General features: G+C 36.2%; 3 protein-coding genes and 1 long non-coding RNA gene across 13 annotated transcripts; all 4 read left to right on the forward strand.

Moving 5' to 3' along the window:
* The first annotated feature begins 322 nt into the window (after positions 1-322).
* Positions 323-42239, forward strand: LOC135073447 (proton channel OtopLc-like). The gene is made up of 9 exons (XM_063967629.1): positions 323-552; positions 675-818; positions 5323-5481; positions 22635-22752; positions 22838-22946; positions 31311-31490; positions 34346-34506; positions 34829-34991; positions 38711-42239. The coding sequence occupies exons 1-9, from the start codon at positions 323-325 to the stop codon at positions 39715-39717; spliced, it is 2271 nt and encodes a 756-aa protein (XP_063823699.1). The 3' UTR covers positions 39718-42239.
* LOC135073334 (uncharacterized) lies at positions 24190-30788 on the forward strand. The gene is made up of 2 exons (XR_010257612.1): positions 24190-24322; positions 30633-30788. It is a non-coding gene; the product is annotated as an uncharacterized LOC135073334 (long non-coding RNA).
* Positions 42240-56273: 14034 nt separating the features above from the next.
* Positions 56274-112537, forward strand: LOC135073331 (proton channel OtopLc). Of its 10 annotated transcripts, none has more exons than XM_063967471.1 (16): positions 56274-56544; positions 96529-96747; positions 97926-98089; positions 103896-104080; positions 104223-104464; positions 104767-104850; positions 105299-105413; positions 105509-105669; positions 105750-105915; positions 106048-106224; positions 106335-106703; positions 106971-107187; positions 107391-107675; positions 108055-108292; positions 110034-110201; positions 110293-112537. In XM_063967471.1, exons 2-16 carry the CDS (start codon positions 96556-96558, stop codon positions 110431-110433), a joined length of 2904 nt encoding a protein of 967 aa, XP_063823541.1. In that variant the 5' UTR covers positions 56274-56544; positions 96529-96555; the 3' UTR covers positions 110434-112537. The 10 variants fall into 10 exon arrangements, with proteins under 10 accessions (XP_063823541.1, XP_063823546.1, XP_063823544.1 ...); XM_063967476.1 differs by having other exon boundaries at positions 108112-108292; XM_063967474.1 differs by having other exon boundaries at positions 107445-107675.
* Positions 112538-113750: 1213 nt separating this feature from the next.
* On the forward strand, positions 113751-116706 carry LOC135073332 (uncharacterized). Its single transcript, XM_063967482.1, has 3 exons — positions 113751-114328; positions 114661-114832; positions 115064-116706. The coding sequence occupies exons 1-3, from the start codon at positions 113911-113913 to the stop codon at positions 115416-115418; spliced, it is 945 nt and encodes a 314-aa protein (XP_063823552.1). The 5' UTR covers positions 113751-113910; the 3' UTR covers positions 115419-116706.
* The last annotated feature ends 27473 nt before the right edge of the window (positions 116707-144179 follow it).

Genomic DNA, 144179 nt, shown 5'->3' on the forward strand with positions numbered 1-144179 from the left:
CGACCAAAAGTTTTAAACTTTTTCTATTTTTAATTGATTGGGAACGGCTTTTTTTGTTAAAACGAAGGAAAACCTACGCATTGAGACTTCTATAGTAAATGTTAGCTTAAGTAATATAATTTAGAGCTGGAACAAAAGAACTTAATTAAAAAAGTTGAGCGCGCAATCATTTATTTCTATTACCTATTTAGTGCATTTTGTGTTAAAGGTAAATAATATTAAACAAAAAACGAATAACTGAAAATAATTAACCATAAGCAAAACCAGCACTAAATATTACCTGTATTTTTGTTACAGTTGTTACTCCATACCAGCCAACAACATGTCTGGGGGCTCCCACGTCTCGCGGACTACATACGGGGGCGCAGACTCCGAGGTGTCTGGCGGTAGCGCCCCGCCGCTGCCTAGCCCGGCGTCTGCTGGTGCAGCCCTGGTGTCCCCTGAGACCTTGAGCCGGCACAGCAGTCCACCGCCGCTGCCGGCTCACCCGGCACATCAACAACCGGCGCCTTCGTGCTCGTCGCATCGGGTGCATATGGAATCTCCCATGAGGTCAGTTTAGATGATCTTATCCTGGTGTTGTAAGAAATGTCTGGGGGCTCCCACGTCTCGTGAACGACGTACGGGGGCGCAGACTCCGAAGTGTCTAGCGGTAGCGCCTCGCCACTGCCCAGCCCGGCGTCAGCTGGTGCAGCCCTGGTGTCTCCTGAGACCTTGAGCCGACACAGCAGTCCACCGCCGCTGCCAGCTCATCCCGCTCACCAACAACCGGCGCCGTCGTGCTCGTCGCATCGGGTGCATATGGAATCTCCCATGAGGTCATGAGGTGAGATGATATTTTTATCATGTGCGTTGTGAACTAAGGTCACAGCCCCTGGTGTTTGTATTTGGTCAAAGCTTACAACTTCAGAAAATCTTATGTCGTCTAATCATGGCGATAGCTTAAAGCGTCATTCGAAGTACGAATGCTACGAGTAGGTACCTATTTCTTTTCGACAATCAGGTTTACTTAGGAAATAGTCTATAGTTATCAAATTACGCATAAACAGATACTAACTAACTTCTCCAGGCCCATAGAGGAAAGTAATACATTCCAGGCTCTTTTCCCAGATAGATAAGCTAAGGTATTCATAACATGCTAAAGTGAGTAAGGCTTTGTACTGACTCTCTGAATACATTGTAATGGATTTGGGTCATTTTAAGACAAATTTTACATATTTAATACTGAGACTGTATTTTGATGTGAGAATGAACCATCTTCCGTCCTTACAAAGGACCCCAACAATTTAATTTCAAACCTAATAAAAGTCAACTAGCGTCTTTTACGCGCGATTATAAAGAGCTTTAGCGTGGTGCATCGCGAAATGAACATTTCTCGCATTCAATGTGGCAATTTTCTTGTAAACTACACGTTTACCAACACAACTGTAATGAACTTTGAACGGTGCCCTGGGGAGATGGAAAAGGGAATTGCGATTTCTAAATTCTTTTGTTGGCGACGAGGGCAGCAAATTTACAAATAGCTACATGAAAGGGAATCTTTTTGGTCGTGCGCAAAAACGTCCGTCGTTTTGAAACGAGCGTGTTTTAATTGTTCAATCAGAAGCGATGTATCGGGTCCCAATTGGCAAAATCCAATTAATCGATACCAAGGGATTATCCCTACTGGAACGTACATTATGCGTTTTGTTTGTTTGTCGCGGATTAAACAACTTTGGCGATAATTAAGCACCTATGTGGGTACGGATAATGCTTTTATTGCTCTGCGGGTACTAATGATAAGTTATGTATTGGACTTTATGTTTAATAGCCCAAAATATTGTAAAATGAAAATCAAAGCGTAATCTCTTTCTATTTTATTGTGAAGCTCTTGCTTTGTTTCACGGGTTATTGTGAAAGGAGCATTTAGGAACGAAATTGTGTTTGACACCATTAAACAATAATCCCTGTTCTCCGAAAACATTTCATTTTGGAACTGAAAATCCAATTTAGTTTTCAATTATCTACAAAATTAGATTTTCTTTGAAATTAATAGTCAAGTAATAAAAAAGTATGTCGAATGGTAGAGCCAACTACTCAATTCTTCGAGTTCCTAGAATAATTATTGCTGAAGGTAAGGCCCTGTCTCTAAAAATTGTATCATCTTTAAAGACAAAGGCTTACCTTCCGTAGTTTGTAGAGGTAGACGGAAACTAAGTTAGATTTAAACTTTGGTATAAACCAAGGCTGCTCAACCTTTTGAAGAGTCGGGCCAAACGGTGGATTCAGTCGTTAACGACGGGCCACCTACATTTTTGACAGCTAATTTCAGAGAGATCTTAAAGTTTGTACTGTGCTCGGCGGGATTTTTTATTTGGTGCGTTTTTTTTTCAAACTGTACATGCGCGGGCCACTTAAAATTCTTTTGGGGGCACACTGTGGCCCGCGGGCCTGGAGTTGATCAGCCTTGGTATAAACCAAGCTAGGTATTACTCAATTGATTTACTCTAAACCGTGCGCTTTGTTACGGGAATAGGTAATATTAGCCCTAATTCGCGCTAGCTCTACGTCGGATTCGGTGGTTTTCGGCGAAATTACCTTCGCGGTTTGGGGAGAGTACGAACCTAATTTATTAACGTGAAACTTAATTCAATTTTACCTACTTTACCTAGCCTTTTCCCGTCGAAGGTAATTGGATTTCAATAAAATATATTACCCAGCTTTTTGTAAGTCACATTAACTGGTCTGTCTTGTATCAAATATCCTTTATTAGGTGGGTATTTCTTCGGAGGCAAAATTTTCGAAGTCTTTGGGTATAGTTCTGTAACCAACTAACAAAATGGCATGCAATATTTTTTTTCGTATAGCTTAGCTATAGCCCTATCTGGCGCAAATTACATTTTTGACATAATTGCTGTCTTTATACAAAATAAAAATATTTGAAGTGTGATTCTCTGATTCATATGGTGTGTCCGTTAGCCATTTTCCGGAACAAAATGGTTGATGTAGCATTTTCCTTTTGATATATCAATATAAATTAAAATTATTTCGAAAGCTAATGAGTTGTCCTTCTACAAAAAAAATGTGACATAATTTTAATTAAGTTAGTTTGTTCGCAAAAAAATAAATAAGCAGTGTCCGGCATAAAATACTGATTCATATGGCGTGAGCTGTTCTTGACCATAACTGGTCAGGTTTTAATCATGAGAGTCTGGTTTCTGGCGTGGAGGCAAGCCCATCTTGCAACGGATGAGCTAGAAGGCAGACGTGGAGCTGGTTGGCTTAGAATCCGGTGTGACGAAGGCAAATACTTGATTCATCTGTGCTTGGTTCAGGTGGCATGCTGATTACAATGCCTACTTTATAAAATTACATTAGTGCATTAAAAATCTAATCTGTCTTTCTTGTGATGCTTTTGGGTTATATAACCATGTAGAAAAATGACAACACTGTAGTCTGTATGTATGACGAGTTTTGCTCGATTTTAGGCAAAAAACTGATTTATCTGTGCGTGATTCATATGGTCAGGGCCCTATATGAATCATAAAATAAATTAGTTTTTGGTCTTTCAAGCACCAAAAAAGGGTTTTTTAACTAAGAATGACATCCCAGACTGTATCTCACTTAAAGACAGGTGCGATTGCGGTCTTGTTATGAATAAAAAAAACATTATCATTTTTATGTTAAGAATAATTTGTGTTTAAACAGTAATTAAGTGGTATATCCGTTAAGCTAGCAACCATAACACAAGCATATTTGTTGCTTATTTTGAAGCTATTTGGCGCTGTATGAAATTGCCCAACGATTTATTTATATTTATTATTATTTCAGCTACACTTATGGCGTCCATAGCACATAATAATATTATACTGCTGAGCATAGGCCTCCAATGATTTAGAGATTAACTGATTGCCACTGCCACAACCTCTATAAGCTCATCTCACCTTCTTCACCTTGTAGGTGGACGTCTTAACAACAATAGTTTGGATAAGTGATACAGCTCGGTAGAGTCATCTAAAATACCTTAGTGCCATAAGATGAAAGTCTACATCCAGTGTGTGTTTATCAGTGATGACAAATTGTACTGAAAAGCGGCCTCTCACTGTAGGCTTACGAACCACAAAGTTGCATAGTGTACTATGGAGTGGACTATGCTTGTTTTTTTATGCAATCGAATCTGTAATGAGGAGATCCGTAACCGATCTAAAGTCGCATGGTGGCATAGTCCGATGTTTTAGCAAGCTGAAGTGATAATGGGCAGGACACATAGTATACAGAAATGATGGCCGATGGGATAGCATGTTTCTGGAGTGGAAGCTATGTGCCGGAAAGCTCAGTGTAGAACGTCCTCCCACAGGAAGGCGCAGGATGCAGGCCGCTACCAACCGGTCATTATGGAAATCATTGGGAGAGGCTTATGTTCAGTTGAAATGATTATGATGATGACAAAATATTATGGATGTGTACTAAAGTTTAAAAAAAATGGTTTTTCCCGAATTATTGTGGAATCGTTGCATTTTTTCATAACAACAGATCATTGTTTTTGTTATAATATGATTATTTTCTTAATTTAGAGCCAATTGTACATAAATATCATAAATTGTATTTCTATTTTTGATTAATATGTAACAAATTCTGATTCATATGGGCACAAAATATTTGAACGTCGATATCTTGAAAACTACTTTACAAAAACGAGTCCCTTATCCAAATATATGTTATTGGGTGTACCTATTTTCATATGAGTCTATGTTACAAACCTAAAATTGAATTTGAAATTTGTCCATATGGATCAGCCGAAGAATGCGATTTCGAAGAAGTGCCCAGGTATGATTTCTACAGTGGATTTCTAAAATATATTACAGTGTCTACTTAGCAAATCAGCGCCCATTATTGTGCTTTTTCTATTTGTATCTTATATTTAGTTATTTTTTAGCAATATTTCATTCTGAACAAACTAACTGAATATTAGTGCAGGTACCTACCTACTTATTAGCAACACTTTGTCGTTACCAAATTACCAATATTTTAAAATTTACTGTACACCTTTTATCACGATAAACACTGGTCTGGCTGAAATGGTTTCATTCTAATACATTCAACCGAATATTTTTTTAAATTACTAGTAATTTGTTATTGCTCAAATTACTAATACTCCCGTTAGCCCCTCGTACTAAGCTAAATATGCTTGTGTCACGAGTGAGCTCACCACAATAGTCGAGCGGTGACGGGGACCGAACCCGCGTTCCCCGGATCACGAGTCGGCCAGTCCGTCGACCCCTTCAGCGCTCGGCTATCGTGGCTTGAATTAAGTAGTAATTTGATATTGTGTATCTTTCGCAGGTTGTCTAGTCCTCCGTCCCTGTCCCTGGGCGGGTCCCTCTCGCTGCAGCCAGTGCTGTACGGACCGGCCAGCGGAGGGCCAGTGCATCCTCCTCTGCCACCAAACAGGAGGGCCTCCAGACCTTCGGCTTCTATACAGCATATGCACGTGATAAGCCCGTGAGTATTCTCTAATGTTATTTTTCCAATCACTCCAATTTAAGGGTGGTTGTCACTGTAATGAACAATCTATATCTATAAAAGCGAGAGGTCACTGATTGACTGACTCACTCATTACGAAATCTCAGTAACTACAAGTGCTATGAGTCTCAAATTTTGCATGGAACATAGGTGCTCACTAAGAACGGATTTTACGAAAATCCACCTCTAAGAGGGTAAAACGGGATCCACGTGTACGAAGTCGCGGGCGGCCGCTGTTTTATTATAAGGCACAAATTATTTTTAAAAGCGTTTAGCCTTAAGAACCGAGTCAGTTCTTAATATTCGATTTTAGTACCTTTGTTTAGTCAACGGAATTCGTAAGGTAGTGAAGTCGCAGTTTTACATGCCATACAAAGTCTATAGAAAAGTCATATTTCAATTTACTTAAAAGGTGGAGTCAAATCCCCCAAAGCCTTTTACTTAGCTCCCAAGTCATTAATAATTCGCGTAGGTAATAATCTTTAAGAAGATACATAATATTTCGTTCTAAGATTCTGTGACAATTATAAAATGCCCCCAAAAGCTAAATAACCACTTGCTGCGATATTAGTAATTCAATTTTGCAAAAGTTACACAATAGGATCGCAAAGAAAAAATACAATGAACGGGGAAACCCTTGTCCTACTAACTAAAGTCGCTTTTTAAATTGGACCGTCCTTTTGAAAGACACAAAGGAGGAGGGAAGTGGAAAGCTGTAAATTCAAGGTAAAAATCGTCACGAAATTGTGAAAAGGATCATTTACTTTTTCATTCACTTTCTTTTAGTACCTTAGATTATCACGATGATATTAATTATGAATACGCCATAGAGTTGTTCTAACTAAGTAACATTTAAGCATTGAACACACACATGTACACACCTATTTACTTGACAGGATACGAAATACGTTACTACTTTATTCAATGAAAGTGAAAGTTTATAAAGTTCCTTAACCAAACAAGGAAAGAGATTTTAATTATATCCCTAAGGGCTGCCCAGTGGATAATATATGTCAATTACAGCACCACTCGAGGACATTTTATCGGAATATCGGAAAATTCCGATAAGCGAGCACCAGGCAAATACCGGAGACGTTGAAGGGTATCGGAATTCTATTATCGGGATATTGCTGAGATAATTCCTTTTGATACTGAAAGATATTTCTCCGATTGCAAAGAAAGTTCAAGATATTTCTGAAACATTTCTGTCAGCGTTCTCTTTTGTGGTTTTGATGCAGATTTGTGGCTCAAAAACTTTAAACGTAATATTGAAAATCTGCTTTAAACATCTATATTTCATCAAGAGAGATTTACGGATGGATTTAGGTTCTGTTTTCAGGAATTGGGAGACTGAAGATTTTGATTATTTGTACTAATGTAGATCTCTACTTTCTTAGTCTTAGAAACAGGTCATTTGTCTACAGAGTATGTTTCCCATCACCATTTCCTTGACGTCTTATTTCTGCGATGCGTTATGTTTTTACCCAACCGCGATAGAGCCCAGTAGATGCGTGTTTGCACTCGCAATATGCGGTAAATATCCAACAACGATGTCTCCATAAAACTTTATGCGTAGTAAAATTACCATTTATTCCTGTTGACTTCCGAACAATTTCGTCAACATGAATATCAAAAAATCCAGATAAATTAAGTAGGTTTCAAAATGCATTTTAATTTGACACGCTTCATTATTAATTAATAGTCATCATGAGAGCTCATTTATGGAATTAATAGCTTTAGAAGCTTTGTGGTGAGGTACCTATTCGTATTCAGCGAAGAGTTTGTAAATGGATGTTAATATGTGGGTACCTATTACCTTTAAAGTTAAGTGGACATTGTCTAGCATAAAAAAACATTATAAGGGACAGCTTGAATACTAACTATCCTACTAATATTACAAATGCGAAAGTTTGGATGTCTGGATCATGCAAAAACTACTGAATGGATTTTCATGAAACTTTACAGTATTATTGTTTATAACCCAGAATCAAGTATCAATCGCCTATAAGTTATAGGCGACGATCTGTGACAAACTAAATTTCATGCGGGTGAAGCCGCGGGCAAAAGCTAGTTAGAAATATTAAAATAAGTTGGTCACTGAAAACGGCTAGCTAAAGTGCAAGCACTACATCAACGTAAAAACCCCCAGCTAGAATACACAGACCCTGAAATACTAGCTATTCTATACACACTTACCTTAATCCTGCACCTCCTGCAATCTATCCCTTCGCTTCACCTTTGCCACCACCTTATAAATGACGTCACAAACTGAAGTGCTCCAACAAAAAATACACTCCAAGCAATGATCGGGCGGGCTGCGGAATTGCCCAAGTGAAAAATGCTACCGTTCAGGGCCTGTAATAAATTACAAGAATACGTAAAAGTGGAGTTGCAGTCCCCTAAGTGCAGGGAAGGTAATGCAATATTCGAGAATTGGAGTTTTTATAGCGGCCATCGGAAAACGTTTTACGGGATTACTCACTGTTTTATTTATGGTGCTTGTTTAGATTGTTTACGATGGAGATTGCCGGATGATTGCTGCAGACAAAGAGATGTGTTTAAAAATTATGCTTATCGTTATTTTGACCGAAAAAATGATTGATGAATTTCAATGCTCGTAGTATAAAACATAGAATACATTTCCAGGAACTTACACAAAGTTTACTTCAATGTACTTAAACAGTTTTCCTTTCTACTTTCTCTTATATAATGTCAACGTGAAATTGTGAACTTTGTCAGTTTATAATATAACGCGTTAGACTGTAAACTGACAGTGGGTTAGGTTAGGTTAGATTGTAATTTAACTACGTCAGATTATAATCTGACGGAATTCACAATTTTACGGTGACATAATTATATACTCTATCGGTTATAGTTCAGCGACATTGTATATTATGTAGTTACATGAAGATGTAGTTAGTCCCATTTCAATTGCCAAAACTTTAATTTGTTCTTGAATATTTAATCAGGTTAATGAAGTGTCGAACTGAGATCCGTGTCGATACTTTGCCGCATCACTAGGCGTCACAATTCGCACTCTCGGTAGGAAATTGCATTTCCCCCAGCGACTGCGTACTCTAATGAAAGCTCTCAGCAGCGACAATGTCGTCTAGTGCTCGGAATTAACAGCGGTATACATTTCCACAGCCGCGGGCAGGCGTGCACTCCAGGTCTTGTTGGGATGCAGTGAAAGTGGAGGAATAAGTGTGTCAGTGATGTTTGTAGTCGTTATTGTTGATTAAATATGGCGATGAAAGGGATTGTAGTCAGGGCAAGATTTTCAGGATGTAAGACGTTACATTCCTTATCGTTGTATGAAGAGGATTTGCCAAGTACGATAGAGCTAAAGCTAAGCTAACGATTAAGCGTTGGATGTAAGCCTCTACCAACCGGCCAATCTGAAAATTAAAAGTGGACCCCTATGTTCAGCATGGCCATCCTGTGGCTGAAATTATGATGATTATGATGATGATGATAATTAACGTGCAGTTGTAGTTGTTAGTAGGTCTATAGTATGTTCATCTCGACATATGAGCTGTTTGCAATCAGCTCCTCGTTCTTTTGTTTCACTTACAACCATGATACCTCCCTGTTCCGTAAACACAGAAAGCTGAGATGCGGTCCCGCTGCACCGCGGCTCTTTGAAAATAATGCTGCTATTAAGAGTTTGAACGAATTCCCCGAGATAATGGAAATGTGGTGTTTATTTAGCTCGGAGTTACGCCGACCACACGCCGATTAAAGGTCCATTAAACTGCGCCAGGCTTTGTGAATTTTACAGGGAATGTAACACAAATTTTACAGGGAATTTTGCAACACAATCACGTTACCGACGTTCAGAGCTTCGCGTTGCTCCCGATTGGAGCGAAAAATGGGGTTAATTGAATGAACGGAAGAGATTTTTCATTAAAACGTTGAGTTTCCATTGTTCATTTTTAATTGGGCATTATTAATATTGAAAGCTTCGTGGAGTGATAGTAGCGATCTGAAGGAATATTTCGTTCGTTCGTTCGTTCGTTTCAGCCGAAAGACGTCCACTGCTGGACAAAGGCCTCCCCCAAGTTAGAAGGAATATTTATTAATTTAAAAACCAATCATCACTTTTCCTTACGTAAGACAATATTGACACATGAACCTGATTGGATATGAATCATCCATTCATTGAAATTTTTCATTCATGTTCGAAAGAAGTGTGTGTTACGACTACTAAAAAGTTTTGCAGAGTTTGTATAGGTATGATGATGTCATGCAAAAAGGAACAAAGGGACAGTGACGTCACGTACAAGTAAACCACAAGTAGGAGGGTTCGCTAATGGGTCAGAAATGTAAATTAACTTATTCTCTACGCATCGCAAATAAACGATGTTAGGTTTGTTTGCTTTATTTAGCTTGAAAGCAAATATTATAATAGGTATCATTTTCTGTTCGAATGTTGCTGAATTTCTCGATACAAATAAGTGATTGTTGTTCACGTACCGGTCGCGGGTTTGACTCCCGCAAAACTGTATCATTTGTTAGCATGGTCATTTTGAACTTAAGAGTGTTTTGGACTTGATGTTTTTTATGAGTATCATGTATGCTTTAAAAAAGGATTAGGTAATGTTTATATCCCTTGTCTGGTATCCATTACTCAAGCTTATTATTTGGGACTTGATGGCGCGGCATAGTATGCTGCATTACAGTAAGAATATTTAGGTTTCATTATTATTATTATAAATCTATCTTTGAATAATGACCGCTCTACGCTCTAATGTCATCTAGAATATTTATGTATTCAAGTAGGATGTGCACATAATTTAATTAATGCGATAGAAACTTGGGTTCTGCAACTTCAAAGACGTCCAACTCCAGGCAACCGCAAATCCGGCGAAGCGACATAACCGAACTTCGGCAATTAAGTCCTGTCCTGCCTTGGCTGGAGTTACGCTGTTTGTACCACTGCATTATTCATCGACTCGACAAATACTTTTACTGCGTACATCACTATAAATTATGCTGTGGTCTTTTGGCCTGTCGTGTTCTAAACAAAGTCCGAAATTTCAACTAGTCTGTAAATTAAACCCATTTTAGACATTTCCATCCATTTCAATTTTGATACAGAACATGAACACAGAATATTCTTTTAAAACACGTACGGTGTGGTATCTTAAATAAAACACTGATATATGTTCACTGTGTAAGCTAGTGCAAGCACTGACGTCCGTCCCGTGTGGCGGCCCGACTACGACTGAGCCCCCACCGCGCCGTACTAGTCAGTGTTGCCATAGCGCACACTCTTTATTAGTGTAGTAGTACACCACATCTCTTCCTTATTTTATTTGATTCGAGACAAGCTATATTATGATGAATACTACTACTAAATTAAGGTACATTGGTTTGTAATAACTAGTAAGTAGGTACATTCTATAAGCTTACAAATTATACACAAATATTTTGCTTATTCAATTTCCTGACACGTTACTCATCTTCCTTTCAATTAAATTGAAACAAGTCAAAAGGTCAAAATATTCAACCATATTTGGACAATAGCCCATTAATGATCTGTAATACTTAATTAGTAGTACTTCCTATAAGCTTACAAATTACACATAAATATTTTGCTTATTCAATTTCCTGACACGTTACACGTCATATTCCTTTCAATTAAATTGAAACAAATCAAAAGGTCAAATTAATATTCAACCATCTTTAGACAAAATAGCCAATTTATCAAATAAAATATTAGACTCAAACATCACAACACATTATTATTTGACCTCAAATAAGTTAATAAATAGTAGGTGTGTCTACTTATTACATTACGAATTTCCCACAAGATAGGTAGGTATCTCAAATTAACATGTCAATTATTTTTCTTACAATTTTAATTTCCTTAGTGGAGGCCTAGGATACGCGCCATGATAAACTTTTTATAAACTTTGAATGATAAGCCCATACGTCTGTTGTCTAAAATCATGGAAAGATTCCATCAGGGTGCGCATCCTAGCTCAGCTGATCTAGTTAAATACAATAAAAATAAAGTTTAATCTACCACTGCTTCGGAACAGTAAGTGGGCCAGTGCTGAGAAGAAGCAGCGCAAGAAACTCAGTCACCTCTGTGGGCCGCTTTTAAAGGCTTTACTAGTATTTTATATATTGATGCGAGCGAGCGAAGATAGTTATCATATTCGGATCATTTACCTTTATACAGTTTGTGGCATAAAATATAGTGCGTTCACTACTCCCACAGGTTAATCTTATGTAATTAATCTGAAATGTGTATTCAGGCACATCACTCACACTTTTCATAGACTTGTCTTTATTTTGCCATGAAATATGAACTGTGAAGCTACTGTCTCACTGACTGTCTTGCTGACAAGGTTTCGATATGTTGTTGAATTTCTCAATAAATGACACTTACGAGTGAATAACAACGCTGTTGAATAATTACACAATTATTTTCAACGTTCATTATTTGTATGCTACGGAGTTAATGAATTCCTATCGTTGTTATATGCATTTTTAGACATAATTATGATGTATGAGACTTGAAGTTATAAATGTCTATTCTTTTCGAAACTAAAATGATCTGTCACGCTATATATTATATTGTATGTATAATATTATGTAATATCATTTTGGTAGCGTTTGATTTTCCAAACCACCACCGGCACCGAGTGCGCTTCGATTTTCATCGAATCATCACTGGTTCTAGACCCATATTGTTTTCCCATTTAAGGCGTCACTGGACTATGTCAAACATATCAAAACCAAAAGCATCCAAATCGGTGCAGCCGTTCCCAAATTTTAGCAGGGAAAAATTAAATGAACAGCAATCTTTTTTTTTGTAATAATGTAATATTGTATTATTGGCATAGCAACATAATATTCACATAGGATAGGTATATATATATATATATTTTATTAGGCTAAGTGTACGAATGTCTGTATAGTTTGTCTGTATATTATAATATGTCTAACGGTACCATCCGCGGTAGAACATTATTATTGAAACTGACTCAGATACTGGATACCTGTATTATCGTGACATTGGTTCTGCTAATAAAATATTTGATTAGATTTGACTTAATTTAATTTGTTGACAAGACTGATCACATTTCTCAATTATATTGACTTCTTTAATCTTAAGAAGAAATAATATAGGTACCTACATTTATTTGGCACATTAACATTAAAACAGCGAATTACAAATTTGGACAGCGTGTAAATTAATTTGGTAATAATGCCAAAAGGGCTTCCACCCAGCATAATGCCGCAGTGCGTAGCACTACAACGCTAGTTTCAAGTGGTTGCTGAGAGAAGAGGTCAAAACATTCATTTTCATCAAAGTTGATTCAGTAGTGTAGTTATTAGTCAAAATAACTGTAAAATATTGTCTGTCTAAGTTAACGATTTCCTTTAAAATCGATATATATATATATATAAATATATAAACATTTCACAATTAATTTCAACCCCTTTTTTATTCCCACATATATCACGTCCTTCCACGACTAGCAATTTTGATTTACAACGTTGATTATTTATTAGCACCGGTCGATAATTAATCATTTTGTGCATGCTAGTGATTATCGCACCCCTGCTACTAAGTGGTTATCAGTTGTATTTTTCAATATACAAAACGAACATCAGTGCCAAGGAACAACTGCCATTTTTCGATAATAGTTATTGTGATGAAAATCGCTTGTATAGGTATAATCGTTCCACATGATGGCTAATATATAATATCGGCTTTATCCCTAGCTATACAAAATGACTATTACAAACCTGCCTTTTATACGCCTTTGTACCTTTGATAATGTACCCTTGGTGATTGATTGGTGATAACCATTGAGGTAATTTATAAAAATTCTAGAACACTACACTACTTAGGTAGGTATGATCCATACAATATCAGCGATTTAGTTGCTTGCCAGCTTTAGACGTGTTATTAAAGTTATAACACTTTTCTTTCTTTCTTGAAATAATGTGAAATGTATTTGTGCTGTGACTGTGACAAAATGCTGTGATGTGAAGATGTTGCATACATAAACTCAAGGAATACGGCAAAGTGCCAAGGAATAACTTCCCATCGGATAAATAAGATTCCTGGATGGCTCAAACTTGGAGTGAAAATGTGGTTATGTTCTCCAGTCGATGGACCACATGATGTCGTGCCCTGCGTGCCCAATCAACTGCACGCGGGAAGATGTATGCTATTGAGGACACCACTCTTGAAGCGAAGTTTTGGGTTGACACTGTATAGGTTTGTTGTGGACACAACAAGAAGAATAATAATTTGATGTCATAAAATTCAATGCAATCACCATATTTGTCAGACGCTATAATAATATCTACATCTGACCAACGATACAGCGCTTTGTCAACTGCATAGACAATTTGGTTTGACTATTCAAAATAGAGTAGGTACGACTTTTGTGTACCGTCCTCTAGTTCACATTTGACACAGTAAACAGGTGTACCGATTAGTTTCTTTTTTAGTGGGACCTAAGTAGGTAAACGACATTTTTTTATTTTTTTATTTTTTTGTTTGTCTGACAATACTGATTCTTAATTGTTTTCAGAATCAGGCAGAGATTGGTTGCAATGTAGAGAAATTGATGATTATGGGCACGCTGTACTTGTATACCACCTTATGAGTGCCGTATGCACGATTCACTGGCTCACCGTCACACTGCTGACGTCTACCATTATTACTTCTAATTTGACAGAGATCAGTTGACAACCTATCACTTGTGCGCGTGATACAGTACTGTAGGTACCTTGTAAATGTTTTCGATGGAAGTCACGTCCATTTTTTTTTATAATAGATATTCTAGGCTACGTCAAATTTAATGGTTACCACATTTCTTCATCAATCATAAATCATCACATCACAATTTCAAAAAGAAAACCGAGACCAACAAAATCAGCTGTTTGTACTGTGCGAGATAATGTTTTACTTTTTTGACGGTTCATAGCTTGTCTCTGACAATTCACAACTTGCCTAGTTTTTTTTTTTTTTTTTTTTACTGATACAATACTTCAATTTTTTTTTTTTGACGGGGAATCATCATAATATCATGAAGGTTTAAAATATTATCTTGTCTCGGGTCATGTCAGTTCCTTGGAGTAGGTACTTTGTAATAAATTATGATATTTTTTTGTCTGCTAACCTTAAATAGATATAAGTAGGTACTTACTAATATTTGATGTTTGTACAGATTTAGTTTTAAGACCTTTTTTAACCCTTAGTGTGCAATTAATTAAATGAATACGTAATTTCAAATTGACAATGTGAGCGCTTAGGATTTATCTCTAAGCTCACTTGCATTTAAAGTAAATAAATAAATCTATATACTTTACTATAATAAATCTATCATTTTCAGCCACAATAATAAACCTATATTATGGTGCAATTATTTCATGAAACTCAAACACACAACGATACCAGGAGGATAGATATACTTTGATAGACCACTAATGAATTTCACAACTTTCATTTTTGAATATTTTCTACGTGACAATAAATTATTATCTTGTCTCGTGTCGTTGTATGGAACTCTTTAATAACAGACTGATACTTTGTACTAAAACTCTTTAATAATACACTGATACCTACTTGATTTAATAACACACTGATACTTGGTGCTAATAGTAATCTCCGAGTTCATTATTACGTGAATATAAATGAAGTTTCTTTATTATTCCATATTAGCAATACACTACTTGCTTTGTTTATTGTATATTATTGTATATTAGCAATTCACTACTTGCTTTGTTTATTGTATATTAGCAATTCACTATTCAATAACACACTGATACTTGGTGTTATTAATAATCTCAGAGTTCATTATTTATCACTAAATACTTAATTTCAGTGTGGGCGGGAATCGAACACGCGCCCTCACACGTACCTACGTGAAATTGGTGTTAAATTGAAGTTTGTTTATTATTCCATATTAGCAATTCACTACCTGCTTTGTTTATTATTCCATATTAGCAATTCACTACTTGTTTTGTTTATCATTCTATATTAGCAATTCACTACTTGCTTTATTTATTATTTAAGATTATATACCCAATCAGATTGTCATAATTTCTTTACAATACACTATCTTGTCTCGTTTTATAGGTAGCATTGATGTAAACAGGAGGTAACCTACTAGTATTACGTATATTTCATTGTAGTAAAACAATTTAATTCGTTCAGGAATACGATCATTGTAATAATATAAATTATTTAGTTCGATAAGGAATAATGATCAAAACGAGTCTCAGTGGCATTGCAAATTACAGTTTAAATAGGTACCCTTCAACTGGCAGGCAGACATATTCTGTCTGCGTCAGTTTGGCTCAAATGATCTTAGATGATTTAGTTTTAACAAGACTAATTACTTAATAATAACAATTGAATTTTGGTAAGTAACGAGTTTGTTACTTAACATAACACCTGTGACTCTGTGACTCATGCGTACGCGCAACATAATCAAAATCAATATTACTATGGGTTGGAGGTTTGGTATTGTTTGTAAAATTAAATATTAATTGACTTGACGTTGATAATAATAATGATTTTGATAAATAATAATCGGCAAATAGACTATGAATGTACATTCTGTAAGTGTAATGATTGTAGCTACCTCCCTTTATTTTATTTAATTTATTGGGTATATAATCATTAAAATTATTAATTACTCACTTTTATCCTCGTCGCCATTGTGGTATCTTAAATAAAACACTGATATATGTTCACTGTGTAAGCTAGTGCAAGCACTGACGTCCGTCCCGTGTGGCGGCCCGACTACGACTGAGCCCCCACCGCGCCGTACTAGTCAGTGTTGCCATAGCGCACACTCTTTATTAGTGTAGTAGTACACCACATACGGGAAAATGCGAAATGTTACAATATTGTTCACAGAATACCATTGTGAAAGGCTAAAGAGCACACCTAGGCGTACGGTTGAAAGGACATGCATAATAGCTTGAACAATGCGCACTCTCTGAATAAAAATATACGTAGTAAGGTCGACTGGCAACATCCCCTTAGTATTGCGATTCAGTGACATCACAATTTGAGCATGAATATAGGCATATCGTTGTCAGAAACAGGTTCTGTTGCAACAGTAGAGACACAGTTAGGAGCGTTGTGGGGAGCCAATAACACGCGGTTGCCATGGCAACGGTGCGTGCGCCCGAGGGGTCTTTCCCCCAGATCCTCTGAGGGCCACGATTACCAGAAAACCAAGACCCATTTTGCCTTACTGTATCCTGCTTAATATAGTGACTTGGTGATATTCTAAAGGGTCATTGTAAATTGGTCGCGTTTTATTTAGTGCTTTTCGGTACATGTCGTTGCAAAGCAGCATCTTTGGCATTTAAGGTGGCGATTTGTCAGCAATAGATTACGTTTGAGTTAGATGAAGTCAGCCTTTGTTTTGACGTTGATTAAAGCTATCGGGTTAAGAAGAATCATTTAATTCCTGCTGTATACCCTTTTGTGTCGGTCTTAAGTAGCGTTAAATTCAGGGGTATTATTTAATTTATCAGTTACACCTCGAGTAATTATTATAAAAGGCATTTCATTTGTGACTGTAAAGCCCGAGGGAGCAGGAAAACTTTATTTCTTGAAAATTTTATGAGATTTTTACGTCAATCATCCTTAAAAACTCATTTCCTTTCTTGTAATCGCGAGGAAAATAGCAGTAAATAGCTTTTATAATGCATCCTACGGCGTTTTCCGCGTTGCTGTTTACTCAAAGAGAATCCAATTTATTACTCATCTAAATGAAAGTCTGAACATTTATTATCGAGCATTTTAAAAGAAATTTCCGCCACAGAATATAATATTTAATAATTTATTTCTCTTGCGATATTGGGGTCTTGGGGAAATAAGATTTGAAAATAAAATGTTATTGACCGATCCATATTGGAGGGGTATTTTCTGGTATCCTTTTCCTTAATGGGTAATAACGTGTGGCAGAGTTTATTCAGCTTTTTTTAGAAGTAAAAACTGAATAAGTACTATGATAATTCGGTAAAAAAATTCCAAGATATTAATTTTTATGGCGTCAAAAGCGCGAAGTGATCTGTAAGCGGACACGTTATTATTTTATTCAAATTAACTAACAGCAACTAGGTCATCTAATTTCCTATAGTATAACGACAGAATCCTGGAAGAGTCTCGACAAAAACGGTAATTATTCATGAAGAATAAATGTGCTGAAAAATGGTGTTTTGGAAGCGAAAGCCGTGCTTTAGCAAGATGGATCGCGTTGTAATTACACTGTGGGGCGGGCGCCGCGATTGTCTTTACGAGTATACAGGAAGTTATGCATAGTGAACTCAATACATATTATTTTGTAAAACAGTTTTTCTATAAGTACTTAACTTTTGATCATAGATCTAGATCTTGTCTATACACAAGTTGCAGCATTATCTGTTTCCTTTTTGTGACTGTTCCACTGTTGAAGTTAGTCATGAATCGTCTGTCCATCGTATCACGAGGGAGTGAGATTTGAGTATTTCATTCATCATAATATTATAGACAGGGTTTTTGATTTTTTTAGTAATATTGTATCAGCATTTATATTATGCCTATCCAAAGTCATTACTATAACTTTTGTTTTTAATAAGACTGGGTTGGTGTAGTTGAAATATTTTATTTATTTATGTTAACCACTATGCCTTAAACCTAAAACTAAAGGCTTAAATCGCAATGAATTTATTCAAGTATGATTATTCAAAGCCGAGGGAAATGAATAAATACAGAGACAGGGAGTATCAAATATTGACGCGTTGTGCGGCTGGCGACGTTAAAGCCAAAGCACACGATGCGTTGCGGCTGCGGCGTTGCGGTGCGACGCTGAAGTGGTGTCAAGTCGTCTTAAAGAAATATCTGTGGCGGGCACAATATAAGCGGTGCGGCGCAGCGTCGCGCGATACAGCGAAATCCTTGCGGTGCGGCGCCGCAACGCATCGTGTGCTGTGGCTCTTATTTAGACTCTGCATTTTGTTAATTAACGGAACCGCAAATTAAGAATAACTCAAACAGAAGAACAGAATACTTAATAAACAGGTTGTATTTGAAGACATTTAGGATATCATTTGTAGGTACGCAAATAAAACAAGAAAGCATGCAGAGAAGTAAGGATTGGGCCATTTGATTGTTTATTCCATTAGAAACTTACATTTTGTTAATGTTAGTAAAAAATTAATTTTTAAACATGATTCTTAACAGACACTTATCGTCTATTGAGTATTTACACATCTTGAGCAGTGGCTGGAGAAATGAAATATTGTTGCGTAGAGGTTAGAGAATGCTCTATAAGGGTTATGAATGATGGCCCAACGTCGCGCTACGTAGCTAGTTAATATTTCAGTGAGATGGTTGGCTATGTGTGCTTATTAACAAAGAGGGTCCTGGTACCAAGCAGTCTCTTTATTTTTCTAATTAAGTATTACTCAACCATATAGTCATCATCACAACATCTTGTGCTAAATTACATAAGCTACATACTCGTACTATTTCATGCTAAGTGCATTTAATAACGTCTCTGTCTCTACCATTATTATTTCAATGAGTGAAAGATTCATCAATTATTTACTGAAATAAATAAAAACCTACACAATTTTGTTCGCCGTTTTGTTTTCTTGTTGGGTAGCTTTTGATTTTCAGACTTGAAAGGAAAATCTGATCCATTTTGATAGAATTTTCTTAACATTTCATAAGCCTTCACAAAAAATTAATCACATGTGCCAATTTTTCCCTTTTCCATTATCGATTCCATGAACCCTTTGGGGCTGAACTCAGCATTTATAATATTTGAGACAGTGAGTTCTTTCAGTTCACTTCTTTCCTATTTTAAGAATATGGAATTTAATGAAAATGTTGAAGATACTGCAAGTAAGGCAAATACTCGCAAATATGCTTCGTAAGATAAATAAAGCACTCAGAGTCATATCATAATTGCTATAATTCCACAGCTCTTTGTAATAAGTCTACCCTCACTGTCATCTTTCGCAGTAAAACAATGGGTTTAGTAAAAGACAATGTGTTGGAACGCCAGGTCCCCCATTTGTTACGCGGCGGGATGTCGAGTTCTTTCCTTGGGGAAATATCGGCAGCTTATTCTTTCGGGTCGCGTGCCCTGAAATCAACTGGGTAGAATGTCCAATATGGTGCAGAGTAGGTACGGCTGTAATTTATAATGCCTAATGAGGTGGTAACATGAGGGGTTTTGTTGTGACCCATTTTTTTGTTTGAATATACAATAAAGGTTTTTTTAGATAATTAATTTTTTCTCATACAAGCTTTCGCTAACCAACTGTTACATTTAATTCTGTTTATGCACTTTTTCAGTAGTGTGTTTTTATACTGATAAACTATTAACGCCAAAGCTCGTTAAATTGAATGTTAAACCATGTTGATACAGTTAGTATTAACTAACAGTCACACAGGATTACAACTATTTCTGTTGTAACCACTTCTCTACATCTTTGTGTTGATTACGCCTAATCTCATTGGATTCATAAGCTTTAATCCCGCAAATTGTAGCTCCGGGTCAGAAAAGCTACTCTGCAAGTCGATGTCTATATCTTCGGGTATATTCGTCTCTCTTATACATCCAGAGTTACTGGCGTGAGTGAGAGGGACAGAAAGGGACAAAACTAGAGAATCTCTCAGAGAACTCGCCAGGCCTCTTCAATGGTTAGGTGTTCAACGTGCTATTCACACAAAAAGGGGCTATAAACACAAATTTCGCAAATCAGTCCGAGTAGAGTCAATGCACTAATTTAAGGAATTTGTGAAGTTGTTGTTATTATTTAAACAAGATTAGTATACCGTTTGAATGAGGATAGACTAGAGAAGTTCTGATAAAATCCGAAGATCGCTATCTCTTTTAAAAAAAAAATTATACCTATATAAACTTAAATGTTCAGTCCATTTTTAACTTTTCGGAAAACTTCAAAGCTGAATTAAAAAAAAAGTAGATAATATTTGCCAGTAAATTTAGATTTGATGCAACCCTACATTAATGCACGTCAAAACAAAATATTTACTTTAGAGCTGCGCCTAGTAGTTTTTTTTTAAATCGAAATTAAATGATGCGATTTGGGTATTTTGGTGAAATTACAAAAAACATTAATTTAAAAGTAGCCGCCTGGCATGGAACGTGTTAAGGGGGCTGAAAATATAGGAAATGAACCATTCTATCCGCCAAATCATTTTGGCACACGATGCGCCAAACACCCTGTATATAACTCAAAGGTGACTGACTGAATGACTGACTGACTGACATAGTGATCTATCAACGCACAGCCCAAACCACTGGACGGACCGGGCTGATATTTGCTATGCAGGTAGATGTTATGACGTAGGCATCCACTAAGAAAGGATTATACGAAACTCCACCTCTAAGGGGGTAAAACGGGATCCACACGTACGAAGTCGCGGGCGGCCGCTAGTTTACAGTCTAGCCCCTTTATTTGTTATCTTAATTGGACTGCAATTTCCAGTTTCCATGACGTCATCGTTGTACCTACCTAGTGTCACATTGATTTTCTATTTACCAAACAAATCAGCACAAGCTGAGCCTTACAGTTTAAAATTAAGTAATTAATTTGTGATAGTTTTAATTAAACTATCCGCTGAACCGAAGTGTACCAGCTCTATCTAGTTTTAATTCACTTCATGTTTTAGCTTACACTAGGAGACGCTTAAAGCATTTAGAAGCTTAGCTCGAAAGCGCAGCTTAGGTGCGCTGCGAACTTAGCAAAGCCTTCTTAAGAGACCTCTTTTTGCTTTCCACTTAATCCATGTTTCAGAGGATCCCAGTAATGGACGCTTATACACTCGACATCAAATAAATCGCACCTCCCGCGACAAGCATTTTCAAACGTATGCTTCCCCACTTCCTACCAATATTGGTACCATTTGAAAGCCTATTTCTAACCTTCATTTCATTAAAGGAAAGGTTTTTACCCCGAAAATGTGTCTTTAGAAGGATCCAGAGTCACTTCTTCAAAAAATAGGTAGTTACGCTAGAGCCAAATTTTATGGCTATAAAACTGTTAAGTTGGGATTAATCGCTATCCATCTGTTAAAGAGGACACGTGAGATCATTATTTGGTTTTATAACCATAAAAAATGGTCTAATTGATCCCATAGGTGGGCCCAAAGTGAGGTATTTTTTCAAGTCACATTTATGGTATATGTTAATCATTTATTAATAATTAAAATAATGTGTTTTTCTTTAAGGATATTTATTGGGCTTTCAAATAACACCAATATTGTTGGGGCACCATGATTGTGTCAGAAGAAAATCGTTAAAGTTCGCGTCGCGGAAGGTGCGGTTTATTTGATGTTGAGTATATTTTCCTTTTCAAGATATATTTTAGTAAATATGGATTACGTTTTTACGTGGTGAGTGAATCAGTGTCGATATGGTTACTTTATATGCTTAGGGTTTCTTGGAAACTTGTGTAAGCGTATAAGCTTAACTTTTTATTGAACTCTACTGTAATGCTTCTGAAATAGGATTGTGAACGTTTCATCTTCGTAAAAAGGTAGAGTTACATTTGAGCTTAGGCGCAGATCACCGATTTTTAGTTGGCTGATGGTTGGGCCCAATTCTAATTTGTATGAAGAATCGGCCGATACCAAATTGGTGAAATGTGCGCACTTCCATACATCTCTATACTGATTAACAGTCCGACCCAACTAAGGCCAACTAAAAGTCGGTGGTCTGCGCCTAGGCTTAATAATAGCAAGTTCAAGGACAATTTATCGTGAAGTGTATCCTACTAACTCCGTTTTCTACCAAAGTTTTATTAATCCTGAAAAAGTTTGATTAAAACCTATTGTCAACTGCCATCTCGATTTTCTCTGAAGGGAATTCAAGTGTTAATTTGGAACTCCTTCCCTAAATGTTCTTACTGATTAGTAGCGCTGTAGGTTTTCTTTACCCTGGGATTTGCTTAGCTTTTACCGGTTAGGTCTAAATGAGTTATACAAAGAGAAAACGAGAGCTGGGACATTTTGTTATTATTGTGTTCTCAAACTAATATTACTTACATCTAAGTAATATGACATTATTTTTGAAAATCTTTTTTTATCAGTCATGCTAATTTAATTATCTATTTGTTAACAGGGGCGATGCGCTTGCGACGACTTTATCAGCTCTCTACGGAAAACTGTTGGTAGTGATGGGGGTGGCGTTTCCCATGGCTGAAGTGATATCCACATACATTCCACCGTCCTTCTATGAGGTTTGTAATAGTTTCAACAAAGTACAATCAATATTATTTTATGGGATCCTGGTAGTTGTAATAATGAGTTTATTATTGTTGGCAGGGTTTCTACCTATACCTGTATATTGGCAGCATGGTGTTTCTGCTGTATATGTATGCAGCACTAGCGAGGGATCGATCGAAATCTGCAGCCGATACAGCTGTAGTTGCCAGTAAGTATTAAAACGTATAATCTAGACTACGCTACGCACTTAAGAATCTAAATAATTATGGTACTTAGATGGTTTTTGATGCAACCCATGTTTACTTTACGCCTTTTAAGCCAGACTTATTTAGAGGCCTTTTGACAATTTTACAAGTTCTCAATTAAAATGGGAAATGTCGATTTTGTTTTTCAATTTGCGTTAGCTGAAAGTAAGCTTGGTCTTTAAAACATTTTACATAAGCCCGACAAGGATTTTAACCGCTTTGGGATAAAGTAAGTGAATGAACTCACAAGAAAGTAAACCAAAAACTGAATAACATACTCATTTGCATTCACTGAGTCGTTTTTAAAATTGCGTCACTATTCGCACTTACATGGCAAAGGTATAAAAGAGCTGAAAACTGCCGCCAGCAATTTTGCCGTTCAAAGGACTCTTTTTGGTTCCAGTAACTTCCAGTCTTAAGTTGCTAAGAAACTTAATAAGAAAGCGTTCAAAGTTTCGAGGCGACGCGGGGCAGAATTGCTTTATTTGCTATCCCTGTTACCTGATCAACTTTTAATTTGTGTTTTATCGGGTTACGAACTAAAACTAGAGAGCGCCTCTTGAAAAAGGAACGGAAAAAGAATATTATTTCTTTTTCTGGGAGTTAGATGTGCCTATCTATTTTTGGTGTCTATTTCAGCGTTCTACCACAGAATAATAATAAGTACTTTCTACTTAGAAGATAATACTGTTACCATTTTAAGTATTTAGACCTGTATAATTTGTTGTTGAAGCTATAAATATTAATTCAATACATTTATTAAATACAAAATATAATGAGAATAATATTCTAAAGGGAACAAAAAACACAATGATACGACGAAACAAACACAATCCGATTTAAGGCAAGCTTTTGGAAGGAAAACAATGCTTTGACGTGTGACATAATACCCACTTTACCCAGTTTTATCGTATATTTTACCCTTGTTTTTGCAAAACACCCTTCTCGCTCGAGAGCCGCTGGAAAAGTAGGAATAGTGGGGTGATTTTTTTCACTCGAATCGTGTTTTACATTTGTTATTCAAATGACGCGAAAATTCCCTGTGGGCGGGAAGCTAACTAGCAGTTTTTCATAACTTCATGAGCCGGGGCTTTCACAGAAAATAAATATGCAAAAATATGCATGCTGATACGCACATGAAGAGGTCTTCACGAAAATATGATAGTTGTTATAATTTATATTCTGGTTTTTCGCTCGCCGCATGTGTCAGTGGCAACACGTGTTTCAGGTGTCTAAGTGGAAAAATCAAATTCTAACGTAGTTTATCTCAAAAACAATCAATTTTAAGCTTAGTTATTTTAATTAATAATAACAGGTGACGGATTTATCTGGTAAAACCGTAAGTAGAATGGAATTAACTCCTCCCGATCCCCCGGATCCTCCGGACCCGGCCTCCTGTACAATGGACATCTCTCAACCGCTGTTTTCCCAAGCCGCAACAAAACGCCGCCTGGATTCGGAGGTTCCTTCTGAACCCGCAAAGAGATCCAACAACCCTTCTGCTGCAATGTCATCTCCAAGCAGCCAACCGGTGTACACGCACCCATCTCTTGTTATCGCACCAAAAGTCTACAGTGACCTTGACAAAGGCCCTTTTATTGTCCACGTATCGCGCATTGAATCCGAGCCTAATGCTCCAACTTTCATCCAGCCAATTAGGTTCGGAAAATTCTTGGTCAATAACAAAATTAAGGACGTGATTAATGATGGTATCAAGAAAATAGGGAGAAACAGAATCTCTGTTGAGTTCACCTCTGCCAGTTCTGCCAACAAATTTTTGAGTAGTGAGATTCTATCCCTTTGCAAATACTCAGCAACAATCCCGACGTACAACGTGACCCGTATGGGTCTCATTAAACAAATCCCCTCAGATCTTCCAATGGAAGAACTCGCGGAGTCATTGACAATCCCTGATGGTTGTGGCATCCTGCTTAAAGCTCGTCGTCTAAACAGGAAAGTGACCACAGACGGACAGGCGTCCTGGGTCCCCACTCAATCGGTGGTTGTGACGTTTAAAGGACAGGTCTTGCCAAAACGAGTTTTTCTCTTCCATAACTCAATCCCTGTTGAGACTTATCAGCTTCCTTCTATTCAGTGCCTAAACTGCTGCCGCTTTGGCCATGTCAAAGCTCAGTGCAGGTCGAAGGCAAGATGTTTTCGTTGCACGCAACCCCACTCAGCGGATAACTGTGATGTTACTGAAGAAAAGGCCACATGCATTCACTGCACAGGACCCCACTTCGCTCTTAACAAATCCTGTCCAGAGCACTCCAGACAGAAAGCAATAAAAATAGCTATGTCACAAGACAACATCTCCTACGCTGAGGCTTCGGCCATGTACCCAGCAACTCGTAGGTCTTATGCTGACATCACAAGGTCCCCATCCTCACAACCTCTACCCTCTCCATCCCAACCACTCCATTCACAAACATCCCACCTACCTCTCTCCTATAAGAAATCCATACCTCGCACCCCCCGCTCACACGCGCCGTTAGGAAAAGGCTACGACAGGCAGGCACACCAGGCCATTATTGGCAATTGTGCTTCTAGTCTTCCAAATGGTTGCGCCCTTACCGACAATCCTCCATCGTCCTCGTCAGATGACATGAACCTTCTAGATCTTGTCTTAACCCTCATCCTCCGTGTTGTTACTCAACACAAAGACAGTATACCGTCCAACGTTGCTCAAAAACTTTCCCAAATCTCTCAAATATCTAATTACAATGGCAATCCAGGCGGTTCAGTGGAACTGTCAGAGCATTAGAAGAAAAAAACATGAACTTTCCTACTTAATTAATAAATACTCTCCGTCGTTCCTAGCCATCTCGGAGACCTGGTTAGTGCCGGAATCACACTTCCGTGTATCTGGCTTTTCGTGTCTCCGGGACGATAGAAACGATGGATACGCAGGAAGCGCCTTTCTTGTAAAGCGCTCCCTCTCCTATTCCCAACTCCCTCTCCCCTCGCATAGCCAGGACATTAATGTCGTGGCTGTGCGAATTTTCGACCTTTCCATCCTATCCGTATATATTCCCCGTCCTAACTCATCCTCCCTTAATGAACTGCGTTCAGCCATTTTGGCTCTTCCTCCTCCCGTCCTTATCCTAGGCGATCTTAATGCCCATAATACTGCATGGGGCTCCTACCACACTGATTCTCCAGGATCTTTACTCTTAGACCTCTTAGACGATCTAAATCTATGCATCCTAAACAACGGCAGCCCTACTAGAAGATGCCACCCTTCTCAAAACCCAGCTACCGCCGTGGATGTGTCTTTTTGCTCTCCTAACCTTACGTCACTTCTTTCATGGAATGTTCTAAAAAGTACTTTTGGCAGTGACCATTACCCCATTTTGATAACTATTCCTAATAAATCATCCCCAACCGTCCAACCCCCTCCTCTACTAAGATATAAATTAAATAACGCCGATTGGTCAGCCTTTTCCATATCAGTAAATAATAAATTAGACTCTCTCCCTACAATTTCCCCTTTAAATTCGATCCCAGTGTATGAACACTTTACAAACATCCTCCGGACGTCTGCAGATGAACATTTCCCCCAAAAGAAACTTACACATAAGACCTCCCCCCCATGGTGGGATGCGGAATGTTCAGCTATTATTAGGAAACGCAAGGAGGCGGAAAAACGTTATAACAGGTCTATGACAATGGATAACTTTCTGCTCTATCAGCTGACAGCAGCCCAGACAAGAAAATTGTTATCACAAAAGAAAAAATTAGGATGGATCCGTTTTTGCGAGACTATGTCTCCCAGGACACCCTCTTCTGTGGTATGGAAGCAGATAAGAAGGTACCGCCAATCCCTTGCAGCATCCAATACTCCCTCAAACGACCCCTCAATTTGGTTGGATGAATTTGCTGATAAATTAGCCCCTCCTTTTGTCCCCTCTATGGACTGCCTCCCGTCCAGTTCCTTTATGCCAATTCCCCCAACTGGTAATTTAGATTCCCCCTTCTCTGCTAACGAACTCCTTTGTGTCCTAACTGGGCTAACTGATTCATCTCCCGGAGCCGACGGATTGCCATATTCCTTTTTAGTTAATTCTCCTCCTAGAGCGAAATCTTTCTTCCTTCAATTAATCAACAACTTTTTTGACCAAGGAACCGTCCCTGACTCTTGGAAGGAACAAATTGTAATTCCTATACTGAAGCCAGGGAAGGATCCTTTAGAACATAGCTCATATCGCCCTATAGCCTTATCCTCTGCCTTACTAAAAGTTATGGAGCATATGATTAGAAACCGACTGGAATGGTTCATGGAATCTCACGGTATCCTAGCAAAATCCCAATACGGTTTTCGTAAAGGTCTGAGCACTCTGGACAGTCTTAGCATTTTAACCACTGACATCAGACTGGCTTTCAAGAATAAGGAGTATTTAGTGGGTGTTTTTTGGACATATCTTCCGCTTACGATAACGTCTTACTTCCAGTACTCAGGCAAAAACTGCTACATCTGAGTGGCTCGGAGAAGTTGGTTCGTTTCATCAGTAACTCGTTAATGGCAAGAACTGTCTCAATTAAATGTCAAAACATCACATCCCCTCCCCGTCTACTCTGGAAAGGCCTACCTCAAGGATCCGTTCTCAGTCCACTCCTTTACAGCATATACAGTGTGAGTCACGTTAAAGTGTACATATGAAAATAGATGAAACTAGACCTATTTTTATCGACAAAAAAGAGGTCAAAAATTTTTTGAGATTTTTTTTTAATTTTTTATAGAATTTTTTTTCTTCCAATTACTTATTGTAAAGAAAACGTAATAACTTTTAAACTAAGCGGTATATCCTGATAAAATAAAAACAGTAATATTGCTAAATAATAGGCGATACTAAAAAAATACATAAAATACACAAAAAAGGCCAACAAATAATAAAAAATGATACTTTTTGAAAAAAATCTGCTTTTAAATTCGTGTTTTTTTGGTTATTTGATAAATTTCTCCAAAAAATGCCCCTATAATAGGTGGTTTTTATTACTTTGTATTATTCTCTATCGTATTACCTTTGTAAAACCAAAAATCGCATGTCTCTATCCCTATCACAACATTTGCTATGATCGTTTGAACAAAGGCCTGCCACAACATTATTCTCCGCTACAGGTAGAGACAATTTTAATTTTAACTAAAATACTTATTTTACTTCGAAATCTTTTGTTTTTATTTGAAATCTAACTTGTCTTTATCAAAATTACAAATCTAGAGCCATTTTCAGTTTCGTTGTTAACGAAGCGTTGAATGGCGCGCCCGGAGAGGCTTAGTTCGAACGATCATTGCAAACGTTGTGATAGGGATAGAGACAGGCGATTTTTGGTTTTACGAAGGTAATACGATAGAGAATAATACAAAGTAAAAAAAACCACCGGTTATAGGGGCATTTTTTGGAGAAATTTATCAAATAACAAAAAAAACACGAATTTAAAAGCAGATTTTTTTCAAAAAGTATCATTTTTTATTATTTGTTGACCTTTTTTGTGTATTTTATGTATTTTTTTAGTATCGCCTGTTATTTAGCATTATTACTGTTTTTATTTTATCAGGATATACCGCTTAGTTTAAAAGTTATTACGTTTTCTTTACAATAAGTAATTTGAAGAAAAAAAATTCTATACAAAATTAAAAAAAATCTCAAAAAAATTTTGACCTCTTTTTTGTCGATAAAAATAGGTCTAGTTTCATCTATTTTCATATGTACACTTTAACGTGACTCACACTGTATACCTACGACCTTGACCAAGCTGTCGATTCCTTCTGCAACATCCTACAGTACGCCGATGATATTGCTCTTTACATCTCATCTAAATCGATAGACGAGGCCACCACTCGCCTTAATTCCGCTCTAAGCTATCTCGGTGACTGGATGCTCTCTCACGGCCTCTCCATCTCTGTTCCGAAATGCTGTTGCGTTACTTTTACTCGAAAACGACACATTCCGAACATAGATGTATTTATAGACGGTGATCTTATTCCCTGCTCTAACCAGGTCAAATTTTTGGGTCTGACACTAGACTCTAGGTTGTCAGGCGTCTCTCATTTTAACTCCATCCTTAAAAAGGCGGAAAATGGTATTAATGTAATGCGCGCCCTTTCTGGCACTTGGTGGGGGGCTCACCCTTACTCCCAAAAGCTGCTTTATAACGCCATTGTGCGCAGCCATTTCGATTACGCGTCTTTTCTTCTGGACCCATGTAACAAAGCAGCCCTTGATAAATTATCCAAAACACAGTCAAAATGCTTACGTATAATTTTGGGAGCAATGAAATCTTCGCCTATAAACGCGTTACAAGTAGAGTGCGTTGATCCTCCCCTCTATTTACGTAGGCAGTACCTCAGCAACCGCTTCTTTGTTAAGGTTGCTCAGAATGCCTCTCATCCACTTCTAAAAAAACTTGAGCTTCTCTCGTCTTCCAACATTGCATCTTCTTCTCTTCAAAAAACACCCTGCATTTTGCTAAGCTTCCAAAAATTTAGTCGCCTTCCATGCCCTATTACAAAAACTCCTGTTTTCCCTCTCTTCTCTAACAGCTTTGAATCATTACTATTTCCACCGCCTGTTATCCTAAATTTCGGTATTTCTAAAGATTCCCCCACAGCGCCCCAAGAATTCAGAATTATCTTATCCGAACACTGGCAAGGCTGGCTCCCGATGTACACAGATGCGTCCAAGCTCGCTGATGACGGCTGTGTCGGCGCAGCAGTATGGATACCTGTGTACAAAATCGCCCTTAGTTATAAATGCCCTCCAGTGACATCGGTTTTTACCGGTGAAGCAGTTGCAATTTTAGAGGCTATCCTATATGCTAAATCTCATTCATTAAATAATGTTATAATTTTCTCGGACTCCCTAAGTTGCCTCCAATCGATTCTGGCTAACCCCTTCAAGTCTAAAGTTAAATTTCCCACCATCCTAAAAATAAGAGAAGCTCTTTTTGATTGTCATTCGAAGGGTATAAATATTATTTTGGCTTGGATTCCTAGTCACAGAGGAATCCCAGGAAACGAATCTGTTGACTCATGCGCAAAACAAGCCATATCCTCTGGCTCTCTAGAGCATTACTCACTTTTCTCTCACGATGCTGCATCCCTCTCTCTAACCCATCTTTATAAATCGTGGAGAACTCACTGGGACAATTCAAAAAGGATGGTCGGTAAATATTATGCCGATATTCAGAAAGATATTCCCCCTAGACCCTGGTTTTTCAAACACAAATATTTACCAAAAAGCTCTGTTTCAATTATATGTCGGTTGCGAATTGGTCATGCGTGTACCCCGGTTCACCTTGCGAAGATGCACATAAAGGATAGTTCCTTATGCGAATGTGGCTTAGACGAAGGCACAACTAATCACATTTTCTTTAACTGCCCAAACGTAGGTTCCTCTTTATTCGATTTCCTTCCTGAAAGCGTTCCTCGCCCTATTAATATTAAATGTATACTAAACTCTATGGACCCCCCGCTTTTAAAACTTTTATCAAAATTTATCCAATCCCGCAAAATTCGTTTGTAGGTAATCAAAATTATTTTTCCTCTCCCAATCCTTCATCCTACCTACCCTTTTTTTCCCTTACATTTTAATTTCTATATTATGTATTTATTTGTGTTGTCTCAATTTGTGTTGTCTTTTTTGTTTTAGGTACTCACACAAATAATTTTGCTTTTAATTAGAAATGTAAATACTTTTGTTTTTTTTTAAACCCTGTTACACTCTGTCAAAGCTGTTTACGTGACATTGGCGAAATCATGGTTCTCAATACCAAGTCGTTGCCATAATAAAAGAAGAAGAAGAATTTATATTCTGTTCATCACTTCTTATGCCTTATCTGTGCGGTATTCTACTGCTATACGTTGTACTCCGATATTCAGGACCCATCATACAAACATATGTGGAAAATGTCTCCAATACATATTTAAAATTTAATTAGTCTGGCTTTCCGCCACACTAAATGTGGCTGCAGTAAAACGCAATCATTTATGTACACGCGCCAATTATTATCCAATGCTGCTGGAAACTAGCTACCAAAATTAGCTGTTGTGTTGGTTAATTAAGTCGAAACTCGATCAGACGCCAATTTTGGGTTCACACATCGTTTATTTCCATCAGCAACGTGCACTTTGAACTAGTATAAACTTTAGACTCTTTCAATTCAAAATTACTGTTTTTCGTTAAGGTATATTTTGATAGCACAGCAACAGAACAACCAAAAATATGGTCTCATACCAAATGTTGTTTTAGAAGAAGTTGATTCATTCTTGTTACCTGCTGTATCTATAGCATTTCTATGTATTATCTGAACGTTGATAATTTCTCCAGAAACAGACTCAAGCTCGTCACCATCGGAGTCGGACTCGTGTTCGTCGCGCACAGAGCGCAGCACCGCCACTGCTGCGCGAATGCAGCCACAACTCGCAGCGAAACGACTGTCGCTGGGGTTTGCGCTGGCGACGCGCACGCATCACTACGGAAGCTTCTATTTGAGGATGGGTGCTGTTGGTGAGTAACACTTTTTAGAAAACGACGACTAGAGGCACTTTACCTCTCCATTAAAGTAGGGTCGTGTATAGAGCGCAGCGCGGCATCTGTGCGAGTCTCTGCTCATTGCGACTCGCACGCATGATTACGGTAGCTTCTGCTATTGGTGAGTATTCTTTATTAGAAATAGAAACAGACTTAAGTGCTTCACAGCCTCATTAAAGCTCACTGCAAAACGACAAAACCCTAGTAACGGTTTAGATTAGTATTCTAGATACATCAGCCTATTAAACTTCAACTTTAAGCTATGCGTGTCTCATTAAGGATTGTGTATCAGGTGCACATCATTAATTCAAGCTAGACCCAAGCATATTAAAATCTAAAAAAAAAAAATAGATTCCAGTTCAGTCAAAAAAAAAATGAACTTTCAAAACTCAAATGTTCTTTGCCTCATCAGTCTATCCAAAAAAGCGAACAGTATTAAACTGTGAAAGTTCTCCTTTGATCCGTTGTTGTCGAGCCAGTGTAAGTTGAAGGGATTTGCACCCGGGCGCCGAATTACAGAGGAAAACTTCTAACTAATCCGCGGTACTTACTATGTACGTATCTACTTAGTTGCGAAGTTGGCGAAGTTCACTAAAGAAGGAACTCGCGCTAGAAAACAACAAGAAACTTTTGCTGGACGAGACACAAAGTTACACCTGACTTATTTTTACACCACACCAGAAACGGGTGACAAAACTTATGCCAAAACTATCCTAATATTTCGAAGAAAATACACAATTTACGCAACATAACATTTTGGTATCTACTGTTTTTTTTTGATGGCACGATGATGTAGTCACAGAATAAGTAATAGTACAGGTACAGAAGGATTACTCCGCAAGACGATTTAAATAAATGCGAGTCTTGCTACGACGCGATACAGTGGAATTCAGCTCGCACAGCACTACGTACCTACAATTTTATTCACCTACAAGTTTTGTCTCTTTCTATCGCGTGCCTCTGAACTCTTCTTACGCTATTAGGGTTGCTGTCTAGTGAAAAAATAATTAATCTACTTATTTGTAATGACCTACGTATGTAGGTAAGTATGCATTCATTATGGTAAACCTTGGGAGAGGCCTTTGTCCAGCTGCAGTGGACGTCATTTGGCTGAAACGAACGAACGCATTCTGAGCAGTAGTCATAGTAGGTTAGGTTCCTATACTATCCTAAGAATTATTGATTACCTACATGGCCAACATACCTTTCAGCATCTTTGGGAAGCGAAAAAAAAAGATAAATCCGGTAGATTACTTTTCGAATTTAAACACCCGAACGCCGCACAATATTTCTTTCTCTTTATGTCCATTTTTAAATAATACTTCGATCATAGAATTATAATCATACTACAACGCACGCCAGCGTCCTGACGAGCGCGCGCGTGACACTCGACTGATATAATACCCGCCGGCGGGGCGCTTCGCTGTAGGTAATTATCGGATGTACCGCGCGGAGTGAGCCAGGCCTGATGTAGTGCGCAGTACATTGTGTCTATGATTCCTGGCAGAATGTAAATTGGGTCGCCTCTGGAACGCCGAGAGATGTTTGGGAAATATAATTTAGAACCATATTATGAACTATCAAGTCGTATTGTCCAGCGCACATTTATCGTTCACTAGCTGACCCGGCGAACTTTGTTCCGCCTTAATGGCAATAAATAAGCAGACTTTTTTTTTAATTTCGAACGGGATAAAAAGTATCCTATGTCCTTCTCCTGGCTCTAAACTACCTCCCTGACAATTTTCAGCTAAATCGGTTCAGCCGTTCTTGAGTTATAAGTGGAGTAACTAACACGACTTTCTTTTATATTATGTTACAGGAAATGTATGAAATCCGTCATTGTATACAATTCCTAGGATTTGTGTATAAGTCCTAAAATCACCCGGAAATGTGTGATGTAAATTATATTAGACACATTTCCTAGGAAATTTACACATTTCCTAAACAGCAATCGGAAATGTAAATAAGATTTCTTTTTTTTTCTCCGTAACTTAAATGGCGCTACCGCGCCGCGGCCGCTGTGTATGTGTAAGGTCGCAAGTCTAACCTAACCTAACCGAGACTTTGTTATCCAGCTACAGGAGTACTAAAACCTTCATGTCAATAATAGTTTAATAAAAGAGATGTTAAAATTAGGGTTTTCCAATACTTCAGCGTAATATGCATGATGCCGAAAGAAAGGTATGCCAATAGGCAAATATTTTTTTCAGCCAAAGTATTTAAATAGTGCGAATACAACTTTCAGGCTAAACAATAATAATAGTTGTGAGTTAAAAGTACCTATCGGTCAAGGTGGTTTGTCTAAATGAAATTTTAGGCATACTGAGGGGCACCCGATCACACGACCGCGCTTGTGCCGCTTAGTTTTATACATTTCCTAATACAATATTGGAATTCTATAAAATTCCTAGGAAAAGTATACATGTCCTAGGATATGCGTATTAAAAAATCTCTGAAGCAATATTTTATACCTTTCCTAAATAGCTTCGGAATTGTATACATTTCCTAGGAATAGTATACAATTCCAAGAATTCATACATTTCCTGTAACATATATATAGATTTCAAACAAAAGATGTCCACTGCCACTGTCCATGTCGATAAGGCCTTCCTCAAGATTATCCACTACGACCGAGCTTGCGCTGCTCGTATCCAATAGGCCTAAGATGCGCGCCGTGATAACTTTTATCGACGTCAAAATGTATGGGTAAAATCGATAAAATGGCGTGATAATCGCTTATCGCGGCGCGCATCTTAGGCCTTCAGGTGTCCCCGTAGCTTTGCAGACTTATTCATATTTTGCTAATCAAAACTTTTTCCCTTGCTTTCCAGCGTTCGGGATCGGTTCCATGATCTACTCCGGGCTGGAGTTCGGGCAGTACTGGGAGCTGGAAAGGAACACTAACTGCCACAATGTGCTCCTCGCACTCACGCCCGCCACCAGGATGGCCTTCATCTTCATACAGATGTACTTCATCTTTCTGAACAACGAGGTCTGTATCGAAGTATTCATTTTACTAATTGTGTATTTAGATAAGTAGTACAATGATAATTTGAAGATTATCTACTACATAAAAAAGATGCAAACGGCTTCTTTAAAATTGTCCCCTTTTTAAAGTAGCATGTAATCGATGGTAAAACTTATGTAACGAAGCAACACACTAAGATCTAGCTGAACTTTAGTGATAATCTTGTTTACTTCAACGGTAATGAAACAATCAATATTGAACTAATTCACTTAATTTTTGGTGCATGACATTCAAATAAATGTAGAATCTCCTTCCTTTTAATAAAGTTCCAAATATATTTTTCCAGATGAAAGTGTACAAGCACAAGATAGTGGCCAGGTTCGGGCTGATGCACATGGTGGGGACGAATCTCAGCGTGTGGCTCAACGTCCTCGTCCAGGAGACCAAGCACGAGATCCTGACGTTCTACGACCCGGAGAACAAGACCATTGGCTTATCCCATCGATTAGGTAAAACACTATGTAGCTGTATTTAAGTTGCAAAATAGCACCTTTAACAATAGCGTAAGGCACACTAAACACTGTGCCATGTTAAGCTCGAAGTACTGTCGTCTGGAGGAGTGATGGCTTCAAGCCATATTCACCATCTAACAAAACTTTTTAAATCTTATTGGACATTAAAAACGGAAAGTCCTTCCCAGCTAGTATGGTATTGGAAACTATGTAATGCGAAAGTAGGTAAGGTGGTATACTTAAGTGAACAAGTTTCTGATTTCGGTGTCCAGTGGCAAAGCATAAGATTTTGGCAGCCAGAATACCCAAAATAAACTTTGTTACTAACATTTTTAAACAAATATCGGCATCTGCGTGACATAGGGTAAACCACCCAATTATTGGCACTTTAAGCAGCTACTTCACAAAACCGGTAAAATTTATATGTAAAAATATGTTTTATCAAAGATAAAAACATTTATATTGGTCTTTTAATCTTTGCAGAATATTATAAAGTACTTATCATTAATAAATTAAATCATTTACTCAATATAGTGTACCTTTTAAAAAAATACCTCAAAATACCAGTTGTTGGCATAGCCAAACCTTTTATTGGCAGTGATAATTACCTATTATTGGCACTGTTCTCGCAAGACTGAAAAATAGCTGCTAGGTCTTATGTAGAGGTTTTAAAGAGATTCATGATAGAAATAAACAAAATAAAATCCTTTGTTATAAGAAAAGTAACATTTATTTGTATAGGAACATACCATATCAGTTCAAACGCTTATATTTAAAATATGGTTTTAAACTTTCCATAAACACTTTTATCAAATCTTCTTTTCTCGTCGGAAATACTTTTTTGCTACTGATTTTTATTTTATCCCGTCAACAAAAAGCTGTTCTTTCTCGTCAGTTAAAACTGTGAACGGACCGGTCTTAGAGCGATGATCAGGATGTTTCAATCTGAATTGTATAGTAGACCGTGGCACCACTTTCAAAGCCTTTCACAGGCTTATTCCACTAATCCCCGTCAACGGGGAGTAGTGAACTTTTTATTCATTAATCCTCGCTAACGTCAATGGAGCTTATAATGGGGATTAATGAACTAAAAAGTTCATTAATCCCCATTACTTTATTTTATTTTTCTTTATTCAGAAAACTACGTTAAAAAATAAAATACTAATGTAAGAATCATGTACCTTCTATTTATTATTGGATAACAACTCACTTATTGATTATTTTTATAATCAAATTAAATTAAATTTAAGCTTGATTACAAAGCTATTAATTTACACCATTTTTATCTTGTTACATTTTGGCCATTTTGGGCCAAATTTGTATGTAATCGTTTCCATCTTCTTTTAAATGATGAATGAGGAATAACAATTCAATATCCATAGTGCTTTTGGTTAATCAGGTAAGTGTTAATTTTTTTTAAGTATTGTAATCAGTCTTAAATTTAATTTAATTTGATAATAAAAATAATAAGTGAGTTCTTATCCAATAATAAATAGAAGGTACCTGATTCTTACATTAGTATTTTATTTTTAACGTTATAAACTCCATTGGCGTTAACGGGGATTAATGAACAAAAAGTTCACTAATCCCGTTGACGGGGATTGTCAACGGGGATTAGTGGAATAAGACTTTGAATGGCTTTGAGAGTGGCTAAAAAGATAATGTTTTTTATTGGCACCTTTTTAACCAATGTTTGACACCCGTGCCAATAAATGGATTTTATATAATTGGCAGTGGGCCAACATTTGGATTGGTGTATCCAAAACGTTAGAAAATATTTTAAATGAAATTTAAACTCAATTTTGAGACAAACAAGGTATAATTTTTAATAAACTCAAATTATTTTAAATACCCTTTTATTGGCATGTGTGCCAATAAAATGGATAAACAGATTTTACGCATACCAAATGTTGGCACACCACAAATAATTAAAAGTTGGCGGTTAAATTATAAAATAATGTTATAAAAAGGCAGTTAATATATTCAATAATGAGAAAAAATGATTATGTATAAGAACAACAAGGTAGATTTGCATTTTTTAAAAAGATTATGATAGCTCTTACCTTAGTAAAAAACGAATATTTCGATTGTTTTTTTCGCACAAGTCCCGGTTTGTCAAACAAATGGTTGATGCGCCGCGATGTTTTAAAAAATAAAAAACGTGTGTAGCCAGTTGAGTAATAAATGATATTACTGTACAATTTCTACTAAAAATATTAGGTTTGGCTACAAAAAACCTTAATTTTCTTAAAAACTGGAGCATGCCAATAAATTGGTAGAGTGCCAATGATTGGGTGGTTTACATTATGGCAGTCACGCCCCTCTGGCTAATGCATGTCAAAAAGTTTCCGTGTCACAAGCAATCAATATTATGCTAGTAATGAATGCGACTAGCCCTTATGTAATAAAATTAGGTATTAATGTTCATTATTTATCATTAACTACCCTTCCTATAACTATCTGATGGGTTTTTGGGCCTGTATTCCTGATGAAAGTACCTACTCATACGACACAAACCATACTAAAAATTTCAGCAAAATATGTTAGGTCACTACTAACGCAAAATGGTTAGTAAATCTTAAAAAGGTATCAAATACTTTGTGACACCCAAAGTGGCCAAAAAGTTGACAACACACCCTTATTCCTATTGTGACAAACACTTAGCGAACTTTTCGGCTACTTTGGTTGTCACGAACTACACTCGACATCAAATAAATCGCACCTCCCGCGACAAGCATTTTCAAACGCATGCATCCCCACTTCCCGCCAATATTGGCACCATTTAAAAGCCTAGTTCTAACCTTCATTTCATTAAAGGAAAGGTTTCTACCCCAAAAATGTGTCTTTAGAAGGATCCAGAGTCACTTCTTCAAAAAATAGGTAGTTACGCTAGAGCCAACTTTTATGGCTATAAAACTGTTAAGTTGGGATTAATCGCTATCCATCTGTTAAAGAGGACACGTGAGATCATTATTTGGTTTTATAACCATAAAAATTGGACTAATTTATCCCATAGGTGGGCTCAAAGTGAGGTATTTTTTCAAGTCACATTTATGGTATATGTTAATCATTTATAAAGAAATTAAATGTGTTTTTCTTTAAGGATATTTATTGGGCTTTCAAATAACACCAATATTGTTTGGGCACCATCATTGTGTCAGAAGAAAATCGTTAAAGTTCGCGTCGCGGAAGGTGCGGTTTATTTGATGTTGAGTATATTTGACGCTGACTATACCTACTTAAACATAATAATAATAGAGGAAGCAGAAGGCAATGAATCAATCACGAAGTCAATTGTTTCACAATATCAGCACCAGCTAGGATTCCCTTTGTGCAATTAATTGAATTAATTTAACGTCATCGAACAGAGGCTCAGCTGGAATACTGTCAATAGGCTGGCTCCCTTCTGTTTCAACAATGGATCACCCGCTTTCAACACTGATTTATTATTTACTGGGGTAATGTTTATTGATAATTTCGACATTGTTAGTTATGCACCACGTTTACTTATTTCGTGCTTTTCTTCTTATTGCTCAAGTATTCGTTACCTGCCTGACCTAAGATTTTTATCACAATTTAAATGTGAGGGCTATTTACTTAAATCTGGAATCAAATACTATCTGTGTTTTATAAACATACGAGCATTCATTCAATATGAGTTACGACGCATGACATTACAAAATAAATAAATTAATCGTTTAATTGATTTGTTCCAGCATTCCAAAAAGCCTTCGCTTCGCTGACAACAGACGTGCCACCATCCCACCCTGCAGCGGCGCACCTGCGTGTCCCTCGTGGTCTTAAAGGCCCCCACCACATCTTCGAATGCCGCCGAACTAATATCATGGGCTCTCTGGTCCAAGACGCCTCACCTTTTCTATTTCCGTGCACCATCGAATACTCACTCATCTGTGCAGCTATACTTTATGTCATGTGGAAAAACATCTCAAAATACCCTTCGAAAGATGTCGCCGCTGCCATAGTCAAAGCACGCATCCTCGAAGGTTTGGCATATAAAAAGTCACCGCATCTATACAGCGTAGATTGTGCCAGAGCTCATAAAGGCCTGTTTTTTGGAATATTAGTATTGGTTCTAACTATTATATCTCTCATACTATTTTTCGTCTTAGTATCAAAGAAAGAATACGCAACTCTAGCTGTCGTTGAAGTAAACGTTTGTGAGTTAGCGTTGTATGCAATGACTACGTTTGCCAGTTTAGCTGGCATGGTATGTGTAAGCAAACTCAAATACGATGGTAACAGAAACCTTGAACTGGACAATATTCTCTTGATTGGGGCTCAAACTGGCATGTTCATCTACGGCACTTTTACCATCATCGGTGGGCATTTTACTATTGAGAAGAACACTATTCTTATATTGATTACTGCTCTATCATCTTTAATACAGACGACGTGCCAGACTATGTTTATATTGGATGCCAGTCGAAGATCGGCAAAAACTGCAGAGCAGTTGAGAAAGAAGCCAGGAAGAGAAATAGTCACGTTCCTACTTGTTACTAATCTAGCTATGTGGGCTATAAATACTCTTGAGAAATCTCGGGCCGAATCTCATCCTGTTCAGCTACATTTTTATGGTCTCTGGGCCTGGACGATCATCACCCATGTTTCGATGCCTCTAGCGATTTTCTACAGATTCCATTCAACAGTGTGCTTGTGTGAAATTTGGAAACGGGCTTACAAGATGAAACCAGCTTACATGTAGCGACTCGCCCGACGGTACTAAAGTGTTCCGAGTGCTCTAAAAATGAACTATGGTACGTTGAAATCAGAATGAAGTAGGACGTGTAGCTAGATGTTAGTGCCATAGACCTACAACGGGTAGCAATATTCTCAGATAAAATATCTTGCTCCTAAAAATTTGAGGCCAAATCAAAAATGGCAATATAGAGATCGGTCAGTAAACTGTAAAGATAAATTATGTAGATACATACTTGTTAATCATACTATCATCCCTCTATAGTGCACTTTTATTATAAACTTAAATTAGTTTTGAAGTTGACTGCTGTAATGTTAAGTTATTGTATTTAAATATTTTAATGTGTTATTTATTTGTAGCTTTATAAATGCTTTAATCATAATAATAGAACTGAAACGTTCGTTACTTTGTATCACAGTATTTTCAATTAAACGGGTTGTATTTTATTAATTTTAGCGCTTAATAAATTAGACGTTACTTTTTCTGCTACTGAGATATTGTTATTGAAAGTATCTCCTACCTACTACTCCGTGAAATTATTGTGTTCATATTTTCACCCTGTTTTAGTGCTAAGAATAAAGTTAGAGAAATTTTTACATTATCTTTATCCTAGACAGACATCACATTCCACGTTTGCATATTAGACACAATCTGCTTAATAATATTTTGATGCACTCTGAGTAAAAACGAATGTCTTCCATTAGGTTATGTTTATGTTACAGCAAATATTCATCATCATTTGACATTTTATAGTATTTGTCTTTTTCCATTTTTACAGTGGGAACAATGTCGACCTAATAATATTTTTTTGGAAATATTTTTAACATGAGGCTTTTATCGTGAAAACTTCAGTGAAAGATAATAAAATACATTTTACTATGAATAACATAGTCTAATCAGATTTTAGAGATTTTGTAGCTATATTTTTGCGATGAAAATGTAGTGTCAGTATTTTGGATAAAATTTTTAAACCGTAGCAATACTATGTACCGAGGACCCAGTAGTTAGGCAAAAAGAACACCAAAGTTTATATGGGTAGGAAATTTTTGGAGCTTATTACGGAATAGAGTCCAATAAATTATAACTATTCTTTTGTGAAGCCTTAGAATTTTCTTTGGGAGAACACCAATCGCAAAATATGTAGTATGGTTGAACAATAGACTTAGCTATTTCGTCCAGTACATTGTTCGTTTCAAATATTTATAGTAAGAAACAGTGATAAAAAGGATGGAATTAAATTAATGATCCAGTCTTTATTTTTGAAAGCAAAGAAAAGATCTAGAGAGGTTTATTTCTCAAAATGAAAATATTTATAAATATGATAAGAATGGTTTAGCTTGCTACAAAACAGTGCTATTTAACTCACTACTGTATGTAAATATTATCACACTTATTGTGGTTGTAACCGTAGCTTATATTGCTCAAAAATTTACAATCTTGAGAATGGCTTTTATTTAAATCAAATTATTCAGCTTCAAGTCGGTTTTGGAAAATTTTACATAGAGTTAAGATTTTACGAGTTGTTTTTGTACAAAGTTAGTTTATTTATAAAATATAAATCCTAATAACGCTAAACTTTGCATATTCCTAGTTATTGTTATTTTGCTTAGGTTTCTGGCAAGGTTTCAGGAAACGAAATTATTCGATACTTTAATTAGTATTGGGATAGTGTAAGTCATTAATTTTTATCATAGTGTAAAGACTTCATTATAAATTATTAAGTTAATGTTCCAATACTCAAATAACAATTTAGCTTTAAAATATGGAATACCAAATTTAATGTAGGATACATGTTTTATGGTGAGAACGGTGAGAGAATGAAATAAATTAAAATAAGTATCCTTAATTGATCTGTAAAATGATTTGTAACACTATGCATTCGAAATGGAGTGAAAAGTTATAATGTAGGTAATTTACTGCCAGATATTTGAACACATGTAACGTTAATAGCAGTGTCCTTAGCATTGGTTAAGGATTAAGATATGAGTGTATCACAAACCTGACTTTTAATCAGTAAAATGTTTTTAAAGATTATGAGACATACTCCTTAATGCATTCAATATCAGATTTACATGCAAATTGAAATTGATTCGATTTGTACAATTTTGTGTGCAGACCTGCTTGACCACAAACATTATTTACAAAGAAACAATTTATCCTATCTTTCTATATAAATTCCTGAATATTTGTCCTGAAGTTGTAAGTGAGTTGTTTATGTTATATTTTAGTTGAATTTCATAATAATGTGTACATAGATTAGATAAGTTTTCTTGTTTGCAATGTATGGTTAACAATACAATCCATTGTACCAAATATTTGTTAAACACCTTTATGATGTTTAGGTCTATTTTATGGCATTTTTGAATATTTTATAGGGCTTAGTTTTGTAAATTAATAGTGATATTAGAGTAAAGTTTTTAACTATATATTTGTGAACTATTTATTTGTTTAGGCGAGACTGTGGATAGCTCTAAGATTGTCTTCTTGGATGTTTAAAGTTAAAGCAAATAAACTTTCTTTAAATTAAATCATGATTTTTCTTTAGACGTGACATCATTAATATTTTTCACATAATTATGTAAATACGGAGGAAACTAATCGTTGTGGAAATCTTTGGAGGTGGCTTTTGTCCAACAGTGGACGGCATTTGGTGGTTGAGACGAAAACAAAATAAAATGTGATGATGATGTTCTTAGAATTTTAATATACATACAGTCACTATAAATTCTAAAATTATAACGAAAATAAAGAAATAAATAGTTCATATTGTTCATAACAATATTAAGAGCCATTTTACATTTTCGTGCGAATTTCTAAGATTTTGGAAGCATGAATTACTATCTTAAGTAACACCCAGAGATTATTTAATAACTGCGAAAGATAGGTCGATCCTTGTTGTTGACCATTAATGAAACGGATTTACTAAAACTCTTTTGCTTAATTCTCAGTGCCCCATCTCCCACAACCATTTTACGGAAAAATTGCCGCAGACTCTATTTCAAAGTCCTGTATCTATTATTTATGCTCATATAATAAGCTTAAAAATATATAGTAATCATCAAACATATATTCTTGTAGTCCATTAATGAAATAGATTCTTGAATTTCATTACCATTATTGAGTAAAATCTAAAAATAATTTGGCAAATTTGAAGATTAACGTCACATTTTGATCGTGGTTTTTAGTTTAAAAACACAGCAATAACTGCAATAAAAGTATCCCAAAATGAAGAATATTCATTGTAGTATTGATTTCTACAGTTATTGTTTTAATATTAGTAACCACTTTGTCAAAATATTGATGTGAATATCAGTATAAATTACAATGCACAAGCCGACATCGATTAGTATGGCGCGAGCGCCCGTCAAGGCAGGACCTGTGTCACTTTTCCCGCCATGACGTTTACGTGCGTTCGTGTCGTGAAGCGGTGATTTATACGGCGACCAAATACATTTGATACTATGCCGAGTGGTCCCTGTTTCGAGTCGGCCGTTTGGTGTAGTGGTTTGAAACGGACTAATTTGTTTGTTTGGAGGCAATAGGCTCCGAAAAAAAATTATTTCACGATTAGAATTCAAAATGTTTTCGTATTTTATGTAGGCTATAAAATATTTTTAAAAAGTTTAGTCCAAAATCTTTAATAAATTGGACGTTTAATAAATAAATTTGATAACATTCGATTTTAGTACTAGTTTTTCAGTAATTCTATGATTTAACTAAAGTTTTTATATTTTATGCATATTTATTAACTTCTAAAATATATTATATTCTATTGATAGATGACGTGCTTCGTATTTTATTAAAATTATTACCTGACTAGGTTCTATAGGTGTAGAATGTTATTTTGGAGATAACTTGCTTCCATAGAGATATTTTATAGAGAGATGCTTAGTAATGCGCTGAGTTCGAAACTCAGTGTCGCATTAGGAATTCACACACACAAAGTCAAAATATGTGCTCATTATCCACTGCGGTATTAGTATTTAATGTTCGAATAATCTTTAGTACTATGCAAGCAATGTAAACTGTTTAGGTACATTATGTCGTCGCTGCTGTCATTATTGCTTTCACAAGCAATATGTTCTGTTTTTGGGCATATTGTTGCGACACCGGCTCCGCCCCCTTGTCACATCTCCCTTTAGTTTCTGTAATCTGTGCTTGCATCGAGGTTGATATCAATTAAAATTAAATATTCCTTAGTGCTTTTGATTTAAATTATTTTTTTATTTTGACATGTGTTTGAAAAATCAAGGTCAGATCGCAATAAAATAACAAGTGAAAACGTAACATTGATGAGGTAATTCCATTAGAAAGTAGGTATGTATTCATTCCTAGGATTCCCCTAACACCATCAAATTCAAGAGAATTCAAGGGAGTGCAGTTTCCCATCTCATGCTTAGGGGCCACGGTTTAAAATAGCGTGGTTGCATAGAGCAACTACGTGCGCTGCTCATACTAATTTTCGATACAAAAGCAAGTGTTGGCGCCCTCACGAGTTTTAGCGGAGTGCCATATGGTAGCGGGAGTAGACTTAAGGGAAATCTATGCTTCTCCGACAGCCAGTTGTATGTAGCATGCTCCAGAGTATGCGCACAATAAAATTCTGGTCGATGCTAGGGATGGATAAGCGTCGCTGTCGCTGGCGACAGGGTCTTCTGGTTCAGGGTTCATGGCGTAGGTCTCAGGCAAAATTAAATCCACTCGTAGAGAATAATAGGCTAGATGTCAAAATTTCAATTATTTGTCCGTCAGACAGTTATTTAGAAAATATTACTCATATTTTTTATTTTCTTTCATAATTAAATAATAACAGTGCTACATCGAGTTGAAATGGCGCGATACGTCACGTTTGAGTAGAATTTTTACTCAAAAGTGACGTCACGCGACATTTCAACTCAATACAATACTGTAATTACTCGTTTATGAAAAAAATAGAAAATATGTCTCCAAAATTTTTTAATTATCTCTCTGACGGACTAAACAGAATTTCGATTTCATTACCCAGTCATCATCCCTATTACACACAGCACTAGAGTCGTATCGGAACTGAGTGAACCAACGGTTTTGCGATAGGAACGTCCGACCCGAGTGATAGTACTGCTGTACTGTAAAGTTTCATCAAAATCTGTTCAGTAGTTTTTGCGTGAAAGAGTAACAAACATCCAGACATCCACACAAACGTTCGTATTTATAATATTAGTAAGACTAGTAAGATTTAAGATAGTTAGATGAATTATTTTAGTTATTTGTTTAATAATAATAATATTTATTTATTTATTTATTTCTTAGCTCTGTCTGATAATGGATCTGGAGGAGTTGCAATGGCCACCTCCATTGCAACTCCGTAACAAAACAATAGAACCCTATGGAGTTTGGGCTTGTGTGATTCGCTTTGACGAATACTTCGTCCCTAAATGATATCCAGGGTCCGATGATGGAGCTGTAAGGGGGCAAATTTTTTTTTCACTATGTCACTGTCTTTATTTTTTACTTATAGCCCGACCAGGAACATAAAAACCCTGGCATAGAGACGCGTTAATTGCATTTGATAGTGCAACACTGAGTACAGTCGTACCTGTGTTAAATTAATAGGCTAATTTTATGTATCAGGATTCAGGATTACGGGCTAATTTGATATTTTCATAAATTAACGAAAAAAGATTATATAGGTAACTTGGTCTAAATAAATTAAATGAAACCATCAATCGAGCTAGTAGGATTTATTTTATTATTCATCAATAAACAAAATCAGAACTTGAATATTGAACTGCAATGTCTGCTCATGAACGCTTCAAACTCGGTACTTCTTTCCCAATTCCATAAAATTCAACACTTTCAAAGTGACAAAAATCTTTAAAATAGGTAGTTGAAACAAACCACAGCTAATTTTCAAAGTGGACTATACTATACGATAAACATGTCAGTCAATTTGACAACCTTTGTCGGAAACATTATTCAATGAAAATATTGTCCGAACCCTTAGTACTTCTCTTAGACAAATAATTTAACACTTTGTGAACCAGTTTTCTTTCACGACTATAAAAAGTTTTTAGCACTTTAATTCCCAAATCCATTGCACACATTTAAAATAAAGTTTGTTTACACTTTGACAGCAATAGACAGTTTATTATTGACATGCAAGGTGACATGTCAATGAAGTTTTCAGTTACTGTTGCCATTAAAAAAAATTAGTACCATTAGTTTTCCGCAACATGGCGAGGCTTTTTATGTTCCTGGTCGGGCTATAATATATATTTTACATATTATACCTATACGTGTTTCATTTATTAATCGAAATATAAAAATCTTTGAAAGACTAAATACCTAAACTCTATTAAAATTTTATATTAATTATTCATGTTTTAATACCTTATTCTACCTAAAAATTAATAACTTATTAATACGGTCACGGCTCAAGATTTTTTTGTCCATTTCGGCGTTCTTTTTACTCTTTTGTCTTTGCGTTGACAGTTTGTTGCTAAATTCGCGCGGAATATTTTTGTGAAATGGCTCTTAACAATTCCTACCTACTTTGCAAGGAATCTCAATTTTAAGTTTTACATAAGAGTGGCTATAGAATACTAGAAACTAAAAATAAACTGCAAGTTCAATGAGCTTCAAGATGATTGATGGTCTAGTCTTTCACAGTTGGTTAACTCTACCGATACCGTGGATGCGGCTATATTTAGAGCTGGCCTATAAATATACCAGTGCATTCCAAATATTGAATGGTAATGTACGGGACCAGTTTATTGACCGCAGTTTATTCACGAGCTACATGATTTACTAGCTTTTGCCTTTGGCTTCGCTTGCCATTTAGGTCTGTTACAGAAGGACTATCTAGAACGAGATAAAACGTCTATGTCCTGCTCTGAGTCTAGTCGAACTAGCTCTATACTGAACAATTTTCATATAAATCAGTTTAGTGGTAACACACAGACAGAGTTACTCTCGCTTAAATAATTTTAGTATGGATTAAGTACTGGTTTTTCTGGAATACGAGGTCTTAGACGGTCATCGGTCATGCTCGATTATGTTTAGCCTACCTAGTCGCATAAATTATAACAATTTGCACTATGACTGCTGTAATAATTATAAAGGTTTTCTTCAGTCACATCATATACAGTCAGCGTCAAATAGAAATAGTTCGCGAAACCAAAGTGGCCAAAAATTGACAACACAACCTTATTCAAATTGCAACAAAGTCGTGTTGCGAACTTTTTGACTACTTTGGGCGTCAATGTGTATCATTTAGTACCAAATAAATATTTTTTCTTTCTTTCTTTCACAAACTATTTGATGAAAAGTAGGCGTATACATAATATATTGAGAAGTAAATGCATATATTGAGCATTTTATGCCAGCTTTGATACTGAAATAAAATTGCTTTTGGTAATATAGAAGAACTGCAATTGTATAAAAATGGCAGTTGATAAGATAAGATAAGATAAGATAAGAAAAACTTTATTTGACACAAAAAGAAAAAATAAAAAATAGAACAAAGAAACTTAAAACTATACACACATATTTTTGTGTCAAAAAGGCGCTCGCTCAGCATTAATCGAGCCACGCGTGCATGCATTGCACGCGTGCCCCGACGCTGGTTTTCAGCGGGTGCCTCTCCAACCAACAATTAAATTAAAAAAAAAAAATAACATTATACAAAACATTGACAAAGACAAAGAGCAGTTGCTACTACAACTATTTAATTATGGGAACTTCAGACATCATCAATCGTCTGCTCAGTTTGATATTCAAGGTTGACCATTTACAAGCTTCATTCTTTTCGGTTCCTTACGTGTCTTGCGCCCTAATAATCCAAAGCAAACATTCCGATTCATTCATTTGAGCCTACCGTAGTAATTGGTGCATGTGTATGAATTATTCAGTGGTCTCCACATTGTCAGCTATAAGAATGGCGAGGGACATATTATAAGCTGGATGTACAGACGCTAGCACATCAAGGTTACAGTGTGGGTTCTTATGTAGTTATAATAGGGACCATTTTCCGACAAAAATGTATAGCCTGATGTGCTATAATTTGTACGTGAGCGAATGAATGGCTCGCCCACTGGTGCGTGGCCCTATGGGCCTTGACAGTCAACCCACTCAAGGCTGGGCCCAGATGGTGTTAAGTAATTCTAAAATTCTACAAAAGCACAGAATTATATGATCTTTTCAAATGTCTTAGTGGTTTCCATAGAAGTCAAGGAAAATAATGTGTAAAGCTTGTTTTCAGTAGTGTCAAAAATACTGCTGCCGTTAAAGATAACTTTGTAGGTAAACAAAGGAAAGTAACTGGAGGCAGCTTTGAGTTTGCTTCTCCATAAACACTTTTTATAGGTACTACAAGTAATCTAATAATTCCACAAACTACTTACCTAGTTTTTAAACAAACTTTTTTTTTATCCACAACGAGGAAGCTCTTGGCCTGTATCTCACCTGATGGTAAGTGACGATCAGGCCGAAGGTGGAAGCGAGCTTCACCCAGAATCCTCAACCACAGAGGAACTGGCTATCTTACCTCTAACTGCCGGTACACAACAATGCTGTTAATATTGTTGTTATGGCGACAGACTTAGGTAAGATGGTGACAGCTAGCCAGGCGGACTTAGAACAAGCCCTACCACCAACCAAACCGAACAGAAAAATCTGCCCCCACTGAGAATCGAACCCGGGACCTCTGCATCTGAAACAGGTGGTCTTACCACTAGACCACAGAGGCGGTTGAAAAAATCGAACTGGCTAAGGCGGGACTCGAACCCACGACCTTCCGCTTGCCGGGCGACTGCTCTTCCAGCTACTTAGACACTGGATGAACCTGTCGAAATTTTCAACTGTAATACGCTGATATGGCCGCGTTTACTTATATACTTATAGATACTTACCAAATGTCAGACAGGCTACAAATCTATACCTACTTATATGTAAGTACACACAACACTTAGGCTGGGTTGCACCATCTTACTTTAGCTGTGACAAACGTCAAAAATCTGTCAAACTCTATACAAAAAACACCGGTTATCGTAAGTTACCGTCAAAGTTAGGTGGTGCAACTCAGCCTTATTATTTCAGCTACAGCTGTCTATATCAGCTACTATTTGATAACAATCAGAATCATTATCCTAGCCTAGCTGATTATGGGCTGACATAACACAAGTGAAAACCATTCCAGGCCCTACAAGGTACCAATTTGTTGGGCGCCTTTCGCGGTGCGTTCCATATAAAGTGGTTTCCATGTAGAAGCAACTCTCACCTGCTATCATAACAAGGTATATTCGAGTAGGGTTTTCTAGTTTAGTAGTTCTATGTGGTTATTTTGTTGCAATAAAATTAGATGTCCCTATTGCAATCCCTCAAAGGTTTAAGGTTTAAGTTAGCTTCTTTTCCTCGATATTTACTCAGATGAAGTCGCGGGACAATGCTCGTAAATTGTAGGACATAGTAAATGTAATCACAGTTTGGCAGCCATCCAAATTAAAGTCGGGAACTGCTAATGACATAGGCTATGACATAACATACACTAAATTGTAAAGATATAGGTAAATCAGAAAAGTAGGTACTTTTCTGAGAAAATTCTCATCTTATAGAATACCTAATATGTAGTGCATCAAAAAGAGGTAAAAATGCTGCCGAATTCCTGTTTATCGTTCAATATTCTGAGCTTACTTTATGTAGTTTGTTCAAGAATTAACCTTAAATGTTTTTTTTGTATGCAGTCGATAATTCGCTAAGTTGATAGAAACAGTGGTGTCAGGCATAAGTAAGAGTAATGGTGTAATGTAGGCGTGTGACTGACGCGTAGAAATTAGATTAATCTGCTCGCCGTCCGTGCCGATTCATTTGAGTTATTTATGAATGCTAGATGGATTTCGATGCGACAGAATTACATTGACGATGGATTTCAAGAGTATTTTTAATATTTTACCAGGAATTAATAACACTAGCATACACTATGAACTCTACATAACTCATTAGTAAAATGATAAATAATAAACTATTTTACAGTCTACACACGTGATAAATAAGAAATATTCAGTACTTATTGAAAAAAAAAAAACATAATACACGTAATACATAATTCAGTAGAGTGATAAGATATATTTTTAAAACAACGTCATTTTATGAAAAGCTCATGTTTAAATCATGCAATCTATTGAAGTGCTACAAAATTGAATGCACCGTTATTTGAATAGCGTGTGTTGAAAAAATAAAGATGTTTATCTAGAAATGAACAATCTATCTATAGGGACTTAAAATGATATTGATGACCATCCCTTAAAGTAGGTCACACAGCCGTAGTGTGTTTTTGTCACGGAAATGCGCGTTATTTTTTAAAAGAACTTTATACTTTTGTGAAGAGGGAAGAAATTGTCAGCTCTATTTCAAGGTAGGTTTTCCGGATAGGCTTTTCATAATGATTCATCCCATGCCTTTGCCCAGAGATATGTGCACAATGTATGTAGTGTTGTGTGTAACACGTATAAAGGTCTTAAAAATTTTAAAAAGCATAACATCATTTTGTATTATTAACTTTTTGAGTTGTTGTCATTGAAGCATAAACTCTGTAAGTAGTAGATTTTGTTTCTAAATATTATTAGTCAATAGCATCAATATTTTTTCTCCAAACATTTGAAAGGAACCGTGTCGAAGTGAATTGGATACGCCGGCTACGTCATGTCAGTGTCGTACGCCCCAGACTATGAAATATAACACTGATCTGCTTCAAAACCGGTCTTGCAAAGTCTAGTAATCTGTATAGATAGGTACCTGACAGCCAAAGATCGCTGTTATTGCCTATAGCTACAATCGTCGTCTGCTTATAAAGTCTAAATCTAACCGAAGCGACAACAAATGCGAAAGAGTTCAATGATACTCGGCCGCTTTGGAGTCTTGTTTTTTATGATACCTATCGGTTTATCCTAAAAACAGGTAGAGGAATTGGCAATCCTAAAAAATATTTTATCCTTAATTTTTTAATTTTGATATTTTTTATAAATCGTCGGTGGTAATGGACTTATAACGAGATTCTATCTATAATGTTGAGGGTAAATTGCAATTTATGTGGGTAGTGGTAGGTTGGATGATCAGCTGTCAATGTTTTCTTCTTTATTTTTTCAAGTCAAATTCTTGGGTTTGGGATACGACGACATTCACGTGTGCTGTGCACTGTGCAGCTTTGACAAAGAAGATAAAGGACAAATGGAACAAACTTTATTTATTTAACAAAAATAATTAAAAGTTTGGTAGACTATTTGCGGTCAAGGGCACGACAAAAAAGGGTGACAGAAAAAGCTTAGTACCTACCTAAGTATTTAAGAGATTAAGTTCTTAGAAGATATCTTCACATCATTGAATGTTTTTCAAAGAGGCTTGTCGCAGGAATTTAGATATTCAAATTATTTGGCTACTGCACACTGCATTTTATTGACATGGTAAATGTATTGTAGAGTTCCCATTTCTGCTGCTAGTTAATTAGAAAGCTCTGAAGGTAGAGTCTTTGAACTTTTATTTCGTCATCATTTTTCTACAAATGAACGTAACGTTTCTTTATTTAATTTAATTACGATGTGGCGGTTTTAATTAAAAACTCTACATTTATATTAACCAATCACGTTTAATGTCCAATTCATAGCTTACATAAATATGAAATACCAGAAATCACCATAACTTACGTTTATTCCGATCGGCAATGGCCGTTACTCGATTTTAGCTCTGTATAATGACGGGTTTATAGTTATGTTCCAATGAATTATGAACCATAACCCAGTTAGACTCTATAGTTAGAAGAATCGCAATAGAAATTTTCATTGGATCCCAGAATTGTACACATTCAAAATCAAAATATGAATTTCCCTGTTTTGTCGCGGTTGAATGCATGGTAAATTAATTCATGGGAATCATATTATCTCAGATAGGTTACAGCGTTTTTACATAGGAAATAGTATAAATACCTAACTGAAGTTAAAAAAAGAATTGTCTCGAGCTGGTGACGGGTTCTACGATCGTAAAGAGATCAACGATAAGTCTCGTACAGAATCGTTTAATAAAGTAGTAAGTGCAGTTGCGATATAATGCATAGCTTTCAACAAAGGGCGTGTCTGTCCCCAGCCGGATCGATATTGCACAGAAGGTACAGTCGTCAGCAAAATTAGAGCAATATCTTTTCTTTATAGCTTAGGGGTCAAGGTGGAAAAGGGTTCAGCAGCGTGCATGGGCGACTGTTCATGTATGCGGTGCAAGGAAGTGCAATGGCGGCACGGCGCCATGCACAGGAGTAGAGAAACAAATGAAGACTTTAGTGGATGCGTCATTAGATAAAATATGTAGTAGTAAATTGAAGCCTCCTTTATAAAATTCCTAAAGTGTGTTGCATACATTCATGCGTCAGCTACCTCAAGTGTCAGTGTGACGTGCTAATTTTGGGACACCCTGTATAAAATACTGATCGGTCAATTAATATTGGTCTCGTTCAAAAAGTCGATGCTTATTGTTGGATCTGACGGGTTTGTGCATTCTGATTGCTACGTTAATATTACGGAATGTAATAGTGAGATTCTGTAACAAGGTCGTAACTAGTCCGAAGATCGTATTTCAGTAGGTACCTACTCGCGGTCGTAAAGCCTAGTATTTAGGCCATTCATTTAATCATCATTAAATTGACAACGTAATGGTTATCAACTCTAACATTATTGACAACTAGCGGCCGCCCGCGACTTCGTACGCGTGGATCCCATTTTACCCCCTTCATCTATCTTACGCGGTTTAGATTTTTTCATACAAATGTTTTTTCCCGCTAACTCCCGTTCCCGTTGGAATTTCGCAATATCCTGTTGTAACTAAGCTTTAAGTTTACTAAGAGACCTTCATGCCAAATTTCAAGCGTCTAACCAGTGGCGGCGTAGCATAGGTTGGCGCCCGGGGCGGCAACCCCCCCCCGTCATAATATAAATTATAGCCTAAGGCACCCCAGAATGGCACCCCCCCTGTCATGACATCACGACCGTCCTTGCCATGCAGATGCGTTAATCTGCGCGACTTTTGTCACCCCCTGATGCTGCCTGATGCGACAAAAGGAATTTCCCGCTAATTCCAGTTCCCGTGGGAATTTTGCAATATCCTGTTGTAACTAAGCTTTAAGTTTACTAAGGTACCTGCATGCCAAATTTCAAGCGTCTAACTTACGCGGTTTAGATATTTTCATACAAATGTTTTTTCCCGCCAACTCCCGTTCCCGTGAGAATTTTGCAATATCCTGTTGTAACTAAGCTTTAAATTTACTAAGGTACCTGCATGCCAAATTTCAAGAGTCTATATTACGTGGCTTAGATTTTTTCATACAAATGTTTTTTCTCGCTAATTCCCGTGCCCGTAGGAATTTTGCAATATCCTGTTATAACTAAGCTTTAAGTTTACTAAGGTACCTGCTTGCCAAATTTCAAGCGTCTAACTTAAGCGGTTAAGATTTTTCATACAAAAGGATTTTCCCGCTAATGCCCGTTCCCGTGGGAATTCCTAAGTATCCTATAACCTGCCCAAGAGTATGAAGAATAATTGAGAATGTTACTAGGTATGCAAAATCACTTGAAACCTATGTTACAGTTAGGCTTTTACATTTACAAATACATTAGTTTTTATTTCATTCAAAAATACCCAGTAGTTATGATTTTATAGGCATTCAAAGTTCGCTTAGATATTGAGTCCCGCCGACGGTCACGTGACCCCGCGTGACGTACATTCACAGTGTCCGCTCACTAGAAAACGGATATAAACATACTTAAATACATTTTTTTTTGTAAATACAAACTTATTATACATATTAACACCCAGACCCATCACAGAAATTAAAATTGAACCAAACCCAAACTTGATGCGATTGTGTCGTTTTATTGCGAATTACCTTCCAGCTCCATCATTAGACCCTGATTACTATATGGAATTAAAGTACTCATCAATACAAAACGAACGAGCCCAAACTCGATGGATTTAAGTCGTTTTATTATAGAGTTCCTATGGCCACCTTCCAACTCCATCATCAGATCAGCTCCATGTCATCATAATATTGCATGGTCATCCAAATCACATGTGTTTGCGAAATTTCAGCTTAATCGGTTGCCTGGAAGTGGGTCTTAATTCAGCTTGCAAGATTCTACCCATACAAATATGAGCCAGTCACTGTAATATGACGTCACGCGCATAAAATGGAGGGCCGGCCGCCGCCCGCACTTTTAAAATTCAATATCTTGGAATCTAATTGACGTATCGAAATAATTCTTTCACGTGTATTTTTTATTTTTAACAGAGAATACAGAAAGCTAAAAAACAAAATTAGTGAACATTCTTCATTGTACCAAGTTTCGTTAAAATCCGTCGAGTAGTTTTTGTTTCTATAAGGAACATACAGACAGACAGACAGACAGACAGACAGACAGACAGACAAAAATTTTACTGATTGCATTTTTGGCATCAGTATCGATCACTAATCACCCCCTGATAGTTATTTTGAAAATATATTTCATGTACAGAATTTACCTCTCTACAGATTTATTATAAGTATAGAATAGATAAGGCATAAATTTATTATCTTTTGCAATTTTACTGTGTTTATTGTACTGATTATTCTGACTAGTTCATGGTCGTAGTCAAATGAAATTTCACAAATTGGCTTTAAAAAGGTATGTCATTTATAAATAGTCATATTAATTAACGTTAACTAGTGTCCAACAAATTGTGATGTCATAAAGTCTAGAATGCGGCGTATCATCTGTTCTAAAATAGGTAATGCAATAATTTCGACCTAGTGTTCGTTTCAAGGCAAGGAATATCGGTTCGAGCTAGCCCGATTTCGGACGGAGCTTTTACTAATTCGCTTTGGTTTGACAGTCCATGGAAAAAAAGCGATGGCTTTCTTTCGGTCGACAGACTATGTTTTACTAAAAAGAGAGAGTAACTTATGTGTTCAATGTTCATATCTCAAGGTAAGATTAATTTAAGGTGATTGGGCAATTATGGTAGAGAATCGCCTTTTCTTCTATTTTAAAGTTTTAATTATTATATTTAATTAAATTAATAAACATTGTTGTTTCTTTTTTAAATAAGTCTTGTAATATTATTCCTTTTACTTGATTTCCTTCGATGTTTATGCTTCCGTGGTGTACCCCGTGTTTTGACGTGACGCTCCCCTAGTTCCCCGCTGTGCCACGTGTAACTGCAACTAATTGCCACGATACATACTAAAATGTGCTCCTGTCAAAGGAGATGAGTAACTAAGTACTTACGATGCTATGAAAACTAAGTCAGGGAAGCACCTTTTTGATAAATTATAATTTATTTTCCTTGATTTAATGAATTTTATTGATTATGCACAGCGAAATCTTGGAGCAATGTTAAGAAGTACCTAGTTTTTTAATTGAAGCGGTGTTCTGGTCCATAGTTTTTTTCTCTATTTAGACTTCTTTTATTTACAAAAGTGAATGTGAATTTTTCAAAATGTTTCATTGTTAATTGAAGTAATGTTACGCCGGTAAATAAATATAACTAAGGCTGGTTTGCACTATCTTACTTTAACTTTAATAAACGTCAAAAGTCTGTCAAACTCCATACAAAAACACCAGTTAAGGTTATAGTTACGGTTGAAGTAAGGTGGTGCAACTCAGCCTAAGTAGGTATTTTAACATGCGCAAGCGCATTCACGTTCAGAAATTATATGGTTTACGCTTACCTATAGGTGTAATCATTGATGCGTTAAAATATTTTCATCAGTTTGTTAACATCAGTTTAGTGATTGACAATGCGCGAAGCATGAACCATTTTAAGCTACTCCAATAATAATGCATTCTTGTGAAGCTGTTCAATTAGAAATCATTAATAGTTCTTATACCTTATGACATACTTTATGGTGCTCTACTTGTATTTTTTTTATGACATCCAATGTTTACAATTTAAAAGTTATTGAAGATGTGGGTGTAAAATATGTTATTGCATATCATTCATAACGGCAGTAAAAATCGTTCGCCTTAGAAATTTGAAGGTTTTGCTGTGGGCGGAACTCGAGACTATACGAGATAATGTGTTATTAATAGGTAGCCATTGATGCACACTTTCACTGGCCATTTCTAGGCCGCGTAGTAATTAGCGGATATTATTAGACAAACGTATCGAAAGTGGAGCAGCGCGATAATGGCGGGCGCATAGCGGCGACGCTTTGTGTTGACAAACAAATAACAAAAGAGTTTTGTCAATAACGAGTTTGTCCAGAAAATTCTTATGCAAGTTTTATATCCGACGCCTACGGTCTTTTCCAACAAGAAATACTATCCCACGCTTCGACGCCTACCAATGAATTACTGCCAGTAGATCACAATGCAATTAACTTTGCCACGTAAAAGCCTTAATTGGTGCAGCGTTTTATACAATTAAACTTTATGCGCGAGGCAGCCCTCGTTATGGAAAGAGGGAAAAATATACCCATGGATGCTATAGGAGGGTTAGCGTGTCTGGAAACCGCGGTACAATAGACCCCGTGATCGTAGTTATGGCTGTGTGCCGAAACACCGACGCGCCATCCACGAGTTGGCGCCGAGCTTCGGACTTGATCGCGCGTTTGCACGATTTGAATTTGAACCGCGAATTTTTTATTCTTTTCTAAAAAAACAAGTGAACGAAATAGAAACTCCTTTCCCGCGTTTACTTCATAACTTTTTAAACGAATTAGAGTTTGTGGACAAAGGAGTTTGGATTTAGTGAGGCAGTGAGTGCACGTCTTTACAAAAGGACTGAATGGGTACAATGGGACTACTCCGCCAGTAATTTTCGTCACGGGAAAATGAAAGCGTAAGCATTGTGTACTTTGTTTCTTGTGTTTTCTTAACTCCTGTCCGTTTTTGTTGTAACTGCCTACTTAGTATGCCCACTTGCTTAGTACTTAGTACCACGAGGTAGGACCATGGTTCTGAGTTAAAATCTAGTTGAAATCTTTGTCGGAAAATTCAAATACATTACTATTCATATATTTTTTAATTTAGTTTTAGTCATGGTAGGTATATTGAACTCGAAGTTCAGTGAATGAGTAAGTAGACCATATTAAAGCACAACGAGTAGTTCAAAAAGTGTTGCAAAAATGCCAAGTTTTCATATTAAAGAAAAAACAATAGACAAAAAGTTCAGGACGGTGTCTGACTATCCCAATCACACATGTTTTATACATCATACAAGATTGTATTTAGGCTAACGGACTCAGTAGACTAACCGCACGCCGATTAATTACCTACTTACATGTCAGCCTGTCACTGCACTCACGACACTCGCGGCAAAAGTAAGCCAAACCAAACATGCAGGGTACATAATTAAATCTGAGAAAGTCCCTAAGATCAAGTTATGTAGTCGTAGGTAATAGGTATTATTTTAAAACTGTTACAAATTAATGTAATATTATGCGTAATTGTATCATTATTTGTAAACATTATGCCAAAATTACACTATGGCTAAAAGTTGTATGTAAATGGATAGAGAGCCTCCATCCTACTGGTCCTTTCTAATACTTATTCTTAGGAACTCTCCTACCATTAAAACTATTTTACTAATGGCCTATACAAATATGTTAGAAATCTGGGATCCGTCTTTTGTGTTCTGTGATTAATTGTAGTGTGAGATCGCATTTTAGTAGAGAAAGAACAATGGATCAATGGAGACAGGGGAAAGGCTTGTTTATTAAACTCCTTTGGAAGAATGACATGTGAAAACGTATATCTAATGCTAAAGTGGTAATAAATAGATAGATAGATGGCTATTTCTTTGTTGCACACTTTGGAAGCCAAGCTGTAGATCCTGGCTATACAGGAGTTGGTGGGAAAGTGTGGTGAGATAAGTCTCGTTATTGTCTCGTTAGTCGGGAGGTCCCGGGTTCGATTCCCGGCCGGGCAGAAATTTAAATGATGAATTTTAATTTCTGTGACGGGTCTGGGTGTTACTATGTATATTATGTATGTATTTAAAAAAAAAGAGTATATAAGTAGTATAACCGCTAAGCTAGCACCCATAACACAAGCATTAAATTGCTTACTTTGGGGCTAGCTGGCGCTGTGTGAAATTGTCCAAAGATTTATTATTATTATTATTATTATTATTGCATAGAGTTTTTAAAAAATCAATCCAGTGACTTGGCCCGTGGACAAAGATAAAAGTGGGCCAAGTCACTGGAAGACAAAAAAATACAAACGAACAGCAATATAACAAAACGATAATTTTTGAACTTTTTAGTGAATTTGTTTTTGTCAGTGCAAATAGCTATAAAAGTACACAACATATACCTACAGAAAAACGTCTAATAATCCATTCAGTAGAGGTTGACAAAATGAGATCCCGTTGCCAAAGGGCGAAAATGGGCTCATTTGCAAGCCCCACAAACGACGGCCTTAGGGCCATAGAGACCGCTATGACTATTTATGTGTCGCAGTATGACAGAAACTTTTGCTATATCTGAATAATTGGCTATTTTATTATTTATTTTATGTCTTAAAATCAATTTAATAATGACTATCAGTAAATAACTAGTTAAAAATACTCGGCTCTCTTCAAGGATATAGTTTCAAGACTGTGTTTGAAAATAAGATTCGTGATGACCACTCAGTATAATGTAGGTTTATGTTATGTAATGTATCGTATTTATTCCGTGTAGGTATGTTACTGCTTTTGTAATTTACATCAGATATTACAATGAATGCACAATTTCTTAATGAATTAGAATTCGAAAAGTAATGTGCTTAACATTTTGTTATTTTTAGGCTTTATAACGTTATATTAACTAACAGCAGCTTCTTTGTTCTTTAGACAATTCGTAATAATACTCATTGCACTATAATCCTGCAACATAAGACACATGCCCATTCTTATGCGGGTTATGATCTATACTGCGGCCTTAATTGTTCTGCAATTTCAATGTTGACAATGCCACAAGCGCACATTACAGTTAACTTCTTATTTGTTTACTTAGATATCTATGACTTATTGTTGGAATACGTAATGTATTGTTGACTTGATTAATTGATCTACTCAACAACTCAGCAAAGGCCGTATCCAGAATCAAAATAATTGCCCTGGAATTACCTATTACTTTTGAGCTAAGTTGAATATACTTTAGATTCACAAAAGTAACACGACTTCCAAGCTTTACGCGTACTTCCAATATTAAGTTAGACATCTGTCATTTCTTTCCTGGTATCCAAAGCTTATTATAGAAAATCTTTGTGATTCGGTAGCAAAAATTTCGTCTTCTTCCTTTCAAAATCTTAGGGACCATTTAAGGGTGGAAAAGCACTTTCCCAAAATGGATATATTATGTGAAAAGGACCCCACGTGGGTCAAAAGTGCTTTGTAAGCGGGTGTTGCTAGTCATGGCTTGTTTTGTCTGGCAACATTTCTGTTCAAAAATGTTTACGGTTAGCTTGTAGGATATTTATCTGGAAATAAATATTCGGCGCAAACAATTTTTATCACTTAGGACTTAGAGCAATATATTTAAAGTTCGAAATCCGGCACAAGTTTATATGATAAAGTTTCACCGTGTGGAAAATAAATAGAGCAATTTGTAGTGAAGTTTTTGTAGTTTCAAATTGAATTTGTTTGTAAGTTTAAACAAGTCCCATTCGTTATGCTCACGGAAAATGAAATGGACTTTATTTCAACTGACATAGACGCGTATTTTTTCATATAACAATAGACCTGCTCTCACAAAGAGATGTCTCACAAAAATAGATTTAAGATACCTGCTACTGACATTTATGACTTATTTTAAACATATCGTCTTGGGTGAATTGTGTAGTTAGTTTATTTTTCGATTTCAGTGAGTTACATTTTTCATATAAAACTTCATTAAAAGTAAGAGCACAATGGATATATTATGGTCTTTGTGTAGCAAATGTAACATGAGGATAAGTTGTTTATTAAAAGAAAGAAAATGTAGCTGCGTTTTAGTCATTGGAGAAAATAGAGCTAATTTCTTTGTTATTTTATTTAAAATTCTAATAAACTACGCTTATAGTTTAATATTGAATTTAAAAACGATCGTGCGAACCAGCAGCAGCTTAAGGCATTTATTTTCTAATACGTCTATAGCCGCATGAATTAGATGTAGGTTAATTATGTAGGTAAGTTTCACATAATTTGCTATTCATAAAAACAGTTCATAAACGTAAAAATAGAAAAAACGTCAAATGATTAGCTAACGGAACGTAACGCTACTTAAAAACACTTAAAAACAAATGAAATGTGGCCTCATTCATTAGAGCTTATACTTACATTATTGAAGTTTTTTTTTAATCTAGTTAGCCCAGCGTTTTGTGTGCTGGGACTATTAAGCTAGTGGTTTGATTCTCGTAAGTGCAATATGCATTATCTCTAATTGGGTTCAAATTGCTATCGAGGAAATTAAGATTTTATTAATAAATCAGTTATAACATGTGCTTTATTTTGAGTTAGATGATATTGATTGATGTGATAATTATAACAATAAATTTTATTGCTATTTGTATTGACTATCAGTTTAACTAAGTCTCAAGGCCCAAGGTCTACCAGTGCCAGTGAAAGACCCGACCCCCTTTTTGCGCGATACCAGGCCAGTTCATTGCCAGAAGCTGCGCTTGACTTGCAGTTTTTATGATCCCATTCATTGGTTTATTTATATTCTGAGACAGAATAATAACTAGACATTTTAAGTGGGTGCAGGATATAAAATTAGTTTTTGTTTGATGCATGTTCTGCTTTTAACTGTTGAGATTTTTATTAAAATACTTTGTTTTAGCGTTGAGAGTCGCATCTCAATCGTGGGTTCGATTCCAACCTTAGGGAATTCAATATTTTCAATGTTGAGATTTTGTTTGTGAATAGACAACAAACAACAATTCATCAATTGTTTCGAACTGCATTTTAATTACATGAAGAGTTTCGCCACATCCACATAAATAATGAGCTTCTTTGTAATTAGGATTTCAGAATTAGATTCTATTCTCATGAGGTGACATCAAACCTTCTGTTTGTCGTCATGAATTCCCACAATTGTATGTTTAAAACTTTTTCTCATTAGGTGGGATTTACATGAGTCGACTATAACGTAGCTGCTACGACTAAGTACTAATTTTAGTTTACTAAATTTGGTTAGTTTCTCATGATGTATACTAAGTACTAATTTTTGCTTACTACATTTGGTTAGTGTCTAATGATGTATATTTGGTATTCGATGACCGCACCTATGTTTAATTTATGACGTTTAAGTTTGGATGTATTGATGGATCATTGTCTGGTTTGTAATGACGTTTTTTTTTGTTGCAGTTATTTATTGAGAGTCCCTAAGTTTTATTGACGGTCAAGCTATAGGTATAGATCCTGGCTATCCCTACAAGAGTTGCAGCGGTGGGAACGAGAGGTGGGACCTCTACCTCTTGTACTTCTATAACGCGACTATGCGTTTATAGAGGTACAAAAATGCACATTTATTTCGAAAGTGGTCATAAAATCGTTGTATGTAAACGGTAGCTTCAATGGCTGCCATTGTTTAGTGTCTATCAAATGTTTTTGTTTCCTCAATGGCGTGATGTTGTCTATTAGAGCGGGAATTTTACATGTCAGAAGAACAGTTATTCGTTTGCTAAATGAATGAACTTCATTCGTGACTAGCTACCGTTTTTACTATAAGAAAGGAAAGAAGGTTGCCTGGGTAGTAAGTAAAGTCCCTTATCTACCTGTAGTTATGGTAAATAAAGATTATCTTCTTTAAAACATATTGTGCCCAGTAATGAAAATACATAGGTACTACCGTACTACTAGTCCAGTCAATGAATGCCTTAACGACGGTGTAGAGAGAAATCCGTGGAACACAATTTCTGACCTCGGGACTTTATTTAGCCTAGTTAGGTGGTGAACATAGCAAAAGTCCCCGCCCTTAGCCCTTGAGCCGGCGGGGAGAGGGGGGTTTAAAGGTACCACTTTTCGGTTTTTCGCTTAATCCTCGGAAACTATGCGTCCTAGTGACATGACTACTATGAACCAAAAAAAGCTTATTCAATTTGCTACAGGTGAGACCGTCAAGTTTTTCTATATCTTGTATAGTTTTTACGGCATCTGCTCTAGAAGGTCTGTAAAATTGGAAATTTTATTGTTGTCTTACATGTTCCTTTCAGGAGAAAATCGACTAAATCAACATTGAGCAAACACTATAGACATGCGGGAGCATGTTAAGCCTAGTTCCAGGGAGGGGACTGCACCGTGCGTATATTTAGACGAACCAATTAGAGCCACTTTTGACTTCTCATCATTCAAAAACTGCTGTGCATTAACACTTCAAATTTGGCTCATGTATTGAGACTTGCAAGATATACATCAGCTTCAAATTTCATAAATATACCTCAAACGGTTATTTAGGTATTGACGTTCAAAACCTACCTTCTAGAGCAGATGCCGCGAAAACTATACAATTTATAGAAAAACTTGTCTATCTCACCTGTAGCAAATTGAATATGCTTTTTTTGGTTCAAAGTAGTCATGTCACTAGGACGCATAGTTTCCGAGGATTAAGCGAAAAACCGAAAAGTGGCACCTTTAAACCCCCCTCTCCCCGCCGACTCAAGGGCTAAGGGCGGGGACTTTTGCTATGTTCACCTCCTAACTAGTCTAAATAAAGTCCTGAAGTCAGAAATTGTGTTCTACAGTTTTCCATCTATAATGCTTTATTGACTGGACTATACTTGCAAATGGTTGCAAGTAAAATAATAAAATCTGCATGCTATTGGTCCTAGAGCGAACAATAGAGGACAACAGATGCCTGAAACTTGTAGGTCTTGTATTAGGTATTTTATAAGAAACTAGCGGCCGCCCGCGACTTCGTACGCGTGGATCCTGTTTTACCCCCTTTTCCCGAATTTTCATTGCTATAAACCTCACGGAGCCCGAGACCTTTCCAACGAATGCAAAACCGTGGAAATCGGTTCGTGCGTTCTGGAGTTATAGCGTCAGGGAGGAAAACCCGACTTATTTTTATATACCTAGTAGATTCTGATTGTATTTTTATACCATTAGTTATGCATAATTCTATCCACCTACTTACATCCTACCTAATTACAGCTCTATGCTCACATAATGTAAGTATTTACACTTGTTTATCAGTATAATCTTTTTTGCTAGTTATTAAACATACACAAGGTGACCGTCAATTACTTTTTAAGTGTATTTGTAAAGATGACCGTACATACATTGTAGCACCCAATGTCAGCTTCACAATCACCGTTTGATGCGTTTATAAACACTGCAAAACGCGCAAACTTGTTCGCAAAGATATCTTAAAGTGCAATTTACATAATCAACCGAGTTCAAGGTTGATCTGTGACATAACGCGCTGACATTGCGCAGCAGTGTGCTCTTGGCTTTATCGCGATTAGTCGCGCGGCAAACGAGTGTTTGTGTCAATAATGTTTTATTAATTTGAAAATAAGGCTTCGAGCAGTGAAAAAGTGTTGATTCAGACTTTAGATTTCATTGAGTATGGATAAAGTGCTTATATTAAAAAAATAATTTGGATTTTTTAAATTGGTTCTTGGCTAAGCAGGTAAGGAATGAGCTTTTAAACTTCATTATTTAAATTTACGAGTTAAACTAAGGATTGATAAATTTATATCCCAATTTTGGTCTCGATAGCTTAATTAAAGCAAATAATAGTCCCCACGAGCGATTTAAAACAAAGAGAACTTACACCTCTCTGCTTTGGGTTCCACAAATTTGGACTTTAGATCTTCGTTGTAAAGATGGGAATGTGTAAATGAATAATTTTTAAACGGGTAGGGAATCTCCCCTCCGTGTGTGAAGTGGATGGAAGAAACCATGACTATCGCAGGAAGGGATCTAATTAATCTGGCTCACACTTGCAATGGGCTCTCCAGAATGTAATTTGCTTTTATTTTATACGAAGACTTTAGGAGTTCCGTGTTGAGAAATTTATGTGGCACTGGAAGATACTCGTATGTAACTGAAGGATGTTTTTCCATGCAAGTTATAGGTATGAGTAAATTCTAAAGAGTATAACATAGGTACCTAGGTATTATTTCTTAGTTTTTTTAGTTGTTCTGGTTCTGACACTTATAGTAATAATTTATTTAAGATTTAAAGAGGAAGAATGTTGGTAATTTGTCAGCCGCTTTTGAATTCTCAGAAATTATTCTGCAGGTAAAAAACTACGTGGCATAATTTCACTCACATAACTCACACAAAAAGTATTAAGCAATATTCGATTGTTTTACAATTCCCTGAAGATGCGAGTGTCTACTTACTTCTGAAGAAAAATCGCAAATCGTTCTGAGAAGCAGAACAATAGTGCATTAAAGTTGTGCATACTGTTGTAAAACTTTTGTTTTACGGGCACACAGCTGTTTTTTTCTATTTAATTTATGAATATCGCTCACTAGACTGCTTTTAAAGTCTTGCCGCTTCTGAACACCTACATAATCTTTTAAAGTAATTAGAGTTACATTTTGAGACTAAAAAACGTTAAGCTTTACTGATAATAGGTATTTTTTAAAATAAGCACTCAGGTACGAACCGTCTTATTTTCAGCATGCGAATCATGCCACGAAAACTTAACATTATAAACATACACTTTAAGAATTCCTAATTAAAACTTGTTTACCCAAACTTAGTAACTGGCCACCAACAAAAAAAAATTTCAATAACTGCTTGTCATCTAAAAACAAATGAATATCAAAAGGGTTCTATTTAGGAATTGCATCAAAAAACAAATGCCTATCAAAAATTGGTATCAATAAAAAACAAATGAATATTTTAGTTCGTCGTAGGTACATCATATTCATATTAGTTCAAAACGATCATAGCAAATGTTGTGATAGGGATAGAGACATGCGATTTTTGGTTTTACAAAGGTAATACGATAGAAAATAATTCAAAGTAATAAAAACCACCTTTTATAGGGGCATTTTTTGGAGAAATTTATCAAATAACCAAAAAACCACGAATTTTTAAGCAGATTTTAATCAAAAAGTATCATTTTTTATTATTTGTTGGCATTTTCTAAGTATTTTATGTATTTTTTTAGTATCGTCTGTTATTTAGCATTATTAGTGTTTTTATTTTATCAGGATATACCTCTTGGTTTAAAAGTTATTACGTTTTCTTTACAATAAGTACTTGAAAGAAAAAAAGTTCTATAAAAAATTAAAAAAAAATCTCAAAAAATTTTTGACCACTTTTTTGTCGATAAAAATAGGTCTAGTTTCATCTATTTTCATATGTACACTTTAACGTGACTCACACTGTATAATATTAATGTCTCTAGATATTTTCAAAGGAGATCCTGTTTACTGAAACTTAAAATGATTATGTTGTGCATTTATGCAGAGTCAGCGACAGGAAAATAGAGTAGATAGAAGCATTTTAAGGCTTGTGACATCTTACCTAGCTAAGCTATAAATTTTAGAAAATTTAGTAACCAAAATAGAAACAAATAATAATAAGACTTGATTTAGTATGAATTGAATATAGCGCTGCCTAGATATTCAGTCACTCTCTACACAACGTTGTCAAACCATTATAGGTTAAAAACGACACGGACGACTGATTTGTGCAATGCAACGCTTTATTATTACGAGTCAATAGGTCCGGCAGATTTCAGGAATTCTGGACTAAGTATTTAAATTATGGTAAGTACTCCTAATACAAGCATACATTTTGAGGGGTTAGCGGGGACTCTAATATCCCCGCTACCTTCGCCCTGATCATCTCTTATCATCAGGTGAGATACAGGCCAAGAGCTTCCTCATAGTGGATATAAAAAAAATAATTTAAAAGTCCAGAATTTTGGTTACAGTCAGCGTCAAATAGTAGTTCGCGACACTCAAAGTAACTAATAAGTTTGCAACACGTTTTTATTAGAATTGGAATAAGGTTGGGTTTTCAACTTTTTGGCCACTTTGAATGTCACGAACTATTTGACGCTGACTATACAACTTTATTTGGTGTAAGAATAAGTAACGTTTTCAGTTCCTACCTACCTATACTGATCTTGGCCCTAAATTCCGAAATTCTGCTTTTTTATTGACATCCGTTTTCCTACCTTGACATTGGCAAATGCGCAAGCCGCGCGAGCCATTAAAAAAAGAAAAAGAAAAAAAAGTAATGATTTTTTAATGAGGGTTTTCGCTAATGAAATATCCGCCAGATCGCAATACGTAGACGCGAGGTCCAAATGCTGCATGATTGGTTATTTTGACATGACATTGACAGATATGTCAAAATCCACCACCATCTGGCGGATTTTTCAATCGCGAAAACCCTCATTCTTACCTTTATCGCTATAGCACTGCCTGCCAGTACACCACGCCACGTTGTCAAAGTTTGCACGTAGCGTTTTGCCGGCAATATCCGGCGGGGGCGGTCTCCGATGCGCTGCATAATGAACGCCCTTTGACGGGCTCGCTTCTGTTTACATTTTACTGTACCTTGTCTGGGGTATGAATTAATCAGTTATGTAATCAAACGTGCGTCTGAGATGACATAAACAATGCTTAAGTACTAAAAGTTAGTTTAGGTAATCAAATTGTGATGTAGATTGTAAGAAAATATGACAGCATTGCATTCATGACTACGAGTATCCTTAATTTCCTACTCAAACACATTAATCAGTAACTAACTTCATTAAGTTGTTGAGTGATGAGCTTCGCTAAGAAACGTTTGAAAAGCTTTGTGTAAAAAGCGTTCATTTTCGCTAACATTTATCGGTATCGAATCGAATGTTACTTTTTGTAAAAGCACAGTTCGGTTAGTTACCATTGACGGTTTTAACACATTTTAAAGTGCTAATTACATTTTGCAATTAAATCTGCCAGAGTACCCAGATCAAATAGGGTAGCACGTGTACGTGTGCCCCTTCAGTCGAGGATCCATCAGCTTCAACGATGATTATTACCCTTCTATTGATAAGTTTTTTTTTTCAGTTATGTCATTAACTAAACCCAAGTTTTTTGTTTGTTTGCAAATTTTGCAATGTCTCAGCTCATTCGAGGTCATAATACATTCATACAATACATTACCTAGCCTAAACATTGATATCATTATGTAACCTTTTTTACGACTACTGAGAACGATACGGACCTACGTAGATTATGTTATCTGTGGTAGAGTCTGCTGAGAAAAAAAAACCTGAATCATTCAATTAAATTAAAGTACAAATGTTCACTCACGTCGAACATAACTAAACGCATTGATATCTTGTAATTTCTGCCCCTTGCAGACGTGCATTGTGATTACATAAAGCGGTCGCTGAACCGGCTTCCGGCACGAACCAAGTGTGATACAGAAACCGATAAGTTTCTGTATGATGGAACTGGGGCATAAGAATACTTGTTTGGAAGAAGCCCTTTAACTATTTATATATTTGTGCAAAAGCGATTACTAACGTGTTTGTATACAAGGGCATGGCTTGCACTAATCTGCACTATAATATACATAGAGCTGGGTGTATGTAACACAATTATTTTCCTTCATAAAAGAAGGTCAGGAATATTAAAAAGAACCTCAGTTTTTCCCTTGGCCTGCTAGTTTTGTTGTAAAACTCAATTTTCATTAGATTTGACCTATAGACATCATAGGTTTCTTTACTATATCAAATCTATGGGGTATTTTAACTTGACAAAGTTTAAGTTCATATTAATTGACAAAAAAAGGCTGCCAAGTTGGTAATGGGATAGCATATCGATGTTAATTTTGAAGTAATGGAATAAAAAAAACTTATTGTACCTGTAACTGTATGTAAGTGGGTACAGCGATGTCCTACCTAATAGAACAGGCAATGAAAAAGAAATGTAAAAAACATGTACTTTTTCAATGGGGCATATACTGCTTATATGAAGATATACATTTCTCGCAATATAATTGAGCTAGAGCCTCGAAAGTAGAAACGGTAGCAATGCAATGTAGAGATAGCGTGTAAATAAAAGGTCACTATGAAAAGGCGTCAAACCGCTAGTGGGCTGGGAATGAGAACCCGTTAGCATAACTCATATAAATCTCATATCGTTTGTAAGTGTACAACTACACCATCATCGCTCACGACTCTACAATTTGTTGCATTACTTAAAGTGAACTAAGAGCACAACATTCTAGTAGATGATTCAAACTTTTTATCATAATTAAGATTTTAAACAGATTAGTGATATTTCAAGATAAGTATATAAATAACTTTGAAAATTAAAATTAAGTTTTTGTTAACGTCTTTACTGACCATGACCAAAACTGTGTAACCCTAATCTCATTCTCATGGCCCTAGGTCTACTAGCTTAAGTGGCACTCAACTCAAGTAAATAGTTACTTACTTGGTCTAAAGCTACTTCCAAAAAACGTACGTGCACTATCCTTAGATTATTATAGGTAACATACTTAGGTCTTCATTGGGTTATTTTTTATATTTGGTATTAGATAATGTGCAATACAAATTACTAATAGACTCGTTAACCCTTGTTGTAGGTAGGTACATACAAAGCCAAATAAATATGTACCCAAAATATGTTTGTGTCACGAGTGGGTTCCCAACGTTCGAACCAGCAATACTCGGCTAGTCCGACATCGACCATGTCGCTTTTAAACGAAACCTTGAAGCGACAGGATTGAAGTGACCGACTTACACGTAGCTCCTGTTATTATGACAGCTGTCGGTCACGTAAACAGCGTGCCAAGAGCGCACGCGCATGATAGTGTTTGTTTGGATCTACCGACGCTCAATGGGTTTAGCATGGTGTAATGTAATATTCTTAGAAGCTTTCAAAACTTATACAGGGAGCAATTTAAACAACAGCTATTAATTTTGGCTTATGGCTTCTTATGAAAATATCTAAAACAGTTTGTTTTAGTTCAGCTTTATAAAGAACTTGTTTAAAATAACTCAAATCACTTTTGTCGGCCCTGTTTTGACTTTTGACCATTGTTTTTGTTTGCTGCAAAATTACAAATGCCGTTGCCGTCCACCACGGTGCCGTCGTTCATATGAATGTGTCTTAAATTCTACCTAAGATATTTTTTTAAACATATGACACACATCAATGACTAGTGTTTATTTATAAAGATCTTTAGCTCTAAAACATAAAAATAAAAACTACATGTGGTATCAGAAAAAAATTACGAGTCTACTTTTATTACAGTTCAAAGCGACTGTGAGCCATCACATCAAAAATAAAATATCCAGATTGAATAAGGAACGATTTCCGGGACAATGACGTAGCGTGTGAGTCGGCTCGTATGATGGTGGAATAATAGGAAAGCATGGGACATTCGAGACACTACCCATAGTACTATTCCGTACGCCCCCATCTGCTGTCCATTCAACGTTTACGATCGATGGCGAGAGGTTATTATGGACATGACGCAGTCAAAAATGGTAAAAGCCATAAATGGTAGATAATTTCTTAGATTGATTGATTTTCTATTGTCTGTAGCCTACTATACAACTATAAATGTATTATTAAATATTACTAATTCACAATACCTAACTCTGATATTTTAGAGATTATAGGTTAAGTCGAAATATAAGACAAAAAGTTCATTTGTATTGCTTTACAATGGAACTAAATTATATTTTCGGCCTGAGTCTAAATCGACTTTCCCCCTTATCCAATACAGTAGAAACCGCAAAGTATAATATTTCGCTTTTAAAGTGGTAAAGTACCTACTTATTTCGATAAAATTCATTTAATATCTTCCCAGAGTCTCAGAACTGTCATAACAGTGACTTCCCCTTATATGTTTTGTACATTACTGTTTTACAAAACTCATCTCTCGCGAACCTAATAATAAGAGCCACTTTTCCTCTAAACAAGTTAACCCTTTATAACCCCTATCGGAATGTGCAATCAGGATAACAATGGGGCATTATTAGCGGGGGCGTTTAGAAATGACGTGACAAGGTTAAATATTGTCTTCGTATACATGAAACATATTATTATTATTATAAAATGTTTATTACAAGGACATTATTTTATGTACAGCATTTATTAACATTTGTTTTTTGAAATATCATTTTTGATGGCGCTTAATTAAAGTGTTACTTATTCTAAAGTTAATATTAGAAAATACAATGAGGAAGATGAGTGTAATTATTTTATAATGTAAAAAGATCAAACATAAAATATAAAAAATATTAGTAAAAGAATTTTTTCGATATCTCAAAAACTGAATTTTCTATGGGCATTCAAAGTTGGATGTTTTAAAAATCAACTCGCACTTGACCGTTTAGCGCGTGACGTCACACCGCCCGTTACCTCCGCCAGGATGGTATTGCTCCTTCGAGCGCTCATAGACTCGTGCAGTCATTTCGAGTTTTATAGAATTATGGAGAAAAAAATACCATGCAGATATTGTATAATAACCCTTTTATACTAATACAATGGTTAGTGCCCCAGAAAAATACTTTTAAAGCTAAGAAAAGTTGAGAAATACATAAATGGTGTAAGTTAACGAAAAGGGAGAAAGCGTTATCTACAAAAACCAGTCGATATTATTGCAAAGATCATTTTAATGCGAGTACCTACCTAAAGACAAAACACCTACCATTGTATATTTTTCATTACAAATTTTTTATTAAGTATTTTAGTGACATTTTATTTGAAACAGTGGACAAAAAATAAGAGAAACAAAACACGAGGTACGCACGCAGATGGGTTACTTAAAGTAAATTGAATCCTTTGAAACTTTAAAGACAATAAGACAATACTAAAAACTCTCTACCTACTTTATCCCTTGTTATTGACTATGTTTTATGGTGGTAAAATAATGTTGTCGCTTCATCGAGTTATCGATAAAAATCTATACGAACAAAATGTATTTACACATGACATACTTCTTATTCTTGTGACAATCCGCCTGTGGAAGTCAAAGAGATAATAATACTCTAGAATAGAGTTATCGTCATCATCATCGTCATCTCAGCCACAGGACGTCCACTGCTGAACATAGCCTCCTTCAATAACTTCCACATAATATCGCACAGTTGGTAGAGGCCTGCATCCAGCGCCTCCCTGCTATCTTTATCAGGTCGTCGGTCCACCTTGTGGGTGGACGTCCCACGCTGTGTTTTCCGGTACGTAGTCTCCACTCCAGAACCTTTCTGCCTGGGGCAGAGCTGCGGCAGGTTATACAGAAAACTATGGAAGGAGTATAACTTGCCACTATGCTTGACGTTCGTGGAATATGAGAAGAAGGCCTTCTATTCGATCGAAACTTGGGCAGTGCTGCAGTCTCTCCAGCGGTGCCATATTAATTATCGCTACCGTTGCTCTGTGCGTGCCGTTAAAATCAAGTGGCAGTGGGCGGGGCACATAGCTCGTAGAGACGATGGCCGTTGGGGCAGGAAAGTTCTCGAGTGGCGACCACGGGCTGGAAAACGTAGCGTGGGCAGGCCTCCTACTAGGTGGACCGACGATCTGGTAAAGGTCGCGGGAAGAGCCTGGATGCGGGCAGCGCAGGACCGTTCATTGTGGAAAACCTTGGGGGAGGCCTTTGTCCAGCAGTGGACGTCATTTGGCTGAAACGACGACCGTTGCTGACGATATTGTGGTCATGGCACTCATGGCAGAGTTGCTGGAAGACCTCGGCACAATGCTCAAAGTCCTTAATCGAATATATCGGAACAGGTAGGCATTCGGATGAATACGAACAAAATGAAGCTTTTGTCGAACTGCGCCCTACTCAGTTTCGTTTCGGAGCTTGATTCTCGAGATTGTTGACAAATAAAGTCACTGACATAGCCTGACGGATTAGCAAGCTGAAATGGCAATGGGCAGCTAGGGCACGTAGCGTAGTACGCCGAATAGAGTTATCTGCAATAGAAATAAAGACGAGAGATACGAAGATTCAAGTAGAACAGAAAAAGAAAGACGTAACAGACTCAAACTATAAAAATCAGGAAAAACGTTGACGAACCTCGATAGAGTTAGAAACCAGTTTTAACTGTGACAAAACTGACTGTACCTTACTTGCGATTCATGATCGTTCACTGATTCCATAGAAAGTTACAAAGTTTATACCTACTAATAACTTTTTAAAGTGAACAAAAAATCATCAAGCCCGATGGACTGATCTTTGTGTCAGATGGTTATGGTGGTAGTACTACTGACACATATATTTTTATACTGCCTATACAAGGCAGTTCAAATTTTAGCTGAGATCCAACTTGCACAACAGTTTTGGTTTCCTCCAATAGCACGCTACTTCGGTACAAGCGGGATCTTCACTACGTCTATACATATAACCTTAAAACCAATTAATGCCATTGTATGTTTGCATTCTTCATTGCTTGCTGCAAAACCTCCGCATTCCAGATTTTCCAATTTATTCGTTATCTTCAGCACAAACAAATGTACAATGATATGCCGTAGCTCTAACTTTGTGTTCAGGTGTAACTCTTGTTTTTATTGTACACTGCGGATATAGTATTTTCAAATAAACTTACCCTACGAGTATTACATTATGTCCATAATTCGATAGTTGGATAGTTAGTAGTCTATAACACGACTGGACGTGATCGTCCAACTCTGTAAAAATAAAATATTAAGACTTAACGTTGCTAAATTATTGATGGGTATAATTTTTTATCGATAACCCCCAGCAATCTGACTGACAGCACTAGTACTTTTACTTTTAAACTAGATATAACTTTTATAATCTACGTCAAATACTACAAAAAGCGTAAATACTAAATACTCAATTATTTATTGCATCCATAATAATAGGTTCACTTACCTTGCAAGTTTTAGCCCTTGGATTTCTGCAATAATAAAGGTACTTTGCATGTTTTCTGAAAGTATCCACAACCATAAGTAAATCTACTTTCGTAAGATTATTTGGTTGGCATCAGATACGGTTAATATAAATAAAAAATGTATCGAAATGAACGAAAATAAGTTTACAGAGCGCAGCTAGCACCCGCGCCGCCCGGGCCCGTCCGTCGTTGCCCAACGAGCGGTGTGACGTCACCGCCCGTATTCCAGGGGTGCTATCAGTTTTCGCGCGTTCCCATATTGATTTGCTTATAAAATATTCAATTTTCGTGATATCAACAAAATTTTTTCACAGTTAGTCTTATTTTAGCTTAAAGTTTTTGTTAGGGCTGAAAAAGGGGAATAAATTTTGATTTACATCTTCCTCATTGTAATTAATACCTATCAGTAACATAATTAAATAGTTTTTGTTTGAAACTAAGTTTCTATACGTGTGTGGTTTATACGAGTATTCGTAGTAGAAATAGATATTATAAAAATCTTGATTAAGTGTTTTTTAAAGCCTTAAAGAATATAGGTATTTCTCAAAAAAATATCGTCCATTCCATACTATCCCAACCTCTGAACTCGACCGCCGATGGCGATGCACGGAGCGAGCCGAACTTCCACGAAAGCTTATGTTGTTTTTCGTCCCGTCTCGCTCTTGCACCGAACAAAAACACCGTGCATCTCAAAACACACAGCTTTTGGATTTATGCTTCCATGGTGCACGAGTAGTTAAGCTAAGCGAACGTGTTCAAACCTCGCTCGAATATTGTTTATTATTTAATGCACATTGTTGCAATTTGTGTAAGTGAACATAGTAAACAAGCAGGAATTTACGGAACATTGCTAGTGCCGTGTGAAGTTTAGTTTTAGTGAAGAAAATAGTTCTCCGTTTCGTGCCGGTATTCGAACAGCAAAATGTAAGTTTAATCGGTCGAAAGATCTATAATATTATGCAGCGAGTGAAAAGCTTTTGTGGCATATTGTGTTTGGATTTTATGTGGGACGTCTATAGTTTGAATTTAATTAACATAAAATACAAGTTAGCAATGAGGTCAAACTTATACCTTAGTAGAAGTTACACAAATGACAGTTAAATAAATGAAACAAGAACACATTATTACATTGAAACACCAAAATTGAACATAAAATATTATTATGTACTACTTAATCATGGATAAACGTGATTTTCATATTTTTGCTTTTACCATGCTACTGACTTTAGATTTACTTTCTTACAAGTTTAATTAAGGTTTACGTAACTCTATGTAAACTTTAATTCAGTTTTAAGATCGTTCTTCATCTATTGTTAACTATTTTAGTCACGAATTTAATGGATGGATAACTATCGTTTTATTGACGGTTCGGTTAAATTGACCTACAAAAGAGACCATGAGAAAATACTTGGCGCCAACAAATGGAGCTATTTGGGCCGTAACGACCAGATACGTGACAAGTGGGATTCTGATTGTTGACGTTCGATCAATTGTTAAAGAAGGAATGTAGGCTGGGTTGCACCATCTTACTTTAACTTTAAAAAACGTCAAAAATCTGTCAAACTACTGTGTACAACGCAACCTAAGGCTGAGATACACCAACTTATTTTAATAGTAACTTTAACAATAACCAGTGCATTTTGTATGGAGTTTGACTCAGTTTTGACGTTTGTTAAAGTAAGCTGGTGCAACTCAGCCTAAATATTTGCCATTTAGTACGCGTTTAAAAAGGGAAATTAATTTGATTTGTACCTGCCTTATAAACATCAATCACAAGTATTAAATTGGATGTTAATTATATCGATCAATAGTATGAAGTATAAAAATCAATAAGTCATTAGTACCTTTTTATTTTATATGCACGGTGTTTAGTTTGATAAAACTACCGGATGATTTTTTCGTAAGAAAGGAAATTGATATGGCTATAAGTAAGTGAAGTAGAATGCAATTAGTTTTTTAAATTTTAATATATTTACTACCTACATAACATTAATTTGACGTAACCGAATGAAAATTCCCGATCATAATGACATGTCTTGTTAAACTGTAAGTATAATATTAAACTTTTTAAATACTTACATAAATTAATTTTAGTAGAGATTGATCAAAAATAATTATTTTTTACATCCGTTAATGTCCAGCTAAAGGATATTTTAGCCTACTTGATTGAAATAACAGACAAAATTCGTATTTTAGGTAGGTATCTTACGCCCGTATACACAAACAATACTTGCCATTTAAGTGAAGGAGCAAATCGAACGCACAGCGTTGAATAAAGCTCTGTGATTGGTTCGCGTGTCACCCTGTGTGTCCACGAGCAGTATGAGACCTCATAGTAATGTTTGTGAATACGGGCGTTAGACTTTTAGTAGAAGAACACGTCGTGATGTTAAGTTCCTTCCTCAGCACTAAGGCTGGGTTGTACCATCTAATTTTAACTTTGACAAACGTCAAAAATCATCAAATTCCATACAAAAACACCGGTTATCGTTATAGTTACAGTCAAAGTTAGGTGGTGCAACCCAGCCTAAGCAGTGCACTTTGTTGCAGGTAGATTTAAGTGACTTTAGAGCACTTAAAATAGACACTAGTGCTAGCTAAAACTTCTTTAAGTTCAAAGTTTCTCGAAGCTCCTTGTCAATTTATGCATTTTGTATTCGTTTATAATGTTTAAGAGATTATGAGACATTTATACAAAAATTTTAGCGCTTCTTTCTAAAGTTTTACAACACTGGCGCTTAATTAAGCATTTAATATGAAAACTGTTATTAGAATGTGAATATAATGTCATTTTCTATTCTTGTGCGTGTAGTAGTGTAGCATTTGTAATACACACCAGTCAAGCATTATCTACTCTCCTGGGTGCCGTAGGCAAACCCTATACCATAAAGCATAAAGAGATCAGACAGCTCAATTTAAAGGGAAAAGAGACGTCCATTTCTATCGAGTATGGTGACTAGGGGTTGACTAAGAATAAAGTGTGTGCACATTATTAAAAACTAGCTTTTGCCCGCGGCTTTACACGCGTGAAATTTAGTTTGTCCAGATCGTCATAAATTATAGCCTATATGTTATTCTGGGTTATAAACAATAATACTGCAAAGTTTCATCAAAATCCGTTGAGTCGTTTTTGCGTGAAAGAGTAACAAACATCCAGACATCCAAACTTTCGCCTTTATAATATTAGTAGGACTAGTAGGATAGGATAGTAGGAGCCTTTGTGAAAGCATGCAGTTAAAACATCTTATTATGTTATTGGCGGTTTAAACACAGTGTTTTGTAAGTATGATGGAGATAAGATGATGTTTAAAGGGTACAAAGGTATTAATGGCTCTATGGAAAAATATTACCTCAAGACATCATCATCATCATGGGGGTCCGGTCTCAATGATCATACCAAATTCGTTAGTGTCTATCCAACATTGAAATTGAAGTTAAAGGGTCTCAATAATGAGATCGGGCGTTAACAATGGGATGGGGTAACTGTTTAGTCTGTCACATGGCTCTACTAAATGCATTACACGGTATCGGGGGCGGCCATTACTGGGAACCCGATTGTTTGCGGGCTGCTTCATGTTGACATTAGCTCGTCAGTTGTTTTACAAATGGAAACATCTTTCACAGTCACATTCTGAACGAACAGATGTTACAAATAATTATAAAAAAATATATGGAAAGTACATGCACATTGCACATTCTCGTTTGTAGTACATAATTAGAAACAAGCTGCAAGCGGTCAGGAAACTTCTAAGTTTTAGGTACGTCCCTATTCTAATAAATTAGCGACCAGCCCCGACCTCTCCACACGAGTGCAATTTAAGTAATAAGCTTGAATTACTATTGATGAAGTGCGTTGAGTATTTTAGAAGTTCTAAATTACAGATAGAAGGAACGATTTTGTTTATACACATTATGTAGAGATCTAAAATGAATACCGATGCTTCTTAAACTTTTGCAAAACAAATGAAAAACGCAAAACAGTATTGTACTCGCAGAAATGTCAAAGTTAAACTGTGAGCAATCGCCAAAAGTTATCAAAAGCGGTCTGTGCAAACATCACCGTGCAATATTCGGTGCACCGCGCAACGGGAGATTGTGCAACCGCGGGTGTAAACTGTTTTTTGTGCGCACGAACGCACTCATCTCAGTGTAGTGCGAGCAACAGTCCGCTGAAAGGCGCGCGCTCATCTCGCTTGAATAGCGGCCCAGCCCTCGCTCGCTATTTGCAGCACAAAGCAGGCTTGATGTGCGCACGCCGGCGGGAAAGCGCGGGAGGGAAAACGACGGTGTTGCCAGATTTTTTGCTTGGGAAAACTGATCGGTTTTGGGGAAAGCTGTGGACGGTGATAGTCGAAGGAAAAACGATTCGAAATCAGAGAATTTGTGAAGTGTATGACTTGCAGGTCATAGGACAGTGACGTGGTTATTGACATTTCTGCGAAGTGTGTGTGAGTCTAAAAAATTCATTAATAAAGTAAAAAATTCAGCTTAAAATACGTGAAACAGTACATGGAACAGTTAACTTTTGCCAAAAGCTTCGCTGCAAAAACCTAGGAACATATTATTTTGCGAAGAATCTCAACAAACTGGGGAAATTTGGGAAACCTCATCTGGCAACCCTGGAAAACGCGCGAATCGCTCAGTCTCGGGCCGCGAGCGCGACCGGCCGCGCGCGATCCCCCGCGACGCCTGCGCACTGGCGCATGCCGGCACGCGCCGCGCTCGCCGCGGCGTTACGTTTTCCGAATCGACCGCGGACAGCGATTCTACCACCGTGACTGAAATTCAGTGTCAAAAGGTTGGTGAACCCACACAGTGCATTTAAAACACCACCCAAATGCAACGAGCCCATAGTTCTTTTTACTTCCACGGGAGATTCGACTTCTGTCACGTTTCCCCTCGGCCCTTCCTCGTGCGTCGTAATGTCAAACGTACTACAAGGGGTAGTATCCCGTGGTATCTTTCGGATTATTTTGACTTAACTGTAGCTGTTATCTGATGGTATTGTGCTTCGAATAAGATTTTCTGAGTACGTTAGCCTTTTATTAAAATAATCGTGGTTTTAAATTAAAATAATTAACACAACAATAAGGTCATTAGTAATTGGTAATACATATTATATTCTCAGTCCCATCTGCTTATAACAATAGAGTTCGTAAAAATAGAGCTTTCAGTAACAATTCTGAAAATATTTTCCCCATTGAAAACCATGACTCAACACAGTTCCGAACAGGTGCTTATCGTAAGAATCATAAGCTTACCCCTTTAACACTTTGAGTGCGAAACCAGGTCTATAGACCTTGTGTACGTCTCGCTTACCGTGCGGCTAAGAAAATTATAGTCTTCCTTGTCGTGCGAAAGGCATAACTTCAATTGGGTCCGGTGTAGGAAAGTGATAAATATATATCTATGATGTATTCTTAAAATAGAATCCAATGATGTACCTACCTTAATACCAGGTTTTTAGACCTGGTACCGCACGGAAGTAATAAAATGTTTTCACAATGCGAAACCAGGTCGAAGCACCTTGTACCCTGCGCACCTGGTACCGCACCCCACGCTAGCTTCGTGCAGCCAGTGTTGCCTCGCATTCGTAAGAAACGCACATGTCGACATGGCGTCAAGAGAAACAAACAAAATCAAAACTGCAAATTGATTATAATTTAATTTGCTACACGATTTATTGCTAATTTAAATAATGTTTTTCGTGACAAACATTTGAAGTTGTAACTAAATGTTATTAAATAATATGTTTTCTTTAAATATAGCTTATTTAAGTATTTATGCACGTATATGCTTATTTGTAAAATATTTAGACTAAATTATTAAAACATCTTTGTTTGTTACTTTTTTAATTTTTTATTAAAAATTAATTTAAACTATCGATATTTGTATTTCACATCACTAGAATACCCACCAGACTTCCCTACTTCAGTGCGGCACAGGGTGCATAAGCCTTGTATTTTGAATATAGCTATAATCTTTATACTAAACAAGTTATTCACGAACGCCTTCGGGTGTATGTCAATAAATGCATTATTATTAATATTCAAAGAAAAAAAACACAATATCTATTAACATGAAGCCAAAAATAAAATTAATATATCTGAAATATTACAAGGTCTTTAAGCCTTGTGCCGCCACAATGTAAGTTTTAATACCAGGTTTATTGACCTTGTACCGAAGGAATGGAAAGTATTAGAAAGTTACTGCCGCAGTAAAGGTGTTAAAGATAACAATAGTGTCTGACGAAATTTTTTCCCGTGCCCTATTTTCAGAAACAAAGAAACTACAGTTTTCCATTTAATTGGATTTATTGCTCAACCCCACATCCCACTAAACAGTAGTTTGCAATCTGGCGCTGACATAAAGAGAAATTGTGACCTACATTACGGTCTTAAACTGAATTAGATTGTGGGTTTGTTCACTAGAACTTTAGTAGTAGTACGAAATTACGCCAAGGAAAATGTCATCATACCCCAGAAATAATCGGGTTGAACGATACGAATGCGTATTGATGAGATCATCGAATGCAAATGACATAAGTCTTGACCCCTTTAAGTTGACGTTTATAGACGATGGGATAGGAATAGTAAAGTAAATAAATAGTAGATGTAGGTATTTCCGTTTTGAGATACTGGCACAATTTCATTGCCTGTTGCCTAATCATTATTGGTTGCCTCATTTATACAGATAGTAGGTACTTCTTGCTAATACCAATACACTATTTTTAATTTTCATTGTGTACCTGTACACAAATATCATAGTTACTTCTGCCATCATGCCATTAAAATGTTTTAATAATTGGCTACATAACATCATCGATACGCTTACGAGTATGTTATTGTGATGTTCATTTGACCGTTATTGTATAATAACTAAAATTAATTTATAGTATACGTTGACGACTTCCTACTTAACAAAGCGGTTTTAACATACACTTTCATCTAGTACATGATTGCGAACGGCAAAGAGCGGCCAGTAATTTTCCTATTCCGAAATGATTGCACTTACTTTAATTGATGTAAAACGGTGGCTAGAGTTGACCGATTTGTTTTAATCAAAGCACATCCTGTGTTGAGTTCTCAGGCGTATGTGAAAAATGGCACTTAAGGCTTATGTCACATGGGTGTACAACTGGGATCTTTGTACAGCCCTTTTACGATGTAGTTACAGAGATTAATTATTACGATACAATGAGTGGGTTAATGTGGTTCGTGCCTTATAATAAAATAATCTTTACTCAAGTAGCGTGCTGTGATGTGATTTGATAGCTCTATAATGTGATCGAAGTAACCAGACAACATGTAGAGTTTCGCTATGTATAGATTCGTTGAGTAGCTCTACTGACACTTAAATGGTTTTCAATACTCTCTTACTAACTTGAAATATAATGAAAGTTACTTGTTGACTTTGTTATTCAGTCGAGCGGTCAAGATTTATCCGTAAAGTGTATAACTTTAAATACAATCTAATCTTTATTTACTTCGGGCTGATTCATATCAGACATTGTATATTGTAGTGGCTTTAATACAGTGTAATGTAGGTACAATTATTACAAAATATATCCAGTTTTTACCAAATATCGCCACTAAAGTATTAGCAACATTATTTCAGCCAAATGGTAGTCCAATTCTAGATCTAATTCTCCCCAAGGAGTGTTAAAAATCACAATCACTTTTTTCATCTATCCATAAGTTCCATCTTCCATAAGTTGTTTAGTAGTAATCTTGTAATATCACTTTATTACAAAACTTATGTAGGGTAAGGTGGGGCACAATGTTACACGGGGTACAATGTTACAATGCATATTTCTCCGTCCCTTTCTATTAGTTGTATGATGTTCAGCGGCTCAGTTCAGCAGCTCTTATGAGCTTGACAAACGTGTATACCAACATCACACAACTAATAGAAAGGGATGGAGAAATATGCATTGTAACATTGTACCCCGTGTAACATTGTGCTCCACCTTACCCTAATCTATAAGCTGAATATGACTGGCTTTAACGTCAATAACTCGATGGTGTTCAGGTGTAAATTGCTCAGTCAGCCTATCTAGACAGATAGGGCGGGAAATTAGCCCCACAGCGATTAGCTGACGGCAGGTACAGATGCGATTAGGAGAGGGCGGCGGTAAACTGACTAACGGTATTTGCGTGATTTTAGATCAATTGAACATTGGATTTTCTTACCAATAACAATGTTAAGAAAATCCATTGGGCGTAAAAAAACGCCCTTAAATGAACTTGCGAAAAATATGTATAAGCCAATCATTTTAGCTACTTAACCCCCAGTTTCTGATTGACATTTTAAGCTTGGTAAGCTCATTATATAAGAACTTACGCCCATTTTCGTTTCAAAATTGTTTCGAACTAAACTCTTCACGAAGTAAAACACTACGGAACCCTAAAGAGCACGCTCAGGCTAAGAATCTCAATTCAGAAACAGGGTATAAGTCATCTTTTTCAAATTCAAATTCTTTTTTGCTTTTCCACACGTTTTTCGCCATGAGAGTCATTTCGTAAAAATATTTGCAGAAGCTTTAGGAAATATTCACTTTTGATCGTACCCAGCCTATAGAAATGACATTCTCACATCACATTATATTCACCTTATCATGTATGAAAAGGGTAGTGATTACGAGCCGGAAAATTAGGTCGCGAGCGAAACCTCATTTGCGGCGCCTAACGAGTAACGAGCGAGCGGCCAGCCGAGGGCTAGCCCAGCCATCTTTGATGCTTGTGGTATTTTTAGTCTGGACCAATCTGATATCACCTCTATGTATAGGTAGAAGTCAGCCGTTGTCCCTATTTCCAGTAGTTTTGTATAATAGTGGAACCCTAACTGGTCCAATTAGACCACGATTGATTTCTATTGTGACTCGATTCGCTAGTAAGTACTAATAGGTATTTTTTAACCACTAACATAGTCAATGAAACTTAAATAAATATTTAATACAACTTAAATACTACTTGTATTAAATACCTACTTGAAAAAAGTACAAAATGTGAAAAAAGAAAAAAACCAATTGAACATCGAATAAGTAAACATATCGAGCGCTCATTTGTTTTTCCAAGCTGTTTAACTTGCGTTTCCGTGTTTGTAATGTCAAACTTGATTTCTGACGTTTATCGTATGTTATCTGTGGTATAAAAACATTCAACATTCATTCATTCACACAAACAGAATAGTGATGTGAACTAGGCTGCCTATCTCCGTTCAGTCAGGAGCGATTAGCGCGATGGTTATTGGGCGGAAAATTAAGCTCGAAGCTATAAACCACTCACGCTTCGCTCGTAACATAACGCGAATATGCGGTTGAATGGAATTAGTGCGTAGCTACTGTTTAGGTTTATTGTCTGTTTAATGCCTAGAGCTGTTTGGAACACATTTAGAAAACTACGAGTTTATAACCAATCAAGATTAGGCTACTAGTTCTGATTCTTGAAATTGACATGCATAATAAATATAATGTAACCAAAGAAAAGTGACAAGTTAGTCTGTTTTATTGGTGCTGATTTTACATTACATTTTCTGTCAAATTGATATACGGCGAAAAATTTGCCCTATGCTTATGATTTACTTACTTTTTAATTGTTACTTTTTATTTTTGTGCGGATTTACTTAAAGGATAGAGATTTTACTATTAATGATTTTGAGGTAATATTAGTATCAAAGCGGTAATATAAAGATGTCATTTGAAAGTGCATAACGCAGCTCTCATTGTATTCAAATGACATCATACTCGTAGTCTGTAAATAAATATCTAATCATCATTGTTGACAGTAATCTCTATAAATATTTTGTGTGTCATTCAGTAGGTAAATGTTGTCCGTGATGAAACTCTACCTATCTAAAAGTTATTTTTATAGATTATTGCATTTAAATTGTGGCATTTTTACTATTTTAAGTCGATATATTTATTAATATGAGCGTACACCAGAAACAGAATTAATTACCTTAAAAACTTATATTAAAATAGTAAGACACGGGTCTTAACGCGACGTTTATTAATGAGTTACATTATGTACTCACGGCTTGACGTTTCGGCTGAGATGCTCTACTATCGTTCACCACAACTTGCCTCTCTGTAAAAATATATTTTACAATCTGCATACTAACAGAATAAACACGTATAGAGCAACGTGTATAAGCGTATAATCGTGTATACACGAAGCTATCCGTATATAGCTGAATGACCCCTTTGATGTAATGCGTTTACGGCACAGCGTAGCAAGGGTATCTTTTAACCGTCTATTTTTACTGCACGATAAAAAAGGTTAGTAAAAGGTATTTTAAAATTTCCTTACTAAAAGCAAGCTACATGAAATTTTCATTAAAAACAAAACGGATCTAAGTATCGAAAAAAATCGTAACATCTTGATAAAAAAGCTCTCGTAAAAGCTTATAAATTCAACATTAAACGAGCCTTATTACTAGCTTTTTGCCGCGATTAAAAAGCTCAATAAAACACATTTTGCTTGTTTCTTGTGGATATTTTTTTTAAATTTATAGTTTTAATATGTATTATCTATGGGTTTGAATAATCGTTTATAATCACGCGAACCGTATATTGAACAAATCATATTATGTTATTAGGCTTATTATGTACTTTTTAGGGTTCCGTAGCCAAATGGCAAAAAACGGAACCCTTATAGATTCGTCATGTCTGTCTGTCCGTCCGTCCGTCTGTCCGTCCGTCCGTCGGTCTGTCCGTCCGTATGTCACAGCCATTTTTTTCCGAAACTATAAGAGCTATACTGTTGAAACTTTGTAGGTAGATGTATTCTGTGAACCGCATTAAGATTTTGATGCAAAAATTAAAAAAAAAAATATTGGGGGCTCCCCATACTTAGAACTGAAACTCAAAAATTTTTTTTTCATCAAACACATACGTGTGGGGTATCTATGGATAGGTCTTCAAAAATGATATCGAGGTTTCTAAAATACTTTTTTTCTAAACCGAATAGTTTGCGTGACAGACGCTTCCAAAGTGGAAAAAAGTTGGTCCCCCCCCTCTAACTTCTAAAATAAGAAAATGAAAAATCTAAAAAAAAACATATGATGTACATTACTATAAAAACTACCAACGAAAATTGTTTTGAACGAGATCTAGTAAGTAGTTTTTTTTAATACCTCGTAAATCGTAAACCGCTTATTACCGCGTAATCTTTCATACAAATAACTTAAATTTAAAAAAAAATCATAAATCAATGGTACGGAACCCTTTGTGCGTGAGTCCGACACGCACTTGGCCGGTTTTTTAAATACGTGTAGTATCATTGGATCGTATTTACGATTACCCGTGCATTAGCATGCACTTTAATTAATTTAAAACTTGACAGTTTACAGTGACTTTCCACTTTATTTTTCTATCTCTCATCAATGAATACCAAGATGGCGGCACCAAAAATAAATGAAAACAGGTGGCCAATGTTACAAAAGCCTCTATAAAAGTCGTAACTGTGATTTTTGTACAGCCATCAGTGTACCTACCATGAGTTTACGTTAGGTGTGCTCGCTAGCGAGTACGTCAAAAATCTCTATGACGATTTTGTTTGTCGAAAGTAGCCGCTAGGGGCGCTGCACAATATGTCATACAATTAATGTCATTTTTTTACGCAGTCGCTAGCGAGCACACTTAACGTAAACTCATGGTAAGCCCACAGATTATACGAGCGTGAAGTAATAGAATGGAGGTTAACTATTATGGGCCAGAAAATAGTATTACTCATAAACAAATAACTTTTGATAGGCATGTTTGCATGGTTAGTAAATTCTTCGTCGGTAGTGAGTGATGTTAGTTATGCCTCATTGTATAAAAAGTCCTACTATTCCCTATATCAACTTTGTTTTCATGTACTACTTACCATTTTATGAAGTAGGTACCTTCTGTGCCCTCCACTCTGCCCGGTGAAGCTGGAAAAGCTCCTAAAGCGACCAGCGCGCGTCTCTGCAAGGAAATAAAATCATCAATTTGTGATTTGCCTAATTTAAAATATTGAGTAACACTCAAACTTCACCATTTCAATTGAATTACGACCAACAAAACCATAGAATAATAAATCAAAATGACTGTAAAGTATGTTCTAGTACTCGTAAACTCTGAATGACCAATCTTAACTGTTAGCTGCAATTTATTCTTCTTGGTATTACCTATTTCTCATTTCTAACGAGCCTGAACTTTATGGGATTCATAATCGATACTAATAAATCGATTATACATTATAGTTCGATTTGTCGTTTAATACAAAATTCAACAATTCTGATTCCTGTTACGACGAAATAAAGTCCGTAATAATCGACCACGTGAATATAATATTTTTTGTAAGCAAGTCTTTTTTCATTGGTTTATCATGAAAATGAAAGCGAATTTTCTTTGCATAGCTTGCAATTCCTGCTAACAATTTGTTGGAGTTTAGAGCGTAAGAAGGAAAAGACCACGAAGATTACCACGGATTTATTTTAGAACATACAGCACACAGAGACTACATGAGATCGAGTGACTGATCCAGAAGTCTGGAAACCTTACATTGACAGCGGAGTGCCAAATTCAAATATTCAAATATGCTTGCGTTTAACCAAAAAGTTTCTAACTTTCCAACACTGGCCCTTAAACGCAAGCTAAACTTACAATAAATACATTCAATAAATACATTTATAAAACACTTAACACTAAAGAAACACAACACAAATACAAAGTTAACATTTTAAAAAACTTAAGTTACAATTAGCTTTAATTCAATTTTTAGCATTAAGTAACTTAAATTACAGTTAGCAATTGACACACAAACTTATTGTGTTTCTCTTTACATAGTGCTTTAGTTAACACATCAGCTAACATAACAACAGTTGACAAATATTTAATTTCAACTATTCCTTTGTTTACAATTTCTTTAATAAAATGATGACGAATATCAATATGCTTAGTTCTAGAATGAAACATATAGTTTTTACATAGTTTTATAGCAGATTGATTGTCATTGTAAATTGTTATTCTAGGCATGGTACCAAAAATCTCACATATAAACTTTCTAATAAATAGAGCTTCCTTACATGTGTCAGACAACGCCATGTACTCCGCCTCAGTGCTGGACAAGGCAACAGTACGTTGCTTGCGACTCTCCCAAGTAACGACTGACTTACCAATAGTAAACACAAAGCCTGTGTATGACTTGCGGTCCATGTTGTCTGACGCCCAGTCAGCATCAGCATAAGCTGAAATATCCATGCCCGACCTAGAAAACACAAGAGCAAAATTAGTAGTACCCTTCAAATAACGTAAAATTCTCTTCGCAGCTTTCCAGTGACTTTCTCCGAAACAATCGTTGAATTGACTAAGGTAGCTTACGGCATGACTTATATCAGGTCTCGTGCAAACTGCCACATACATCAGTGAACCAAGTAAACCTCTATAGTCATAGGTCTCATCTTTAGGTTCCTTGCAAAGTTTCAGTCCCGTTTCCATGGGTGTTGCAATAGGTTTACAGTCCTCCATTCGAAACTTCTTCAATACCTTCTGTATATAGTTTGACTGAGTGAGGTAAATTTTATCATCTTTCCTCATCAACTTCATCCCAAGTATGTGTTGAGCTGGCCCTAGATCAGTGATTTCAAATTCATCCTGCAATCCTTTCTTTATATTATCCCTGTCTGGAAAACCTGGAGATGAAAATACAATTAGATCGTCCACATACAATGCAATGATCATCATCAATCCATTTTCAGACTTCGAGAAAACACAAGGCTCAGAATTCAATTGACTGAACTTCAGCTTGTTGCATAAAATCTTGGTAATCTTGTCATACCAAGACTTGGAGGCCTGTTTAAGTCCATAAACAGCCTTATTAAGTTTATATACCATTCCTTCACTACCTTTCACCTTGAAACATTCTGGCTGCTCCATATACACAGTTTCTTCCAAATCACCATTCAGGAATGCAGTTTTTACATCCCAATGTTCAATATCAAGGTTATACTCTGCCGCTACTGCCAAAAGCATCCTGAGTGTAGAGTATCTAACCACAGGTGAGAAGGTTTCTTGATAATCTATACCATATTTCTGTGTGTATCCCTTGGCAACCAAACGAGCTTTATATTTCAATAACTCGCCATCAGCACCATACTTCCTTTTGAAGATCCATTTGCATTGAACAGGCTTACGACCTGGTTCAGGCTTTGTTAGAGTCCAACATTTGAGTTTATTGAATGAATTATACTCATCATTCATCGCCTTCCGCCAGCTGTCTGAATCAGTTCCACTCAGGGCCTCGGCTTCAGTACGTGGTTCGTCGGGGTAGCCGTCGACCGATCCCACAAGGTTGGCCAGCAGAGGAGACTCCGGAACATCTTCATATGAAGTGTCTGTTGACATCTCCGCCTCAGCAATAGAGTCTTCACCTGGAACATAGGTTTCATCCGAGCAGTTTTCTGTGTCATCGCTAGAAGAGTCTTCTGTTGTGCTCGTGCTGACTTCCTGTGATAATCTCATGTCATCAGAAACATCAGATCTCTCATTGGATGACTCTGATTGCTGAATTTCAACAGAACTCTTGTTGAAGTCAACAATTATGTGTTGATCAACATTTTCATCATCTGACATGTTTTTATTAGAGAATTTATTTTCTAAAAACACAACATTGCGAGAATAGACACATTTTGTCGGATTATGTAGCTCTAACAGCCGATATCCCTTAGACTCATATCCCACAAATATATACGGTTTGCTTTTCGAGTCTAGCTTTCTTCTATTCTTTACTAAAGAATATGCGACGCAACCAAAAATTCTTAAATGGTTTAGATTTACCTTTTTATTTGTCCATTTCTCTTCAGGTGTCACTCCAGCAACGGCCTTCGTAGGACTTCGGTTTTTCAGGTAAACCGCTGTATTCACCGCCTCAGCCCAGAATCTCATTCCGAGGCCAGCATCTCGCAGCAAGCACCTGACCTTCTCCATCACAGTCCTGTTAGCTCGTTCTGCGACGCCATTTTGTTGTGGACAGCCTGGTATGGTCTTCTGGTGTTTGATCCCACACGCCTTCATATAAGCCTGAAATTTAGAACTCATATATTCTCCGCCTCCATCACTTCTAAGTACCTTTATTTTCTTTCCGGTTTCATTTTCCACAAGAGCTTTGAATTGTTTAAAATATTCAAAAGTTTCATGTTTGAGAAAATATTTAGCTCCCCCTAGAGATGGCTGTTGCATGGGACCACAAAGGTCAGTGTGAACTAGACCTAACACCTCTGTAGCTCTACTATACGACTTTTTGGGAAAGGGCAGCCTACTCTGTTTCCCTTCAACACATGACACACATTGCTGAAAAGTCGAATTATTAAAAGAAATACCATTAGCCATACCTTTTTGTAAAAGTTGCATACTTCTCGAGTTCAGATGACCAAGACGCTTATGCCACAAATCATGGGATGTCGTGTCTACTGCTGGCGACGCCACTATGGTACACTCCTGTTCCACAGTACTGGCGTTGTCTGACACCGTGTCGAGTTGATAAACACCGTTAATTTGAGTACCAGTAGCTAGAATTTCATCACCATTGTAAATAATACAAGAATTTCTGTCAAATTTGACAACATAACCCTTTTTTGTCAAAGCACTGACAGATAATAAATTAGTACTTAAGTTAGGTACGTAATAAGTTTCACTTAGTGTCCTTACACAGTCTTTTAAACGAACCTGAACTTCACCTAAGCCCGCGGTCGATAGCATTTCACCGTTTGCAATGCTCACTTTAAAAACCTTATTACGATCGCACTTCACCATCACTTTTTCACTATTACACATGTGGTTTGTAGCCCCAGAGTCTATGTACCACACGTCACTTTTCACCTTCACGGAGAGTGCCGACAGATTAGCCTTGTTCTTCTTCCATGGCTTCTTCTGCTGTTTCTGACTCTTTGGCTCGTCCCCGGAGGTCTGTTCTTTGGACGTTGAACTCCTTTTTGGACAGTTCCGCAGCATATGTCCTCTGGCACCACACCCGAAGCACTTTGGGTTCTTCTGTGTAATCAGTGCCGTTTCTTCAGTTTTCTCTTCCCGTCTTTGGGTTTCCTGAAGTAATTTAGTCGAGATGGCTTCCGTACTTAGCTTGGAAGATGAGTGCTCAATCGCCATGATGAGCGGGTCGTAATCATCTGTGAGCCCACTCAGTATGATCACCGCAACGAGTTCATCGTCCAGCGGCGATTCAATTTCACTCAATTGATGTGAAATTTCTTTTATTTTGTTCAGGTACACTTCCATTGAGCTACACTCAGATAATTTCGTATTGAAGAGACTCCGCAGCAAGCCCAATCTCCTGCTCAGACCACGTCCCTCATACGTTTTCTGTAGTATTGTCCACGCTTCGTGGGCACTTTTGGCAGTGCGTATATGCGGAATTATGGTCGGCGCCACGGACAGCGCGATGCGCGCTAAGGCCTTATTATCCTTCTTCTTATTGTCCTCGTCGACCACCGCGTCTACGCAGTCCCACAACTCTTCATGGATTAGCACCATTCGCATCGAGAACTTCCACGTGGAGTAATTTTCTGCCCCCTTTAGTCTCTCAATGCAATTCTGACCGATTCCCATCGAAGCCATCTTGAATACCGTTCGCCGCTTCCGGTACGGTAATAATTCCAAGTGCGCGATGTATGACCAATCTCGCGGAAATATGAGCGCTTTTCACTTCTTGTAACTACGCTCTGCTACCATGTTGGAGTTTAGAGCGTAAGAAGGAAAAGACCACGAAGATTACCACGGATTTATTTTAGAACATACAGCACACAGAGACTACATGAGATCGAGTGACTGATCCAGAAGTCTGGAAACCTTACATTGACAGCGGAGTGCCAAATTCAAATATTCAAATATGCTTGCGTTTAACCAAAAAGTTTCTAACTTTCCAACACAATTAATGTAAATTTTAGTAGTTAGCTACGAGTACTATTTGTAGAATGCAGTGATAAAACTAATATCTTACACTCATAGATTAGGTAACATGAAACGTGTTTAGATGACACCATCTAATTTAAGACTTTGCAAAGAGTCAAACAAAATATACCTACCTACTTCGAAGTCTGGTAGGTGCTATGTATTGTTATTACCAAACAAAGTTGCACCACCAAAATACAAGTAATACTAAACAGGCACATGCAAGCTATACCCAACTTTGGTTACCATTCAAATCTTTTGAAATTACTACTCCAAGCTTTTCTTTACCTACGAACATTAAATAAATACCAAACCTACTTGCGGAACTTGTGTTCAAGATTCCCCGTCAAAGTGAATACCTTACATCAAACTCCGTATTAATTTCCTAGCATGGCGTCGGAAACTTCGTATGTGCCTTTGTTGCGTCAGGGAACATTTGAACAGACCTAGTTCAGTTTCCTTTAGCTTTGTTCTATTTGCGGTCTGATTGGAGTATTAACGGGTAAACAGAAAATATAGGGCGGGTTTCAGATGCGCGGATACGATAAAACATGTGGAAGGGACGCCATCTTTGAAATGAGTTTTGAATCGTATGAAAAGTTTCCACGTTATTTAGGGGAGATCTAAGTGAGTTGTAACAGAGGAGAGTTGTTGTTTTTAGGTTCAAGTCTCGAGCTAACAAATGCGCGCTTTTGCGAGCTAGCTGATAGTTCGTAGGCTTCTAAAAATCGACTACGTCACAACTCTCCTCTGTTACTACTCACCTAGGTCTACCCTAATGAATTTATTGAGGCATGGTTTTCTGTTTATTTACATAAGCCTTTGTGAAATTGGAGCGATTTAAATAGGTCGTTGTCAACTTGTTAATTAGTTGATTGCATTAGCAACCCTCGCATGCGATTGGGGTGGAGTTCGTTTTTAATTTGAATACAATTTTTAGTAGAGGAATTAGTAGGCCGAACGTTTTAAAAATATTCAAAAAAAGTGTAAAGTAATTTTGTAAACAAAACACGCACAGATAAGAATATTACCTACCTATAATAGAATACTTAATTGAAAGCTTAAAACAATGAAAATATGTCTGCGATACCAGCTTTCTTGCTTAGTGCAGAGACCGCCCAGAATAAATTGTACAATGTGACATCTTTTAGTAATAAATACTTTTTTTACTTTTTACTTTTACTTAGGCTAAATAAATGTGATATAGGAATAAGGTTAACCTGCTTATTAAAAATACATTTATTTGTTTTGTATAATAGAGTAGGACACTAATCGACATTACCACACCTCGGCCATTAGCAGGGACGTGTGTTTATGTTATGGTGAACCGTATGGTTTTACTGAAATACATTCAACATCTTTCCTTCACGGTTGACCTACTTTTTCTTATTGTTTTCTCATAACACGAACTCTTTAATGATCCGGCATTCTTAAAGAATTTGCCATAAAATGTCTGAGAAACTGGTAGCGTCATAACTGCGTATAGTGTTAGTCGTTAAAATAACTATGACAGGCGTCGCCGTTGTTCATATTATAGTCAGACAACAAAAAATAAGCTCTATTAAGACACTTTTTTATCTACTTTCTAGTTAGACTTAATAATTACGCGTGGACCCTGTTTTACCTCCTTATTGATGGAGTTTCGTAAAATCCGTTCTTAACGAATGTCTACACCCCTTATGGAACCTATCTGCCAAATTTCAAGATTGTAGGTGTTATAGTTTCCGAGATTTCATGATTAATAAGTGTTTTTCGCTTTTAAAAATATATGTAAGATAATACTCGTAGTTTTGAAATTCATTTATTGTAATTTCTAGTTCTCTTTACTTTTACGGCAACTGCAGGTTTATTATTATTCAATGCTTACGGGTGATTTATTTTCGTAGACGTATTTATAAATGAGAACTTAGGCGTATTAAGATACTCAACTAATTGGATTCGCCTGACGTAACTTCCGCGACGGAAACAATGAAAAAACATACTTACTCGTAGTTCCAAATTAATGAAGGTAGTTATGGTGTAAGTCACAAAAAGCTGAGCTTTTTATTGTTGTTAATACCTCTGATTATAAAGGTTTAATATACTGCCTCCATGGTCCAGTAATTACAGAGCGGGCTTTCTTCTTTACTCTGAAGTCTGAAGTCGTGGATTCGATTCACTTGAGGGACACACATAATATAAATATGTATGAAATTCTGAGCTTTAACACTAATGGTGCCATTCTAGACGCCTATGATGTTAAGACTCTTAAGTTATAACCCATATTATAAAATAGGAAAATTTTTATGAAGACGGACGAATAGCCAATTATGATTATCTGTGTACATCTCTGGACTCATAAACCAATTATGATAGACTCAGGAAGTACCAAAAATTATAAAAAAGAGCAATCAATTGTATTTAGGCACGTATGGAAACCTTTTTCCTGGGATTAGGTAACAAACCTGAAAAATCGAATGCTGAAACTCCCGGCCTTCAAAAATTAAATACTCATTGAAACGTCCGTTAATTGTGGTGATTAATTAATGAAAACAGACGTCAATTTCAGACATCGCGGCTGTTGTTTAATTAACACGATCTGCCGGATTCGCAAGGCCAGGATTTGTTTGCGGTAGCTTAAACTTAATCAAGCTTTGTCAAAGGGTAATAATTTTCCAATTTTATAACAAGATAAATCATATTAGACAGTTATTTAATGTATTATATTCAATTACAGCCATAACTACCTATTAGATACTAGCATTGTAAGGACTATCGGCTATCGCACGTGCGTTCCCCTTCCAATAACCGAGATAGAAATTTCCCAGTTTTAATCTAACTCTACTTTTGCCAAATTTAATTAAAATCGGAGCCCGATATTCAGTTTGCAGAAAATGTATGTTTATTTAGATAAGAAAGTAGCTATACGAGTACCTACTAAAGTTTGAATGGAATAAGTAACCATGCCTTTAATGCGATGTAATACACTCGACATCAAATAAATCGACCCTCCCGCGACAAGCACTTTCAAACGTATGCATCCCCACTTTCCACCAATATTGGCACCATTTCCAAAAGCCTAGTTCTAAACTTCATTTCATTAAAGGGAAGGTTTTTACCCCAAAAATGTGTCTGTAGAAGAATCCAGAGTCACTTCTTCTAAAAATAAGTAGTTACGCTTGAGCCAACTTTTATGGCTATAAGACTGTTAAGTTGGGATTAATCGCTATCCATCTGTTAAAGAGGATACGTGAGATCATTATTTGGTTTTATAACCATAAAAATTGGTCTAATTGATCCCAGAGGTGAGCCCAAAGTGAGGTCTTTTTTCAAGTCACATTTATTGTATATCGCGTTTATGTTAATCGTTTATTAAGAAATTAAATGTGTTTTTCTTTAAGGATATTTATTGGGCTTTCAAATAACACCAATATTATTGGGGCACCATGATTGTGTCAGTAGAAACGAGGTTTCCTGTACAACATAGGTGGGCCGATTTTTGTGATGACCAGTATATTTAAAGTAATTACTAAATACCAAACAAGTATTTAGTTACAGGTGATGATTGACTAAGAAATGCTAATTTATTGCAAACTAAAAACTGAAAACACATTAACCATCCTTAAGTTTAACTTTGACAACCATATTGGCAGCCGCGTGCATCTTTTGTTTTAAATTTACAAAGATCGCATTTCAGCGATGATGGATGTCAGTTTGCATTCAACCAGTCAGCGCAAATGCTGTATTATATTGCACGTCGAGTCAGTGACCCGATGCCCCCATTCAGTTGAATCGATTGTTGTCCTCACTACAGTAGTTAAGTTGTTGCTTGCCAGTTACCAATTAGCAGGAAAACTTTTAAAGTGGATGCAATTTTCTTTTGTTTAGCCTTTTCAGAATGTGTACTCGATGGAATTGATCAATTTCAATAATCGCCTGTTGTAATGTGTCTATAGAACTCAATTGATTGATGTTTCTATTTAGACTTCTTTTTGCACGAAGTTTGAGATAAAATTGTACGTATTTATCTGTTTTCGGTAACTTGCCTACCTAAACTTGTACCTATTGTTTATTGGATTATTCAGCAAGTTTTCTCAATGACATATAACAAATAATTGCCGATATAATCCAAAGATTGATTAAACATGGCGCTCCAACTTTCAAGAAAAAAAAATGGTGACTCTACATTGTACGAGTATGGTCCTCTTTTTACTCTCAATGCATCTGTGACAGTGAATCGGCCAGTTATGGGCAGGCTACCCACATAGAGCCGGACGGGCGAGCTAGTATTTTCTCCTCCCCATAATAAATACGTTTCACTTTGCAAAAAACGTTCTGCTTCCAGTGGCTTTCCGGAGTATGGCGAACTTGGAATAAATTCCCATAGCTGGACAACTGACTGGTAACCTCAATTTTACGGAGTAATATCCAAAGAAGGGAAATTTAAGCTTGAAATCTAGATCATAGAGGTTACTGTAGCATAATTGCATGGCAAGGGAAAGTGCAAATGTTTTTTTTATAGGCTAATTACTATTCAAAACATAAATATTAACATAAATCATGTAGATTTTCCTTTAAATTTCTATTTCTTGACAAGCATCCGGAGCAACAACACTGATGTTGATAAATACCGTTTCCTTAGATTTCCCTATAATATTAAAAAATCCATATAATTGGTCTTAACAGTACTTTTTTAATGTTAAATACCTATTAACCTTGGCTTGTATCGCAATTTAAAAACTTAAGAAATTACAAGAGGAACTTGTTCTCCAAAACATTTTAACGTTCTACAAAACAACCTTTCCACAACATTAAATACTACCCGCCGCAAAACCAGTGGTATTCATACATTAAAGTAAAGAGCACATCAGACTATACATTTTCGTTGTTAAATAGTCTCTATTACAACTGCATAAGACCCCACAGTGATAAGCTTGATGTGCCGTCTGTGTTCTCCATACAAAAGCAAGGCTCGTGAATCTTTCCAAGTGGGTCAAGGCCATTAAGAATTGATACCGCTCGGGCTTCTCAAAACAATAAGCGCACCTGGATTCGTTTTGGGGAATCAGGTAAGGCCTTAATTTGGTAATAAACAAAGGTTACACAAATTTTCGCAAGATTAGAGGAAGGGAAATCTTTTATGTTGGTACGTGCTTGTAGGCATGTAACTTTTCTTTCTTCTTCCTCTTACGAGTATCTATCTCGATTATGAGATTCTTTTATTAGAAAAGTAAAATTATTTTATCAAAAGTTCTGAAATAAATATGAACATTTTTAATTACCTACAACTTAGGATTTAAAACAAAAACACTCCATTTGCTCATTGACTCTCCAAAATGTTATCTGTATTCAATGAAAATACACAGAGAAACAAAGAATATTGAGCTTTTCGAATATTCTGCAGAACCTAATGCAGAACCTTAAGTAAGTCACATTTTTTCCACCACTTACCTCTAGCATTATTGGATTCCTCTGTGTTCCTAAAATTGAGTGAGTGAATATTCGTATCTTGATTTTGTGTCAATCCGTTTTGTAATGTTATTTCTCTGAAAGCTACGGAACGCGGGCGCGGATTTGTACAGCCAATCGGATAAAATCTAATATTTGTTTCTACGGCTGTTTTCCTCGCAATTTGCTTCAATTTACGAACCAGCTTTTAGTTGTATCTAGGTATTTATGGGAACGAATTGTGTGTGCAAAGTCCTTGTTTATAATCCTACATTATCAACCTATTGCCAACCTACGAGTACATAGTTTCTACATGTACATACGAGTACCTACGAATAACACGAAAAAAAGTATCATTCATTCTCACAGCCCTCACAGAAAATAACGCAAGTTTAAAAAGCTCATGGTTAGTAAGTTGGGTTCCTAAAATAATAATGTTTTACTGTTATTCAAATGTGAGAATGAATACACTAGGACTTCGATGGAAGGTAGATGTTAAGCTAATTAACTGACTTCATCGATATCAAAATCTAGGAATATTAAACATTATTTTCAATATTTTTGAAGCTCATCGAAGTTTATTGAATACAATATTTTCCATATGGCATTAGGAGCTTTCTTCGTAGTTACTTTTGTAGATATCATCAACATTGGCGTTTCTACAGTCTGTTAGCGAGAACTCGTTTGGCAGCCGCCTCGCTATTCGCTATTGACATTGACGGCTGCGCCGGAGTCATTCAATGTAAACACCATCTACGAATGCCAATAGCGTCCTAGAATGTGTCTGATAAAAGAAAGGGGGGGCAATAGCACACACAGATTATTACGTAGTTAGACAATGCCTATCCAGCTTTAGGAACGCGTTATTTATTTAATAGCTTTGACCAAACCTTAACCACAGAGAATTTTGGTCTATCATAGATATAGCCTATGTCACTTAGGAATACATTAAAAGGAGGAGGAGTAGGTAAAGTCGTTAAATCTCTTTACCAGAGGTGGGTGTTTTAGAAACTATATCAGACAAAAACAGCTAAGTAGTTTATGGATACGAAACAACAATAAAATTTGTGAATGTGAAATGCCAAATAATCAAGTATCTAGTAGTAGCTGTTTGGTTCGTATTTGTATTTTATGGGCTTGCGTCATTTCGGTCGGAAATCCTTGGGGGTCCATTCAACCTTTGTTATGTCATGCCACACACGTCCTTTCTAGGTGCCATATATGAACACCCCTATTTGGGACCACTGCCTTACTGACAAGGGACTCTATTATTTTCATATCGGTATTGGCTGCGGTCGCATGACGTGTGTTGCGGCGTATTTTTGGTCAGAACGAATTGGGTTTGGGTTTTCCTGGTTGTTTGGATGACGGCACATCAAGCTAAATATGAGTACTGTCGCATCGTGCGCATATTGTTTAAATTTAATATGCCATTTTGCATCATAGATCAGTAGACTGAAAACTCTCCTGCCATTGCCTTCTGATTTTACTGCTACGGATCCCACTCACTCACTTAGGTAAAGTTTATACCCTGGCATAGAGCGAATCTCCGATTTCCCTCTGATAAATTACAGAGGGTCATGCTCTTGCAATAGAAACTAAATGACCTAATGAAGATGATGATGAAACATTAAAGGATTAATTTTTATATCTCCAGGTGCGCGTTCGCGAGTTCTACATCGCGATGCAGCGTTGCCCCTACATCCACGAGATGAAGGAGCGACTGCTGGGCGCGCCGGTGGAAGGAGCTGACCCGCGGCCGTCGGACCCGCGAGAGGTGCCCGACCCACGAGACGGGCCGTATCTACGAGACGGGCCATACCCAAGAGAACCATTACGCGACCTCGCGGATTCGCAGGTCGGCACTATCGTCAAAGTAAGAATCATTTTTCATTGCGTTTTTGAATATTTGGACTTGTTTCACCTCGGTTTGTAGAGATAAAGCTCGCCAATAAAGAATGTACCTATTTGGAGATCTAAAATTATATTATAGGCTTTAGAGACTAATGCATCAACCTAATAAATGAATGTGAATGAGAGAAGAAATATTGCACATTATCAGTTAAATTTTGTACCTAGTAAACCTTTGGCAATTACCCTGTATTGTGGCATTCTTTGACATTATTATGTAGTTCTTTGTGTAATTAAATATACGAGTAAACTTAGAAGAGATTAGTAAGAGAGAAAACTATTACCAAACTGGTATTTTCCTGTAAAATATACATAATGTAGAGGTGAAACAGTCCTATTTTTTGACTGTCAGAATAATGACTATGTATTGTAATCTATTTTTAGTCTGAGGCATTGACCCCGACACCAGGATTGAAGTCCTGGGTGAGAGTTTGCTAGATATAGATTTTCCATCGTAATTCTGCATTTTCCATATCCCTTAAGTTTTGTAAGATGCACTTCACGGAACATTCTAGAGCTTGAGGTAGATGTGCAATAAATAGATTTGATGTATTAGAGATAGACTAGTAGACTTACTTATTTAGATTTTATGACTCAAATTTTTGTCGTACTATGTGTTAGTGTTTTAAATTTTCGTGAACAGACATTGCTAGGTGGAGCTTCGCTTTTGAAAGTTTTATTATTATGATGATATCCACTATAATCACTGGCTTGACTGACCCTGCAAAACTTATCTTCCTTCCTTGCATGTACAAAACTTCGTTTGATAAGTTAAGTCAGTAATATGCCATTTTACCTGCAAGATGATTGGAAGATTCTTTGCACCTGTTGCAAATGTCAAATTACTGACTAATTAGAAAAGTTTGAATTTAGGTATATTGACTTCCTTTGATCCAGTCATAACACTGATTGGACAACGTGTTCAACTCGTATTTTTTGTCTTGTACATGGCATTTAATTTCGATGTACTGCTAAAAAGAACTGTTTATTATTACATTCGCTAATTTCATTCTGCAGTTCTACATAATCATCTGAAAGGCTCTACATTCAATCTAACTATCGAGGCTCCAGCTTTTGCACGTCTAGTGATGTCTGTTTATCGTTATTTCTTGCTCAAAATTACAATAACATTTGGTATTCCAGCTGAATTCCGACGGGTATGGGTCGCATACGTCGCCGGCGCGCGCGCCGCTCGTCACGGACGAGTGCGATGCGCCGGCCGACGAGATGGACGCCCTGAGTCCCACCGATGCGGTGCTGAGGTACCGGGCTTGCTGCCAACCTGACACGACCCCTAAGAACGCCAAGTAAGTGTCACTGATGATACAAAACCGTCTAGTGTAGCACTAGTGTAACATTCTGTAGTTCATTTTAGGCGCATTATTTTGACTAACAGGTAAAATACTAAAAGTTTTTTGGTATTTTGAATGCTTTATTTAAAAGCCGGAGAGGTATCGTTGTTTTTATTTACTGATCTGAGATTTCCAAAATGGAATCGTTGAGATCAAGGTCTTGTCTCGTTTGATGTACTTAATTATGTAGACTTTATATTAAAACCTAAAATTTTTTTATGGTTTTTACAGTTAGTTGCCTAAAGATTAAAATATACCGTAAAACACCGTTTTGTAGACTTGTTGATATGCTAGGTATTTCTAATACTTACCGTTAGTTGAATAATTTGACTATTAAAATAATGCGTTCAGAAATACTATGTCTCCTACAAAACGGTTCCAGTAGTAGTACATGAATAAATGTACGAGATGGAATCGAGATCCGTCAATGAATTATTTATTCCTCTCTGAACCCTCAATAAATCAAAGTAAAGGAAACAAACGGGAAACTATTTTTTGTTTTATGTATGTGCATGAAATCAAAATTTTCATGAAACTTTATTAAGAATGTTAATTTCCGAATTCATATTTATGAATGTCAGTTATCTTTAATTCATCTTAAGTGATGTGCTATCCATCAAATTCATTGAAATAATGAAAAAAATATTAATAATAGATTTCAACATTAAGTTGCAAAAGTCACCAAACTAAATAACGGTAGATTATACTAGTATCTACATCAAAAATTTAAAGAAAAATTATGCTAATAAACTAGGATAAGTGCAAACCCATATTTATTTCATGTATTTCATTCTCCACTGCCTTAGCTATAGTGCACTACAAAACGGCCTACTTACCAATATAAAATATCTGTCGCGTAAGTAGGTATGCCATAAAGCTAGAACGGACAATTTAAAAATAAATAAAGGGGAGGAAGCTGTAATCAAAGCATTTCCACGTCGCATGGATGGACAATCGATTAAACGGTTCCGTACATAGGTACGTCTAAATATGGACATGTAGGGTTCCGAAAAAGGTATCGATACTTAAAAATCGAAACGACGTGTGTTGAAAATCAATTTTACATTATTTTTATGTTGTATTCTATGTCAAAATGATTAATTTAGGATTAGTTAGAGTTTTCTTACTTTGGTAGTGGCAGATAAATGCATCTCTCTCACTCGTAATGGTGAATAAATCAATTTTTTTTATGCATAACAAGGCAGGTATTTGACCACAATCGCACCTGATGTTAAGTGGAATGCAGTCTAGGATGGTATATAATATCTGCCCTGTAAGTGCCTATTCACTCTCGCCTTGAAAAGGCCCGGATTTATAGTTTTCGGGAAAGACTGAAGCAGGCAACAAATTCCAGTCCCTAGCTGTTGTTGTTAATTAAGTGTTTGTATATGTTTACTTGAGTCTACTAATTTTGCTTTGCAGGTAATTTGTAAGGTCTCGGTCTCTATTTCCAAAGCAGTGTGGACTTGGTAGCTTTTCGACTAACCTAAATAAAAAATTATTATAAATCTATCGATAGCTTCTTTTACTGGTGTCGCTCGCCCCATCCTTAACCACGTAGTTATCAGGCGCTAAATTAGATCGTAATATGTGATGTATTGGGCTGAAAATCGTATGGTGTCCATGGAGGCATGTTCACTGTACCTTTATGACCGTTCAGGAGGCGTTCGACCATTGTGCTCCGAAGTGTCGGTCTCCTGGCGAGGGATCCCGTTAACGCAGGAACTTGCCTATAATATATTCATATTATATCCTCGCCAAATGCATAAATTATAAGATGCCAGAGTCAACTTTACGATGAAGACAATAAAACGTCGGAATTTTTTTCTCTAGTGACATATTTTGAAATAAAAGGTGTGTATATCGTGCAATAAAATACAAAATAACACTATGTGCATTCTTGTATAATAGCAATTACTACGAGTACTAGGATTAATGGTAAAAATGACAAAAAGTCAGTCTAACTCACTAAACTTGTTCGTAATCAATTAGTGAAAGCCTTCCTGAAAATTTGTAAATCATTGTAAACCCTCTAATATACCTACCGCTTCCTGTCTCAGGGTCAATAATATGTTTTGTGTGTTTCATGAAAATAGTAATGATTTTATCCAAACAATAGTAAATCAATATGTATTTTAAATGCCTCATATTTTTTACTTAAGAATTGAACTAATTACAGCTGGACTTTTTGTACTCTCTCGTCCAGAATGCTTTCAATGGCATCCGCAGGATGTCGACTATTAACCGCAGCGATTTATCTGTAACAAAAAATCCGAGTGAGCAATAAACTTAATATTTATAGAGACGATCAATCTACGAACCTATTTAGCCGTTTCGCTAATCCTGACGTCTGGGGCAGACGACCATAAAGTTATGTAAGTGTGCATTGTCTGCGGCCTGTATTACAAGGTCGGTAATAATGCGAATGCAGTAGGCTTGGATATGTATTAGTCGACCTAAACCGAACAATCTCTAACAAAAACAAGGGTGCATGTCCAAATACCAGTAGGGGTACTCCCAACAATGTTATTCGAAGTTTCATTTGTTTCCATCCCTCTCACGCAAAGCGAAATGTCAGCATGAGCGATAGTGGCAGAGAGACCCGAAAATATGAAACGTTCTTAGGAAGTAACCCTGCTGGACCCTTAACTTTGGGCAAAAAGGGATATTCAACGAGTTATATAATCTGGGCAAATAAAATTATAATCTCCTAAGTACGTACAAAAACAGATTTTGCGGTAGTTGAGAAAATATTTGCGTAAAATCGCAGGCATATTTCAAATAGCAATGTTATTGGGCAAACTTTCAAGGGATTTATTTGATCCCTTCAAAGGATTTAAATTGCTTTAACTTGAATTATTTCAGATTCAAATGAATTCTGGTTTTGTAACTAGTTATCAACTAAGTTAGTAGTTAACTAAGTAAATATCTACAATTCCCGCAATTTTTCCAGCCACACCAAAAGTAAAAAAAATACTTGAGTCTGATTACAAATCATATCTATTTAAATGAATTACTCGTACAAGTAGGTACAAGTACAACTAAATTATAACTTTAAATTCACTAATCATAATTGGTGAACTTCAATTATTGACGTCCTGTGGCTGAAATGATGATGATGATGATGATGATAAGTATAAGTATAACCTCAATGAGTTAAAAGTACATCAATGATTAAATACCTAATGTTGCTTTCGCCCATACATCACTAATTAGTTGGTTTCACTTTTAGCCACATTTAGTCCTTGTGTTAGGCAACCAACTAATTAGGGCAAGCGTGATCGTTTAACGAAGTGTCGTCGCAGTCATCCACTAATGGATTTCTTAACACCGTACTGACAGTGTTAAGGCGATTACGTAGAGGGTGCAAGAATTAGAGACTAACGATAACGTAAGCGTAACTTTCCTGCTGTTTTTTGAGGACTCTACACCACACAGCTGACAGCGGCTGCTGTCAGCGGATTTTGTATTGTACCGTGTTTAATTTAGTTAAATGATACGTGGAGCAATAGATACTATGTGCGCTTTTATTGATAGCAACGAATGTTTATAAAGTAAAGAATAAAACCCAGATTAGAAAAAAAATACATAGTTAAACATGGGATTGATTTTGTATTGTACCGTGTTTAATTTAGTTAAATGATACGTGGAGCAATAGATACTATGTGAGCTTTTATTGATAGCAACGAATGTTTATAAAGTAAAGAATCAAACCCAGATTAGAAAAAAAATACATAGTTAAACATGGGATTAATCTATCACGTTAGGTTTAAGACAATTTAGTGTGAACTTTAATAATATATTACCTATTCAATGGGTAGGTGGGGTAAGTACTATATTGTTTCTCAACTCTGATACGATTTTGTACCAGAAGCGGTGATTGCTTGTTCAATTTTTACTGAAGTAATCCGAGGGTGGAGAGTGGAATGGATTTCATTTATAAAATTCATGAAATGATTGGCTTCAGAATCCTTAGAGTAGGTGGTTTATTAAATTAAACCAATTACCTTCAGCGATTGAAAATTAATACTTATTACTTTGATATTCTTAGGAAATATTGATAACGGTTACTAGGCGATATCCATTATGTAAGACAAACATCGCCCCGGTGTCTTATAAATTGGCACTGGATAGAAAGTTCAAAGACCTAGCGCAGAATCCTAAGCCCACTGGGCATGCGCGGACGGGCAAGTAATGAAAATGCGTAGTAACAAACTTCTTTCATAAACCCGTGTTTGTCTGCTACGGTTTTCACCATGAAATGCACCGTGCAATTAGGGTTGTCACAAGGGTGGCTCGGATGCGCTCGGTGGGTGAGGCTGGGCCGGGTCAGTGGGTCGCTCGCGCAGTCTCCCAAAGCTCTCCGGGAGAGACGCGCCTCTATCGACCGCGGGACGCCGATTCGCAGGGCTGCCAAAAATAGTTTACGAATTTTAAAATGTCTTGAGATTTAATATAACTAGTATTTATTAATCTTAAACACGGCCCAAAACTAATGACAAATGATTTTGGATGGTATTGTAAAAGATTCTGAGACAGATATCAAAAAGTAATTCATACCTCCTAATCGAAACAAAACATGCAACATAATCCGAGCCGCCCCAAACCGGAATGCATTCCTTACTCGTTCCCTCTCCGTAACTCAAAATTACGACCCTCTCGCCATTAAGAGTGCAATTTAAACGGAATAGGGTGCGGAGGGTGCCGCCCCTGGTATAGCGCGCAGCATCCCGTATTGCGCAACTCGGCCGGCACTCAACCCTGAGGCACGGTCTCGCTGTGCACTTCCGGAGGTTTTCCCTCGAAAGAGCTTACCTTGGCCTAACCGTGAACTATGGGCCTGTGAGATAGTGCAGTGATGGGGAAGGACAAGCATCAGGCGTCAGCCGCCGAGGCTGAGGTGAAGGTGGCGACGGTGGACTTGGAGGCGGTGGACAATATGGCGACGCTCCCGGTAGGGCAGCACCGCCAGCAGGGCAGCGACATCGCTATAGCCGAGAAGCACAACACCGCGAACAAAGAGATGGAGCTCAAATGCGTTCAGCCGAAACCGTCGAAAAAGTACGTTTGCTGTTAATTGAATTGGCTCTAGATAATGAAGTCGTAATTCATAAATCAATTATGTTTTTTTTAATTCATAGATAATAATAATAAATAATAAACTTTAATAAAAGTATCTTGGTGAAACTTGAAAGCTAAAATTAGATATCGTTACAAAATAATAAAATTTATGTTATAAAAAATAAATTTAGATTTTTAGTTATTAAGTGCGATCTTAATAAAAATAATAATGGTGCGCAATATCGTAACTGCGTAGTTAGACCATTTTTAAATGAACTTTATTAAAATAACTAAAATTAATTCATGTCATAAAAAACTAACTAAAATTGAATCTCGTGCAGCTAAATGCAAGCTACTAATTAGCATACGTAATGTCGGATGACCCAATTTTGTATGCGACGCATGATGACTGCGAGCCAAATGAATAAGTAGTTACCTAGTTAAATTATTTAGGTAGAATAGGAAATATGGCATTTTGGTTCTGCTTCTTGTACCTACCCAAACCTTTAATTTAATAGTACACTTCCGTACAAGTGCAACGCAATACCTCTCCCGGCCACATATAAACACTCCTAATAATCGTATCGAATGCATTGAAACAAATGTATTTCTTTACACAATGTATACCGATCAAAAGAGTTCAATGATAAAAGTAGCCACAACGAAGACCGCAATACAAATAACAATGTTTCTATTACAGAACGTCGCTGTTCATCATATCGAGTTTCATCTACGCGAAGCTTTTAGTAGTGGTATGCATTGCTTACGTCATCAGCGACGTCATCACACACAACCTGCCCCTGTACTACTACGAAGGCTTCTTCACCTACCTGTATGGCATGAGCATATTGTTTTTGTTGTACGTCTTCTGCTTCCTGCTTCAAGGTCAGTATACCCTTAATTGAGTAAGTAAGATCCTATAGATCCTGGCAAAGATATCCTCAATTACTTAAATTGCAATAGAGAAGTTTAGAATCCGAACTAGCTATTTCAATAACTTGTAAAAAAATACATTTTGTTATCCTAGAAAGTGCATGCTGCAGCGGTAGTCCACCAAAACCCAAGCCACCGCCGAAAGAGAAGAAACCCAAGAAGGAAAAGGAAAATAAAACCAAAGACAAAGAAGGGAAAGAAGCTAAAGATGCAAAGGAAGGAAAGGATGGCAAGAAGGACGCGAAAAAAGATGGCAAGAAAAAAGATAAGGAAAAGGAAAAAGACGCTGGCAAAGAAAAACCTACCAAAGAATCGAAGAAGCAGAGCCAGTTTCAGGTGAGTGGGTATTTCATACAACACACATCATACACAGCACATCCAACACAATGTATTTAACATTTAATGTTACACTCTTTTTGCGCTTTCACGTGTCGTCCTGTGTTAGATAACCTCACGTTAGTGTTTATTTATTTTGATTTCAACGTTTTAATTCAAAATTATGTTTTTGCTCACATTCGTTATTTTTGTTGGCCTCCCACGAAATTATTATCATAAAGCTTTGTCAGAATGTAACAAGCTGCATGACCCCTTTTGTTTACGCTGCCAACTTTTTTGTTTTTTCCATATCATTTGGGCAGGAGGTGTATCCCCGTAAGATGCGTGATAAAGTTCGTCAACAGCAATTGCAAATACAAATGGCGCAATTATATGCGACCGAACAGGTGAGGTATACATTGACGCATCTCGCTTGTTCATTTTGTGTATCATAACTTCAGAGAGCTTTGGATGTGCTGTTGTAGTACTTTTTTGCGATAGTGCTTGTGTTTTTTCTGCTACCGTATCATCTCGCTTCCTCAGACTGGGCTTGTGTGTAAGTAATCAATCAGTAATCATCACTTTAATAAAGAGTCACGTTAAAAGCTTCGATAGTGTGTAGCGTCTGCGTCTGAAGAAACGTTGACGGTATTAACAAAATACATCTTTGCCACCTCATTATGTAGATAGACTAATAAGAGCTAGTAAGTTCTGGAGTATACACTTCTCCGCAAATCGTTACTTCAAAAAATATTCCGAAAAATCCACACTACTCGTATGTTTTGCTTTCTTCCAGAGAGGTAGGTAAATTCACATTTTTCCTGGCAAATAATTAACTTTTTATTTTTTGAATAGCAACAAGACATCGTGGAGTTGGAGGCTGGACCAGTTGCTAGACCAATCCGAAGACGGAAGACTTCGCAAAATGACCACAGCCATGGAAGTTTCTTCCTTAGAATTGGAGCTATCGGTAAGTAAATTTTTCAACTACAACAGTAGAGTCATTGCCGTTTAACTTAGAGGAGCTCATTTACAGTACAGTACAGTATTTATTTTGATTTTCAGCTTTCGGCCTGGGTACTATGATTTATAATGGTTTGGAGTTCGGAACATTCTTCGAGCTACCACAGGTGTCTCCCTGCTATCTTATTTTGAAAGGCATCAATCCTGTCTTGCAGATGGTCTTTACTTTCATGCAAATGTATTTCATTTTCATGAATTCTCGAGTAAGTTCCGAAATTATGTACTTATTTATGTATTACATTTTGTACAACGTTATCCATTCATCTAAACAATTATTTTACAGCTGAACATCCACCGTTTCAAAGTGATTGCTCGGTTCGGTCTGATGCACGTCGTTGCTACTAACATCTGTGTTTGGATTAGAACATTGGTTCTTGAATCCCTGAAGGAGATCACAGACTACCACGTGAAAAATCCTCTGGGTGTCCCAGGCGAAGGTGTTCTTGGAAGTAAGTATCCAGGTCATGAAGTTTTTTTATACACTTGCACCATTTATTAAAGATTCTGCCTAGCTACACTAATTTAATCAGCATGTGAGTGAAGCACTAAGTGTACTAACATTAGAATATTTACGTCTTCAGAAGTCATCCGCAAGCATACTCTCAGGCACTCTGGTAAAGTTTACGGTATCACTACAGCAGCGACTACGGCCGCTTCCACAGTAATGAGTACCGTGAAATCTGCTGGTGAGCAAATCCTGAACGTTGTAACATCCACAACTGCTGAGCCTACCACTACGTCAACAATGTCCACCACAAGTTAGTAATGTTACCACATTAACTCATACTAATCTCTTAACACATTTCCCTGTGGCAAGTTAACTTGTGCATGCGTGTGTCATTAAAATGAGTTTGAACTAATTTTTCAGCGACTACTCCTTCACCGTACTTTAATATGGGTGGTGGGTTCGGTACTAAATCGAAAATAATCGACACTATAAAAAGTACTATCGGTTACAACAATGGGATGGGATTCCCTCGCGAATCCAAAGATGCGTGGCCAAACGATAATCCTTTCACTACTACCTCCACTGTAGCCACACCATTAACAACTGAGGGTGATAAAGTGTCTCAAAATCCGACAGCCATGCTGGAGGTTTTCCAGTGGCTTTCTTCTACTTTCAAACCGATTGTAAGCACCATGTCAACACCCTCTACTGGATCCTACGTAACTGATAATGATGAATGGGCCAATAGTGTCGAAACGTATCGCGTAGATGAACCACCACACGTGCCAGGTTTGTCGGAGTGTCGTTTTGAGTCCATATGTCCATACTACGCATTGCACTTTTATTTTGCGGTTTGTCTGACGTCTTTTATGTTCGTTCATGTCATTTGTTTGTTAGGATCGTGCACATACCTTTTATGTTTTAATTTTAATTTTATGTGTTTAACTTTCTCGCATGACTCACATTTTAGTTTGTATTAATTTTGTGACGTTAATGAATTAGCACTAAGAACATTTATTAGATTCGTTGATAATAATTAATATTTTGTCTTTTCAGCTAACAACTCGACCGAGATTTTTGAATCTTTTGATAATCTGAACCCAGCTGCATTGATCGCCAACATTGATAATACCACCGTGTGCGGGAGAGACCCAATTATGGGCACTATAGTATCTGACTCGGCTCCTTATCTCTACCCCTTCATCATCGAGTATTCGCTCATCGGAGCCGCCGTGATCTACGTCATGTGGAAGCATATTGGTCGCTATCCCAGGTAATTATTTACTTTTCTTCAAAATTTTTAAACCAAGTAGATTAACATCCTTTTGTAACTCACCTGACATGCAACCATCCGCTAATCTCGATTTAGTATTCATATTAGTAACAAGCCAGACCTTAGTTGATTTAACCCAATAGTGCACGATTAGAGTTGATGAGAGCGTCATGTAACTGACGTAAGTACGCGTTTGGTTGCAGTGTGGCCAACGATGAAGATCTGGAAAGACGTCTGGAGGCTGTTCTCTCCCGCAGGGCGGCAGCACTAGCGGCGGCTCAGCGCGGCAATCGGGTGGACTGCGCTGGCGCATCCAAAGGCCTCTTCTGTGGACTCTTGCTTCTGGTCGCCTCGTTGATCTGCTTGATCCTCTTCTTCGTCCTTATCAGACACCAAGATTTGAAACGCCTCTCGATTTACTTGGCAGATGTATCGCACTGTGCTCTGATGATTCTATCAATATTGGCGATTCTGATTGGATTTATACGGTAAGACAAAAATTGATTGGTTGCCTTTTAAAGTTGCCTAACTAAGTTATTTTCATTTGTGACTTAGTTGTTTGTTAATCAATAACGTTAGATGGCACTAGACCACTAACTTTATCACAATTTATTGTCGCTTTAGATTATTTTAGTTTCCTTTTTGTTTTTTTTCTGTTAGTGATCTTTATTTGTTTTTGTTTTCCTCATCCTTTGTCCCTAACACCTATTATCCTCTGTTGGCTCCACGCATTAATTTATGCACATAACCTGTGCTGCACAACCCACCACTGTTTCATATTTTTACGTTTCATTTATTTTATTTACATTTCGAACATTGCGTTTCCCCATCCTTTCACCGTTTTGGTTACATCTAATGATCGACCAGTGGTCGTGTATTGAAATGGAGCTCTAGTCCCCCCTCCTGTACCGAGCCTCTTCGCAGGGTGCAATCTCTGAAGTTCCGTTCGGAGGAGCAGTCGGATCTGAATGACATTCTGCTGCGCGTGTCGGCCTTCGGACTCTTCGTGTACGCTGTCTTTAGCGTGATCGCTGGTGGAATGGGCGCCTTCACTCATGAACCGAACCTGCTCGTTATGATCACTGGATGTCTGAGCGTGCTTCAGGTAATTAATTTACTTATATACTTGGCAACAACGGTTTTGGTTAATATTTGTGATTTACACTATAAATATTGGATTTATTACGAGTAAAAATCATGTAAAAAATACGAAAAAAAATCTTAGGTATATAGTTTTGGAAATATAGTATGTATCTTTAAGTGCACATTGCCAGCTTTGTAGTAAATTAAAGCATGGTTTATTAGTTAGAAGAAATTAGTTATTTAAATGAAAATTACTACAAAACCTTAAGCTATTCCTTATTTGAAAAATAAAAAATAAATATCTTTTACAAAAAACTGAAAACAAAGTAAAAAAATCACTTCAAAGTCTGTAACGCCTTGCAAGTATAGCTGCATTTGGATGTATGAGAACCACTCCATCAGCGTCGTTGGAGTATCTCCTGAACCTCAGACCCCTCTTACCATCCAGGAGAAGCAAATGCAGATAGAACACATGGGAATCTTGCAAGACCATCAAAGAAATACGAGGGGTATTTATGCCAACTGATACCGAATTGTGTTTACGTCTTTGATTGAAGATAATTAGATATCCAACTTAGAGTGGAAACGCAAGATAGCGGAAATGGATCTCTGGAACTCTCAGGGAAACTATGCAGCAGTCGAACTGGCTAAAATTCTTCAATCACCAGCTTTATAACCAGAAGCATGCAGAAGCCTGGACAGGCTGCTCGCTTTTTGTGGTGATTTGGGTTGGTTGGAGTAGGAAGATAACCACCCAAGAGAACCAGGAGGCTAAGTGCGGCTTCTAATTAATCAGCTGAAGTGGCACCGCTACTGACTTTCGACCTGGTTCGAGATTTTGGAACCATAACCAGCATTTTGCGCGCCTGATTTTGTTGCTGCAGCACTAAGTTGTCTAAAAAACAATGATTCTTCAGTAAATGAATTTAAAGTAATATCAGTATATTATTATTTACAGCTTTAAATATTACTAACTAATAACATATCCCTTTTTTATGCGATAAAATCTATGAAAAAATCATAAAATAAAGTCAACGAGAACCTGGCAATGTGTCTTTAAAGATACATTCAAAATTGAAAGTAAATTATTACGTATCTGACAATGTGTATTTAGAGATACATTCGGACAATCCGCATCGTACAAGAATAATGATACAAGTTTTGGGATGAAATAACAGCACTATCATCAAGAAACATTTATTTACTATACATATTACTACAAATATTCACCAATATTCTTTAAAAAAAACACCGAAAATAATAAAAATTATCAGCCGGTGCGTAGACGCCTGTCAACGGTCCGACATTTTGCATATTACTGTTAAATCTGTGCAGCCTGTAGCGATTCTATACTGTGTAACACAATCTATAGTATTTGGTCTAACGTTATATTAAAAAAAACATTTGAAAATAGTTTTTGGTTTCTCCCCCATATTTTTGTTTTGGTCAACATATCTTTAAATGCACAATGCCAAGAAAAGGGTTAATTTATATTTTCACGACATAAAAACAAAGTTGTGTTTGTAAATGAAGCTTTAAAATGTTTTATAAACACGCCTGTTTTTCTCAGAAGATTTTGTGAGGCGATAACTTGACGACCTTGTTGTCTTGTTCACTCTTCTGAGAAATTAAAGATCTAATCGCCTTTATTATACCTACTTACTCGTATTTAGCCGCGCTCATTGTTTTGCTGTTTAGATAATTAATTATTTAATATTATTCTTTGCTTGGTTAATTATTCACTCGACTGATAAACATTCCAGGTGGTCCTTCAACTGCTGTTCATCGCTGACGTATCCCGGCGTCGTGTCCACCTCCCGGAGCAAGAGCGCAGCAAGCCCGCTCGCCAGGCCGTTACCTTCCTCCTCATCTGCAATGTTACTATGTGGCTCATCTACACCTTCGAGGCACAAAAAGTTCTCGCTAACCCTGTAAGTATTCGAAAATATCTCTTCTTGTCTCCAAGCGCCTGCACATTATTTTCTATATCTCTTATTAATGTCATTCTTGCTCCTCTTTCAGGTGCAACTGGACTTCTACGGCTTCGTCGCCTGGTCTCTCGTTCAGCGCTTCACTCTGCCACTTTGCATTTTCCATCGCTTCCACTCAGCTGTGACCCTAGCTGAAATATGGAAGACCAGCTACAAAGCGCGTCTGGAGTGAGAGCATACAGGAAGTTTTGGATAACAATCCAACCGTCAACTCTGACTTCGTCCTACGTTGACCATTGAGGATATGCTACCGATTTCGTCCTAATCCGGGGCAGCAATATTGTAGTTAGAAAGGTAAAATTTGTTGCTAGTTCCAAAATCATCTTGCTGTTTCATAAAGTGTTTAGAATAGGATCGTGTGACGAATTTAGAGCGATAACTGTCTATTTAGGATGAGTAAGCTATCCCGGTCAAATATAGCTGTAACGTATTGTTCCCGGATAGACCCTGCAAATCATCATTATGTTGGTTATGATTTTCTCAAGTTGATTCACTATCTTTTCCTATCACATTCCATAATACTTTACTTACTTTTTACAGTTTCGTATAATCTAGGTTTCTTGGAAGACTGACTGTGGAGACTAACGTGACCAAACAAACATATTTTTCAACTCATTTTCTTTATAGATACGTAAACATCATTGCTCATGTTTCGGATTTCTATACTTTGTGAATATTTTGATTGAGAGAATTTTATGGCAATTTGACCTAACGAAAAAAGATAATAGAAGTAATCCCCAGTTGTGAAGAGTTCCCTCCTTTGTTAGGAATAATTTGTGTGCCATGGTTTTAGAGTTAAGGCTTAATTCGACAATATTTTACATTTCTTTTATCAATTCGAATTTTAAGTAAAAATTGTTCGCTCCTTGTTAAAGATGAGTGTAAATCGTGAAAAATATTTATTAACGAAGGGATATTTAAAATTGACAGAGGTTGGAAGGACTTGCATAATTTGTTTTATGGATTGATAAAATTATAATTATTATCTCATGCATGATAATGAAGGTACGACCTTTTGCGACCTTTTTAAATCGTAACATATTTTAGAGATAAAAATAAAGTTAAATAATATTTAAAGTTTCAGAAGATTTATTAGCCAACATTTTGAGATAAGCTGTAGAATTATATTGGAATATTAATATTATGCTAATCGTAAGATCGTAGATAACGTGTCGAAAATACCTACATCTAATTACATAAATGTACTTAACGTTAGAAGGATACAAACAAGAGTAGCGATGCTTGGGCAGCGATGCAGAAATTGCTTGATGTGAAGGATTATTAATATTTGAGTTTAAGACATTTCATTGCAAGGGGCCATAAAAATCGAAGTTTTGTATCAACCGTTGCACATTTTTATAGCTCTTTTAGCTATTTGTGAATGCAAAATAGATAGATTGCGCATTAATTACTTAAATGTGCACAATTTAGTGACTAAAATTTACGTAATTTTCTATGCCAGCTGACGTTGCTCTTCTCAAGCTTTGCTTGATTTTGTCACTTAATAACACAGTGAATGTTGAATTTTCAATTACGTTTTTGCCTTGGAAAGTTTTTGAATGTATTTTCCTAACATCTTTTGTGCAATCTATTTTTATAAGAGAACTTATTCTACTTAGAATGGATGTCACTTAGCAATACAACCGGGATATGTGGCGTGATATTATCATTTTGATGTTGAAGATTTTTTGTATAAAATAGTGAGTACTCAATTATTTATAGCATATTTATTAATTTGTAAATTAACTTTTAAGATACATTCTTAACTTATTGCTCTAGGGTTTGAGAGTATGCTTATAATGTGAGATTTTGAGTGAATGATAGGTAGTTAGTTTTTGACTGGTTTATAATTTTAACGTTAAATAAAATAGTGATTTACGAATACCGAACAGTAAGTTCTATTTGCAAGTAAATTGCTAGCTGCTAACATCTAATCTGATAAGTAAAAAACAACCAGCGTGTTTGACATTATTTATCACTGCCCGTATTTTTAACAACAGTAATTATTATAACTAGTAAGTCCTTTGATAAAACTATACTATTTCTAACTTGTTCAATTTTGTAGGTGATATTTACTGTGTACCTTAAATGTTTGGAACAAAATGTACCGATGTTTGTAACATTAGGTTAAAAATTATCATCATTATTGTGGATACTCAATCAGTGTTAAAATAATAGAGATACCAAAAATTAAAAATTTGGAAATTCTACTTTAAAGTATATGATTAATATATGTAAATGTCTATTTGAATAAATCGAATAAAACATCTATGTGATTGGTTGTTTCATTTTAAGTACCTAGTCCCCTTTAGGGCTTCCTCTAACCTAACTTCATAAAAGCGGTTCTAACATAATTCGTGCATCCGTTTGTTCGACCAACTGAGACATTCTTTCATGAATTATTTAAATAATTTAGTTCGAAGTTAGTAATATGCATACCCCCTTACTAATAAAAATTACAAACGTGTTAAAACCACGGTTAAAACAGTATTTTAAAGTGACGTCTGGTATGGAAATATCCTTACACGCGTGTAAGTTTTGACAATCACGAACACGTCTTCATGGTTATTAATCCACAATTACTACATACACTCAACATCAAATAAACCGCACCTTCCGCGACGCGAACATTAAAGATTTTCTTCTGACACAATCATGGTGCCCCAACAATATTGGTGTTATTTGAAAGCCCAATAAATTATAATATCCTTTAAGAAAAACACATTTAATTTCTTAATAAATGATTACAATGTACCATAAATGTGACTTGAAAGAATACCTCACTTTGGGCTCATCTATGGGATCAAGTAGACCAATTTTTATGGTTATAAAACCAAATAATGATCTCACGTGTCCTCTTTAACAGATGGATAGCGTTTAATTCCAACTTAACAGTTTTATAGCCATAAAAGTTGGCTCAAGCGTAACTACCTATTTTTTTATTAAGTGACTCTGGATCCTTCTCAAGACACATTTTTGGGGTAAAAACCTTTCCATAAATGAAATGAAGTTTAGAACTAGGCTTTTAAATGGTAGCAATATTGGTGGGAAGTCGGGATGCATACGTTTGAAAGTGCATGTCGCGGGAGGTGCGATTTATTTGATGTCGAGTGTATTTATAATCGCATATACCTAATACTAGAAAATAATAAAACAAAACTGCTTCACTTTCCCGCCATGAAATCAAAGTTTTTTGAAAAAGCGCGCTCTTTTATGATAAATGTTTTTCTAAAGCACAGGCATACTTACGTTATACAGCCAACTCTGTAACTGCAAGGATTATGATTGATATTTTGTTGAATTATAGCTAAAGTGGTGCAAAATTACTTTTCCATGTTTTCCTTATTATTCAAAAGCTTGTGCTTGAGAATGGTTCTAGTATTTCAATCAGAATCAGAATTTTTATTTTCGTAATTTAGGTAACTAAACGCATAGCTATATTTTTTTTAGTGGCAGCCGTCAATGTCAATGTCAATTTGTTGTCTTGTCATTAATTAGTGTCAAATTTATTTACGCGAATTTCTTGGTTTTCCTCTTGAGATCTTCACAAATCCCATTGAAAAACAAGTAAATCAGTTTCAAATTAGAAGATTTATTCGTCGGCCTATATGTATTGGATTAAAGTGTGTGGGAATAGTGAGTTTTCAAAATGTTAGTTGCGTGCGGGCTGATGTTATTGTTGAGTTCAGTGCGGTGTGGGAACATCGAGAGCAATGGTTTGATTTTGGGCAAAGGGTTTGATGGGAGCGTGTCTTATTCGTACTGGCCATCAATGCTGCACGCGACGAATATGATGAGGATACGTAAAAGGGAGTTGCAGACAGAAGGAGGAGGCGTAAAGGTTGAAGCGCCGCCACCTGCTGAAAGCGCTGCCCAGCCCGCTGCTTCTGATTCAGTGCCTGCGGCTCCTCAATCCGTAGCTTCTGTTCAAGCGCCCAATACACAACCAGAGCATGCAGCGCCTTCACCACAGATACCAGACACAAAGCCTAAAAAAGATGACCAACCTCCTGCTAAGCCTGACGAAGTGAAAAACAATGACACACCTAAAGTAGACAATCCCAACGGTGAGTGATCAGTGACAAATAAGTAATTTATTGATAATAGTGATAATGTCAAGTTAAAAATACAACAATCAGAATGCTAGTCAATAAGGAAAATATTGCTTTGAATTTGCATGCAATTACATCAGACTACTAATACTGACTGGTAACATATAATGTTAGTTTTTATTTAATAAACTATTTGAAATGCCAGAGAAGAAATCCTAAATCAAATAGTTTTTCACTTATATTTGTTAATATTTTATTACTATTTAGAGTAGATTACCTTTACTAACTGAAACATGCAGCAACCGTATTCTAATCTAGTTCTAATCTTTTGTATTACACATTTTCAGATCATACCCTTGTAAATAGTTCTTCCACAGCTGAAACAAGTATAGAAACAGCAAAAAATAAATCTTCCTCAAATGAAGATAAGGTAGAATTAGGCCCTGGTTTTGTGAAGCGAGGAGTCATCGTTTTTGGGGGCTTCGCACTCCTAGCTGTAGCATATTTCATATTTTATAGGTAAGCTTATGAATTTTGACGTTGTGTGTATTTATGTAAACATTGTATGTAATTAAGATGTGAATTTGATCTAATATAAAAAAAATATTTGTTCCTTTTTCATTAATAACATCATTGCAGCCATAGAATGTCCACTGCTAATTGCATGACTTTCCAGATTGGCTGGTCGGGAGTGACTTGCAACCTGTTCCTATTGAACTGTTCAAAAATGGTATATTTCAATGTTTTCAGGAGAAAAAGCAGTAAAAACGAATCGAACAACTCGCACAATGCTATTGATGCCAATCAATTCCGCTATGGTGTACTCCAATCAGAAGATCGGAGAGACAACCTAGAACTATCTCGAATACCTTTAACTATGGAATCTGACGAAGACGACGATGACTATTTAGAAATATTTGACTTAGAACAGAAGAAAAAGTCTATGTCCTATGTTAATTTGCAAGTAAATGATGAAGAGGTCGTGAATGGACCTAAAGATAATGCAGATGGTAACGATAGAGATAATCTCTTATTAGACATAGAAGATTCTAATTACGATCCACTGATCAACTGGTCGGGTAATGGTAACAAGTCAATATTATAATTTATTTGAATCTACCCAGAATCAACGATTCCGGTTGTTTAATTCTAACATTAAAATTAACAAAGCTGGGCTTTGGCATTTTATAGTTTTTTATGTGTAGCCGCTTTTTTATTTTTTTTATTACAAAATTGACAAAGATGAATTTAAAAATCTCATACCTATATCGTTTTTCATTTGCAAGTACATTTCATTAATATTTTATATTTCATTATATTATTTTCTAGCTTAAATTGACTGACAAATTATAGATTTGCTTTGATTTATTTTCTTATGTTTTTTCCCATACATATTTACTATTTTTTTAGCTGACTAAACAAAGTTGATTACTTATTCCAATTCCATTTTCCAAAATAACATTTATTTTAAATATAATTTAATTATATTTTAAGGTCTTTTCTATAGGCATTACCATAGATTAAATGGAGCTTGTGATAAAGGAAAGAGGCTTAGTTTTAAGAAGTTATTATGCCAGATAATACTAAACAGTTACTAAATATTAAAATTCGGCTACGCCGCTGTCTGAAATAACTACAATATTTTCCAAATTAAAAGCATTTTTAAATAAATATTAGGTGATTATTCTGATAATTTGATATTATTTACTTTCAACATGCATTTATTTTGTATTCTGAAGACTTAAAATTATGTTGTTAGATGCATTCATGTTAGTTGAGAAACTTGGATCACTACACTATAATGCAATAATTAATTTAGAATGTAGCGACTCACTGCTCACTGTCTTGTTCGGGAATTAACGAGAACTCAATTAGAGCGCGAAAAGTATTTATTACGGTAGGTATTTGGAATAATATGACAGTAAGATGTAGTGGCACAGTGAAAAAAATAATAATGCCTTGTTTTGTTCTTGGGAAGCTTGTAACTAAATGTTTGCAGAAGTAACACAAAATCTACTGAAGTGCAGTTCGCATCAAAAGTATTTATTTTATTATTTGTACTTACTATCGACTTTTTGCGCTGTCGATTGTTATAGTAATGTATACTCAACTGAAAATCAAGTGTAATAGTTGCATTGCAAAAGTTGCTGGTACTTTTTATGCTGACTCTACCTTTGTAGACTAGGCAGAAAAAACAGCACTTCCAATAAAGTAATTATGTATTGTATAATTAATAAGTTTGTTGCAATATTCATGAATTTTATTGGTAATTTCAGTACTATAATGTCATAACTTGAAATCAGTATACATTACAATTTAATACGAAAGAACAACTTAGTGAAGCAATAAAAGAGCATTTTCTACTTAATAAGGCTGTTTGAACTTGTTTTTTTTTTAATAATTTATGAAGACTAACAATACTTAAGTATGTTTTCAGTACCTAACATACGAGGGGCGGCTGAAAAGTTTTGAGCCTAGGGTATTAAAAATGCCGATAGAAAAGTATAAAAAATATATTTTTCTATTTAATCTCCCTACAACGGACTTCTTACATTTGCGTAAAAGAGCTTTTAACCCACTGAAAAAAAATTCGCAATCTTTGCCTTCGAAATGAGCCTTTAACGCCGCCTTCATTCCTTTGTCACTCAAAAATCTTCGTTCCTGGAGGTTTTTTTTCTAATTTGAGAATTACAAAAAATAGCTAGGGATTCGGACTAAACTGTGTGGTGGGTGATTAATTTCTTGAAATCCAGTTTTACCCGGGGCAAGCCATGCAACATGCGCGGTGTGAACGGGCGAATTGTCTTGCAATAACAATTTTCCTTCCGCCAGTTTGCCTCTTATTATTTCAACAACCACTTGACGCACTCTTATCAACAGTACAGCATAATAATCCCCGTTTATTGTAGTTTTTTAAAAGTAGGTAGTCAATGAATAAAATTCCTCCACAATTCCAAAAATAGTGGCTATGTGCTTGGGTGTCGATCGCTCCACTTTGAATTTCCGCGGCGGCGTTTTCCCTTTTGAATCCATTGTATTGACTCTTATTTTGACTCTAGATCGTACTGCCGGATCTATTATTTATTAATAGTGACAATGTGAGAAAAAAATTGTTAGGGTTATGGCCAAAGATGTCCCAAAACTCCTGCGAAGTTGTGACTCGACCCTGGTTGTCGAACGGTGTGAGCATTTTTGGCACCCATCGCGTACACCCCATTTTTATTGCAAATGAGTATGCAAAATATCACCGATACGTTCCTTGCTAATGCCTATGGCTTTAGCTATCTGTCACAGCTTAATTCGCTGATCTTTAAAACAAGATTCTGTAAATTTTCATTATTTTATTCGTTAATGGCGAAATCTGGCCGCCCTGACTTGCGGTCATCTTTTAGCGACTCCCTGCCATGCTTGAATTATCGGATCCAATCTTTCATGGTGGCAAATGAAGGCCCAGACTCCCCATAAACTGTCGATATCTCTCCAAATGTTATCATCAGCGTTTTGTCCCTCTTTTTGAGGAAATTTGTGACAACTGTGTACTTCAATTTCGTACATTGCGCGGATGACTGAGACATGATGATGTTTACGAATTAATTACTAAATGCGTGATGACGCTAATGAAATGAAACTTTGTACATATACTAAGGAGGTTATTGGCAAATTAATTAAATTTAGTGCGAGTCAATAATAACACTTGAAGATACTTAGGCTCAAAACTTTTCAGCCGCCCCTCGTATATCAATCGTTTTGTGTACTTATTATAATTTTCTGTAATTATTTTTGTTACACCTACCTACTTAAAAGATTCAAAGTAGCTTTACTTAAAAATAATTATGTACTTTCTTCAAATACTTAGTATTTTTGGTTAAGATTTTTTTAGTTTTGTACAAAATTACTAAAATTGTTATAGTAAAGCGTGTGCCATTTTTCGTTTTTGCTTTTATTTGCACCTGAGACTTAAAAAGGTTGAATTCCTTTACGTTTAAAGGCAAAAATAGCTTATTAACAAAGTAGTCACTATTGGCTAAGCTTTCTCTCTTATATTAAAATATTCGCATCTAAGTAATTGCATTGGCATTTTGCTTATTTATATTTTTATTTCGCCTTATTACCTAATATTGGTGGCGCAACAATAATTGAGGCATGTCATACTCACACTGATGTAATATTTGTATAGAACACACAAAACGCAAGAATACGCAAGATGTCAGCACCACAAGCATATTATACAAATTTTTGCTTGTGTGATGGCCTCAATTCGCTTTGCGCGACCAATAACCGATAGAGTAAAAATAGTAGGTGATTATTATGAAATAAAGCCTAAAATTATCCCTCATTGACGGAAAATCTGTTTAACTCTTTGCTTTAAGGGGATTAAACTTGTGGCATATTTTGATGAATGGTTCAAAACAAATGAAAAATATTTTTTCTAGTTCGTATTTTATTTTAATGATGTTTCATTCTATGGTATTGTCAGTAGTTTTTTGGAACTAACCGGTTGTGTGTAGCAGTCATTTGTTTTGGTCAAAACAATAGTTTATTGGGAGATCGTTAGTTCCAAAAATATCCGCTAGCAACGCCACTCCAAAGTGTATTTAAATATTTTTAAAGGATGATGGGCATATTGGGCGTTAAACCAACAGAAACAAAAAGTATACTAAATTAAAGCTTAATACTAGTACTTCATTTCATAGTATGACAACAATCCTGAAATACGTGGGGATACGGAGATAGAGGTCGTTGAATATGCAAAGTTTCCATAGTATTTCACATCACATTAGGGTAATAAAAATAGTATTAGGTCAATTAGATTGCTTTTATCGATCATATTGAGAGTATTGTATCATATCTTACTATACAGGGTGGAAACGATAAGTGATCTCACTCGATTATTTCTAAACTATACAAGATATCGAAAAACTAGTTACTGATCCTGAAAGTGCTTCACGAGCTCTTTCAAATGGTATCAGTAATATGTTACAGAATTAACTGGATCCATCCGAAAATTTAATGTTTTCAGCCTCCATACTAAATGTATGCCAGCCACACAATATTAGAAGTGTTAAATTTTTTATTTAATTATGAACACTTCAAATGAACTCGTAAATTGCATTCTTATTTAAAATTATTCATAGAAAACATTGGTTTTAGGTTTTACTTGCTATAACTTTATCAAGACATGAGTGCCATGACCGTGGCAGTACTAAATGTATGGAAGCTGGAAACATTGAATTTTCGGATAAATCCAGTTTATTTTGTAACTAATAATTGGTACCGTTGGATAGAGCTCGTGAAGCACTTTCAGGATTAGTAACCAGTTTTTAGATATCTTGTATAGTTTTTGATATTATGTGGTTTTACTAGAAGTATGGAAGCTGGAAACATTGAATTTTCGGATAGATCCAGTTTATTTTGTAACTTATTATTGGTACCGTTGGATAGAGCTCGTGTAGGACTTTCAGGATCAGTAACCAGTTTTTGGATATCTTGTATAGTTTAGAAATAATCGAGTGAGATCACTTATCGTTTCCACCCTGTAGATTCTATCGATTTAGTAAGTATGTATACCGAATAAATCATAATCGATTATTCGATTGCAATAATCGATTATATTGCTGAAAATAAGGGATTGAATTAACAATCAAATGATAGTAATGATGGTAATAAATAAAATCGATTAATCGAATTGTTAATCTATAAATCGTTATTTGGCAATATCGATTAATAATCGATCCGTGATCGATTATGCAACAACACTACAACTTAACTGGTAGAAATCCTATTGAAACATGACTGTGTTCATGTCATTTCTCTAAATGGTACCTAGGTATGGTCCTACGCTTATAATGTAGAACATGGTTCAAATATACCATTTGTTGGCCCGACTCCTGAACTGTTGGACATAATAATGGATAAATAACTGTATTTAAAATGTAAGTAGATAAGTATATTAATTAATAACATTTTTTGTTTGCGCAATAAAGCACCTATTACTATTAAACATTATGTCAATTTCCAAGCAAACCCGGGAGTTTTTGGTAGTTATTTATATGAAAATATATTTCTGATATTAAGTCCTAACAAATAATAGTAGTTACATTTCTGTTGGTTTTACGCCCAGATTCCATAGAAAAGTGCCCATCATCCTTTGTCTTTACATTATTGTATTCAATGACATATCAATATGTTGTACGAAATTTAAATCAGGCCTATATGTAGAAATTCTATAAATATTAAAATGTCGCGATGTGTTTGTTTGATGTAGCAGTACCAATAGAAACTGTCAATTTTGTTACAGATTAATATTTACATAACACTACTTTGAAATCAAAGATAAGTTTACTATAATCACTAGATACATACATAGACAGATACCTTTCAAGGTTATTGGCTTTATTTGATAGAAAAAAACATTTTCTATTGGCACGGACATACTTAAATCCACATCATATTGTAATTCTGATCTGATATGAATTTCCCCTAAGCCTCTGCTAAACAGCGAGCATGAGCATGGTGAAATATAAAATGTCAAATGTATGAATAACGCGCTATGATCATGCCCACTGTCCTGCCAGAAGCGTTAGTAAATAAGTTAGTTAAAAACTTTAGTCATAGTAACTAGTATTTCTAATCATGCTGCCTAATAATTTTCATAATATTAACACGTTCACTTGCCTCATATTCCAACGTAGAATTATAGGAAAATTTTCAGAAATTTTTGTTCTGTAGTCTGGCTAGTTCGTTACTGTTGAACGAAAATCCTAATTTTGGTAAATTATGTATTACATGTTTTATTTTACCTATCACGAGCTCGGTAACGCTACATAATATGTGCAAACATGCAACTCTAATCTAAAGCAATAAAAATAATGTTGATACCGCAAGATAAGCCTAAAAATGTGACGAACACATAAAACTTATTTGCCCAATGGATTTGGTTGTAACCTGAATTAGAGCTGGGTGTATGCAATCGTGTAAATAAGACCGTGTTATTGCACTTGATAAGATAATTAATTTTGCAAAACTGAGGTGTTCCCCGCAGACTAAAGACTTTTAGTCGGTAGTTGGGCCAGCTCCCAATTTCTATGAAGAATCAGCCGATACCAAATCGGTGTATTGTGCGCACTTCCTTACATGTTCATATTGATAAACAGCATGACCCATCAATCGGCCGACTGAGTCTGTAGGGTGTCTAACACTGAAAACAAAGATACGTAACGCACACATACGTAAGTGATGCGTGTACGCCGAGTTTTGAGGTAGTTTTACTTCCATTGTAATTACATAGATTGTATGTACAGTCGACAGCACTTCAAGGCATACATTTTTGTTGCAATAGCAACTGTTAAAATACGTAAAATGTCACTGTGTGACTTGATGTGTCGTCAAACGTACCGTTAAAGCTAAGGACTTAGCTGTAAGTTCGTTTTATGACCATTAAAAGATTTCTGCACATAGCAATAAATATGATTCTAGGCCTCGTGTATCTACAGGTTAATTTCATTTGTAAATGCCTGTTCGTAGACGAAGCTAGATCATCTAAAGATAAGAACACTTTGGTTTCATTATCACAACATAAGCTTTGGACTGTGATAATAGGAGATGTGTAAGTAAATTGTTATATAAATAATATTTTTTGGAAGGTTCATATTGTTTGCGAATTGTGAAGTATAGTATTCGCTCTCTGTCACTTACTATACTGTCTGTTACTTATTAAAATAGCTAGTAGAAAGTTTGTCGATTTGCAAGCAGTTAAAATGTTAACTGTAGTATCTAAACTACCAATTTATGTAAAGGAATCCAAAAACGACACAATACACGTTAACATTTTTCTCATTCTGTATGTAAATTGCAAATTTTGTACTAGATGCCTAGCGTTAAGGTTGTTTCAAATTGAATAAAGATATAATTTATAAAAATATGCTTTGACTCAATGTTTATACCACATAGATCAAACATTACACCAACTAACTTGGTGGTAGCATAATTAATTTTAGATGCTCATAACATTGTAATAGCCTTATGCAATCAAAAAATCGTAAATTTTGTCTGAATTTTATGACATACTAGTTTTAGCCCGCGGCTTCACCCGCGTGAAATTTAGTGTCATAGATCGGCATAAATAATAGCCTATATTATGTTAATCTGGGTCACAAACAATAATACTGTAAAGTTTCAACAAAATCCGTTCAGTAGTTTTTGCGTGAAAGAGTAACAAACATCCAGACATCCAAACTTTTGCATTTATAATTATTAGGATCATAAGGTTAGGTAAAATTCGACTTTTTATGTTTGCAAAATTACTAACGGGCACGAAAGATTGCCCTAAAGAACCTACCTAGGAGCGGATTTGCACTTAAGTATACGTCTAATCCTAAAAAAAAATCAGGTGTAGGTAGGTACTTAGTTGTAAAACTATTTATTTGTATATTTTGTATGATCTAGAACCCATCTCTCTATTCAGCTTTCTAGATCAGGGTGCTTACCATGAGTTTACATTAGGTGTGCTCGCTAGCGACTGCGTAAAAAAATGACATTATATTTTAATGTATGATCTTCATAGATTTTTCTGACGTACTCGCTAGCGAGCACACCTAACGTAACTCATGGTATTATAAGCACACAGGTCGATGAAGTAGTGTGAATCTTATGTGTAATGTGAATTAGTTTGAGCGTGCACATTTTCTACTCAATCCTATTTTAACACTTAAGTAAAAGGTGAGCACGCTGAAGCTAATATCTATGTTCTATGTTTTATCTTTGAGTTCTCACATGAGCTAGTTTTATTTCAGTCTCGTACGTAATCTGCTCGGCACGTAGTAGTTCCACGTGTCCAATATTGAGACAAACGATCCCGAACATTGGGTGGACCGGGTCGGTTAGAAAGGCTGATATTAACAATGGTGTACCTACAGTCTTGTTTCAGCAAAGGCTTGTTTATGCTTCGTTTTAAACTGGTAGTTCTTTGAAACGGGCCAGGTCATAGTCGTACCAATTTTTTTGTTAATTTTTTAATTGTATTTACAGATTTTTAGAAATGATACTAGTAGATTCAGCAAGAAAATCAACTAGTTATTAAAACAAAATTCTTGTTTTCGATATTTATAGTACATTATAACTCAATGTATTTATGTTGAAGTGTTATTTTTATACAAATGTAGGAATGGGAAGTTTTTCATGATTATCGGTCAACTATTTTTATCTTAGGACCTCCTTTTACTGAAAGATTTTCTCTCCTTTTTCTGAAAGGTTTATCTACCCTACTGTAAATAGATATACCCACTTACTTACCAACTGCTCAATGTAAAAAAGTAATCTAAACTCGCCCTACGTAAAATTGCAAAAGGACATATTATTCATATTGAATTTGAAACGTCCTTTCCTAAAGAGCAAAAAAAGAACCTGACAAAGTCACAAATAAATAAACACTGAAGGGACCACATGATGAAAACGAGGACGTTCGCAATTTACACCACGCTGTTGCATTATGGGTACAGCGGGTTTCGCGTCTTCCCCTTTTCAGGGATCCCTATTTTAAACCGCGGTGTGTAGAGTCGCGGGTAGGAACATAAGCATAGCGGTTATGAAAACGCCCCGCGATAGTTTGGCAGTGTCGCAGTTTACAAAAGGAAAGCATAAACTCATTTTGTCTGCATTTTTTGTCAACCAGTGGCGCCAAATATAACCTTATATCTAATTCTAGCAATATTAGGTTTTAAATGATTGATGAATTACCTTAATTACTTAGTAGGAATGTTTTCTGTAAATTAGGTAAAACGTGCTATTATAAGCAGATCTTCGTATCTGGCCCCGGATTGTTATTTGGATCTAAATTAAATTCTGCCTATCAAGATTATCATTAGTAGGTATTATTCTAGGTTGTAGATGTGTGACACTTCATAAACCGAGCTTTCCAATATTTTTTAGTCTTTAATTTTTATCCTAGTTTCATAACGTTGACTTTTCTATTTTTTAAAGTTTTTTAAATGTCAAACCGCCATATTCATGTAAAACCACGTCCCAACCACCAGCGGGTGCTCGAATCATCTAGCGTTCCAAAATGACTTGCACATCGGGGGATGCGTCAGACGCGTGTAACTGAAAGGAAGTAATCATAAATAATGGAAGAAGTTTGGAGATAGGTACGGTATTAACGTAATGTAAGAGGTGTAATTTTTGCTGTAACATCGTTTTGTATTAAGGGTGTAGGTATTATGAGGGGTTATTGACATTACAGGTCGTAATAATAAAGCGTGTTAAGTAAGGTTCGCCTTTAGGTAGGATACCATGCTTTTTTAAAAAGCAGTGACTTGACTCTACTTACATATTCCATTCGCGGGATGAGTTTACATACAATTCATTAAGTACTTACCTACTCATTTTTCTTAAGTTTTAACTTATTTTATTTATGTAGGTACTAGGAATTACCTACTTGCCTAGACCGACACAATGTTAGTTATTCTAATATAATAAAACTTCTTATTTTTTCCGGTTTTAAATAAGTGCTTAATAAATTCGCAACTACTTAGTTAACTTTAATGATCCGACATTAGCATTTTATGTTACAGCCGGTAAGTACCTAGCACCTACGCACTGAGGTGCCCATTACAATATCCCCCCTCTATTGTTGTTAGTTTTATAACCTAAATCCAAGGATAATGTGGTCTTTGTGTGAGATTTCCAGGAAGGGCTCACAAGGTGGTGAATGACTTGGATGTATCTTGTTTGTCCGACTTGGCCTGTAATAAGCTTTTCTCTGAAAACGACCGAATTTCTCAACCAAATAATACAAGCCTAAGTTTGCTCTTCATAAAACAGTTCTTAATTTTCCTAGTATAATAGGCTATTTCCACCTAGTCATCTAGGTATTATGCTTGAAATTCATGAAGTTCCTTTCAGTGAGTTTGTGAAATTTTACTAAAAAATGCTCCAACATTTTAAAATGTTCCTTAGATTTATAAGCTGCAAAATTATTCAGCGTGCACATTACAGCCCATCGTTTAGAGACTAAACAAAAATATAAAGCGTCTTAATGAAAGAGGAAGAAGAATTTTAATTTGTACGTTCGCTTTGTACTTAGGTGTCTCGTATTTACGGCTAATTAAAAATATTATTCCGGCCCATTCCAGACGGACATGGCTCTTCAGTCAGCTTCGTTGCACTGACGTTACGTTTTGGTTTAATTTTGGAGAGAATCGCGTTTGAGAACCAATTACACCGGTCAACAAAAAAAAAATTTTTTTTTGCGCATGGATTTTACTTATTATATTCTGATTATGTAAGCAAATTTATATAAAAAAGTGCGATTACAAATCGAAAATATTTGCTTTTTAAGAAGTTATAGCGATTTGAATTTTCAATCTTCATAGTAGAATGTCTCTAAAGATGCACGTCACATTCTCATTGGGATATACTTAAAGATAATTATGCGGGCTTATTGGCAAGAACAAGGGGCACGCTTTCATCAAAATATAGTGGGTTTTGAGAGACGACGTTACAAAGGCCAGTATACTGAAAGCATGATAGGGTTAGATTTTTATGAGAAAAATCTTCTATGGAACATGACAGGAAATTAGAACTTTTCATTTTTAATAAATATTTGGACTCTATTTTAAATTTTCTCTTGTGAGAATGAATTTTAAATGGATGTTTGGTATGCTTTAATAATTAGAAAGAATGAAAGAAAGAAAGAAAAAAATATATGTGGCAACAAATTAAGTCATCTCTATGTTCATGTAGTATGAAACATACATTCATTGATATGAATTTTTCTATTTTTTACACATAAAAGCAAATTCAGAACAATTTTTTGTTGTTATTCTTATTTCTAGGTATTAAAGCAATAAAAATAATCTATGCATAACCCGTGCGCAAAAATGCTGTAGACAGTTGTTATGTTAACACGAATAACATCGGACTATTTTTTTCGTAGTTTTCAATATTACGAGGTAAGTTTTACCTGAAAAGGTTTTTTAAAAATAACTGACGATTAAAAATTGGCTTTAATTAACTTATAACAAACGTCAAAAGTCTAGGGTTACGGATAAAGTTAGGTGGTGCAGAGTAGCCTTACTTTATTTTATTATGTAGAAATGAAGTTTAATTTCAATTTTAAAACTGTTATTTTCATAACAATTTTACCTATCTACTGTATTGTCAATTGCCAGTCAAATAGAACCACTGACACGCTCATAACTCGAACTGAGCCCTGGTGCCGCGGAGGCCCCGGGCCGGCCGCTTGGGGCGGAAATGAAAAATAAACACGTCCGGACGCTGGGCGGCGCGCCCTCGGAAAATGAAGGGCGCCGCGACCTGTCAGTCGGAGTTCGGACTCACGTCGGCAAAGAATTGAGCTGTTGCTGGAATATTTCGCACATGATGATAAACTGTTTATTATTGAAGTATGGTGATGGCGGTTTAACTAAAAAAAATAAGACGATACTGTCTGCTGGTCACCCTGGCACGGGTTCACTACTCCATTTCGAAAAACTTCTCGTCGACAGACTGCGGGATCTAAAGATTAATACTTATCTCACTATTCGTTCTCACCACTGCTTTTAAGTAGGTACCTACTACAAATTGGGCTCCAATAAAACATATTATTTAATTAATTACTCGACATAAAGACACCAGAATGACTACACCATTCGATTACTACTACACATAATTAATATCATTGTTTTAAATTAGCAATAACGGTACCTAATTAAGCAAATTGTGACTTAAACGTGTTCATGTGGTTTTCATAAGCAAACAAGAAAATATTTTGTTATGTGCGTGTTCGTGTAAATTACCTATAGGCAATAGGTATATTTCCTATGTAAACAGTCTTAAATAACATAAGTAATTGATCAAACACCTAATTACGGCTATCATGCATGCACGTCACGTCCAGCCAGCTAATTAGTGAGAATATTAATCACTTATTTAGCTCTAATATCGATAACTTTAATTACAGGGTCATCAAAGTTGGCACGGCGGGCTTGTATGGCGTCGAATCAAATTAATTATAACAATTAGTCGATTGATTAGGGCGCGGCATGTAACTGATCTAATATTAATTACACCTTTCGATAACGTTGTCTGTCTGTCAGTTGTATGAGGACCGTCTAGCCTACTCCTAATGGATGAAATTTCATATCTATCTAAAATATCTTTACAATTTAGGTGGGCCACACACAAAGGGATTAATTACATACCTACTCGTACCTACCTACTACTGAAAATTTATTTAAGCATGCTACACATTCACTGTAATTATCTCCTTAATGTATTGTGAATATACAGTGTGAGTCACGTTAAAGTGTACATATGAAAATAGATGAAACTAGACCTATTTTTATCGACAAAAAAGAGGTCAAAAATTTTTGCGATTTTTTTTAAATTTTTTATAGAATTTTTTTTCTTCCAATTACTTATTGTAAAGAAAACGTAATAACTTTTAAACTAAGCGGTATATACTGATAAAATAAAAACAGTAATAATGCTTAATAACAGGCGATACTAAAAAAATACATAAAATATACAAAAAAGACCAACAAATAATAAAAAATAATACTTTTTGAAAAAAATCTGCTTTTAAATTCGTGTTTTTTTTGTTATTTGATAAATTTCTCCAAAAAATGCCCCTATAACCGGTGGTTTTTATTACTTTGTATTATTCTCTATCGTATTACCTTCGTAAAACCAAAAATCGCATGTCTCTATCCCTATCACAACGTTTGCAATGATCGTTTGAACTAAGCCTCTCCGGGCACGCCATTCAACGCTTCGTTAACAACGAAACTGAAAATGGCTCTAGATTTGTAATTTTGATAAAGACAAGTTAGATTTCAAATAAAAACAAAAGATTTCGAAGTAAAATAAGCATTTTAGTTAAAATTAAAATTGTCTCTACCTGTAGCGGACAATAATGTTGTGGCAGGCCTTTGTTCAAACGATCATAGCAAATGTTGTGATAGGGATAGAGACATGCGATTTTTGGTTTTACAAAGATAATACAATAGAGAATAATACAAAGTAATCAAAACCACCTGTTATAGGGGCATTTTTTGGAGAAATTTATCAAATAACCAAAAAAACACGAATTTAAAAGCAGATTTTTTTCAAAAAGTATTATTTTTTATTATTTGTTGGCCTTTTTTGTATATTTAATGTATTTTTTTAGTATCGCTTGTTATTAAGCATTATTACTGTTTTTATTTTATCAGTATATACTGCTTAGTTTAAAAGTTATTACGTTTTCTTTACAATAAGTAATTGGAAGAAAAAAAATTCTATAAAAAATTTAAAAAAAATCTCAAAAAATTTTTGACCTCTTTTTTGTCGATAAAAATAGGTCTAGTTTCATCTATTTTTATATGTACACTTTAACGTGACTCACACTGTATAATATTAAAAAAAAACATACATACAGCCGAACATATAACCTCCTTTTTTGAAGTCGGTTAATGACATGTTCTAAAGGCTAATTTACACGTCAAGTAAGTAGGTATAGTTCCAAAATACTGAACTGTCCTATGCATGACATTGACAGTGGGGCGCCACCGTCAATACCGGATCGCTGGTTCCGATTTTTGCCATGTTGAAAACGGGTCCGTATTCGGTTGCATAAAAAATATTGTCATAATTTAAGAGTGCATAAAGTTTTTTGGCATACTCATCATTTCGCATAACGTTCATACAGAATAAATCATAATGCATATTTTTTTTGCCATAACCACTTTTATTATAATAATATTTTAGTATATATTTTTTCTGTATTCTTGTTTTTTTAATAACGATTTCTAGGCATAACATTTATTGGTATCTAAACCAATTCCATAAATATTACCATTCATAATATACAAAATACCATAATTTTAACAAATATGAAATATAAAAATGTTATACATATAAAATATAAGTTAACAAATATAAATAGACAAGCAAGCATGCAAACAAGCATGCAAGCAAGCAGCAAGCATGCAATCAAACAGCAAGCATGCAAGCAAGCTGCAAGGAAGCATGTAAGCATGCATGCAAGCAAGGATGCAAACAAGCAAGCCTGCAAGCTAGCAGCAAGCAAGCCTGCAAGCAAGTAGCAAGCAAGCATGCAAGCAAGCAGCAAGCATGCAATCAAGCAGCAAGCACGCAAGCATGCAAGCAAGCAGCAAGGAAGCATGCATGCAAGCAAGCAAGCATGCAAGCAAGCATTAGGATTGCCTTATCTCCGGCGCTGCGGGAAGTGCGGTCCTTCCGCTCTGGCGTAACACTCCCTCCGCGCCTCCGGCTTTTAAATTACACTCTAGTATAGGGCAGACTAGTACCACGTGGAAGAGACCACGGCCAGTCGGGATCAACATAATTTCAGACCAGGCGCTTAATGTTGTAAAAGAAATGTGGACTGTATAATATGTGCGTTATAATAGATAAGAGGGATTCGAGAGCTTAAGATTTCTAAGAGACAGGTCAAAAATTAAGAACAAAAATGACAATGATACAGAGAATTTAGTTTTTGCAAATCTATAGGCCGAAAGAGTATAAAGGTGGAAGGAGGATCGTTCGCAACATCACAAATACATAATTATTTACTCTTCAATGTTGGTTGCTCTTATAGACAATATTTATGACTTTAAATGTTATAAATAATTAAATTATGTTTATAGTATTTTATTAAAAACAAACTTTATGTACTTATATAAAAATTATGTTCTTTACATTTATGATTATTTAAATTATGGTATTGAAAATTAGAGAAAGTTATTATTATGCCTAAGAAACCATTATACATTTAGAATACTATGCATATCATAGTTTATGCGAAAAAACTTTATGCAAATACTGTTATGCCAAACTAAATTATGATGAAAAATGTTATGCGTCTGAGAGGGCACCCGTTGGAAACCATATAGTTGAACGATGGTAGCGCCCCCCTGTCATTGAGTTTGGTGGGACAGTTCAGCCTGGGTCATCTATATAGATGAACTACACTGAACTGTCCTTTATTTGACACTGACAGGGGGGCCACCGTCAATAGCGGATCGCTAGTTCCGACTTTTGCCACGGTGGAAACCCTATAGTTGCACGAAGATGGTGGCGCCCTTCTGTCAATGTCGTCGGTGGGACATTTCAGTGTAGTTCATCTATAACTAAATTGGGCTTGTCACTTGACATGTTTTGACAAGCTATTTCATAGTAAACAAGAGCTTGACGTTTGGAATTAACGCCCGTATTCACAAACGATGCTTGCATTAGTGAAGCAGCAAATCGAACGCACAGCGTTGAATAGAGCTCTGTGGTTGGTTCGTGTGTCACCCTGTGCGTCTACGCGCACTGTGAGACCTCATAGTAATGTTTGTGAATACGGGCGTAAGTTACGATGCAATTTGATCAAGTAAAATTAAGTTAAAAATTTAGTTAACTACTTAATACGTATAAACCAGCCATAAGATGACTATCTAGGAATAAAACAAATAGATTTTGCCGCCATTTTCTCTAAATTAAGTCGAAAATTCTTCCTGCAACCTTCGTCGTATACGACGGCAAAATATAAGTAGTAGAGGTAGAGCATTCCAAAATTAATAGAACTTAGGTACCATGTTTTACGATCTAAAATCTGCACGGTCAGAACGGCTGAGTTGCACCATCTTGCTGTAACGTTAAAAACGTCTAACTCCATACAAAAAGCACCGATTATTATTGTTACGGTTGAAATAAGGTGGTGCAACTCAGCCTTAGTGTATGAACAAAATTTCAAAGCCAATAAAGGAAAAGTTGCTCATCTAATAAGCGAATTTCGTTATTGATGATTCCGTTTGAAGCTCACCTGCTCTGTTTGCGGAGGTGAGTTCAACTCTTCCAGTTTGTATTGTCGGCAACTTTGATTGGAACTCTCTTTATTCTGCCGGATTGGCGAAACTTTACAATTGCTTTTCTTCTAGTTTTGCTTGTCTGTATCCCGCACATTAATTATGTTAACGCGGTGAATTCTGCTTTTATGTTATTGTTTTGTTTGAGTTTGGCTTTATTTTTATAACCGAAGCCCGCCTCAACACGCTTTCAAATAAAACGTTGTGTGGATAATTTGTTTTCATAGAGGCGAATTTCGTGCAAATAGAGACAAAAAATCATCTATCGTTACATAACACAAAACTTCTAACAAATTCTCAAATTCAACAACCTTTTGATTAAAACCTCGATTAGTACACAGCTGTACGTCAAAGTAATGTATAATCCCACATTTTCAAAACAACTATTTACGAGCACATCAAAGTTATTTTAGTTAATCCCAACTAAGAATTAAAGTAAAAGGCCCAAACCACGTCACGCGTCAACTGTCCCAAACTAGAATGCTTCTAACCCAACTCTATTCACAACAAATTATTGCCACTTCAAATAGATATACTGAAAAGATTCTGCTCGAACAAATTGGCCAAAACTACTATGTTTAAGGCAGGTTCCACCACACAGGACAAAGTTAAACGACGGTTAAGCAGGTCCGTATTCAGGATGAGCCTCTTGCTTACAACGTAAGAGGTTTAAGGGGCCAGCAAAATGGAAAAGTTAATTTTAATGCGCCGTTCACGACTATCTCGTTATCCGGCCCTGGTGGAGCTCAATGCGCATTTTCTAAAGGGATTGGCCAAGCTCTTTGGGTACCTGCTCGGAGGTGTGGAAGAGGCTTTACTAAGGGAACACGTTAGTGAATACAGATATTATGTAATTGTAACTAATAAAATCCTCCTTCTCGCGCAATTAAATGTAAATACCTAATCGTAATATTACAAATTCATTTTCCAATTTATACAAACTTATCGTAAATTAATAAGTTGCGATCCCTTCTGTATATTTGTGTGTGGTATATTCTCCATGATTGAATCACGCAGCTCACCGATGAGCCTCGAACAATAAAACTATTTTGTCTGGCGTCTTAATAATCCATTTACAAATCGTAACAAACAAATTAATGCTTCTACGCAGTAACATTATGGATTTACATAAAAAGAGCACTTATTACATTTAATGTAGGTACATTACCGAAGAGAAGATCCGGAAAATGTACTACTCGGATGCACGTTATTTAAAATATATCGACTATTTTTCATCATCATCATCATCATCGTCATCTCAACCACAGGACGTCCACTGCTGAACATAGGCCTCCCCCAATGCTTTCCACGTTGATCGATCGACCGATGGGGCAGCAAGGTTCTGAAATGGAGGCCGCGTACCGGAAAACGCAGCGTGGGACGTCCACCTACATGGTGGACCGACGATATCTTAAACGTAGCAGGGAAGCGCTGGACGCAGACTATTTATATTGTGTTGCAAATAGGTAAATAAGTTGGGTAGTCATGCATGTCCCTAACTCAACAAATTAGTCAATGAAAACTCAATTTATTCATTTAGCTAGAGAGACTCCATACTTGCCTAGCCCTGCTGAAGAACGCAATGCTAATCCTTGCTGCTATTATTTCCTCATTGTGAATCGTTTTTACTTATTTCCCTCTCGCATATCGTCGGATAATTAAAATGCCTGCGAGAGCAGACGGCGGATTAGTGATGCTCCGGACGGATAACGAATAACGTAATATTGTACGACTTTTCTGCTAATATTAATGTGAAAATGACTTTTAGTAGAGCGAAACAGTATGACGTAAATTCTTTTAATACTCCTTGACTCCGCTACCAACCGGCCATTGTGGAAATCATTGAGGTTAGGGAGGCCTATGTTCAGCAGCGGACATCCTATTGCTGAAATGATGATGATGATGATGACTCCTTGACTTAAATACTTACTCGAAATTGGATTTGGAGATGCATGAAACATTACAACATAGGATTACTTAATATTATACTCTTGGTACTTATCGTCATTTCCTTATTTCAAGTAAGAGTCCGGTAGGTACCTAATAATAGTGTTATATCAAATACAACATCAAATTTCTGTAGGTAGGATGATGTATAGTTGTAGGTATGGCAGTTTTAAGGATAGAGTATATAGTGGTTAATAAAAGTGCAGGAAAATTAGTGATGCCAAAAAATTTTCCATAAATTTTCAGGAAAAAACCATCCTTGAAACGTCGAATACTTACAATATTTTGTTTGAATAATGAACATTATTCAGTGAATATTTGCGAATAACATTTTGCATTCACTACAGCACTATGATGCAAAGTGCTGCATTGTTTGTCCTGGCCAACATTTTATTCGGATCGCTTTTTAATTTAGGATCCTTGCAGGGCTTTAGGTCTCAAAAGAAGTAAGTACCACCTATTTGTTTTTAACATTCTGTGTCTCACCCTTGTACCAGCTAAAGAATTAATTAAAACTTTTAGGTTGCATTGTTGTGTATTTAATTTAACTAAGGCATGTGGCAAAGCAGCAAGAAATTACACCAACTTAATGAAATGACACAAAAATTGTAATTAAAGTAAAATAACCTTATTGCACATAATGGTTAACTTAATGCTATTTATGTAATTTTATCCCAGACATTTTCTGGTTAATCTGAATTTCGTGCAGTGCTTGCACATTTGGGTGAAAATTATTAGTAGTTTAAAAACATTAACCACCATCTATTGGAAAAGTCTGAAGACTTTAAAAGCAGCGTAGCTTGTTAACAGTTAGGTACATAGAACTTACCACCAATTTTAGTTCGGCTGCTAAGTTTTGCGAAAGTTTGGTTAAGAAAAATAGTAGGATTCGCTCCATTTCACCCCGACGCGATTGTTACGAACAAGATCTACTCAAATGAAGATCAGAAGCCTCGAATTATTAAAGAGTTTTTTTTAGTAAGTACGCTTATTTTAGCTAAAAGTCAAGTTTTACCTACAAGTCGTAGCCGCCGAATCCAAGCCGCCGGTCTTGGTGTGTAGAGTATTTAAATCCTATTTTACAGTTAATTGAGACTGACAGGGTATACAGGAACATAATTTTATATTCTTTTAGAAAGCTGTGTCTTGAAGTTCTTGAAAATATCATAAAGTTTCTTCGAGCGGGTTCTATAAAGCAAGCTATTTTTTGCAGTGGACCTACCATCTCCTTCTGATCTACGTCACTGGGGTTGGTTGTTTTGCTTAATAAAACAGGTGTTTCGTTTAAATAGTACGGTCGGTTTTTGCAGTCTGATGTCTTAATTGTAGTATTTAACGTTCTGGAAAACGTCCAGAACTTTCCTCCGCTCGTAATTACTAAATACTTATTCTCGCTTGACTGTAATGCTTGTATTGTTTTATAACACAACCTCTATTAATTCTAGTAAAAACCTATTTATAAGAAATACCTACTAAAAGAGTTAATTATTATTTTATTTAAGCATTACATAAAATAAAAGGAAGCTCTATCTTAAGGAAACAAAAACTTTATCAGAGCTAGATTAAAACAAACACAGATACAAAGTTTTGAGTCAATGTTAGTCCACCTTATTGGTAAAATACAACCTATTGAACTACGTATACCTAAAGTCCAATATCTTGTTCTTCCACAGAATACAATTACATTTTTATGCATCAATACCTGCCGTATTTGACCGCAATCGCACCTGGTGTTAAGTGAGATGCAGTCTAGGATGGTACATATCTGCCCTATAAGTAACATTATCCAACTGTTCCTTACTTTATAAACCAACTTTTTCCTCGACGAACGCCCGCAACACACTGAAGCACATATTTTTTCAGACAACATGCTGCTATTTACCCGACCAGGTAAAAACGTAAATAATGACCGAGTTCCGTGGCAATTTATTTACTCCCTCCACTACCCAGAGTAATGGGGAAATGATTACTCATTTGCCCCGGGATAAGTTACGTGTAGGAAAAAGATTTCAAAGTGAACTCTCGTTGGGAATTCGCTGCTTATGAGAGAGGCAATTATTACTGCGGCTTCTGATTAATGTTCGGAAAGAATAAAATACTCGTTAAGATAACGAATGTGTATAATGAATAAGACTTATCTATTTCTTTGGGTGCTACTGAGTAATGAGTAAGAAATTAGAAATAACAATAACTTATTGTTTGTTGAATGGTCAATGGACTAGTTATGTTCCTCTTTCGATGACAGATTGATGGTATAAAAATGTACCACTGAAATGGGTAGTTGACACCAGCAAACTAATAGCATACCTACTTTTAATGACCTGCCAAAACGCTATCTATCATCAGATATGTGTACTAACTCAAACTCTACAGTTAATAAAATGACTAATGCAGTTTTAGGCACAAACATAATTTTTAGATTTACGATATAATCAAATACAAATTCTATTTTAAGACCTGTCTTTCCAATCCCGTTTTATTTGCTAATTTAAATATTACTATAAAAGCGTTTTATTCAAACTAACTGAACTCAAACTTGTATGATTCTCAAATACTTATTTTATTATCTTGTTAGCGAAAGAACTTTTGTTTGAAGGGTAGGTAATCAATGTCTGAAGTTCAGAACATCAAGTAAAACATGATATTATTATGCCAGTGTCTGATAATGTAATATGCATTTTCTGAGCTTTCATTGAAAGCCCTAGAAGTGTTGCTTCAACGTACTAGCACTTATAAGCAAACAATACATTAACTACAGTAACTTTTGGAACGTGCTTACAGTTTGTTAACATTTTCTCGATCATTCTACTTTAGTCTAATAAAATACGTGCTATTGTGTCGTTTAGTGCAGTACCCCAAACAATTTTCTTCACAATCACATTGTTAATGGTCCCATTTTTCACTTGACGACTGGAAACTGGAGCTTAAACCCGGAAAGTCACTCTAGTATTCGGGTCACAGTTACAAATATCCGTTCCGTACGCGGCAGTTGTCACGCAGGAACTATTATTTATTGTACAAATTGAGTGACGCGGGTGCGATAGGACACAACATTATAAATCAGGCTCTACGCTCCAACGCGTTCAGGGATTGGTCAATATACCTAAATACATCTAAGTTATCTAGTGTTGTATTGTTTACTTGGAGCTTCAGAGCTATAAATATGACTTAGTTTTGAGTTATAGTTCTTGCAACTCACGAAGGCGAGTAAGCTTTACTTGATACACATTACGATAGTGTAATGTCATTTAATGTCTATGAAACCTTTTGAAAAACAAACAGTAGCGAGCCATCACACTTGCAAAGCTCACTCGCCTTCGTGAATTGCAACAATTATACCTACTATAAAACTGAGTTGTTACATCATCTTTAAGATATTTTATGCCGTCTACAAAGTTGTAATACGTGTATTTAATAGCTAAATTTTTATTTCTGAATGTATATCTTGTAATACTTATGTGATTTATGAAGCTTTTTCAGGGTTTTCCTGCTACTGTGTTTTCTCTAACTTCTAAACTATTGATCCTTAACTGAAAACATACAGTTTTCGTATAACCAAGCAGTTTCAAAGTTTGTTTTCGTTTCTTTTATCCCTCCTATCCAAAAACAAAGAAAACCATAACTTAATAAATAGTCTCAATAAGGTGATCTCTTCATTGCACAAATAGAAACGGCATTAGATACAAAATATATTGTTTTCTAAGAGGATGACACTGTCCGGTTACTGTCCGGTTTTTACTGCCCAGCGATAGGTCAGCTGACCAATTGTCCGGAAATAATAGGTATACGCGACCGTATTGGTACTTGGAGTTCGAATAAAATCCGGATCTTACGTTTATTTTATTGCTATACGTAAAAAGTGGTCTGGAGATCACGGAATTGACGTAAACAATGATCAATTGAAGCTATAGGATTGCAGTAAATTGTTATTGTGTCTAACTTTATACAGATCTACCTATAAGAATTTAATATGAAATGATATGATATGATATGATAGAATTTAATAGGATATTATATAAAATATATAATTTATTTTTGGGATACACATAATTTTCGTATTTTGGTAGATGTACGTCTACGTACATTGTCACTTTATATTTATGGCCAAGAGCAAGTTTTATCAATACAATAACGAACTTAGTTTACCTAAAAACAGATATTATTTTACTAGTTGAATGAACTTTCACAAAATTATTGATATTAGAAGCAACTTCTACTATTCGTGGAAAGTTAAATCAGTAGTTTTTCGACCCCCATTCATTCACGTGGAAATCGTTTACCTATAATTGTTGAAATACATTAAACTGTCACAGCGTTCAAAATGCCCTGTAGACTTTAAACTAGTTCGTAACTTAAATCGCATCACACCCCAATTGACTGCGGGAACGAATAGAAACTTAAATCCGCGTTTTACTACGATAAAGAAATAAAGACAGTTCTACAACTGGAATAGGGAGCAGATTGTCCAACACCACAGCCACAACTTGGGCTATTATGATGGACAAAAATAGTTGGGCAAACTTCTGCGGGAACTTGCCGGCTAACGGCGCTCGTTATTGCCTTAGTTGGGCAATATTTTCGTCGCGGACAAGGATGGGGGTTTCTTGCTATAACAAACTATTGTACTACAGATTAGTTGCGTTATGAGAACCTTGTTAGCCGTTTATTCGGCTGTATTCACAATTATTGTATTATAGTAAGGGCAATTTTGTTACGCAGGTGACGTATATCAAAAGTTTGTTTGTTCTCTTGGAAAACGACTGTTTTATGTGGATGTAACTTTTTATTGTTTTCCCTGTTTACTTATAAAAGGTAGATGGTATGAATAGAGAATGGCAGGAGAGCTTTAGCATTGTAGGAAATAATATTTTATAGGTATTTAACCCTTAACCACCTACCTCTTGTTTCAGTCACATAACCACCTGTCACTCGGACTCCTCTCTTCTCAGGATTCTAAACAAAAAACTAAGTTGTCAAAAGGTAAATTAAGTTAAAACATGTATTTTTTACAGTGTTTTCTAATCCTAAACCTAACTAATAACTAATAAAAAGTAACTAATCGCATGAGCTTAAAGAGCTGTTTAGTCTTAATTGACCTTTAAGTGGGGCGAGGCGTTCTAAAATGGTCTCATTAATTCGAGAAAGGATTTTTTAAAAATTTTACCTAAGAATGTGCAAAAATGTGGTGTGCTACAAAAATTCATTGAAAAATCAATTTATCGGTGAAAATACGCAATTAATTGCTAGCTGAAAACTGATTCAGTTGTCTTGATTACTAAAGCTTCTTAATATTTAACGCCGTGCCAAATATGGTATTTGCTTGTATGTAATTTACTTTAATTTTTATCTCATTCTCTCGGTAACCACTTACGTTCCATTCTCACGTTCGTATATTATGTAAATTCCTTTTACACTGTACAATGGGTTAGCACTCTACAGAAACTGCTGATAGTTTTATTTAACGGCCGTATAATTCCTACATAATTGGGGATGAAAATTAGTTCCCTAATTAAACATTAACATGTCGTTTCTCATAAATTCTAGCACCATTATGACGGGTCCTGCAGGTACGTATTAATTGGTCGGCCCTGTATAACAGCGTTGTCCTTTTGTAGTGCGACATCATCCGAGGGTGTGCTAATTGAAATCTAAAATTAATACCGCTCTATTTCATTCTTATGACGTATGGCGTAATGAAAAAGCAGGGTGTTTTTCTCTTGTTCAGCAAGGCTATTATTTGCTTATTGGATATGCTGCGCTGTTAGGGTGATTTTGTTTAGAACAAAATTTATTAGAGATGAGGTGAGTTAGACTAAATAATTTTAATGTAATGTAACGTTCTTGTGTACAGTGTGTGTGTGTTCAGTGATGGTGTACGGATCTGAGACGTGGTCGCTTACTATGGGCCTCATAAGAAGGCTCAAGGTCGCCCAAAGAGCGATGGAGCGTGCTATGCTCGGAGTTTCCCTGCGTGGTCGAATCAGAAATGAGGAGATCCGTAGGAGAACCAGAGTGACTGACATAGCCCGCAGAATCGCTAAAATCAAGTGGCAGTGGGCGGGGCACATAGCTCGAAGAGCTGATGGCCGCTGGGGCAGGAAAGTTCTTGAGTGGCGACCACGAGCCGGAAGACGTAGCGTGGGCAGGCCTCCCACTAGGTGGACTGACCCCACTGACGGGTACGATCTTGTGAAGGTCGCGGGAGGTACCTGGATGCAAGCGGCGCAGGACCGGTCTTTGTGGAAATCCTTGGGGGAGGCCTTTGTCCAGCAGTGGACGTCTTTCGGCTGAAACGACGACGACGAATGTAACGTTCTTAAGAACGTAAATACGACGGTAAAGATAAATACGACGTTTGATTCGTGACAGGGTTACACATAGAACATAATTCATAGAGCGGCTCGTTGTTCTGTAAGTAATTCTATTCTCTCGTGAGTAGCATTTTGGGTTAGTTTCGAAACAAATATGTAGTACCTAATGTAGGTATATTTTATTTTCAGTCGTTAATAAATTCTAAAACATTTTCTTTCTTCTTACTACATTTGCAAAAAAGCTCAGGTAATTATTGCTTGCTGCTGCATTATCCTCTGAATCAAATTAGTTACCAAACACCTAAATAAATTAGTTATCAATTTTCGCACCTACTGTTACCTAATTATCAATTAGGATTGCGTTTCAATGCAATCTAAAACATAATCATGGAACAAAGCAAACAGGTAACTAAACGTTATTTTCTAACCATTTTACTACAATTAGCCCGCGTGAATTAATTGTGAATTACGTGCAGTGAAACATACAGTAAGAGTAACATAGTAGGCTCGTCAAAACTGGCGGTTAAATAATTTTTTTAAACCCTGGTTGAACGATTCGTCTGAAAGTACGAAGATTATAATTTACTGAGTAAGAAAATTGTAAGGCACTGATCTAAAAAGTAACTCCGTCCGCATAAGGCAATTTGTTTGCTAAGTAAAATTGCTTCGCATTTTTATAAGGTTTGTATTGTGATTCTATCATTGAGTGTCTTGAAAAATCTCTGTTGTAAGGCAAAAAATATAATTACAATGTCAAAAAATTTAATGCGTTTCGCAAATTTAGGTACATTAGGTAGTATAATATCCTTTAGAACTTAAAGTCAAGACCGTTCTGAGTTTACTTGATTAATAAAGGATCTACTCTCCCTTTGTGTATTGTAAGCGAACACCGGTGCACGCTACATTACTGCCACTGATACAATGGACAAATTTCAGCTAATGAATAACGTTGGGTACACGATAGGAATTAATTTATGAAACGGACTTCCACAACGATATTTCAGTCATAATAAAATAACTGCATATTTTACTCAATATTTTTGTAACCAAGCATAAACATTTATCGTTTTAGAGGCAGAAAAAATCAAGTCAAATTATTTATTCAGTACTTAGCCCCTTTTCAGGGCGCTTCTACACATCCCAAATAATGTATAACGGCCCTTTCTAGGGCGCTTGTATAAATATGTCCCAAATATAGAGCTCTACCACCACTTAGGGACAACATGCATGGGCTGGTGCTGAAAAGAAGTGGCGGAAGAAACTTATTCCCTGTATGTAAATCAGTCAAATGTAGAGTAAACTGTTATGCCACTATCCTACTAATCCTACTAATATTATAAATGCAAAAGTTTGTATGGATGTTTTGTTACTCTTTCACGCAAAAAGTGCTGAACGGATTTTGATGAAACTTTACAGTATTATTGTTTATAGCCCAGAGTAACATATAAATTATGATTTATGACGATTTGTGGCAAACTAAATTTCACGCGGGTGAAGCCGCGGGAAACAGCTAGTCCCTTATAAAAATGAAGACTAAGAAATAAAAGAATACAAAATAAGGAAACCTACGAGTATCATCCTCGACAAAGCATGAAAGAGTTTTCTTTACAGTGGTCGGAAAAATTGAATGACAAAACAATAAAAACAATTGCCAGCCCTTGATAAATAAATAATTGAACGGAAAACATACCTCCTTTATCACAACATTTTCATAACTTGCATCAACAAAGGCCAGACGTTGTTTTTGATACAAGTCAAATGCATATTCATTTGGGTCTGCGCAAACCCAAGTTTCCCCACGAGTATCAGGCGGTCAGTGTTGCCAGAGAGAGTTGTTGCAAAGAAAAACAAGGGTCCCCTCAGATCGTCTCATTGAGGCCCAGCGCACGATCCCACTTTGTTAAGAAAACACCGCTCCCTTTGATATAGGGAGGAGTCATTTTTTAATGCATATCTTGAAGGGAATTATTGATACGTCCGAAATCCGGGAGCTTTACCCTTTGACGTTGTCTGGTGCAGATTCCTAAGCGACGTCCTTTCACTTTATCTGGATACGTTAATGTTTGTGAATGTCAAATGTAGTGATTTCGGTCTAAGTGCTGTGGTTATTTGCTTAGGTTAAATCGTAAATACGCAGACGTTTTGATCGACATCTTTAGCGGATAATGTATTTTGGCAGATGACAAGACAATAATATTAAAAGAAAGTTAAAAATGATGAAAGATAGACATCATTCCTTACGTTGGACCTCTCTAAAGATATCTTATTACGAAAAATACAAAACATGATGAGAAAGTCAGTTTTCCTTTCAGAATACCTATATAATTCTTATTTCCCCAAAGAAAAGCGATCAACTAAAGGGAAATCCAAAAGAACCAACTTATCCGTTGCGCTATCGCTACAACAGAATACTAGAAACAAAAAATCCAATTCCAGCTGCCTCTTCGAACCGGAACGGGCTAACTTAAGTCATTTTTCAGAGTAACAAAAACTCCCCTTTCATTTGAAATCTTCCGGACGTTTCGATTTCCGAATTTCTGATCCTTCATTCATTAGCAAGTTCAATCAGGACGCAGGCTGCGGTTATTTATTACCTTGCATCCCACACAATTACAGGGAAGAAGTATACTAGAGGTGGGGGAAGTGGGTTCGGTTTGATTTAAGGTATGGTCAAACTCAGTTATTCCTTTGATAGATTTTTTATGAAAAAAAAAATGCTAGAGAAATAACTCAAGGGAGATATTATTGCGTATCTGGATTCAGCCATAGTTAATAATGTTTGATAATCAGATTGGGTTACACACGTCCTGAGGCAGGTATTTTTAGTTAGCATATTGCTTTGAACTGTCGAATCGGACTCGGCTTTTCGGCGATGGTGAAGAAGAAAAACTTAAGTATTATTATAACAGAGAGCTATGTATCGAACAAATCAAGATTCAAGGCGTTCACGCAGAACATGTGCATATTGAAAACACAAGTCCCATTGTATGAAAATACAGTGGCAATAATACCGTGTAGAATTATCGACTATGTTATTTATAAAGCATACTGATATCCCTTTACATTGTGCTAGTAGGGAAGCAGAAAGTTTCTCCATTACGCGCCCTTGGGTTTTCTTACAAAAAAGTAAATTGTACACGCAGCTGCGTGGTAATGGATCCGAGGTTTCGTTTCGATTTCATCTCGGGTCGAATGGCTACCTCTTTCGCACAATGACCAATGTATTTCAGTATAAATGTGTTATTGTTAGATCCGGGAACCAGATAATCGGCGACGCTTTTTACTTAAATAGGGATAGTCTTTTGTTATTTTTTCGTGGTCTAAGATCTCTTACTTGACTCTACATAACAAATCGGATTAAATGTTAGATACTTCAGACTAATAGAACCTTTTTACAAAATTAAATATCTCCCTGAAAGTAGTTACAAATAAAATATGTCGACAATTGCAACGTTTCATTCTAAAAAAATATTTTTCATCGCAAATTGAACATTAAACGATATTTTACTGTAAAAAATATTTTATGTTGCAATGTCAGTGCAGGAAGTAACGACATTCATATCTACAGAATTTAACATCGAATTTTTTAAACTTTGGGAATTTAGGTAATATTCGACTGCTTTTTTTAAGCTTTTTCTTTACGCTGATTTATCGAACCCGGTAAGTAAATATTTAATTTGCCACACATATAAAACTGTTTTTGTGAATAATAGAGTTCTTTTCGGAATCACATTTAGGGAAACTTTAAAAATGAGTAGACATTTTCCTGCATTTCAGACTGCGCCTGTAAACGGGGGGTTTTATTAAATCTATGTGTACTGTCTTCGGATTGTCGCGGCACCTCCGGACTGAGTTACGGCGTACGTGCCCGGTCGCACCCGGTGAACCGATGGCTGATAGCGCCTATGTATTCTGCGCTCACACTTGTACAGACGACAGCAGACCATCTGTGGAATCTTGTGAACCCGTGATAGGTACTATATACTAAAATGTACAGTCTGAGGTGTCGACGACTGTACGGAACGATTTTTATTTGAATGTGCAGAATAAGAGTTGCAGTGGGGCCTTGATTCAAGCAAATGTTGTATTTTGTTCGGTGAATCTCTATAACTGTAAAATACTTAGGGTGCAGCTATTTACGCTAACAAACAAACTTTTGCCAAATACTAATCTACTATCGAAATTTCCTATATTTCCGCGAACTTTTGTATTTTAGTGAAAGGATTTTTTACATCAGACAAGAGCAAAAGCAGTGCTTACCCATTCATGGGATATCCGAGATATTTAAAGAAGGAAACCAAAAAACGGACTTTATAATTTTATTTTGATTTGAGACAAAAAACGGTCTGAGAATGAATGAGAATATTGATTCTTAAGATTTGCACCTTACCATTAATTTACACCAAGCTAACAAATGAATTGCGATATTAGTTAAAGAACACCTGAACCGGACCACACTGTAATAAGCAAGTGAATTTATTTAATAATTTAGTTTAGTGCATACAACGTTGGGTCGGACGTACACCAAACCACGGAGAAACTACAAGCAAAATCTTTCGTCATTATCTCCTTCATTATAAAGGTCAGAATTGTCCGGGAATGTGCAAAACTTTGCGGGATGTTGTATTTCGGAGGTAAAGCAAACCCACCTGTGTCGAAACGTTATGATCTCATTAGAAGTGCCCTTTTCCTTTCCCCAATTTGTTGGAAACAAACGGAATTTTAATGCTTTTCCGCAAAACCTTGTTTTCTTGTAAT

Source organism: Ostrinia nubilalis, chromosome 7 (genome assembly GCF_963855985.1).
Source record: "Ostrinia nubilalis chromosome 7, ilOstNubi1.1, whole genome shotgun sequence".
Classification (NCBI taxonomy): domain Eukaryota; kingdom Metazoa; phylum Arthropoda; class Insecta; order Lepidoptera; family Crambidae; genus Ostrinia; species Ostrinia nubilalis.

Bases quoted from the DNA above. Each gene is read 5' to 3' on its own strand.
- LOC135073447 (XM_063967629.1), top strand. From the start codon at position 323: ATGTCTGGGGGCTCCCACGTCTCGCGGACTACATACGGGGGCGCAGAC. The intron at 31,491-34,345 runs GTGAGTAACACT...CTTGCTTTCCAG, and splicing joins TTTGAGGATGGGTGCTGTTG to CGTTCGGGATCGGTTCCATG. The intron at 34,507-34,828 runs GTCTGTATCGAA...ATATTTTTCCAG, and splicing joins TCATCTTTCTGAACAACGAG to ATGAAAGTGTACAAGCACAA.
- LOC135073331 (XM_063967471.1), top strand. From the start codon at position 96,556: ATGCAGCGTTGCCCCTACATCCACGAGATGAAGGAGCGACTGCTGGGC. The intron at 104,465-104,766 runs GTGAGTGGGTAT...TCATTTGGGCAG, and splicing joins AGAAGCAGAGCCAGTTTCAG to GAGGTGTATCCCCGTAAGAT. The intron at 105,916-106,047 runs GTAAGTATCCAG...TTACGTCTTCAG, and splicing joins AGGCGAAGGTGTTCTTGGAA to AAGTCATCCGCAAGCATACT.
- LOC135073332 (XM_063967482.1), top strand. From the start codon at position 113,911: ATGTTAGTTGCGTGCGGGCTGATGTTATTGTTGAGTTCAGTGCGGTGT. The intron at 114,329-114,660 runs GTGAGTGATCAG...ACACATTTTCAG, and splicing joins TAAAGTAGACAATCCCAACG to ATCATACCCTTGTAAATAGT. The intron at 114,833-115,063 runs GTAAGCTTATGA...CAATGTTTTCAG, and splicing joins GCATATTTCATATTTTATAG to GAGAAAAAGCAGTAAAAACG.